The sequence below is a fragment of the Podarcis bocagei genome (assembly GCF_964188305.1).
Source record: "Podarcis bocagei genome assembly, chromosome: 18".
NCBI lineage: Eukaryota > Metazoa > Chordata > Lepidosauria > Squamata > Lacertidae > Podarcis > Podarcis bocagei.
The window spans coordinates 3534754-3643552 of NC_138144.1; the positions used below are offsets into that span (position 1 = coordinate 3534754).

The 108799-nt window shown below is 49.1% G+C and overlaps 5 protein-coding genes across 7 annotated transcripts; 1 reads left to right on the forward strand and 4 right to left on the reverse strand.

Moving 5' to 3' along the window:
* Positions 1 to 9147: 9147 nt before the first annotated feature.
* Positions 9148 to 46285, reverse strand: BSG (basigin (Ok blood group)). The gene is made up of 9 exons (XM_081178191.1): positions 46094 to 46285; positions 30768 to 31115; positions 27565 to 27724; positions 21843 to 21931; positions 19938 to 20074; positions 17742 to 18018; positions 14113 to 14137; positions 12954 to 13023; positions 9148 to 9779 (listed from the first exon to the last, which is right to left on the reverse strand). Exons 1-8 carry the CDS (start codon positions 46167 to 46169, stop codon positions 12966 to 12968), a joined length of 1170 nt encoding a protein of 389 aa, XP_081034317.1. The 5' UTR covers positions 46170 to 46285; the 3' UTR covers positions 9148 to 9779; positions 12954 to 12965.
* Positions 46286 to 47888: 1603 nt separating this feature from the next.
* On the reverse strand, positions 47889 to 68378 carry CDC34 (cell division cycle 34, ubiquitin conjugating enzyme). Its single transcript, XM_081178060.1, has 5 exons — positions 68097 to 68378; positions 55548 to 55634; positions 54201 to 54298; positions 51218 to 51352; positions 47889 to 49222 (listed from the first exon to the last, which is right to left on the reverse strand). The coding sequence occupies exons 1-5, from the start codon at positions 68271 to 68273 to the stop codon at positions 49012 to 49014; spliced, it is 708 nt and encodes a 235-aa protein (XP_081034186.1). The 5' UTR covers positions 68274 to 68378; the 3' UTR covers positions 47889 to 49011.
* A 3444-nt stretch (positions 68379 to 71822) lies between these two features.
* TPGS1 (tubulin polyglutamylase complex subunit 1) lies at positions 71823 to 75148 on the reverse strand (the record flags this gene model as incomplete). Its single annotated transcript, XM_081178008.1, has 2 exons — positions 71823 to 72637; positions 74793 to 75148. The coding sequence occupies 2 exons, from the start codon at positions 75146 to 75148 to the stop codon at positions 72106 to 72108; spliced, it is 888 nt and encodes a 295-aa protein (XP_081034134.1). The 3' UTR covers positions 71823 to 72105.
* Positions 75068 to 78216, forward strand: LOC308577676 (uncharacterized protein). Of its 3 annotated transcripts, XM_081178068.1 has the most exons (3): positions 75068 to 75215; positions 75743 to 75825; positions 77281 to 78216. In XM_081178068.1, the coding sequence occupies exon 3, from the start codon at positions 77294 to 77296 to the stop codon at positions 77981 to 77983; it is 690 nt and encodes a 229-aa protein (XP_081034194.1). In that variant the 5' UTR covers positions 75068 to 75215; positions 75743 to 75825; positions 77281 to 77293; the 3' UTR covers positions 77984 to 78216. The 3 variants fall into 3 exon arrangements, with proteins under 3 accessions (XP_081034194.1, XP_081034195.1, XP_081034193.1); XM_081178069.1 differs by lacking the exon at positions 75743 to 75825 and having other exon boundaries at positions 75170 to 75215; XM_081178067.1 differs by lacking the exon at positions 75068 to 75215 and having other exon boundaries at positions 75262 to 75825.
* A 1274-nt stretch (positions 78217 to 79490) lies between these two features.
* MADCAM1 (mucosal vascular addressin cell adhesion molecule 1) lies at positions 79491 to 88664 on the reverse strand. Its single transcript, XM_081177870.1, has 4 exons — positions 88186 to 88664; positions 84612 to 84878; positions 81963 to 82277; positions 79491 to 80467 (listed from the first exon to the last, which is right to left on the reverse strand). The coding sequence occupies exons 1-4, from the start codon at positions 88235 to 88237 to the stop codon at positions 79665 to 79667; spliced, it is 1437 nt and encodes a 478-aa protein (XP_081033996.1). The 5' UTR covers positions 88238 to 88664; the 3' UTR covers positions 79491 to 79664.
* Between the last annotated feature and the right edge of the window lie 20135 nt (positions 88665 to 108799).

Consider the following 108799-nt stretch of genomic DNA (forward strand, 5'->3'; position numbering starts at 1 on the left):
AGAAAACATTTGCTCAGTTTAGGAATCAAAATGGTTCCAGGTCGGTCTTCCTGTGCTGATCTATGTACGTGCTTGGTTGGTACACTTATGAACATTACCATATATCTAAGACCTCAAAATTCCTATCACAATTCTGAGAGCTGAGCCCGGGAGCTAAGATTTGATTTTCTGTTTGGCGCCCTCCTCCCGAGGAAGCTAGAATTGAGAGCTTGCCTGGTGGTGGTGATGGGGTAGCAGAGAGAAGAAAAAAAATAGGGGGGGAGGATATTGCCTATAAATAGACGAGGCCTGTTGTTTCTTTGGGGATCATTAGAAGTCGTGTATGGGCAGAAGCTCGCTAATTGCTGCTAACGAGCTGAGTCTCCTCCCTGCCTGGGGTCTGACACACAGGCAGGCAGCCATTAAATTAAATAAACTGGGTTTCTTTGCTTTTTTTCAGGGCCAAGGGGGTAGGGCGCAGGGCTATCAAGAAGTGCTTTCTCTGGTTAATTGAGAAACACAGACGCTATTTTAATTATCAGCCGGGTTTTGACAGATGCAGAGCTGGAAGATGGCGGGGGACGCCGAAGTCAGCGTCACCTGCACGGGCTGGCACAGCTTTATTGAGGACGGTTCTCTGTTTCAGAGTTTGAGAACTGTTTTTGGGGCATGAGGGCCGCATTCGTTTCTGGGCAACTTTTCAGGGGCCGCATTCTGGAAGTGGGCGGAGCCAGAGGCGAAAGTGGGAGGGGCAATGGACACAAATTTCCCATACGTACGCTAAGCTGGTTTCTACTAGGCTGGTTTCTACACACAGTCCTCTTTTATCTCTGGAAGAAATCGTGATCGGAGTTCAAGGACACGTTTCCTGTCCGGCGAAAGCGCTCAAGAGGAGGGTGCAAGGCAGGGCTGGTTAGGGGCGTGGCTTGTGGGAAGGGGTGTGGCTCATAGCTGTCAACTTACAGATTTGAAAATAAGGGACCAGCAGCCTCGAAAATAAGGGATCAGCTGCCAAAATAAGGGATTTTCCAAGCACAGGTATGTTCAACTTCTGAGCCCCTCCGAGCCAAAGGCAGAAAGCCCAGCCAGCAGCCGAACGAAGCCTCAAGCGGTGGTTCCCACAGCGCAGCAACCCGGCAAAGGGGGCGCAGCAAGGAAAACCAGCGTCACCTCTCCGCTGGGAAGCGCTGAGCAAAGGCGAGTCCCCAGGCAACACGGCTGATTTGATGGGCACAAGGCATGCAAGCTCCACCCCCCAGTCGTTCTTAGACTCCTTATTGGGTGAGCAACGCAGCCAAGCAACCCAGTTGAAGCCTCCCTCCTCCCTGGCCGGCAGGGAGGGAGGGAGGGAGGGAGAGGAGCTGCTTCCTGTGAAACCCGGGAAATTTAAGGGACATCATCAATAAGGGACAGCAGCGGGACATAGCGCTGGGATAAGGGACTGTCCCGCCAAATAAGGGACGGTTGACAGCTATGGTGTGGCTTCTGGGGGCCGGATAGAGAAGCTTGCTCACCTTGACCACCAGGTCAAAAAGTGAGTGCCCAGAAATCTGAGTGTGTTTTGGGGGTTTTAAAACTGGCTGTCGTCTGGCCTTTTGCATTCCGATAAAAGTTGGGCATTGCAGGGGGTTGGACTAGATGACCCTTAGGGACCCCATCTCCAACTCTAGGAAAGCTGAAGGAGTGGGCAGCAGCGCCGTGCTTTGCTTATGGCGGCATGAGAGGCTTCAAACCTCTTCCCTGTATGCTGTTGTAAACAAAAATTGCCCATATGGGGTATCCAAGAGCCCATATAGAGTCCTTACATAGGTTCCCTATTGGTAGGAGAGAATAACAGAGGCCAACCAGAAAATATTGAGAAGCAAAGCAGCTAGTAAGCTTGATCTTTATTGATCTGTTGCAACAGGGTGCTCCCCTCACACAGAGAAAAGTAGGAGGAACCCAGAAAAATGGTGCGCAAGGCCTTATAAAGACTTCTGAGATTGCCATCCTGTAGATCAAGACCGGGACGCGGGTGGCGCTGAGCGTTAAACCACAGAGCCTAGGACTTGCCGATCAGAAGGTCGGCGGTTCGAATCCCCACAATGACGGGGTGAACTCCCGTTGCTCGGTCCCTGCTCCTGCCAACCTAGCAGTTTGAAAGCACGTCAAAGTGCAAGTAGATAAATAGGTACCACTCTGGAGGGAAGGTAAACGGCATTTCTGTGTGCTGCTCTGGTTCACCAGAAGCGGCTTAGTCCTGCTGGCCACATGACCCGGAAGCTGTACGCCGGCTCCCTCGGCCAATAAAGCGAGATGAGCGCCGCAACCCCAGAGGCGGCCAGGACTGGACCTAATGGTCAGGGGTCCCTTTACCTTTAGATCAAGACCACCCCTAGAAACATCATACATACATCACAGGAGGGGTGTAACCTAAGACCACCCCTCAGATACATCACACCTACATCACAGAAAAGGCAGTCTAAAACAGAAATTTGAATGTTGTTTTTCTCCTGTCGTTGTTTATCTCCTGTCTGGCAGGTTACTTGATTGGGGAGCCTGGCCAGTCTTTTGTAATGATAAATACTTAGTTCCTGGGCCAGGTCACAGGCTCACACCCTATTCATATCTTAAATGTGCCCTTAAGACAGGATTTGCGAGGAAAGAGACAATGGGGAGGTTCCCCACTTTGGCCTTGCAGAGAAAACATTTGCTCAGTTTAGGAGTCAAAATGGTTCCAGGTTGGCCTTCCTGTACTGATCTATGTACGTGCTTGGTTGGTACGCTTATGAACATTACCATAGACCTAAGACCTCAGAATTCCTATCACAATGCACAGCCATGCGCTTCGGCGCCCACTCACCCCAGGAATGAGTCAACAGCTGGTCATGTGGGCTGTGTCTTGCTCTGAGTCATGGCTGAGTGATGTCTCTGGCAGAGAGGCAGCAGTAAAGGCAAGCAGCTGGCAAGGCCTCTGGGTCCTCAGCTTTGGGGGTCTCCTCTGGCCGGTTTGACGGCGCCAGCCCTCCTTTCAATGGGGCACTCCTCCCCATTTGCTTGGCTGGTCAGCTCCCAAGACCTGGCCCAGATCAGGCTTCAAATCCAGCCTCACCCATCCCTTCCAGTTGGCCATGAATCTCTCTTTGCTGTCTTCTCTCGTTCCCAACCAACCTCAGAGGGTTGTTTTGGGAATTACCGTATTTTTCGCTCTATAAGACGCACCAGACCACAAGACGCAGTTAGTTTTTGGAGGAGGGAAAGAAGAAGAAAAATATTCTGAATCTCAGAAGCCAGAACAGCAAGAGGGATCGCTGCGCAGCGAAAGCAGCGATCCCTCTTGCTGTTCTGGCTTCTGGGATAGCTGCGCAGCCTGCATTCGCTCCATAAGACGCACACACATTTCCCCTTACTTTTTAGGAGGGAAAAAGTGAGTCTTATACAGCAAAAAACACGGTATTTTTTTTGGGGGGGGCGTGCGCCCTGCGCCCGCTGCCTTGTGCTCCCATTGAGAAAAAGAGGCAATGAAACGGAACCCTCGGACCAAACAAAGCGACTGGCAAAGGGAGTTTTCGCAGTGAAAAATTGCAAAATGTCAGAGTGGGGGCTCTCAGGCCAAATGTGGCCCTCTAATTCTCCCTACCTGGCCCTCAGAATCCTCCCCCAGGCTGTTCTCCCTCCTTGAGTGATTTTTTTTTACTTTTACTAGCTATCTCAATGCTTCTTGTTTCCCTGATGGGGGGAGAATTTAAAACTGTTTCCCTGTCCACCCTCTGGCATGCGGCTCCCAGAAGGTTGCGCTGAAGAGATTGTGGCCCTCTAGCTGAAAATGGTTCCTTCCTCCGCAACTGTGCTTCCTTTTATGAAGACCCAATAAAACAGTAAGTTTCAAAAAGACACACACATACACATGCATGAAGGAAAGGGCTGCAAGGGGTTAAAATGCGAGTTAGGAACAGGCTGCGGCAGGGAAAGGGCGCCCTCGTGTGGCATTTTTCGGTAGAAACTGGTTACTTTATTTTGACAAAATCTGCACCTTGGTTGATAAATAACGCCACCTCTTATTTTCTGCGCCCCTTCAACCAGGTTAAGCAAGGGCACATCACAGCCAGACTTGATGGGCATTAGGGGGTGTGGCCTGAGGGGTTTCGGGGGCCTGGCAGAGAGGACTGGAGGGCCACTCTGTGAGCTGCAAGCCGGAGGATTCCCCATTCCAGGGCTAGAATATTTGGGCTGTTTTCAGAAAATGGAAACATGAAAATGGAAAATGGAAAGGGACGCGGGTGGCGCTGTGGGTTAAACCACACAGCCTAGGACTTGTCGATCAGAAGGTTGGTGGTTCGAATCCCTGCGACGGGGTTGCTCGGTCCCTGTTCCTGCCAACCTAGCAGTTCGAACGCACGTCAAAGTGCAAGTAGATAAATAGGTACCACTCTGGTGGGAAGGTAAACGGCATTTCCGTGCGCTGCTCTGGTTCACCAGAAGCGGCTTAGTCCTGCTGGCCACATGACCCGGAAGCTGTACGCCGGCTCCCTCGGCCAGTAAAGCGAGATGAGCGCCGCAACCCCGGAGTCAGTCACGACTGGACCTAATGAAAATGGACCGAGAGGGCCAGAGCTGTATAAAACTCAAACCCCACCATGTTGATGGCGGCTGTTTCTTTGGCTGCCAGCCACCAGATAGGTTCTTGATAAACTGAGGCACAGGGTTTTTCTCCTGATTTTTTTTTTTAACGGACATCAACTCTCAATAGGCTGTTTGAACGAGGGTTTGCATAGAAGTTATTAGTTGCCCTCGGAAGAGAACCAGCAAACTTGGGGACCAGGTGCGCAGCCTGGGAGTCATTTTGGACTCACAGCTGTCCATGGAGGTGCCGGTCAATTCTGTGTCCAGGGCGGTACGCAGGATGAGACCCTCCCTGCCTGCAGACTGTCTGGCCAGAGTGGTGCATGCTCTGGTTATCTCCTGCTTGGACTACTGCAATGCGCTCTATGTGGGGCTACCTTTGAAGGTAACCCGGAAACTGCAACTAATCCAGAATGCAGCAGCTAGACTGGTGACTGGGAGCGGCCACCGAGACCACATAACACCTGTCCTGAAAGACCTCCATTGGCTCCCAGGAAGTTTCTGAGCACAATTCAGTGTTGGCACTGACCTTGAAAGCCTTAAATGGCCTCGGTCCAGTATCCCTGAAGGAACGTCTCCACCCCCATCGTTCAGCCTGGACACTGAGGTCCAGCACTGAGGGCCTTCTGGCGGTTTCCTCACTGCGAGAATTCAAGTTATAGGGAACTAGGCAGAGGGCCTTCTCGGTGGTGGCGCCCGCCCTGTGAAACGCCCTCCCACCAGATGTCAAAGAGAAAAAGAACTACCAAACTGTTAGAAGACATCTGAAGGCAGCCCTGTTTAGGGAAGCTTTTAGTGTTTAATAGGTTATTGTGTTTTAGTATTTTGTTGGAAGCCGCCCAGAGTGGCTGGGGGAACCCAGCCAGCTGGGCGGGGTATAAATAATAATTATTATATTATCATTATTCTGCATAGCTTGGGGCACGGCCCCAGATGCAGAGAGCAAGTCAATTAAAGCAGGAACAGGCACCATTGTCTGGAAGTTTTGGGGTTTTGGGTGGTGTCAGTTTGGGAAAAAGCATGCTAAAATGAATATGGATGGATCCCAGCTCTCATGCCAACATTTGCAAATTGTCTCTTTTTTTTAAGCTACCCACCCCTTTTAATAGGGCAGCCACTATTTCAAATTTTTGAATCTCCCCAAGTCCATTGGCAGGATACAGCTTGTTCATACTGGAGCAATCAAGACGCAGTTTTACAGTCCCAAACAAGGCAGCAAATGTGTATTGTCGCAAGCTTATATTTAAAATCTACCAGTTGGAAAGCACACCAGTGCAAGTAGATCAGGGGTAGGCAACCTCAGGCCCGGGGGCCGGATTCGGCCGAATCACTTTCTAAATCTGGCTTGCGGACAGTCCAGGAATCTATGTGTTTCTACATGAGTAGAATGTGCCCTTTTATTTAAAATGCAATTCTGGGTTATTTGTGGGGCCTGCCTGTTTTTACATGAGTAGAATGTGTGCTTTGATTTAAAATGTATCTCTGGGTTATTTGTGGGGCATAGGAATTCAGTTTTTTTTTCCTTTTCCAAAATATCGTCTGGCCCACCACATGGTCTGAAGGACAGTGGGCCAGCCCATGGCTGAAAAAGGTTGTTGACCCCTGAAGTAGATAAATGGGTACCGCTGCAGCGGAGAGGTAAACGCCGTTTCTGTGCGCTCTGGTTTGTCACGGTGTCCTGTTGCGCCAGAAGCGGTTTAGTCCTGCTGGCCACAAGACCCAGAAAGCTGTCAGTGGACAAACGCCGGCTCCCTTGGCCTCAAAGTGAGATGAGCGCCGCAACCCCATACGGTGGTACCTTAATTGATTCCGGAGGTCCGTTCTTAACCTGAAACTGTTCTTAACCTGAAGCACCACTTTAGCTAATGGGGCCTCCCACTGCCGTGGAACGATCTCTGTTCTTGTCCTGAAGCAAAGTTCTTAACCCTAGGTACTATTTCTGGGTTAGCAGAGTCTGTAACCTGAAGCGTCTGTAACCCGAGGTACCACTGGAGTCGCCTTTGACTGGACTTAACTTTCCAGGGGTCTTTTACCTTTATATTTAAAACAAAAGTGGTAATGGGGAAACTGAAAGCACGCTATGCCTGTCTTAGGATTCCAAATCCTATGTGTGTTTTTTCAAGGAAGCCAAGTTTCTAGTTTTCATTTCTGCTTAGTGCAAGGAGCAGGGAAATCTCTGTTATGCAAGACGTCTAGCCTGGAGTCTTGTATTTGCTTCCTCCCTAGCAGGGCATGAAGCTACTTGGGGCAAGGGAGCAAGTTACGCAGATCTACTTAGGAATTCTCTCCTTCAGATGCCTCCTTTTCTCACAGATGAAATTAGGCTAAGGCCCAGGCTCCCTTCCCTCCAACCCTCAGTAACTGCACCTTAAAAAAGGGAAATCTCAGGTTTGCACTGCCCCTTACTAGGATGTTTCTGTGCACTGGAAGAAAGGAATAGGTTATTGCCAATGCACATTTGCATGTGCCTTTCTACAGAAGGGAATGCACCCCTGCACAGGATATATGCCTTCACATATGGGCTGGAGCTGTCCAGATTCTAAATTAACAGGTGGCGTCAAAGCTTTCTACAAAAGCCATGGTTTTATATACACAGAGAGCATGCAGAGTTCATCGGGGACAGAGCTGGACGCTGTCCTATCTGGGGAACGAGAGCTCGTAAACATGCAGCTTGCATCATGCGCCTGGGGAGGGACGATGGGAACGGGAGATAAGGTTATTGTCAAAATCTTGTGCCAGAGGGAAGGCTTGAAAGGTCATGCGGCCGATGGGTCTTTGCTGTGCTCCCGCAGGCAGTCCCAACTCTCTCTTGCTGTGCATTTTAAACGCAAATACCACCTCTGGTTTTGTGATCAGGGTAATGGGTCCTGGAGATGTTCCTGGTGATTGTTCTGAAGCTTCCTTTTGGGGGGAGTTCCCCCCCCAAAAAACCCAGGGCTAAAATCCTTTGAATGGCCCACTTGCAGTCTGCCTCTGAACGGCAGCCAAATCTCTTAATTTCTCAGCGCTAGAGATCTCCACCTGTTTTGTCTGCTGCGTTTGTGAGATAGTAAACAGTTCCTCCTACGACTGGCTACCTTCCTCTCCTCTACTTTCCTCTGGCACCCTGCTCCTCTTTTGCGGGTTTTTCCTTTTGAACGATTTAAGCCTCGCGTCAGATTCCAGGGTTCTCATTTTAAAAGCTCCGTCTTCCTCAAGCCCCTTTAGCGTCAGTCTCCCCTGCTGCTACCCCAAGGTGTGCTGATTTCTCATAGGTACAGTGGACGCTAGGGTTGCAAACGTGATCCGTGCGGGATGCATGTTCGCAACCGGCATCTGTGCACGCTTGGGTTGAGATTTGGTGGCTGCCGAAACCTGGAAGTAACCTGTTCCGGTACTTCTGGGTTTCAGCGGTCCGCAACCCCCCCCCCCAAAGCAACCTGAAGCGTCTGTAACCTGAGGTATGACTGTACTTTCCTCTGTCCTAGCTAGGCACCTTCTGTTCCTCTCTACACCATTTCCCCACCCTGTCTGCCCCCATCTTCACCATCCACTCAGGATAAACCCTCACCTGGTGTGCCCTTTGGCGACAAATTCCATTCTCCACGCTGCTTTTACCCCTTTCATCTGCCTTGCACTCAGGCACAGTTCCTGGGATTTCACCGCCCCCGGAAAGGCTGCGAGAGAGGACACCCCCCCCCCCAAATCGGAACAGGCGACAGAGCTAGACAGGCCAATGGGCTGCCTCAGCCTAGGGTAAGGTTAACAATTTTTTTTCAATGAATCCGGGGACACTTTTCAACGTCAGTGGATTTTGTATGGGGACTGATTTGTAAATTCGGGGACTGTGCCCGGGAAACGGGGGCGCCTAGGGCAGCTTCCAATTTAAATCGGCTCCTTTCCCCCAGCACCTTGAGGACTAGGCTCTTACCGTGTTTTTATGGGAAGGTGAGCCGCAGAAATGCGCAACTCCACAGAGGGGCGGCAGGGGGTGAGGAGACCAAAGGGGGGGCGGGGGGCGGAAAAAGTAAATCTGCTTTATTTGGAGGAAAGTCAGCTTGTTCTTAAAAGAGGTGAGCTGTTTCCAGCAAGTGGAAGAGGATGGGTGACAGGACAGTGTGACTCTCTTCTCAGACGCTGCAGGGTTGCAGACTTAGGTCATGGCTGGATGGGGCTGCAGACCTTGCAAATAGCCCTCTTAGCCCCCCAAGCAACAGCTTAAGAGGACAGAAAGGGAGAAACTTCCAAGCAGTGACATGCCCTCAGCTCCAACTCCAAGGTTTGACAGAACATGAGATTGGTTCACCCCCATGCACTCCCCCCCCCCTTTAAAAAAGCAGTCATGGAACACAATATTTGTTTCTGGTTTTTTTTTTTTGTAGTGTTGAAACGGGTCACTGCAGAGAAAGCTACAAGGGCCCAAAAAAGGGGGGCCAAAAGAAAAAGGATGTGGTGTTTAGAGAAGCCACGGTGCTGGGAAAAGGAAGGATCGTTGTGGCAGTGGTACCCATTGCTGGTGGCCGTGTGGGGCAGAGGGTAGAGAAGCGATAGGAGACCACGCGTGGTTTCAGCAGTTGCACGTTTCTTGCGAGGCTTCCCTATGGGTCTTAGAAAAGGCAGTGGGGGCTCAAGCTGGCTATTTTCTGACCTAACAGAAGCCGCTGAGGTGGAAAAGGAGGCGAAACCTTTTGCCTTTTTTGCATTCTCCGGCCAAACCAGCAGCTGGTCGTCTGGTGTCCTCCCCAAAGCTGAGGGTCATTTTAGGAAGGGGGAGAAGGGAGAGATGCCCTGCTCTACTGTATCGTGAAGCGTGGCTTTGATCAGCTTCCCGTGTGGTTTGCTGCCAGGGAAATAAGTCTCCAACTTGGGGCTGGGGGGGGGGGAGGCAGGCAGATCTCTGTTCACCCATCAAATTCCTCCCTTCCCAAAAAACGCCTCCTGTCTTGTCCCCCGCAATGCCCGAGGCTCAAATTTTGAGAACTACATTGAAGGAATAAAAATTAAAAAGGGATGTGCTAATGTATAGGTAAAAAAAAAAAAAGACTGGGTTTTTTCCCTTAAAAAAAAAAGAAAAGAGGAAGATTTTACTCTACGATTTTGTTTCTCTTAAAAGGTGTAGTGAATTGATCTTTGCGAGGGGGCGCTATGATATTCTTGGTGCTATGGCATGGGACGATTGGAAGGAACACCCTAAGCGCTCAGCTCAGCTGACATGTCACCTGAAAGAGAGAAAGACGACGTAGAATTAGGGTAAGTTCATCACTGTGTATGACCCTTCAGCATGCTACAGGCATAGCTTAATACTGTTTTAAGGGAATTTTCATTTACTGTATTTTTTGCTCTGTAAGAGTTTTTAGAGGGAGAAAGCAAGAGGGGAAAAAAATTCTGCGCAGAACATGTAAGCGGCTCTCGTTTTTTCTTGCTTTAAAGCAAGCAAAGCGAGAGCTGCGTACATGGCTTCTCTCCCGCTTTTGCGCAGCTCTCACTTTGCTTGCCCACCCCTCGCTGTAAAAGAGGAGGAGGAGACACCGGGACAGGTGCTTTGCAGAGAGGCAGGAGCAGGGATGGGCAAGGAAAATGAGAGCTGTGCAAAGCAGGAGAGAAGGCATGTAAGCGGCTCTCGCTTTGCTTGCTCCCGTCCGTCCCTCATCCCGATTCGTTGAAAAGCCAGCAGAGAGTGATAGCTGCGAAGTGGCTCTTGCTCTGCTGGCTTCACAGCGAGTGACAGATGGGAGCCATGGCTCTAGCTGCGGAGGCGTCCCTCAGCTCGCGACTGCAGCGGTAGCCGAGGGATCCCTCTGCCGCCCAGTGCATTCGCTCCACAAAACGCACAGACATTTCCCCTTACTTTTTAGGAGGGAAAAAGTGCGTCTTCTGGAGCGGAAAAATGGTATTTCATGAAATTTGTACACCGCTTGATTGTAAAAACAAACTCATAATTTTATTCTTTTTCTAAACTGCTTTGAGTTTCACCACAAACCTGGTGGTGGCGGCAGCGGCGGAGGAAGAACAAGCAGCCAGAAAAGGGCTGCTCGTTCCTCCTTCTCCGCCGCTGACGGGCGGAGGTGGCAGGACGAGCGGCCCTTTCTCACCGCTGGTCCCTCCGCCACCACCCACCTCTCCCAACTGTGGCTCCTGTGCCTGCCCTTGGGAGCAGCAGAGGCAGCAGTGGAGGGACGTGCGGCCCGAAAGGGCTCCTTTCTCGCTGCTTGTCCAACCACCTCTGTCGCTTGCAAGAGCAGGCACAGGAGCCGCGATTGGGAGAGGCGGGAGGGACCAGCGGTGAGAAAGGGCTCCTTTCAGGCCGATCGTCCCGCCGCTGCCACCTCACTTGAGTATAAGCCGACGGGGGCTTTTTCAGCATAAAAAATGTGCTGAAAGCTGGCTTATACTCAAGTACCGTGTTTTTCGCTCTATAGGACGCACTTTTTCCCCTCCAAAAATGAAGGGGAAATGTGTGTGCATCCTATGGAGTGGGGGGGGGGGAGGCAGGGAGGAAAAGCCCCCAAAAGCCGCACACAAGCTCCATGTGGCTCTTGTGGGCTTTTCCTCAGGAGGGAGAAGGGACTGACGCGGCCAGTCAGTCCCTTCTTGCTCCTCGCGCGCAGCTCCTGTCGGCTTTTGCAGGTGGTGGTGGTGGGGTTATTGCCATAGCCGTGCGCAGCCTCTCCCTGCCGGAGAGATTGCGCGGGGCTATGGCAGAAGCCAAGACAGTGAGCGGGATGCGTCCTGCTCGCTGTCTTGGCTTCTTTGCTCTTTGGGGCTGGGGGAGACTTCCCCCCACCAGCCCCAAAGGAACCCGAAGACTCCGGAGCGCAGCGGGAACTCCCACAGTGCTCCACAGGCTTCGGGTTGTCTTCACTGAATCCTGGAGAGCGAGAGGGGTCGGTGCACACCGACCCCTCTCGCTCTCCAGGCTTCCAAGGTACCGTATTTTTTGCTCCATGGGGTGCACCTAGTTTTCAGAGGGGGAAATCAAGGAAAAAATATGACCCCCCCCCAGCTCTGGGAATTCACCCATCTCCCACAAAAGCCCACAGGAGCCGCGCACCCTTTAGGGAGTGCACAGCTACTGCGGGTTTTTTGACCAGGAGGGAGGAGGGACTGACATGGCCAGTCAGTCCCTTCTCCCTCCTTGGGGAAAAGCCTCAAAGAGGTCGGGGAGCAGCGCAAAGGCGGCGAGCCGCCTTCCCACTGCCCCCTGAGCTCGTGGGGCTGACGGTGGGGGAAAGCGCACGAGTTCCCGCTGCACTCCAAAGGCTTGAGGCTTCCGAGACAGGCGTTGTAGCCCCCGGAGGGCAGCGGGGTGCCTTCACCCCGCGGAGGCTTTGCGCAGCCATCCCCAAGCTAGAACAGCGAGATGGAGCGCTCCGCCTCCCTGTTCTGGCTTTGGGCTTAGCCGCGCAGCCTGCATTCGCTCTATAGGAGCACACACATTTCCCCTTAATTTTTGGAGGGGGAAAAGTGCGTCCTATAGAGCGAAAAATACGGTAGCTGCCTGAAGGCGACTGAACGCACCTTGTTTTAGAGGGGGAGAACAAGGGGGGGGGGAATTCTCCCCCTCTCTGTGCAGCGCCTCCTGCCGCTTCACTGAAGGGGCTCTGGGCAGAGAGGGGGAGAATTTTTTCTTCTTCTTCTCCCCCTCTAAACAAGGTGCATCCTGTGGTTGGGTGCGTCCTATAGAGCGAAAAATACAGTATATACAGTAACTAAGAATGTTATTACAGTCATACCTTGGATCTCAAACACCTTCATACTCGGATTTTTTGGAACCTGAACGTCCGACGGGTGTTCTGATTGGCTGCCGGAGCTTCCTGCCGCCAATCGGAAGCCACGCTTCAGTTTCCGAATGTTTTGGAAATCAAATGCACTTCTGGAGCAGATTCTGTTCGACTTCCAAGGTATGGCTGTATAATACGTCCCCACCCTGCCAATAGAGCTCAACACACAAGTTCCCCATCTGTGAATTGGGAATGACAGACAGGCTTGAGGGGCCCCACGATACCACCGGCAATATATGAAGAGTTAGATCACCTTCCCTCTTGCCCTAAACAATTATTAATCCATGTAACTGATCAACCGCCTTTCTACCTTGGCCCTTCTCAGGGTGATGTATGGGGGCAGTATGCCCCTTACAACACCCCTGACGCGGTGTGCCAGGCCCAAGAACACCCTATGAGGTGTGTGTGCATGTGATGTCCAAGTGGGGATTCAAACCCAGTCCCCCCCCCACAGCGCCACCACAAAGGCCCCTGCTTAGGCAATTTGCAAGAGCCATTTCCTAAGCCAGAACCAGAGAGAGCAAGCAAGCAGAGCTTTTATCTCTGGGAAAGGCTTAGGTACCTTTTTGGAAGTTCTTGCCCCCACCCCTGCCACCCAGATTGCACCCCTACCTTGCCGTCTGCTTAATTTGCGTTCCTCTGGCGCACATTCTTGTCCTTGTAATTTGTGGCATTGCTCTTCCTGGAGGGGAGAGGAACGGAGAAGAAACAGGACATGTGAGACCCAGAGGAAATCTCTGAATGTGGTGACGGGCCACAAAAAGGCATCAAGGCAGGAAAATCCAAGTGCCCCCTCCTACCCAACTTAATATAAGGCACCCACATTCTTTCCTGCAGGAACCCTCCCCCAATACTAGAACTTGGGGCTAGCTTGGTTGGACGATTCAGACAAGGGGAGTGCAACCGCTGCAGAAGTGCAGAGTTGGAAAGGGTCCTAAGGATCATCATGTCCCATCCCCTGCAATGCGGGAATATGCGGCTGTCCCATATGGGGATCAAAGCTGCAATCTTGGCACCATGCTCTAAGCCGGGGGTCAGCAAACCTTTTCAGCAGGGGGCCGGTCCACTGTCCCTCAGACCTTGTGGGGGGCCGGACTATATTTTGAAGGGGGGAAAATGAAGGAATTCCTACGCCCCACAAATAACCCAGAGATGCATTTTAAATCAAAGGACACATTCTACTCATGTAAAAACACTTAGATTCCTGGACTGTCCGCAGGCTGGATTTAGAAGGCGACTGGGCCAGATCCGGCTCCTAGTTTGCCTACCCATGCTCTAAGCAACTGAGGTAGGCAGAGGTTCCCATGGAAAGTGCAGGGAACAAATGCTGTATGTGGGCTGGTGGGTCTGACTCCTATTTAGAGATCGCTGATTAAACCTGGCAGCAGCCCATGAAGGGACTGGCTCTTCTCTCCCCAAAATCTGCCCTAGACTGGCCATCCCAGTTATCAGCTTTCACGCCAAGCATACAGTTGACACTTCCGGCCTTGCTAGATGATCTTTGGAGAGATACAGCTCTTTGTATCTCCGTTTAGTACAGCTCCTCTCTCCCCCCCTGCTTTTTCCAACGCCTCTAGGCAGTTTAGAAATAAAAATGGAGAGAGAGAGAAGAACCAACCAATAGAACTGTGTGCTTTGCCAGGAACTATGCAGCTCCTCCAAGAGGGTTAAAGAGATTCAGCCCCTTTCAATACCATTTCCCACCAATGAGAGAGAGGGGGGGGGAGCTTGGGTAGGAGGAAGGGGCACGTGTCTGTGCCTTGATACTCACAGTGGTGCAGATCCTCCATCGTCATCTTCAGGGAGATGGAAGCAAGACGGGGGGAAAGAGGGAAAAACAAGATTAGAAAGCTGGTTCTGGATGATTGGCGCACGCATTCCCAACTCACCACCCCTGCCTCCCTAAAGACACCTACAGTTTGAAATTTGCCATGCGCATTTTGCACCTGGTTATCGGCCACTTGCGACCAAGGGAAGATACCGGAGTACCAGGATGGCACCTGACATCTCTACTGTATGGGGATCTGGGCATGTTTTCACACACTAATAAACAATCAGAATGGATTTCTGGAACCTAATGTCTTTTTTTGTGCAGCCTGAGCAGTAGTAGTACTACTAGTAGTAATTTATTTATACCTCATCCATCTGGCTTGCTTTCCCCAGCCACTCTGGGTGGCTCCCAATAGAATATTAAAAACACAATAAAACATCTAACATTAAAAACTTTCCTAAACAGGACTGCCTTCAGATAGTTGTTTATTTCCTTGACATCTGATGGGAGGGCGTTCCACAGGGCGGGCGCCACTACCAAAAAGGCGCAGTCAGCATTAAGAAAAAGAGGTCAGAATAGGCCAAATATGTATGTGGACTGTTCCTGGATCAAGGGACTTTTCTTCTAAGTTCTCAAAGCTCTTGACCTAGCTCAAGATTGTCACCTGGACTAGCCAGATGTTTAACTGAGAATCAAAGACTTTAGAGCTGCCTTGCCCCAAAATGGCAACTAGGCATTTGGTTTTGCAACTGCAACCTTGGTGTAAGGAGCCCATTTGGTACATAGCTTATATATATCTGAGTTTCTAACACTGCTTGCACACCAACGTTCACCAAGCTGGTGCCCTCCTGATGTTTTGAACTACAACTCCCACCCACCCCCTGGCAGCGGGGTGTACCCCACAACGCGACTGCCTGGCCTGTGTGCTTCTGCGCATGTGATGAAGGGTTCCCTGAAACCGTCCACATGCTCTCAAGAGCGACACAGGATTCCACTGATCTGACATCCCCCACCCATATCATCTCTGCTGGAGAGGGGCTCAACCCTGCAGTTCTCCTTTAACTAGCCTGTACCGTTAAAACCGTACGAAACTCTGTGGGTATCTCCCTCCGTCCCCTTAGGACAAAAACCCCTCTCTCAAGTTCACCTCCATTTTACTGCTGATATAACAAGGGCTGGCCATTCTGGGCTTAGTAAGGTTTAGAGAGAAAGGGAAACCTGGGAAATCTTGAGTTCCCAGGCTCCCCAACTCGGCTGGTGTGGCAGACTGCAGACTCCACACCAGAGAAGCACATTCAAGCGAGCGAGCAAGCGAAGAGGCTGTTTGAAGGCTGAAGCACAACAAAAAGGGTCTCCACATTTCTGGACCGAACCACCACAAGAGCACAACGAAACAGCACTACGAGCTAGAGGAAAATGGCTGCTGGCGGCGTTGCGGGAGCACACACAGACCCTTTCAGGTGGACACCATGCTACCATCTGATGGGCAGAGAAGCCCCACATGCCTATCAGCCAAGACTTCTCCCTATTTTTCACAACAGGGGCAGGGACGCTGTCACCCTCCCAATACCACTACGAGTTAAGAGTTGTGGAGTCCAGGAACATCTGGGAGGGACACAGCTTCTGCCACTGCTTCTGGTTTTAAATCCTGCCACCGGAAATTAGCACAGGGCTGCTAGATGTCTCTCTCTCTTTCACACACACACACACACACACACACACAGCAGGTAAGACCATCACCAACACATGGGGAAGAGGGTGATACTTGGGAGCTGGCTCTTCCACTTACCACAAGCAGATAACATGCAGCCGAAGAAGAGGAAGGAAGAGTGCAAAGATAATGCCAGCAAGGACACACCACACCACAGAGATAAGGTTTGGGTTTTCTGAACACACAAACCTTCTTTACCCCACTGGGGGTTTGTACTGTCTTGCCCGCTCTATGATCAGACAATTGGCCCAATGTCACCTTGTGAACTTTGTGGCTGAATGTAGCCCTAAGCAGCTTTTTGTTTTCAACAAAGCATTTAAGGAGCAAGAGATTCATTACATAAATCCATACTGTAAAGTGTGGGTGGCGAGCTTGTGGCCGCCCGGGTGCTGGCACTGCACTACAACTCCCAATGTGTTGTAGAGCCAGTGTGGTGTAGTGGTTAAGAGCGGTAGACTCATAATCTGGGGAACCGGGTTCGCGTCTCCGCTCCTCCACCTGCAGCTGCTGGGTGACCTTGGGCTAGTCACGCTTCTCTGAAGTCTCTCAGCCCCACTCACCTCACAGAGGGTTTGTTGTGGGGGAGGAAGGGAAAGGAGAATGTGAGCCGCTTTGGGACTCCTTCGGGTAGTGATAAAGCGGGATATCAAATCCAAACTCCTCCCCCTCCCATTACCCTTTGCTACCGGCCATACTGGGACTGGTGAGAGATGGAGTCCAGTGGGCCTCCTCCGCATGGCAGATATTTCAAAGCAGAGCTTTCAGGAGCCTAAACCCCTGAAAATGGCGACTGCGTATTAGGGGGGGGGGGGCAGATGCAAAACACAGAGGTAAGTTTAGAAAAACAGCCAAGTGTGTTCTTAGCCCTACACTACAGAGGAAGGAGGGGTGGCATGCCGTTGAAAAGGGCATATCTGCATCGGAGAAAAAAGGCACAGCAGATCTGCAGAAACAAACACCCAATAATAGGATGCACAGAGCTGTTTTATAGGGACTACAAGTACTTCCATGGCAGTGACAAAAAATTAAAATTAAAGGCTCCAGTCTGCTGTTTGCACAGCTCTGTGCCTGTTTCAGGAGACCTCGGAGAAAGCGGAATTGGTGAAACCTCAAGTAGCAGAATTTCTGGTGGCTGTTAACGCTTATTGTCCCCCATCCAGGACTCCTTTTCCTCCCTCACGGAACCACCCCTTCTCTAGGCAGCTCTTTCTGAACGGTGTGTGTGTGTGTGTGTGTGTGTGTGTAAGATTGTGGCCCACTTTGTTCTGTTCTCCATCCCCCTGAATCTTTTCCAACCTGCACACTCACAACAAAGCCTGCCAATGCCTCCCCTACTGTTTTCGGACAGCGTAAGAGCAACAGCACTCCCAGCCTGGACACTGGAATCGGAAGGGATGGTTTGGTAGGCCACAGGGAATCTGTTCCGCAAAAGCGGGACCGCTCCATGCCCATCTGCCATGCTGCTCAAGAAAAACTATCTTTTGGGCATTTCCTTTCACGGTGGTCATTCTGAAGGAAGGCTAACTGTGAAACAAGGGTGCGTGAGCGAGGGTCAATGTGGAAAAGGGGCAAGAACGTTGGGCCTTTAAGGGCTTATCCTGAGGGCGGGGAGCTTTCACGTTGCCAGACTATAGTGTTTTTGTTGAACCCAGGGACAGATGGTATAAAGCTTGGATTTTGGGGTTGTTGTTTTTTTATATAAAAAGGTCCTCTCTGGAAAAAGGCAGCGATCCTCTCTGGATCTTTCATTTGAAAAAATCCACCTAACCATTCAGGGTAGAGCCAGACCATAACGTTAAAGGAGATCCTTATGCCTACCCTAACCCAGTTCTTAAAAGTAAAGAAGCCCACTGAAGAGGAAGCCATGTGTTTCCTGTCCCCCAAAGCAGGCTCTCTGACCCCTCTCCAGGCAACTTACCGTCAGGGACCTGGTTGGGCTGCCTCCTCTTCTCGTAGATGAAGATGATAGTGACGAGGACCAGCACTTCAGCCACGATCCCCAGGAACGGCCACAGAGCTGCCAGGCGGCTGCGCACCCGCAAGCTAACCACAGCGTTCCCATCGCCCTTCTCGTTGGTGCCGTTGCACATGTAGTCGCCCGGGTCCTTCTCGAGCTGCAGGGAGAGGATCCGCAGCTCTGTCTTGTTACCATCAGACTTGATGAAGAAGCGGTCCTCAGAGCCGTTGACGATAGGCTGGGGGAGGAGGAGGAAAGGAAAAGGGTTCGGTCTCGTCTGCTAGGGCAGTGCTTTGAATCGAGGAGCCGGCAATGCAAGTTTCTTCAAAATCCACAATCCAGGGTGAATTCAGAGTTGCACTGGGTCTCATGGCGGCCATAAGAAACAATAACCCAAAAGTTAGGGAAGTGGAAGAGTTACATATGTCGGCTAACAGGCCCTTTACACCATAGTAAACAGTCCTGACTGGGTCTGCCTCTAACAGATGTTTGCTGCAGCTGAAATGTCTAGCAATACCCAAGCCCAGAAGGGCAGATTTGTTGCCAGACTTCAACATTTTACCTTTGAAGATCAAGAGAGGGCAGGTTTGCCAAAGTTCCCCTTCAAGGATTAAGTTCTACCTTCGCAACCACTTAAGCATGCGAAATGTGCATTGTTTGACTGTAGATTTTATCAAGGGGCTGGTTAGAGAATAAATACCTGATCCCCTAAGCAGCGGTTTCCCAAATCTTTAAGCATCTTTGAATACCTTCCTTGAGGGGTCTTAAATAAAGCTATTGTGGAACAAGGCAGCATTATAATCGAAGGTTGTAGTGTCTCTTAGACCTGCTGTCATGGTTAGTTCCTTGTTTATCACCTCATTTATTTTTTAAAAAAACAACCACACTGTGGCTTATAAGGTTTTCCACATTACTATAATCGTACGGTCTTGAGTCCCGTTCCCCCAGGTCCCCTCTCTCTGATCATACGCCCTTAAAAAAAATTACCTACAGTATTTTCATCTCTGACATTTGGTTATTTAACAGAATTTTCTCAAGGGGTGCTAGCTGCAAATTCCTGTGCTTGGGGTGGTCTGGCTTTGGAATGTCGAAGGATTGTTTATTGGATGCTTACAGCCTGCAGCCCAACTCCACAGAGGGGCTAGGTTATCCCGTTCCATCCATGCCCATTAACAGATTTCCTAGCCTCCTTCCTGTTGCCGGTATCTAACTTTTGCAATCAGGTATGTTTTTTGCTACATTTGGGAGGTTAAAGCCACCGTTGGTCACTGGGAGCTGGAGTTTAGCACATGCCAGCCCCCCAGAAAAACAAAATCAAAATAGCTGGCCGATTTGCAAGAAAGTAGTTTTGTGTGTTGGTGAGTGGGAGATCCCCAGGGACACACGGGCACAACATTCACTTAATTATGCTTATTTAATTACATTTATAGTCAGTTCTGCCCAAGTCCATATTTATTTTTGCAAGTGCTTCTTCCACATTTATTTTCATGCCTTGGTCAATTTGCCTAGCTATGGGGAAACCTAAGGATGGAAAGTTATCAATCTTTAAGGGCCGGTCTGTATGGTGGCTGCCTACTAGTCCCTGCTGTTTGGTCATTGCTTCTATTGGTCAATTTTATACCAGGTGGCTCAAATTGCCTAATGGACAATCATAACTTAGGGCTGGAGTTCTGCGGGTCTGTTTAAAAAGAGCAGGGTGGCGTCTGCGAAAAGCGCCACCTTGTATTCCCGTTCGGCCACTGCAACACCCTTAATTTTAGTGGGTTGGTTAATGAAGCATGCTAGTGACTAGGTCAAAAGGCATGGCTGATGTGGTGGCAGCTCCTGCCTCACTCCTGGCTTCAGCTGTATTAGTTCCGAGTACAGGCCACAATTTATTGCTTGGGTACACTTGAGGAAATGGGGTGGGCAAGATGGTTTGTGCGTGGTGGGGGTCACAGAAAGCCCCACTGCACACGATCAAAGGCTTCCTCAGAATCAAAAGAAACCTGTGCAGACAGAGGTTGCCTTGCATTTGCTGCCGTGTTAATCAGAAGGCGGGGGTGGTCTGCTCCCCGTCGCTGCACAGAACCACTGAACTACTTAGCAGAGGGGAGGAAAACAGAAGCCGTGGAGCATGGGGAATGGGGAAACGTTTGCTTTGGCCGAGAGACTCACCTGGGACACATCTCCAACCACCCTGAACCAACTCCACTGGGTAACAGGAGGGTATGAGGAGCTCTTGCAGACCAGAATGCCTGTGTCCCCCTCGTTCCCATGCTCTGTCTTCTTGTAGGCATACACGTGTGGCTTCACTGCAAATGAAGAAAGGGGCGCAAGCAAAATGAGGGACAGCTGGCAATGAGGTACCCGAGGAGAACAGCAAGGGCCAAGGATAGCTGGCTGCTTATGAAAGCGAGTTAAAAATTGGCATGAGCGATGAGGGAGGGGATTTTCAGCAAACTGGCCCTTCTCTCTCCCTGCCCCATGACAAGCTATTGAGGTCACGAGTGACGTGCATTGGTGAAAACGTAGGCAGATGGGCTAGTAAAACCGATGCAAGCTAACTTTCACAGGTGCATTTGTAAGACTGCAGGGGCATCCGAAGCTGCCTCATCATACAGTCTGACTGCTGGTTCCTCTGATTCAGTGCTGCTTACATGGGCTGGCCAGTGGCTTTGCCATGGATTCAGATGGGGGGAGGTTGGGCTCCCCAGGCCACACATAGTATAATAATAAGAATTTATTATTTATAACCTGCCCATCTGGCTGGGTTTCCCCAGCCACTCTAGGCGGCTTGCAAGAAAAGATTAAAAATACATTGAAACACCAGTCATTAAATGCCATGGACTGAACCTGGGATCTTCTGTGTGCAAAGCAGGCAATCTACCATTTCCCCCACTTTCCTCCTTCCACCCACTCTTTCTTTCCATGTCTGCTTCCAGATAGCCCAGTCGACAGAGCATGACGCTCTTAATCTCAGGGTTGTGGGTTCGAGCCCGTTGGGTGAAAGATTCCTCCACTGCAGGGGGCTGGACTAGATGACCCTTGTCGTCCCTTCCAACTCTACAATTCACCAAGCGATGGTCTTTAAGTAGTGATGTACGGAAGTGAGAGCTGGACCATAAAGAAGTCTGATGGCCGAAGAATGGATGCTTTTGAATTGTGGTGCTGGAGGAGACTCTTGAGAGTCCCATGGACTGCAAGGAGATCAAACCTCTCCATTCATGTTCAGAGCAGACCCACTGAAATGAAAGGACCTGAGGAAGCTGCCTTATAGTGAATCACCCCACCGGTCTACCTAGTTCAGTAATGTCTACACTGATCGGCAGTGGTCCTCCAGGGTTTCAGGCAGAGATTCTCTCCCAGCCCTACTTGCAAATGCCCTTGGGGACTGAACATGGTACCTTTGGCATGCAAACCACTGAGCTAGTGTCATTTCCTTAAGAGTAAAGGTAAAGGGATCCCTGACCATTAGGTCCAGTCGTGGCCGACTCTGGGGTTGCAGCGCTCATCTCGCTTTATTGGCCGAGGGAGCCGGCGTGCAGCTTCCGGGTCATGTGGCCAGCAGGACTAAGCTGCTTCTGGCAAACCAGAGCAGTGCACGGAAATGCCGTTTACCTTCCCGCCGCAGTGGTACCTATTTATCTACTTGCACTTGACATGCTTTCGAACTGCTAGGTTGGCAGGAGCTGGGACCGAGCAACGGGAGCTCACCCCATGGCGGGGATTCGAACCGCTGACCTTCTGATCAGCAAGTCCTAGGCTCTGTGGTTTAACCCACAGCGCCACTCGCGTCCCTTCCCTAAGAGTAGCCGTGCCCATTAATCCCAGTGGGTCTACTCTGAGCAGAGGGAATGTTGGACACAACCCTCGGGCACCTCTATCAGTGCCCAAAGAACAAGGGCAAGCAGGTATGCTTCTTGACATGGACAGAAAGCTGAGAGGACCAGGAGCAGGTCAACCACCAGCAAAAGTGCCCACGTAAAAGAAAAATCCTTTGGCCCACGTTTAGCAATGATACAACAGCAGCTGGAGAAGGCAGAAGCAGGACGAGTGTTCGGGTTCCCCCGCAGAGCTCACCTTTCACGTACACAGTTGCTTTGGAAAGGGGAACGGTTTCGAAGATGCAGTGGTACTCCCCTGAGGTGTCGTGGTCCACTTTTGGGATTCTGGAACGAATGAAACAAAGCACGTCAGCAGCAAGACGAGCAGAGCACACCCCAGTTATCGCTGCATGAGAACACAACCACCCTTATTTTTTCTGGGCCAAGACTGGGGTGGGATGTGGGGCTCGTCTGTGACCCTCAAGCCATCTTCTGCTGTTTATGGGGTTTGCTACCACAAGATGTGGTCATGGCAGTTAGCTGAGATGTCTAAAAAGAATAAATAAAATGCCTACTAGCTGCTACTGGCTATAGCAGCTGAAAGGAACCTCCAGGTTTATTTGATTTATTAATTAGATTTATATACTGCCCTCCATCAAAAGATCTCAGGGCAATTCACAACATAAAAGCACATATAGTTAAAACAGAAACAGCAAAACAGTACCCCCACCACCACATGCAAAAGACTGCATAATATCAATCAGCCAAAGGCCTGCTTGAAGAGGAATGTTTTTGCCGGCGCCTAAAGATATATAAGGTAGTGCCAGGCAGAGGTTATGGGGCTGTTTACCTCGGAATGCCAAGCTGCCAGAAGCAGCAGAACGCTACTGACTTTTTATGCCCTCCATCAAAAGATCTCTCCCACGGTGGGAGAACAGGATGGTGAATTAGGACGGGGCTGTTTTGCCCGATCCAGCAGGGCTCCTTTTGGGGTGGTTAAAAGGATCTTGCATCTTCAGAGGCAATCTACCCCTGAGTACCAGATGCTGGGGCCAGTCGACAGGTGAGGGCAACAGGTGAGTGCCCTACTTCTGATCTCCCAAAGACATCTGGTTGGACACCACAAGGACGAGGAGGAGGAAGTTGTCGTCTGTGAGCAGCAGACACGGCTGAAGGAGAACTGTGTGTGGGAAACTCCACCCTCAGATGCGGGCGGGCAGTGGCTGCAGATGCAGCCTGGCAAAGGGTACTCTCCGTGGCTGCCCCTAACCTGTGCAACCCCCTCTCTGCAGCGGTGTGCCTGGCACCTTCATTATATAACTTCTGGAGAATGCTGAAGATGCATCTCTTCACTTTGGCTTTTGTCACTTGGGGGGCTTATTTTCTTGGACCCACTTTAATTTTGCAGTTTTGAGTTGTTTTAAACTGTTTTTAATTAATTTTGTGTTTTGATGTTGCAACCAGCCTGGGACCATACGGTGGAGGGCAGGCAATAGACGACAACAACAACAACAGTGGTGTTTGCCCTGCATACCATCTCATTTAATTCTCACAACTAAGGTAGGTAGGCAGGCAGTGAGACTTGCCACCAAGGTCAGCCAGTGAGCTTTATGGCTGGGGGGTGCGATTTGAACTCTGGTCTCCCAGGTCTTAGTCTGACACTCTAAACACTATAACACAATGTAAATCCATTTAGCAGCAGGCTGTAGGTAGCAAACAGCAACCCTGTCATCTTGCCCAAGTACAACCCTGTGTCTGTGATCACCTCCCCAAGTGAAAAGGCAGGTCAAAGGGGGGAAAGGCCTAATATATTTACTCCCGAGTAATCTCCCAGAAGAGGCTACAAGAGGAACTGAGTGCAATGTGAGGAGGGCAGGAGGCGAATTCCATTCAGAATCCACCCCCTCCGCCACCAAGAGACTGAGATTCCCACACACAAAAAAGGAGCTTTAAAAAAATCAGCGACACAGGAAGGGAAATCACTTGGCGGGGTGCGAAGAAAATATTTATCCACCTTGAGCCCAGAGAGGCAATGGCATCCCAGTTAGGAAGCTTGTTCAGACCGGATTTCATGGATTAGCCAGACCTCCCAAACACAAACACACATACACCATATCAATTATTTTGGAGAGGGTTGCTGTGCTGTACAAAAGGGAGGCAGAACATTCTGGGGGTGAGGTGGGGGAGAGATGACGACAACACAGGGGGAAGGCCCCCATCTTGTTAGATCTCCAGCAGGTCAGCTCTTTCCTCTTCCCCCTGATTTCAACACATGCAGACAGAGAGCCCAGTCAGAGAATTGAGGGCACGAGAGAGGGTTGCTGGGGGCGGGGGAAAGATAAATACTTTTAATCCTCACTCAGCTCCCTGTTGCTATGGGGAGAGAGGCACGTCTGCTCGGCTGCTGCGTGGAAAAGGACGTGACTCCTCTCCCGCCAGATGGACTTCTGCCAGCGGGATGGGTGGGCAAGAGGGAGACTAAGGGGGGTGGACAGTCCACTCTGCCATTGCAGCGAGGGCTGGCATTTCAGTTCACAGGAACCCAGACGTCCGGGGCAATGAGGCTGTCATGGGGATGCTTCGAAGGCGGAAGGAAATGTGACATTGGACCTACAAGTGAAGGTTCGTTTTCCGCGGGGATCCTCTCCCCGAGATTCAGAATGCAAGGTGTACAATCTCTCACACACTCTTGCATGGCAAATCAGTCCGCACAAAGAGCATTCGGCACTCTGCCCTTAAGCATGAGAGGAGAAACGTATGAAGCGGTGTGTCGAAATGTAAGCACAGAATTTGACCGAATCAAGCTGTTCATAGAATCACAGAATTGGAAGGAACCACAAATGGTCGTCCAACCACCTGCAAAGCAGGAATTTCAACTAAAGCATCCATGATGGATGGCCATCCAACCTCTGCTTAAAGACCCCAGAGGAAGGAGAGTCCACAACCTCCTGTGGGAGTCCATCCCACTGTCTCACAGCTCTTACTGTCAGATACTTCTTCCTGCTCTTTAGTCTGAATCTCATTTCTTGTAAAGGGGGAGGCTGATAGAAGGGATGCTACCTGCCGTGGGTCTCACAAAGAGGCTGAATAACTGAGGTCACTTTCTCCCGGCCTCTGTATCTTGTTTACCAGGAAAAGGCATTGTGTTGGGGTTGTGTTTTTTTTTTTAAGTTGGCGCGGTGCACAAAGGCTCCACAGGGGGCCCAGCAGCAGCAAGCATTCCTACACTCTCCCCAATGGGTTTATTCCTTTGTTTCAACGAGGCTGCCTGACGGAACCTTTCATTGTCCAGCCAGTTATCAAACACCAGCAACGCACAACCAGAATGCAGAGTTGTACACGCAGGTTAGGAGCAGGACTTGCGAGGAACGGAATGTGCCGCCTTCTCCTCTAGAGGAGGAGTTTATGATCTTCCCAAATATGGGGTCTCGCCCTACTCTCCCTTCCCCAGCAGTCCTGGCAAAATAGTGCTAAACCCCGTTACACTGCAATTAGAATTAGATAGAAGCCTTTTAAGGCTCAGGAAAAGGGGGCTGAATCTCCCTAGAGAATCTCCCAAGCTACACCCATCACCCAGCCTGATTCATAACCTCTTCCAGTGTTTCTGAATGGCCGGAAAAGTGCCCTTAACTCTGAGTACAGTGGTACCTCGGGTTAAGTACTTAATTCGTTCTGGAGGTCCGTACTTAACCTGAAACTGTTCTTAACCTGAAGCACCACTTTAGCTAATGGGGCCTCCTGCTGCCGCCGTGCCGCCAGAGCCCGATTTCTGTTCTTATCCTGAAGCAAAGTTCTTAACCTGAAGCACTATTTCTAGGTTAGCGGAGTGTGTAACCTGAAGCGTATGTAACCTGAGGTACCACTGTACGACTTTCCCTTGCCTGGATGGAGGACACAGAAAGGTGGTGCGCATAGAAACTAGTGTACTGTACACAGGTGTGCTACTCTGCCCACTTTTGACTCTCACCCACATCACCACTGGCTCGTGGCTGACAAAAAGGTTCCCTGCCCCTCCTTTAGGGGACCTAAGGGGACCCAAATGATCTTCAGGACAAGTGCAATAATAAAGCAAGGCAAACAGGGAACCCGCAGTTCTGCTTGTTGACATTGCCACAGGGTGTGTTTTACTGCTCTCAGGCAGAAAAGAACACCAAGCCTCTCTCACACGCTTTGCATTGAGCTTCAGAAGGGAAATAATACCTTCTATCCCCACCAGCTCAAGCAAATAGGGAGAGGCTGGGACTGGGGGGACATCCCAAAACAAGAAGCTGTTCCCTTCCAGAGCTCCAATGGTTTGGCATTGATGAGGACAGCAGGGACTCCCCATGGCAAAGTCAAGGTCCAAGCTGCAATCCTGTGCACTCACCGGAGAATATGCAATACTGAAAACAATGGGGCTTGCCTTCCAATGAAATTTATGGGCTGTGGCTCAAAGGCAGAGCACAGAAGGTGCTGGGTTCAAATCCTGACAGCATACCCAGGTGGGGCTGAGAGACAGACTGATCCTGGAGTGTTTTTGGCTGTCAGTGCAGACAATAAGGAGCTAGGTGCACCAATGACCTGATTTGGCAGATCCCTATGAGCATGAGGGGACGTGGGTGGCGCTGTGGGTTAAACCACAGAGCCTAGGGCTTGCTGATCAGCAGGTCAGCGGTTTGAATCCCCATGACGGGGTGAGCTCCCGTTGCTCGGTTCCTGCTCCTGCCAACCTAGCAGTTCGAAAGCACGTCAAAGTGCAAGTAGATAAATAGGTACTGCGCTGGCAGGAAGGTAAACGGCGTTTCCATGTGCTGCTCTGGTTCGCCAGAAGCGGCTTAATCCTGCTGGCCACATGACCCGGAAGCTGTACGCCGGCTCCCTCGGCCAGTAAAGCGAGATGAGCGCCGCAACCCCAGAGTCGGCCACGACTGGACCTAATGGTCAGGGGTCCCTTTACCTTTTATGAGCATGAGATGGGGGGAAAGAAAAACAAGGAGGTGACCCTGAAGTTTTGGTTTGCCTCAAGGAGCATTACTCAGAGCCAGCTCTCCATTTATGTGTGTTCAAGACATGCATATCACCGCAAACCTGGAAGTGGCACTTAAAGGAGCAAAAATGGCCCCCCAAAGAGCGCGCGAAAATGGCAAACTGGTGTGAAAAGAGCGTCTAGCAATCCCACAAGCCTTTGCAAGTGCAATCCGAGGAGCGCTGCTGGTTTTTTCAAGGGTTTCCAGAGTGTCTCTGCAGGCTTTTTTAAAGGTGTTCCCCAAATATGCAATTTAATTTAAACGTGCAGTGACTTGGAATGTAACCCCCACATAAACGGGGAGTTGCCTGTATTGATTCAAGGGTTGGACTATAACCCGAAAGACCCAGTTTCGAATCCCCACTCAGTTATGAAGCTCACTGGGTGACTTTGGGCCAGTCAGCCTCTCAGCCTGCCCTACAGCGGATTCCTTCTGGCAGCACCAATGCATTCAAGCCCTTTCTCTTTTTTTAAAAAAAGTGTGACGTTGCCCTTGGGTCCTGCCTGAAGGCTTCCCATAATACAGTGGTGCCCCGCAAGACGAAAAACTCGCTAGACGAAAGGGTTTTGCGTTTTTTGAGCTGCTTCGCAAGACGAGTTTCCCTATGGGCTTGCTTCACAAGACGAAACATCTTGCGAGTTCGTTTCCTTTTTCTTAAAGCCGCTAAGCCGCTAATAGCCGTGCTTCGCAAGACGAAAAAACCTCAAGACGAAGAGACTCGCGGAATGGATTAATTTCGGCTTGCGAGGTACCACTGTAGACATCTAGTTGGCTCCTGTGAGAACAGGATTCTGGACTAGATGGGTCATTGGCCTGATTCAGCCAGGCTTTGCTTACATTCATAATAAACTTATCTGCTCTGTTCTGGATTTAGAAAGAATTGTTCACCCGGAGAGCTTGTTGGCATGGAAGAGAACATGCTAAACAGCGCCTCCCACACCCGGCAAAAAATATATATTAAAAGATACCTACAGGTATGAGGTAAATTCTGGTGAAGTCTCATTCGTATCAAGCCTCGTTCCCCCCTTCTCCCAGTAGTGGCCTTTGACGGCGGTTGGCGGTTCGGTGATGTTGCAGGAAATGATCACGTTCGAGCCGGCAGTCACCTCGGGAGTGGCTGAGATTTTGGCCCCTGCGTTGGCGATATTTTGGGGGAAAGAAGGAAGGCAAGAGAGGAAGTTAGGAAGACGTAGCCAAGGCGGTCTGCGTTCAGAAGAGAAAGGGGTGATGGGAGAGGACACCGTTGCAGCGTGGAGTTCAGTCACCTGTAAGCAAAGTGGCCTAGTTGTCACATAATGGCCTGTTTCTAGGCCTGCCCTTCCCCAAACTGCCTTCCAGAGGCATTGGACTACAACTCCCAGTGTGCTGGCTGGAGCTTACATGGGAGTTGTAGTCCAAAACATCTTGAGGGCAATGGCATGGGAAAGGACCTGGCCTAGGCTTTGCAAAGCACCTTAAAGCCTCAAGTAGGTGCCTGTTGGTCATATGACTGTGAAAACGTGAGGTGAGCCCCAAATGGGCTCCAGCACAAGCCTCCAGAGAGCTTAGGAGGCAGAGGCAGCTTCCCATGCTCACGGCTATTCCAGTCCAGTCCGATGCCAATGATTGCTCCCAAGATTGAGAAGTCAAGCAGCTTTACATGCACATCTGGCCAGTTTGCATCATTTCTTCTGGGTACCAAGTTTGTGGGTTTATGGGGGGGGTGTTAAAGAGGAATTAGGCATTTGGTACACAAACTCCACCCACATCCAAACATCTTGGATTCGATCAAGCTACTCTCATGAAGTGAAATTGCCCCACCACGTGCTCTGCATGTGTAAAATAGTTTACAAAATGGCCAGGTAGCAGCGACAGCAGCAGTCTGCTGAGATTCTTGAAGCTGGAGGTATGTCGAGGAGGCCGGCAACTATGGTAGTAGCAGAACTGCCAGCTGCCACGCTCTGGGTGACAGAGGGAGATTCCTACTCGGTACCTTTTGAAGTGCAGTGAAATGCTGGCAAGGAGGGCAACTTACAGCAACTGGTCTGCGCCCAAGGACCACTTGTTCTCAATGCCTGCTGGGTCTCATGTGACAGTTTTTACATTTGCTCTTTTTATGGGGGAATTTGCTGCAGCCAGCGAGTAAACGGTCATGCCCTATACTGACCTGAGGAGTCATTTCATATGAAACCACCTGGACACAGGGACCGAAACCTTTGAAGAGGTAACAGTTAAAACAGGCAGCTTTGCCCCCACCTAAAACGAATCTCTGGAGCACCCAGATAAGCATATCCAGGCCAGTTATTGTGGCCAAACAGAGTTTCAGTTTCGAGGCAAATGTTGCAGACATACCCCCACCCTCAATAACCAAGCAGATACTTGACAAATCCCCCACCCAGCCCTTTCTCCTCAGAGACAGGTGACTCTACAGGGCTGAAAGACACTCTTGAGATTTGCCTCTCCGAAAAGAAGGATATTTCCATTTACCAAGAAACATTATTATTTATTTTTCCAGCCATCAATACAGCAGTGGTTTTCAAAGTTCGACATTTAGAGTCTTGTTTCTTGCACTGGCCTCTGGACACCTGGCAGGGAATTCCCAGTCCACCGCAGAAGCAACTGGGGGGGGGTTGAGAAAGATAAATATGGACCTACCGATAAAACCTCTGGGGGACTTGCAGTAAATCGGCAAAGCGATTCCTGACTCCCGGTTGCAAATTGAATTCTTCCCTGCCCTAAACCACGCTGCTGATAGGAAGGAAACTCAGGGTAAAGACTGCTGCGTGGAAGGACTCTGAGCTCAGTTTGGTTCTGAATTTCAGAAACAAATCCCTGGACTCCAAAATTCTTACATTTAAATGCTGTATCCAACTCTGTCATACTCGGAGTGAACCCACTGAAATTAATGGCCCTAAGTCAGGTATGTCCCTTAACTGGAGTTGGATGCAACCCTAAACATATGGCCCATGTTCTCTTGGTTGTTGAATCTTGGGAGTGCCAATAAAAATTAAAAGCGGATCCCACAAGCCTGATGCCTGCGTACAGTTCATAAGTGGCCCTTGGCCAGCTCTGCTGGGTGACACCGTCATCCCATAAGAGTTGAGTGTGCATTTTAAACCCATTCCTGAGCATCACAGGGAGGGAAAGAAAGCTTTAATATCTGTCTTTATGGATCTTCTCATTAAGGAACCCCCAATAAGCTTCCAAGGAACACAGGAAGCTTCTTTCTACTGAGTCAGGTTCTCCATGGTTTCAGGCAGGGGGGACATTCCCTACCTGGAGATGTTGCCACTGGGGAATGAACCTGGGATTTCCCCCTGCATGCAAAGCAGATGTACTCCCAAATGAAATTTGAAAACCACTGACAAGAGGGCAACGAGCAAGGGAGGACACTTCCTTTTGTAAAAGAATCCAAACTGAGGCACGTCCAATTCAATTTGCTTGCTCAGCGTTTCGGCCGCAAAAGACAAGCCGTTTCTCTTGTCGCTGGACAATCTGGACTTTCAGCTCAGCACAGGGTGGGGGGAAGGGGGAGGAGAGAAAGGGGGAGGAGGCAAATAAGCTAAAACTGGTTGTTCCACAGCACAAACAAGTAGACGCGTTCCCCCCACCCACCCAGTGCTGCGCAGAGACAGTGCTACGGCCATTTCAAAAACGGTTGCAATTACACCACAAGCAAAACAAGACCGTTTCAATCCAGCTCGCGACAACCAGTAACCTCTAGCAAGGTTGGAAAGCATATCAAAAGCAGGGGTGGGGGGGAAAGCAAGACTGTGTGTGTATATAGAAAGAGAGATAGACAGGAAAACGAGATGAAAAGAGGTTGGTTGGCTGGCGGCCGCCAAAAGCAGAGCCATTTTCAATTTTGCATTTCGGAAAAGGAACACCAAGGAGGACAACGTTGGCATTCAGGGTCCAGAAGCCAGAGGGATCGGCCGGGACGGTGTGGTTCTGATGGGGAAGTTACAACCCTTTTTGAGTAGGGCCACTCGCCAGGAGTGAAGGGGAGGATGCGGGTGGGGGGGTGGGGAGGTCTCTTGGATTTCTACACAGTTAGGTCGGGAAGGTGCAGCAGGGTTCTCGGGAAGCCATGGGACATGGGTGAAAGGGGTGGCGAGGGCGTGGCAAAGCTAAGAGACACGGCTGTGTCCAAGCAAATGCCACCGCCAAGGGGGATTGGGGCAACGGCCACTCACGCTCAATGACAATCACGTTCGCCTGGGAACGGATCCACTTGACTTTGGGGCTCTTCGACAAGTGGTTGCGGTCGGGGTCGTTGCTGGCCCGGCACTCGTAGGTGCCCGAGTCGTTGAGCGTGAGGTTGGTGACGTAGATGGCGCTGGTGGAGTGCTGCTTGTAGGTGGCGTTGATTTTGACCCGGTCCTGCCAGGCCCCGTCCCACAGCTGGACGGCTGTCTCGTTGGGCTCGGCCCCCTCGAACCACCACTGGATCTCGGGGATGGGGCTACCGACAGCCTCGCAGTGCAGCTCCACACTGTCCTCCGTCAGCTTCTTTTGAGACAGCGGCGACTTTATGAAGCCAGCTGCGAGGCGGGGTGGGGGGAGAGGCGTTAGTGCAAAGTATTATTAGTGCGAGAGAGAAAGACAGTGAAGAGAAAGAGATCAGCAGCCTTTAAAAAATATATTAAAGAAGAACCAGCATGGTAACTCACATCAGCACACTCACTCCACAAACGGCCACTTCTATTACATGTAGCTGAAAATACTGAGTAAGAAGAATCTTTGTCCTCCCCTCAAGACAGGGGTGGGCGAGTGGCTCTTGCACTCTCCGTTAGTAAGTCCCATTCTTCTTTTTCAAGCTTTGCCTGCACAAGAACTTGGGGCATACAAGGAACTGGTGGAAAACTAGACAGGAAGCACCACAACACTGGTTTTACACTTCTTGCTGTTTAACTTGCATCCCACCGAGACTACTGCAGCAAGTCCTGGGTACATTGGGTCACTGTGTCCTTATCAGAAGGCTTGACAAGCTTCAGAGGCAATTACAGGGCCTTCAACAGAAAGGCCACATGCAGAACTTTGGACGTGCTCAGAAGAAGGTGAACAAGGCAACAGCATCGCAGCTCCAGATGCTTTACTTATGCAGCAACACAGCAATCAGACTCTCAATCCATACCCATCCCAAACAAAAAATGCTGGAAAATGGACTGTTTTGTTATTTATTTGCTCTTCATATCCCACCTTTCCTCCAAGGAGCTCAAGGTACATAGCTTTCCCCCTCTCCATATTATTGTTGCAACACCCTGTAGGTTAGGCTGAAGGGCAGTGACTGGCCCCAGGTCACCCGGCAAGCTTCATGGCTGAGTGTAGATTTGAACACCAACAGTATTAGAAACTGAGATATGAAAGCTAGGAGCTAAATGGCACTTTAAACCTAGGTTGTGGGCGCAACAACGGAATGTCTAGGCACTTTTTATAAGAAGAACACAAAGCTGAAAATGAATGAACGGCAGCTAAAATATCGTCTTCATTTTTTCACACAGTCTAGTCCTTCCCCTGGCCCAACCCCCTAATATTCTTAAGAGGGTCTCTTCTCCGGTCTTCAGAGAGTAGCTAGAAGTGGGGAGGCAGAAAAGGTCCTCCTTCCACTCTGCAGTTTTAATCTAAAATCTTAGGCGCAGTAATGCACCCAGAGTTCAGAAACTGCTTTCGCAAAATGTGCCTAGAACAAGGGAGTTTCAAACACTGAATGCCAGTCCCTCAGGTCCAAATCCATCACCTTTAACCACTGCACCACATTAGCTATATAATCAAAGCACAGACAGCTTTATCTCAACCAAGACATTCTTGTCTTTCTCGTGTGATAGATGAAGGAGGGGGAGTAATTCCTCTTCAGAACTAGCATGAAAGTTGGCACACTATTGTGAAAATCATGGGCCCTAGGCAAGACTGCTGAGAATGGGAAAAGGTGGTATACTGCACCCACAATGTAGTGTGGAAGTCAGAGGGCACAGGTTAGGGCCATGGTTGATTCTTTGATAACCCCAACCCTGGGCTCTATCATCAGAAGATAAACTAAAAAGTACAGGGTTAAGTACGAAGATTTCCACAGGGCACCTAAACATGCAGATCACAAGTTTGTGAGCCTTTACTATGAACAGTAGCCAAAACTTGCCCAAGTTTTGCATTTAGCCAAGAAAGCTAGCATGTTGCACACTCATGGTGCTTAGTTGTCTTTGCGGATTTTATTTTTGGACTGATTTTCACGGAACAAGGCAACTTACAGCAAAAGGTTTTACAGAGAAGCCCTTAGCTTTGACATCTTCACTCCAGTCCTATGCTCAACTAAACTCAGAATCACGCAAAGCACCCATGTAAGCAATGGCTCCCCAGTTTTCTTCCATTTTGGTGGCAGTGGGATGAGCAGTTTAGGTGGGGATGCTCAGGCAGGTGTATTTTCTTAATAATAGTAATAATATTAATAGGCAGTTTGCTTAAGCCCTCACTTGCGAAAGACTTCCCACTTGCTTTCCAGTCCTGGCTACTGGTCTTCATTCCCTTCTGCAGAGAAGAGGGAAACAGGGGGACAAGTCATTAAGAAGGAAGCTAATGGCGGGGGACATTTGAGGCACCGTGCACGTCAACTGCCACACAGTTTAGCAATTGTCGCAGGAGTGTTTGCCCTTGCAGCAAACCCAGATGGTTCCTTCCAGGCATGCCAAGGGACAAAGACAAGCCCTGCTACGCAATTATCAGAAAGCGGAGCACCCCTCCGACAGGGAGCACGTCCTCACATGCCCCACGCTGAGGTGAACAAGCATGCCTTTGCCTCCTCCGCCAACGGTCAGTTGACCCAAATTGGGTAACTCTTGGCACGCAGCCTGGCCATAGTGACTGGGTGCCATTGTGTGGGGTTCCGATTCCCAGTGCAGCAAGCCAGCTCCCTCTGCGCTACTAGCCAACCTGCCGTGCTGCGTCAGACCTCAGTGTGCTTGCTCACTCGGCTGCGCAATCGGATACAATATGCCCTCGCAAAATCTTAGCGTAAGCCAAAAATTAAAAACCGAGCAAAAAATAAAAGTTCAAGGAATCTTTTCTTTAACCAAGGCTGGATAAACCTTGCCCAAAGCAAATAGCATTAAGAGCCAGAACAATGCCGAGGCTACCCAGGGGAAGACAGAGTGAACAGAACATTGAAGCATCCAGAGGGGCTAGATTTAGAATGCATGTAGGGACCATAGCTGTCAATTTACAGATTTGAAAATAAGGGACCAGCAGCCTCGAAAATAAGGGATCAACAATTACTTTGATAAAATACATATTTTGTTGCGTGCAAATGGCTTTAGATACCTATTAGGTCCTATAAATTACCATATAGCATATATTCAACACAAAAAAGCAACAATTTGTTGTTGACAAAGCACAGCTGGACATAGAAAGGGCCCCATTACCTTCAGTAGCTTATTTAAGGGACATCATCAATAAGGGACAGCAGCGGGACATGGCCCTGGGACAAGGGACTGTCCCGCCAAATAAGGGACGCTTGGCAGCTATGGTAGGGACATGCGAAGCTGCCTTATACAGTGTCAGACCTTTGGCGTACCCAGTTCAACATTGTATCAAATCAGCAGAACTGACGCTGCAGGGGTTCAGGCGGGGACAATACTTCCTGAAGATGCTATCAGGGATTGAACATGGGACCTTCTGCCTAAGAATGTAAAAAGAGCCAATGCCCATTTAGTTCAGCATCCTGCTCTCACAGTGGCCTACCAGATGCCTGTGGGAACACCACAAGCAGGATCTGAACATAAAAGCACTCTCCCCTCCTGCAGTTTCCAGCAACTCTAGTATAAACTCTATAGTTACTTGTCAAGACAATATGCCTTTTAATTGTTTTAGCAACCAGACAGAGTAGGCAAGCCTGTTCAAGGAAACTGTTGCAAAACGGGAAACCTTATTCATGGCTAGGGTTTTAAAGGTCTGCTTTCTTCAGAAACAAGACACTTTCAGGGCCAGAAGCCCTGCTTGCACATCCATAGCATGCCTCTTTAGAGAAGGTAGGGAAACCTCAAGACAGGGGTCAAATGTGGGACTCCAGGCTCCTCTGTTTGCCCCTGGGAACTTTTCCTATGTCTCACTAGTCCTCCTTGACACACTCCTTAACTGTTTTTGCTTAGCTCGAATATGTCCTTGAACTTGCGTGTCTGTATGGAGGACAGTGTGTGTGTGTGTGTGTGTGTGTGTGTGTGTGTGTGTGTGTGTATTGAAAACAGCCTACTGTACCAAAGGTTTAAATCTGCACACCTCTGGCTTAACGTACCATGGGCATGTCCTATGTGACCTCAACCAAAGAATCTAAGGTTAAACTCTTCCCAGTACATCATATGCAAGAAAACTGAGTCATCACATCCAAGAGAACTTTAACTGGCTTTAGTCACGGGAACAACTGGTGGTTTGCGTCACATCCTGTACAGTCAGGTCTGGCTATGTTGCCTGGTTTGCTACCCGGAAAAACCCATGTGAGGGGTGAGGAACCTGTTGCCCTTGAGACATTGCTCGACTCCAAGCCCCATCACCCCCAGCCACAATGGTCAGGAACAATGAGAGTGCAGCAAGATCCGGTTGGTCACTGGCTCCCCACCCCATGTCCTGCCCTGCAAGCTTCCTAGAGATGTAGGTAGAAGCTCCTTCAGACAACAGGAATGGGGAAGTCCAGGTCTGAGGAGGAGAAATTGGTCCTCCAGGCCTCTCCTTGTTTATTTGTTGAATCTGTCTGCAACCTATGGAATTCTTTCTTACCTGCCTGAATGGAGGATAGAGATGTATGTCTATCCCTGTATCTCTCAGGCTTTTTCCTCACCCAGCTTGGACGGGGAGACAAATGTGGCCACCAGCCTGGAAACCCCCCCCCCCCCGCCTTACACAGAGCTTACAAAACGCAGCGGTAAACAAATTAGCGGGAAATTATATACACAAGAATCCACACATTTTTTTAGAAATGTCCCCAAATCCGGCCTCCAAACTGGAACAAGGAAATGAAGCGCTGCAGGCAACCCTGCAGGGCTGAACTCAGTTCATTAGGCTTTGAGTCTTGTTCACCCATCAAAACACTTTAAAAAAGGAAAAGGAAAAAAGGGCACTAACTGCTGGCTGAGGGACTCGGGAAGGAGTTTGTGCCAACAGCCAAGGAACTGCCATGCTCTGGGGGCAGAAGAGGAGAGAGATGGCCATGACAGGATTTTTTCTGTTCCTTGCATAATACGATAACTCCGGAAGTTGTGTGGTGTTAAATTCAGGGCAGGAACCATAAGAACCTACTTTACACAATACACAATTTATGGCTTTTTCTGGTTTTGGCTCTGTGCTTTTCAGAGAAGCAACTGCAAAGTGTGTATATATTTTTTAAAATAAAGTGGGGGTAGAAATTAAGGAAACAAATAGATGACTTAAAAAGGTAAAGGGACCCCTGGCCATTAGGTCCAGTCGTGACTGACTCTGGGGTTGCGGTGCTCATCTTGCTTTATTGGCCGAGGGAGCCGGCGTACAGCCTCCAGGTCATGTGGCCAGCATGACTAAGCCGCTTCTGGCGAACCAGAGCAGTGCACGGAAACGCCATTTACCTTCCCGCTGGAGCGGTACCTATTTATCTACTTGCACTCTCACGTGCTTTCGAACTGCTAGGACTTAGGACAGCACATATTTCCTTCAGTCAAAGGTATATATTCAAGAAAATTTATTGGGGGGGGGGTATTTTGTGAAGTACATTGGGCTGTATCCAACATTAGGCATGCTCTGAGTAGACCCACTGAAATTTAGAGGACAAAGCTTGAATTCGATATACGCTAGCCATGCCATGCACTTTATTTTCAATGAGTCTACTCTGAACAGAATTTTGCTAGATCCAGCCCATTACAAACAATTCCAGCTAGGTTTTAAGCCTTAACTGGTGTTCAGCTTTCAAAACCGAAGAGACTTTGGTCACAGTAAAATCAAAGCACTATGTCACTCCAGGTTTACGAAGCTTATTTAAATTTATGGAGTTGGCTTTATTCTTATAAACCACACCGGCAACAGCTCTGCGGCTGAAGGGCAGCGGAGAAATGTGTTTGATAAATAAAAGCAGTTAAAAGGTTAGAAGGGCCAGCCCTCTTGCAAAGGTCGGGCTGGCTAGACAACCCAGCTGGTGTCTACTCCCAGTAAACCCCAGAATTCACATGGGAGGTGGGTTCTAAAATAGCGCACGCTGCTCTGGGCTACAAAACATATTAAAAACAAGGTACGGCAAAATGGATCGCTAGCCAACAAGGAAAGGTGCAGAGAGATTAGGCATGTGGGCTGGTTAGCTGATGATGGACAGACTAGCACATCCCAATAAGGACTAGCTTGCTTTGACTTATGCAATTGGAAAAATACCCTCCTTCTCACTTTTCCAGTGAGAAGGAGGGTAAGAGGGAGAATGACGGCCAGTCTCAACCACAATGAGTCTCACTCTGGGACCTTCTGCATGCAAAGCAGGTGTTCTACTGCTGATCTGCCACACTTTGAGCTATGACCCCTTTTAACCTTAGTGGGAGCATTCACAGGCACCCTATCCTACGGGAGCTGAACCACACAATTTTCCTCACCAATAAAAAATGTGGCATCCTGCTCCTATACAGGATTTACTGCTTGTCGGAGCAAGCTTGTTTTGACTGTGGAGGTGCACAGCTCGCAGGCCAACATTAACTGGAATAGGGAAAACTTGCCAGGCTCTCAGGGAAGTAAGTCCTCGATGAGGATGGAGGAAACAGGGTGGATCAAGAGAGGGGCAGAACGATGTCCCAAGAGAGAGAAGGATACTGCCTAGCCTCCTGTCCCGCTCAGCTGTTTATGCCCAGCTCTTATATACCCTGCCCCAAGGAAAAACACATGATCTGCTCATTCGCTTCAAAGTAAAGTCACCTTCAACTAAAAACAGACACTCCCCACTCTGAGCTGAGGGGAGGAGCTGGAGAACCGCAGGGGATCTCTGGCACAAATGTAGCCATCCAGCCACTGGCTATGGCCAAGTGCCAGGTCCTTTCACAGATATAAAGCATGGGTTTTGACCCCTTTCCCCCCCAGTTACAGCTACTAGGCTTCTTTAGACAAAGCAGAGCACATCCTAAGCCTCCATGCAATTTTGTGCATGCCTGGGACTGGATGCTCATCTCATCTTTTAGGCTAGGGGTTGGGGAACTGTTTCCAGCATTAGGGGCCACTTTCTCTTCTGGGCAATCTTCCAAGGGCCACATGCCAGTAGTGGGCAGTGCAAGAAGTGTGGAGCAGTGAGTGTCAATTTTCTCATTTGGACCATAGGCTGGTTTCTACACCCACACCTTTTCAATTCTGGAGAGCAAGAGCCAATATCAGAGTTCAAGGGCATATTCCAGTCAGGCAAATGCAGTCAAGGAGTGTGGGAAACAGGGCTGGTGAAGTTTGCAACCTAGGGAGAGTTCTCAGGGCCAGACAAGATTGCTTGGAGGGCTGCATTTGGCCCCCAGGCTCCCCATCTCTAATTTTAGGCCATGAGGCATCCGGACTAAACTTCACTCTTTGGCACTCTTAGAACGGAGACAACATCAAAAACAGATTAAGTTGAAGAAACCTGGCAGGTGACTTTTTAACCTCATTTCTAAATACGCCCAACCTCATACAAAGAGATGGTTTGGGGAAGAATTCATTTTTTCAACAGGGCGGAGGCTTCATGTTGCAACTAACTCAAGGCTGCAAATCTAAAACGGCAGCTCTCCAACAAATGTAAGCAGCAATTTTTTAAAAAAGCTGTTGTTTTGCCACTCAAAATCTGCCCTCTGAACCAGCTGTCTGCCCTACAAGGAGACCATGCTAAGACAGCATGAAGATTCAGGGGCAAAAGGTACAGATCTGTCCAGATATGGGGATAATTGTGAAACAAGTGAAAAACTTGCGCTTTCTGCAAGCAGTGCACAATGGCATTTGGAAGTATAAACTCTCTGAAAGGGACCTGAGAGATGGTGAGTGGACAAATCCAAGGCATAATATCCCACAGCTGCACTTTGAAAGCGCCTAGATAGCAAGCAGGAGGACAGCTGGACCAGCTCAGATAAGCTCTTACCCAGATAAAACCCACACAAACCTACCCCAAGAGATGCATTTAAGAAACTAACCATAAACATCAACTCCCCCCTCCCTCCGATGTGCCCACACAATTAAACTCTGGAAGTCACTACCACAAGGAGTGACGGTTACCAACTTGAAAAAGAGGATTACACAGATTCATGCAGTATAAGGCTATTAACAGCTACCGGCCACAATGGCTACATTCTCCCCTCCGCTGTCTGAGGAAAGCCAGTTGCAGGAAATTGCAAGTGGGAAAAGCACTACTGCACTCAGGTCCGGTTTGCAGGCTTGCCAAGGTTGGCCACTGTGAGGGTAGGATTCTGGAATGGGTGTGCTTTGGCCTGATCCAGCAACCAGGCTCATCTGATGTTCTTAGATGTATTTGGCTGATACCTCTGCAAAGCAAATCTAGACAGGAGAAGAGAGGGCACTCCCTTGTTTCCCAGGCTGCTTTTACCTCCCACGGAGAATTCCTAGAGCTTCAAAGGGTGTTTCTAAGTTAAGATAGGACACAACAAGCTCTCAAACGTATCTAATAACAAAAACTCTCTTGCGTACTTCGCAGCTTAAAGCAGGATAAGGAACCCCAGAAGTTGTTGTGACTCCCAGCTCCCATTATTCCTGACTGGTTAGGGTGGCAGGAGTGGGCTCTCACCAACTTGGACAGCTTTCAAAAAGGATTAGACAAATCCACGGAGGAGAAGGCTACAGTATCTGTCATGTTCTTCCACCATCAAAGGCAGTAAGTGCCTCTGAATACCAGTTACTGGGGAACAGGCTAGCCATCCCTGGGTGAGGATCTGCTTCCAGATGCATTCGATGGTACTGGGGTGGATGAAACGATATAGCCCAACAGTTGCGGCATCTCTGAAGCATTTACAACAGCTTGTAAGAAAGCAAAGAGTACCGGGAATCACACAGATGAAGAGAGCCGCTAAAGGGTTTGGTGTTTCACAAGACGGTTGCTCTCAGCCTCCCATTTTGTAGCTCAAGCCTGCTAGAGGTTTTTTCCCCCACTAAAAGCCGGAAGGGTAACTATAAAGCTGCACCACATGATCGCTCTCAGAGCAGCTAAGCTAATGATCTGCTCAAAGATTGGTCTGATCAAACAATAATCTGTGGGCTTTTACACAAAGGTCAGCATCTGCAGCAAGAGTTATCCCACTAAATGATTATAGTCTCAATGTTTTTCAGCTGCCTTCACCAACTGGTGCCCCCAAGATGTCTTAGCCTGCAACGTTGGCTGAGGCTGATTTGGAAGGCACCAGGGTTTGGTGAAGGCTCCTGTAGAATAAGATAGCAGTGCAATTCAAGGAACCCGCTTGTCTGGGCCTTGAATGTGGGTAGACAAAATCATGCCTGGCTGAGGGGGGAAATCCAGCTTCAACTGCCCATTCGCAAAATGGGCAGAACAATTACCTCCCTTACAGAGTTGTTGCATGAATTATGTCCAAGTGCTCTTTAACTAAGCAGGGCTGCGGTTTCCACTGCTCTGAAAAATAAGCAAGGAATCCAGTCACCTATGCCCTAAGTTTGCAAGGTCTTCTGCAAACTCACCCCACTAAGACCATACATTTGAGCCTATTTCATGCTATGGGTTGTGTGAGTGCACACCTTGTCTGGAATCCTGCTCCCCATAGAAACCACGTAGATACCTCTGGGGAGCCTGTTCTCATGGCAAAAAAGGAAGACTGCCTCCAAATCCAGAGGATTCCTATAGCCACTGTGGCAAAGAGCCACTCATACAACCATGAATATGTCAAAGACTTTTCAGAAGCTACTGAAACCAGAGGTCATCGTCCAGCCCATCACCCCTAATGTAGTGTTCTAAGCCCTTCCAATCCTATGGAACAGGGCAGCAAAGATATTTAAATCCATACAAATGGCTGATCTGTTTACCACCCTGTTGTTGAAAGATGACTAGGTGAACTCCAGAGCCCAGAATGTCTTCACGGGCTTAGAAATGCCAGCCAGACTCACAGGGATATTCTGGGAAACTACTTCCAACAAAAGCAGCATTACTAAGGGGGCCAGGAGGAGGAGACGTAACAAGGCCGGCTTGCCAGCGTGAGGCAGGTTCTAAGCCTCTCACGGGAAAGGTCTTTAAGCGGAGAGCTAATTAAATACCAGGCTACATTTGCAAACACTTAATCTTGAGGAGCTTCATTGGGTATTAATGCTAAGCTTTAATAGGCCCTAATAAAAATTAACAAGCAACGGAATTAAGACCATACAAACAAAACCCTGTGGGGTGGTGGTCTGAATGCCAGCTGATGAACCCAAATCTGTTTTTTTAAAAAAGAAGTTTCAAGGATGGTACAGCCTGAGGACAGGATGGAGACACAGATCTAGACCACCACCCTTTCCCCACTCCTGCAGAGCCTTGAAGTACAATGCCTTCTGTCCCCACCTGCTGCTTTCAGGCCAAAAGAATCAACAACATTGCAGGAGGCTGCTGCGTATTTGTACTGCAGGAGCCCCCGCCCCACACCGCCAACTGTTTCAAAGGAAGCTGAAAACAAATAAAGATGCCATGAAATGCGAGAACACGTTTTGTTCAGGGTAAAAAACAAATGGCAGTTTCTAATTCAAAACAATGCCAGTTTAGATTTGATGTAGCAGCATTAGGTCAAAGTCAGGAGCAGGGAACGTCAGGCCAGGGGCTGATCATGGCCCTCCAGACCTGTCTTCCTGGCCCTTGGAACTCTCCTAGGTCACACACACCCCATGGCTCTGCTTTGCAGCTGGCTGGATCCTTGAACTCTCATGCCTTTCACCTGCCCAGATGGAAGACAGAGGTGTGTGTGTGTGTGTAGAAACTAACCTAACCTTAACCCACTTCTGCCTCTAGTCCTGCCTGCTGCTGTGTTAACCACAAAGGTTGTCCAGAAGGAAAAGTGGCCCTAGGCTGAAAAAGGTTTCTTGCCCCTGGACTAGGTGTTTAGATGAAATGGTGGATGCATTTACAGTTCCAGAGAGAAAAAACAGATGCAAACATTCTTTCACTCGAACATGTGGCCCTCCAGATATTCTTGAACTATACTCCCATAATTCCTGGTCACTGGCCATGTAGTCCAATACTGAGCCAACCCTCCACTAGAAGATAAAACAATTTTACGTCTTGTTTTAAAGACTGAGGGTCAGTTTCCCCTTTACAACTGGTCAAGATGATGAAAACCTCCCTGTCTAGCACATACGCTGTTAGCAATTTGTTTTATTTTACTATTTGGAAATAAGAAGAGGGGGAAATCCTGAACAAGCTGGGAGGAGGAAGAAAGAGGAACAGGCTCAACTGCGCGTTTGCATTAAAAATAGAAAACCTTAATTATAGAGCTTTAAAAGGGGTGTTTCCATCAATGAACAATCTCACAGCCCCAGAAAAGAAGGGCAGGGGTGAGAAACCAGTTAATCTGCAAAGCAGCAAAGAGTTTCACTAAAGAAAATGATACTGTTCTCAAACCTTCCTCCAGATTTGTATTTTGGGAGGGTGGGGAAACAAAAAAATAATTGTCAATGAACAAAGGGCATGATCCTGGGAATGTTCCTTTTCTCAATCTCAGTAGGATTAAGACACCCACACATAGCTATGCTTGGGCATAACTCGACCAAACCTTAGAAGTGATAAGGGTTTTTAAGTCAATGTACCATACAGTCTCTTTCCTACCCTGCCCCAGCTTTTTCATCCCCCTCACAGCTGAAGCACAATAAAACCACAATAAAATCCAATCTCCGTCTTCAGGGCAATGAGGAGCAGTAGGCCAAGGATCCCATTTGCCATCTCCATCCTCCTTAATATGGGAACCATTTCCTCTCACCCCTCCTTGTGAAGAGAAACTCAGTCGTCCCACAACCCAGCAGGCATGTCCTGGTAACCCTCCACTGTAGAAAGGACACCGAATACATGCTTGGCAGGGGGTTGGACTCGATGGCCCTTGTGGTCTTTTCCAACTCTATGATTCTATGCAAGCTATTGAAAGAAAATGGGCCCTCACAAAACGAGTGCCTTATTCCCAGTGATGTGGGAGGAAGTATTTCATTCTAGCCATAAGGAATTCTCCTTTGTAATGGATTCCAACTGCAAATACAAAGGTGTTTCTTTTTAAACTTTGTTTACTGGATAGGAATCAAATGAACACAATGAATTAGATTGCTCTCTAGGGCCGGGGCTGCCATTGTGGCACCTGTGGGACAGGCAGGCTTCCCTACCCCTTTTGCTTTAAAGATGGTGTATTTTTACACTGCTGCCCCACCCTGGGACCTTCTGGTGAGCATTAAAACTAGTAATAGTAATACGGCTAGCAGCCCCTGCTTTGGGGCACCAGAAAATTTCCCAATAAATTACTTGCTTCTACCTGTTCCCACGCTTACAAGCAGCGAAGTAGGATGGGCAGACCAAAAAGTCACCTTATATGGGCATCTTACTGCACTGCATGAAGACTGAGTTGGGGGAACATTTGGCAATTCCATACACACATACTCTGTACTCCTTCCAACAGAGAAGCCCACTCCCATCTCTCTTCTGCAGGGGAAGGTCAGCCCCAATTAAGAAATGAATTGTATATTCTTCAGCCATTGCTCATTACAGGGATAATGGAAGCTCCTCCAAGAATGGCTGGTTCTCTTGCAGATGTCCCTGTGTTTTCCCCCTCTCTGGGCATAGGCTCCCAGAGTTAGCCAATTTCAGGGCAGACCCACTGAAATTAATGGACCTACCTAACTTAGTGATACATAAGGAACAGGGAATAAGAGTAGAGGTCTGAGATGCTTTTCCTGCTAACAATGGACTGAAAGCTTTGGTTTTCTTTAAAAGATTTATCCTCTCCAAAGGCACCTGTAACAAGGGTTTAGAATTATACACATTATATCCAATTGCAAATGCTGAATCCAGTTCACAGCTTTACCATAACTGAGTCAGTGGAGAGAGAGAGATAAAAGATAGGCATCTGAACATTAATGGCATAGTTTAAAAACAACATGTACATCCCTTCAGGCATACCTAGAATACAACTTTGTGCCACACTTATAGGGAACCTCAGGTGTCTCTTATCTGCTCGTTGGGATTCTCCACAGAACATGCCTCTAGGCCATCAATTGCCCTGCTCAATGCCTCCTTTTCATAGGAAGGAGCATTTCATCCCTGTTGCTTTTAGTAATAAACTGCAATTTTTTATTACTGAAAAATCAATTCGAGCCTGCAGCATGAAAGGGCAGCCTTCCCCAACCTTGCCATCTCTCAACAACTCTCATGAGCCCTGACCACTGGGCATGCTGGCAGAAGATGACTGGGGGTGGGGGAAAGAGCAGAGCATTTGTAGCAATCACCTAAGATTCGGACAGGCCAATCTAGACATGGGTTTCACCATTTCGGTGAGATCTAGGCCCAAGAAACACTGCCTGCGATGCAGCTGTTAAATTGCACTCTCAACAACTAGTGGCTTCCAGAAGGAGAGAGCAAGCAAAGTTGAGGTCCCACCCCAACAGGACCCAAGGGCACCCATATACTCTGTTTCAGGTAAGTGAACAGCTGCATTTGCTATCATGGAAAAAGTAAAAAAAATCCTTCCAGTAGCACCTTAAAGAGTTTGGTAATGAGTTGCAATTCAGCAGCTTCTCTTTCCAGTCTATTTCTGAAATTCCTTTGTAGTAAAACAGCTACTTTGAGATCTTGTATAGAATGTCCTGGGAGATTGAAGTGTTCTCCTACTGGTTTCTCTGTTTTGTGGTTCTTGATGTCAGATTTATGTCCGTTTATTCTTTGGCGTAAGGTTTGGCCTGTTTGTCCAATATAGAGAGCTGAAGGACACTGTTGGCATTTGATGGCATACACAATGTTAGACGATGTTAGACTGGAAGGATTTTTTTTATTTTGACTATGGCAGACCAACACGGCTACCTATCTGCAAATGGAAAAAGTAGTGTGGGGGCACAGAAGACTAAGACAGAGCAACATCAGCTTTGCCACCTGCGCACCCCGTCTTCAGGTTGGCCTGCAGCTCCCTCACCAAACAAGGATTACACCCCTGTACACAAATACTGTACACCACCACTCCAATGAGTCTTTGCAATATAAAAGGCTACCCTCCACACATCATAGTAACATGCCGTCAACTCGTTAAGAATATTGGCTTGTTGCCAATGAATCCATCGTGCCTGTGCAAAGACATAGTGCAACATAACCCAGATGTAGATTGTAGACAGCTCAGGGCAGAGAGCTGAACTGCTTTCAGAGGTGAGGCAGGTGGCGGGGAGAACAGGAACAGGCCTTTTTCATAAAATTCATACTTTGTTCTGACCACTTTCTGCCTCTGGCCCTGCCTACCCCTGGCGTGTGGCCCTCGAAAGACTGCCCAGAAAGGAATGCAGCCCTTGGGCTGAAACAGTTGCCCCCATTTACTTGAAACACAGGCAAAATGCTTTTTTTTTTCAACTTCTGTAGATGTTTGCTGGTTTTCCAGCATTAACGTTTTCTTCTCATTTCTCCCCGCTGCAAATTTCTGCGTGGTTGGCAGCCGAGAGACACAAAAGCGAGGGTACAAAAATGCGCAACAAACCAGAAACAAACCACTTTCCCCAGCTAATAATAATAATAATAATAATAATGGGTGCCCCCCCAACCCACCCAGAGAGATAGACTGGGGGGAGGGGGAGAAAGAGGGCACACACCTGACTCCCAAATTGCAAGGGAGGGCCTCAAAAGCGTAATCCCCACCAGCTGAGTCGAATGAGAAAAGCGCCAAGGGGGCTACTCTGAGGAGGGCCGGATTCGGATTACAGCCTCACACACACATGTATGTGTTTCCCACGTGACCCCCATCGGGTTTGCATCCCCTTCCCCCTCATAGAGGCCTAAGCATTACTCGAGAGTAAGACCCCGTCGCCGTCGAGAGTGACTCTACTCTGAGGAGGGCCGGATTCGGATTAGAGCTTCACACACACACGTGTGTGTTTCCCACGTGACCCACATCGGGTTTGCACCCCCTCCCCCTCAGACAGGCCTAAGCGTTACTCGAGAGTAAGGCCCCGTCGCCGTCGAGAGTGACGGCACCCGCCGCCAGCGGGTCTACTCTGAGGAGGGCTGGATTCGAATTACCGCTTAACACACACAGACACGTGTATGTGTTTCTCACGTGACCCCATCGGGTTTGCACCCCCCTCCCCCTCAGACAGGCCTAAGCGTTACTCGAGAGTAAGACCCCGTCGCCGTCGAGAGCGACTCTACTCTGAGGAGGGCCGGATTCGGATTACCGCTTCACACACACACACACGTGTATGCGTTTCTCACGTGACCCCCCCATCGGGTTTGCACCCCCCTCCCCCTCATAGAGGCCCTAAGCGTTCCTCGAGAGTAAGGCCCCTCTGAGGAGAGACCCTTCCCCCGCTCCCCTCAGGCGACGCTCGACGCCTTTCCCCCTCACAAACGCCCCCAGCCCCGCTTCCTCACCTGCCCCGAAGGCGCCCCCGACGGCACACAGCAGCGCGCCCGACGCCAGCACCGCAGCAACCCCCCAGGCGCCCATGGCCGCTTCTCCTCTCTCGGCGGCGCCGCTGCTTCCCGCCCCGCTTTATGCCCTCGGTCTCCTCCTCAGCTCGCCTGAGGGGAGCGAGAGGCCGGCGGGAGTGGGCGGGAGAGAGCGCCGGCCGCAGCCAACCACAACAAGCGCGCGGGGTCTGCGAGGCCGCCGATTGGGCGGAGGGATGCAGGGAGGCCCAATGAGAGCCGCCGGGGTGGAGCCCAGAGCGACGGTTGGAAGGCTCGAGGGGGGGAGGTCGTCGTCGGTTGGCGTTGAAGGACGTGCGCGGCCAGCCAATGAGTGGGAAGGCGGGGCTCGGGGGAGAGGAATCGTTCGCCAAGAGGGACGGCGAGGGGGGCGGGGCGGTTCGATGGACTGGTGCGGCAGCCAATAGGAATAGCCTTGAGGTGAAAGGGGCCGGGCGACTCCTCTCGCCTGAGGAGCGCCGGGGTTGTCACGTACGCAGAGCAAAGGGGAGCAGCAGCTTCGACCAATCGGGGTCCGACTCTCACGGGGTGCCGTCCAATGAGAACGCGAAGTCTCCAAACGGACGCGTGTCCCGACCAATCACAGTCCAAGTTGGCCCGTTGTCTCCGCTCCAGCGCCCGTACGCCTGACGTCACAGTCAACAACAACGGGTGCCGGGGAAGGACAATAGGCTGAAATAGGCGGTGTTCTTACAATTCGGGGCTGCTGCTTGGAAATTTGCTTTTTTTCACCGAAGGTTTTGAAACCCATTAAAAAAATAAAAGTGTGTCGCATTTCCAAATGCAAAATCCCGAGGGAATAAAGGGTGTGTGTGTGTGTGTTTCAATAAAAAATGACCAGAGATCAGCCTGAAAAGGGCTTTAAAATTAGTTTGACCTTTTAATGGACTTGATGGTCTAATAAAGCCTCCATGCCTAGGCGCAGTCTACCTCTGCACGCCAATGACAAAGGGACACTACCACCTCCTAAAGCAGATTCCCTCCCAGTTGCCTGCCCATCCAGATGTTACTGGGATGTGGGTGGCGCTGTGGGTTAAACCACAGAGCCTAGGGCTTGCCGATCAGAAGGTCGGCGGTTCGAATCCCCGCAATGATGGGGTGAGCTCCCGTTGCTCGGTCCCTGCTCCTGCCAACCTAGCAGTTCGAAAGCACGTCAAAGTGCAAGTAGATAAATAGGTACTGCTCCGGCGGGAAGGTAAACGGCGTTTCCGTGCGCTGCTCTGGTTCGCCAGAAGCGGCTTCGTCCTGCTGGCCACATGACCTGGAAGCTGTACGCCGGCTCCCTCGGCCAATGAAGCGAGATGAGCGCTGCAACCCCAGAGTCCCAACGTGGGGTTTGTTGAATGCTCAGAAGAAATCTGATTGGTTCTTACGAACACTCTGTAAAAGTTCTTTTGTGAATAAAACGACCTGGGCCGAGGGGTGGAGAGACGCAGAGATTATTATATGCACCCTTCCCAGAGTCTTGCTGGTTCAAGCCTCTGTGTGTATTCTTATTAATCAGAGTTCAATCCTACCTTTACTTTGTGAACGCCTCAATCCACCCCTGCAGGGCTGTTGTTGAGGATCGAAAGGAGCTCCCCAGGTGAAAATGGGCAGACTAATAAATAAAATAAAAATAAACAGAGATAGACGAGTGGGTGATTGCTCCACCTACAATTGCGCCCCTTCTTTACACCAGAGTAAAAGACACAAAAGCCAGGCTGCGCTGTGGCCACGCTGCCGTCCAACACCACGCTTCCTTTCAAAGTCCATTTTATTAAATAGTTTCAAAAAACTAGGAGGAAAAACAAACTAAAAAAGAAATCGCCCACACCTTGATGCTTAAAAAAAGACCCCCCTGCCCAGCTTTCCCTGATTCCACAAAACCGTCATTTTCAAAATTTCATTTTGCTTTTTTTTTTTGCAGAAGGACTGCTACCCCTTTCCAGAACGTCCCTCTGTAGGTTTTCGAAACTGCACAGCCAACAAGCAAACTCCAAGAAAGGCCGGGTTGGGGGGTGGGGGTGAGCACGCAGGTGGATGGGAAAACATCACCTAGTGGGGGGTGGTAGGAAAGGGGGTGTCAAATGCTACAGGAAGCAGACGGTGTACAAGTGCCACCCAGTGGCGCCAGGTGACACTGCAGGGCCAATCTAAGAGAGGAGACTTTTCCGATCCGGACTTAACGTGGCCGATGAGATTGCAAAAATATTATCCTCGGCCCCCACCCCCCAACCCATGCAACTAGAGAGCCCTTACTAAGAATCCCCTCCCCACAAATTAACATGGCCTAATAAAATAAAATAAACAGGCCCTTCCTCCAAACCCCCACCCACCCTCAATTCTCCGCAAAGGACTTGTCATAAAGTCCTCTCCCCCTCTTTTTTTTGCAGTCTTTCTTAACCGGGAGAAGACGCCGCTGGATGGTGGGGAACGAACACACCACCCCCTCTCCTGTCCCTCCCAGCTTCTCCTTTTCTTAAAAAACAAACAAACTGACGACACACACGCACACAAAAAACCCACGCACAGCATTTTAAGCCAAATTGTAGATTTGCCAACCCTCCCTGCACACAGGCAACCCCCCCCCACCCCACCCCCAATCCCAGCAGAAGCAGTGTCTCCCTTTTGAGGTAGAGTTTTTTCTTTCTTTCTTTCTGTTTCGCGTCTCAGGGCCAGAGAGGGGGTTTTTTTTGCTTTGTTTCCGAGTCTCAGCCGGGTGGCGTCCTGGGTTCAAGTAAAAGTGTCACAGATAGTTTATTGCTACTAACGGGAGCAGCAGCAGCAGGAGGCAGCGGTGGAGGGAAGGGGGGCAGAGAGGGGGCGCGGAGAAAAAGAGGGGGCTGACGAGAGGGGCGGGGAGGGGGAGGTGTCCCTCGTCAAGACTCCTCGTTGCCGGAATCGTCTTCGTCGCCGTAGCAGCTGTTGACCTCGTCGTCCATCTCGTCGTCCTCATAGTAGTCGTCGTAGAAGAGGTCCGAGCCCTCGTCTGGCGCGGGAGTCTTGGTCTTGACACAATACTCCGCCAGCGTCGTCGGGACCTTGACTTGGTCGCGCTCCGCATCCACCTTGGTTCCGAGGACCTGCTTCCTAGTTGGGCGATAAAAGACATTCGTTTGCAACAGGGATTCGGATGGCAAAAGAGCATTAAGGGGGGGATGGCTGCTCGATCTATGGGATGTATCATCACCAAAGCAGTCAAATGCAATGTTTCCTGTTGCCTAGAGTGGACGGGATACGGGTGGCGCTGTGGGTTAAACCACAGAGCCTAGGACTTGCCGATCGGGAGGTCGGCAGTTCGAATCCCTGCAATGGGGTGAGCTACCGTTGCTTGGTTTTCCCAGTAGTGATGTATGGAAGTGAGAGCTGGACCATCAAGAAGGCTGATCGCTGAAGAATGGATGCTTTTGAATTCTGGTGCTGGAGGAGACTCTTGAGAGTCCCATGGACTGCAAGAAGATCCAACCTCTCCATTCTGAAGGAAATCAGCCCTGAGTGCTCACTGGAAGGACAGATCCTGAAGCTGAGGCTCCAAGACTTTGGCCACCTCATGAGAAGAGAAGACCCCCTGGAAAAGACCCTGATGTTGAGAAAGATTGAGGGCACAAGAAGAAGGGGACGACGGAGGACGAGATGGTTGGACAGTGTTCTCGAAGCTACCAGCATGAGTTTGACCAAACTGCGGGAGGGAGTAGTGTGCTCTGGTCCATGGGATCACGAAGAGGCGGACATGACTAAATGACTAAACAGCAACAAGCCGTTGCTCGGTCCCTGCTCCTGCCCACCTAGCAGTTCAAAAGCACGTCAACGTGCAAGTAGATAAATAGGTACCGCTCCGGCGGGAAGGTAAACGGTGTTTCTGTGCACTGCTCTGGTTCGCCAGAAGCGGCTTCGTCCTGCTGGCCACATACCCGGAAGCTGTACGCCGGCTCCCTCGGCCAATAAAGTGAGATGAGCGCCACAACCCCAGAGTCGGCCACGACTGGGCCTAATGGTCAGGGGTCCCTTTATCTTTAGAGTGGACATACAGGGGAATGTTGCTCCAAAGAGGGAGGACTTCCTGCCATACCTGCTCTGGAGCCTCTTCCCCCCGCTGACCAGGCTGGAGCTTGCAGACCGGAATCATTCTGGGCGTTTTTCAGTAGGTAACTGAGAAAACTGGAGCCTGCCCTCACAAGGAGGGTGAGCAGGATAATGAGGGGCCTAGGATGCAGGTGGGAGGCCTCACCATGGCTCTTACAACATAGGAAGAACCATCTGGATGCGGCCAGTGACCCATCTAGTTCAGCTTCCTCCTTTCACAGTGGCCAATCAGATGCCGGTGGCCAGTGTTAGAAACTGAGATATGAAAGCGAGGAGCTCAATAGCACCTTAAACCTAGGTTGTGGGTGCAAGCAAGCAAGCAAGCAAGCAAGCAAGTTTTATTGCGGCCAGAGCCAGTGACACTAAACATCACAAGATCAAACAACAAGAAATCAACAACAACCTCGGGGGGGGGGGGGGGATGAAAAGGTTACACAAGGGAACTTTGCAGTGTGCCATTCAACAGAAGAGATTTACGCTTCCTAATTACTAAAGTGCAAAATTTAGCCACCTCATATGATATTGAGCTTGAGGAATCTTCCAGGAGGTATTTTCGAAGAATTTCGGGGGAGGATTCCAAATAATATTGAAGGGGTATAAATTTGGATAGCAGCGGTAAAATAAGTTGAACTCGTTCTTCACTATAAAATTCGCAAAATAGAAGAATGTGTGTGACAGATTCTACCTTATTAGACATACAAGAGCAGGGACGCGCATGCATTGGGACCCGCGTGAATTTGCCGTACAGCACTGCTGAGGGCATTGTCTCAAAGCGGGCTCTAGAAAATCGTTAGTGATGTTAGTTAAGTAAGGGGCAGCTGCAAAATTAGGCGAAGCTTTTAAACATTTATACGTCTCCGGGAGTAGGGCGCCTTCTTGTTGCAGTTCGCTATCATAAAGTCTCCTAGAGATAATTGCTTTTGCCTTGTTCAAAGTTCCAATAAAAAGATTTTCAGGGTTGTGGGTGTAAGAATAGAATTTCTAGGGGCTTTTCCCACCAACCTGATGATGTCCGTGTATTCCTGATCTTTGCCTTTGCTCTCCTTCCACTTCCTGTACATCACGGAAGCGTCAACGTTGGCCGGAGAGAATGTGTTGGGTTCGTTGAGCAGCGAGATCACACTGAGAAGTATTGTCCTGCGGGTGGGGAGGGGAAGGAAAAGCAAATGACAAGGTGAGGGAGGAAGAGGCAGCAGGAACTCACCGGTGTCGCTGCTGCTGAACGAGTTATAGGAAAGAAGGAGACCTCATTGGCGGATTGCGCCCATCTGATCAGACGCTGTAAGAAGCAGGATGAGGCGGAGCTTTGGCCCAAGTCAGCAGGGCCAGAAATTAGCCCAGCACATTCTGCTACCAGTGTGGGTCCAGTTGCGACGATGTGGAGATTTCTGGAGGCCAGGTTAGCAACCAGTTTAAAAACCTCTGCCTCAGACCATAGTTAATACAGCTGTAGCTTGGTTATCGTATGGGACGCAGGTGGCGCTGTGGGTTAAGCCACAGAGCCTAGGATTTGCTGACCAGAAGGTCGGCGGTTCGAATCCCCGCAACAGGATGAGCTCCTGTTGCTCGGTCTCTGCTCCTGCCAACCTAGCAGTTCGAAAGCACGTCAAAGTGCAAGTAGATAAATAGGTAGCACTCCGGCGGGAAGGTAAACGGCGTTTCCGTGCGCTGCTCTGGTTCGCCAGAAGCGGATTAGTCCTGCTGGCCACATGACCCGGAAGCTGTACGCCGGCTCCTTTGGCCAATAAAGCGAGATGAGCGCTGCAACCCCAGAGTCGGTCAAGACTGGAGCTAATGGTCAGGGGTCCCTTTACCTTTACCTTGGTTATCAAACGGTTTAGTTGCTGAACAAATCGGCTCCCAAGCGCTGCAAACCCAGAAATAAGTGTTCCGGTTTGCGAACGTTTTTTGGAAGCCGAACTTCCGAGTGCAGGAACCTCCTGCAGCCAAGCAGAAGCCGCGCCTCCCGGAACGTATAAAGTTTGATAACCAAGGCACGACTGTACCATTTTCCGTTTCCAGTGGGTGTGCTTCTCCTCCTTGCATGCTGGGACCAGTGAACTGTTGTAAGAGCAAGCTACAGTCAAGCAACGCAGTTGAGATTATAGAACTGTAGCGTTGGAAGGGAACCCAAATGCCATCTAGTCCAACCCCCTGGTGAATAGACATTCCACTGTGGCGATTGTAACCTAGGTTTAAGGCGACACTGGGCACTAGCTTATACCTCCGTGTTTCTAACACTGAACCGGACTCAAAGGTTCCAGTGGAAGCCAGAATCTTTAATTTATAAAGGTTCCAAAATATCTAAACAGAACCCCAGAGTCCTTTAATTTCAGCAAATGTTGGGCGTCGAGGGCATTTTCCAGCCAAGGAATGCACACACCAGATAGTTTACTCTTTATTATTGAAGACAAACAGAGTCGGTTCTATAGGTCCACATAGCTCCACCCCCCCAATCTGGCGTCCGGGCATAATGCAAAATTAGGGACAGCCAATCAGAGCAGCGATACAGTTGACGGGTAGAGGTTCAACAACTCCCAGGACAGAGGAATATGGCCACTGCCTGCAGAAATATCCACCGGATTTCCCTGCCTCCCTGCTAGGCAAGCTTAAAGGTTTTGACCTTTAAAGCCCTTCACGGCCTAGGACCCTCGTACCTACGGGACCGCCTCTCCCGGTATGCCCCACGGAGAGCCTCAAGATCCATAAATAGCAACACCCTAGTGGTCCTGGGCCCTAAGGAAGTTAGATTGGCTTCAACCAGAGCCAGGGCCTTTTCAACACTGGCCCCGGCCTGGTGGAACGCTCTGTCTCTTGAGACCAGGGCCCTGCAGGATCTGATTTCTTTCCGCAGGGCCTGTAAGACAGAGTTGATCCGCCTGGCCTTTGGCTTGGAGCCAATTTGATTCCCTCCCCCTCTTTCCTTTCTCCTCCTGTGATGAGGCTGCATTTTAAAATTTTAATGTTTCAATATTTTAATGTTGTATTTTAATCTTGTTTTTAAGTTGTATTCATTCAACTTGTTTATATTATTGCTTGTTAGCCGCCCTGAGCCCGGCGTTGGCTGGGGAGGGCGGGGTATAAATAATAATAATTATTATTAAATTCAATCACTTAAATCAGTCACCTGCGGATGTGACTGCTTCACTTTGCCCGTGATGGGAGGGCTGGGCAATCTTACGATGTCAGGGGTTCAGGAGCAGAGGCAAGGGCAAGGGAGGAAACAGAGAGCGAGGGGGAGGAGGCAGAAGAAAAGATGAGTGATGACGACGACCCGAGATCTCCGAGTCTTTCCAGTGAATCAGAAGATTCACAGAAAGGAGTGCCAGTGGCCAGAGCAAGGGGGGAGCCTAGGGGGACACCCCAGGAAGAATGGTCCAGAGTGGGCTCAGAGGGGAGCAGTTGGAAATCGGGACCAGCGTCACCAACAGAGAGCAGGGGAGAGGAAGAGCGCCAGAGATCAAGCGCTGGCAGCTCACAACAGGAGGGAGGGCACGAGTCAGGAGTGGCCACACCTCCATCGGGGAGCGAAGAAACGGTCAGACGGAAAGTGGAAGGTTGGGCGCGCGCGCCAAGTTCAAATGCACAGGAAAGTGACGCAGTAGGCAGCCCTGAAAGAGAGCCAGGTCCTAAAGCCCGGCGCAAGGAGACAGGGGGGTCCGGGGGGTCAGCGTCAGAAGAGTCCAGGAAGGAAGAGACCCCGGGGGGCAGAGGGACCCAGAGAAGAACAGTCAGGCGGAAAAGGTGGAGTAAGGCTAGGGTATTAAGTTGGTGCACAAGGGGCGGAGACTCAGACGGAGCTTCGCCGGTCTAACCCTTAAGACGTAGAGTTGCGCGCAGCAGCTTGAGAATGGAAACTGTAACTCAATAAAAGACTTTTACAAGTGACCGCTGGCTAGCGTGATCCTCTGTGAGCTAGGATCTGGAAGCAGCTCTGACATACGACGACAGACTAGGGACAGCATAACTGCTGCTCAGGCCTCACCTCACGTTCTGCGTGGGATTCCATCTTTCCGAAGGCAGCTCTCCACTCTGCGGGTCATCCACCGGAGGGTGTAGAATGGAAATGCAAACGTCCCCGGTCTGAAAGATGGATATACCATTATTTTTCCCATGTACGAGAAGACCCCTATCTTCTTGAACGCCGAATTAAGAAATTGATATTGTTTGCAGAGGTTGTCCAAAGTTAAAAGGGTAAAGGGACCCCTGACCATTAGGTTTTCCAGATAGTTTGGGCTACACAACTCTCCCATCTGGCAAGTAGTAACATCCGGTAAAGGTAAAGGGACCCTGACCATTAGGTGCAGCCGCGAACGATTCTGGGGTTGCGGCGCTCATCTCGCTTCATTGGCCGAGGGAGCCGGCGTACAGCTTCCGGGTCATGTGGCCAGCAGGACTAAGCCGCTTCTGGCGAACCAGAGCAGCGCATGGAAACGCCATTTACCTTCCCACCTGAGCGGTACCTATTTATCTACTTGCACTTTGATGTGCTTTTGAACTGCTAGGTTGGCAGGAGCAGGGACCGAGCAACGGGAGCTCACCCCATCGCGGGAATTCAAATTGTCGTCCATCCGATTGGCAAGTCCTAGGCTCTGTGGTTTAACCCACAGCGCCACCCATGTCCCTTACGTTCAAAGTCAGGGCTGCCATATTTCAAGAGCCTGAGAACCAACCCCTGTTCATCACCATTTGTATACAGTGGTGCCTCTAGCTGTGGAGTTCATGCCGTTTGCACTCCGAATAGTCTGTAACTAGAGCGCCTCTTCCGCACATGTGCGCAGCGCGATCAAGCACGTGTGCAAAAATTGCTTCTGTGCATGCGGCGAACCCGGAAGTAAACACGTATGGGCTTGCTGAGGTCATAACCCGAAAGTCCATAAGGACGGAATGCAACATAATAATAATAATAATAATAATTTATTATTTATACCCCGCCCATCTGGCTGGGTCTCCCCAGCCACTCTGGGAGGCTTGCAACTGAATATTAAAAACAGTACAGCATCAAACATTAAAAACTTCCCTAAAGAGGGCTGCCTTCAGTTGTCTTTTAAAAGTAAAATAGTTGTTTATTGCTTTGACATCTGCTGGGAGGGCGTTCCACAGGGTAGGCGCCACTACCGAGAAGGCCTTCTGCCTGGTTCCCTGTAACCTTACTTCTCGCAATGAGGTATGACTGCATAAGATGACCCCTAAGTTTTGATTGAAAATAAATAAATAAATCGTCTTATATGCGGAAAAATTAGTGTGTCTGTTGGGGGTGGGCAGACGGAGTCTGTTGCCCACATTCCAGGGCATCCCAGCTCGACGCCCATGTCCCAGTGTGCCACCATACCTCGTATATGTTTGGATGCCACATTTTGGTCAGGAAACGGAAGGTGGGTGGTGAATAAGGGTAGTCGATAGGGAATCGGAGACGAGCCTGCGGAGAACAGAGAACGGGAAAGGTGTCAGGGGTTGGGGAAGCAGCAATGAACAAGTAAGTTACAATTGCAACTGGCCTGCCCTGCGCCCAACTGCACCGGTTGCCAATAGGTTTCTGGGCCCAATTCAAAGCGCTGGCACACATTCTACTCATGTAAAAACACCAGTCAGGCCCCACAAATAACCCAGAGGTGCATTTTATATACTGTATTTTTTGCTCCATAAGACTCACTTTCCCCCTCCTAAAAAGTAAGGGGGAATGTGTGTGCGTCTTATGGAGCGAATGCAGGCTGCGCAGCTATCCCAGAAGCCAGAAGAGCAAGAGGGATTGCTGCTTTCGCTGCGCAGCGATCCCTCTTGCTGTTCTGGCTTCTGAGACTCAGAATATTTTTTTTCTTGTTTTCCTCCTCCAAAAACTAGGTGCGTCTTGTGGTGTGGTGCGAAAAATATGTTAAAAGGACACTCTGATTAAAAGACGCTGATTCCCAGGCCGTCTGCACGCCGGATTTAGAAGGCAATTGGGCTGGATTCGGCCCCTGGGCCTTAGTTTGTCTACCCATGCTCTACGCCGTCACAACTGGATCTGCCCCAGTAGCAAAACTAGCCTGGCGAATTTTTAGACGCCGCAACCAAGTGCAAACGAATGTGAAATTCAGCACATAATCGTGTCAAAGCTTTCCAGGTTCTTGCCTGAGAGTCTCCAGGAACAACCCAGTTTTCCCAGAGGAGTAACGCTGCTTGCAAACGTTCCGTGACATCACAGCAACTCAGCCAATGGCTGGGGAAGGCTCCTGGACACGTGGCACCTCCCAGACCCAAGGCCCGCCCCTCCCTCTCATAGGCAGTCCCGTTTGTGTTGTGCGCACAGCTGAGTCACGCACGGCAACCATCGGCCCGGGCACTCCCTGCAGCAACTTCCTCCGAAGCCGCCCCGGCGTTTGGAGGTTTTGAGGCCCGCCCAGGTTGGCCTCGGCCGGGACAGAGCATGCGACCTGCCCGGGCTCGTCGGGAACTCTTTCCCTGCGCCAAACAAGAGCCGCCTCTGGGCAACCAATCTTTTGCTGATTTGCAGAAGGAGACAAGAGAGAGCTCATGCTGGGGGTTCCCCCACTCATGCCATAAAAGCGCTGAGCCGCAGAATGTTGCCAGACACAAATAGGAGAAGTCAAGAGGGCCCGGGAGGCCGTGGTTCAAATCTCCACTCGGCCACAAAGCTCTGGGGCCAATCATGGGCTCCCAGCTCAGCCAACCTCACAGGGTTGTTGTGAGGCTAAAAATCGAGGCGAGCCATGCATAGCTCCTTGGAACATGGGAAGGCAAACTAAGGCCCGGGGGCCGGATCCAGCCCAATTGGCTTCTAAATCCGGCCGCGGATGGACCGGGAATCTGTGTATTTTTACATGAGTAGAATGTGTCCTTTTATTTAAAAGGCACCTCTGGGTTATATAATAATAATAATAATAATAATAATAATAATAATAATAATAATAATAATAATAATAATAATAATAATAATAATACCCTGCGCATCTCTGGGCGGCTTCCAACAAAATATTAAAATACAATAGTCCACCAAACATTTAAAGCTTCCCTAAACAGGGCTGCTTTCAGATGTCTTCTAAAAGTCTGGTAGTTGTTTTTCTCTTTTACATCTAACAGGAGGGCATTCCACAGGGCAGCTGCCACCACCGAGAAGGCCTTAATTCGACCTCCGGAACCAATTAAGTTCTTAACCCGAGGTACCACTGTACATGAAAAAATATGTTAAGTTCTTCCTTTGATCTGTCCTAAATTCCCCAGCATTCAGCTTCACTGAATGTCCACACTTTCTAGTGTTATGGTGAGGAAGAACTTTCTCTTCTGGATTTCCCCAATGTCATGCATCACTTTAGAAACGTCTTTCTCGCTTTTCAAAAGTCCCAAATGCTGCAACCTTTCCCAGAGGGAAGGTATGTTTCGTCATCAGACCTGGAGCATTCCCTCTGGGGGGGGGGGAAGGGAGGCTGACAGAACAGCCTCCATCCGAAAAACCGGTGCCTCTCCCAGAACAAAAGGTGTTATTCTGCTAACCTTCTCCTCTGTTTGATTTTTGTCTGCGTGGCTTTCCCCCGCATTGTTCTGGGCAGGGGGTCATGTGACACAGCAAGCGACCAATGGGATTCCACCTGAACTACAAAGCTGAGTATCTTTTATTTAATCTCATTCCAGCAATGGTGGAACTGCCTTCAAAGTACAGATGGGTGAACCTGCCCACGATGATCATAAGGGTAAAGGTAAAGGGGACCCCTGACCATTAGGTCCAGTCGTGGCCGACTCTGGGGTTGCGGCGCTCATCTCGCTTTACTGGCCGAGGGAGCCGGCGTACAGCTTCCGGGTCATGTGGCCAGCAGGACGAAGCCCCTTCTGGCGAACCAGAGCAGCACACGGAAACGCCGTTTACCTTCCCGCCGGAGTGGTACCTATTTATCTACTTGAACTTTGATGTGCTTTCGAACTGCTAGGTTGGCAGGAGCAGGGACCGAGCAACGGGAGCTCACTCCGTTGTAGGGATTCGACCCGCCGACCTTCTGATTGGCAAGCCAACCTTCTGATAGGCTCTGTGGTTTAACCCACAGCGCTACTTTGCGTCCCTATGTCGTATGGTAGCATGTAAATAACTTTGCTAGGAACTCTTAAACAGAGGATTACGGCATGCGAGGATTCCTGGAAGGAAGCCACGCAAAACTCCAACAGGCTTTCTTCTGAGCTGGCAGGCATAGGACTCATGAAACTCATGTTATAGCTAGTGTTGCTTGATATTATCATCTATGCGACGAAACAAGAGACGTCATCCCCATCTGCTGGTGTCATCTGGTGGCGAGCCCTAGGGCTTGGGTTTTAGGAGATCTGCCAAGATACAAGAACACCCAACTACCTGATCTCAGCCAACGCCCGATCTGACTCAGGCAGGTTTGTCGGGGAAGAGGCAAGAAAGGGCAGATTGGCAGGAACCTCAAAGTTGCAAAACAGGCTCATAAACCGACCCGAAGTAGCTTCCCGGGCCAAAACTGGCTCAGAGGAAGCAGGTCGTTTGTTTATTTCCTGTGGATCCCGATGACCTACTAAACGTACACCCAGGAAGAAGAAAAAACAAGCCTCTGTCCAGTTTTCGGCAAGGGGTGAATTAAAGGTAAAGGGATCCCTGATCATTAGGTCCAGTCGTGACCGACTCTGGGGTTGCGGCACTCATCTCGCTTTACTGGCCGAGGGAGCCGGCGTACAGCTTCTGGGTCATGTGGCCAGCAGGACTAAGCCGCTTCTGGCGAACCAGAGCAGCGCACGGAAACGCCGTTTACCTTCCTTGGTAGGAGTTTTTATGCGAAAGACGTTGATGAGGGAATGGAGAAAATCAGGGTTTTATATGTGGCTTTGCAGATCGTTTCTAAGCAGTGTTTATTAATTCTTGTCTTCTCTTTTTTTTCCTGTAGAAAAGGCCCCTGAGTAAGGCCTTTAGGGGGTGAATCATGCTGGGACACTAACAAAAAGGAATGACTCTTCAGGAACCGTGAAACGGATCTCCATTTTTGGCATTGCCATGGGGTGCTTCCTGTTATATACCTATTATTTAGGTCACCTTGGAAGGCGAGAAAACCAGGCTTTGCAACACATCCTTGAGTACCCAAGGGAGTGCTTATTATTAGAATTTGAAATACTTAGAACAGGAATTCACAGAAACATACTTGGCAGGGATCCATGCCCTGTTTTGGAAGCCCCAAAGTTTGTTTACCTCTATACTGGCACACTTTATAGTTCCTACACTAAATATATTTCCCATCTGGATATTCACTTCACAGCGTGTGGCCATTTACAACACTGTTCATATTTAGACATGTCTATATTTACCTTTACTTTTTTATATTTACCTTTCCCGCCCTGACCTGGCCACAGTGATCCATGCGACGGTCACCTCCAGGCTTGACTACTGTAATTTGCTCTACGCGGGGCTGCCCTTGAAGCTGTCCCAGAAACTCCAGCGGGTGCAGAATGCTGCGGCGAGGCTCCTCACGGGGTCTCTGCCATGGGAGCATATTCACCCAGTGCTTTTCAAGCTGCACTGGCTCCCCGTGGAGTACAGGGTCAGATTTAAGGTGCTGGTTTTGACTTTTAAAGCCCTTCACGGCTTAGGACCCTCGTACCTACGGGGCCACCTCTCCCGGTATGCCCCACGGAGGACCTTAAGTTCCATATATAGCAACACCCTAGAGGTCCCGGGCCCTAAGGAAGTCAGATTAGCCTCAACCAGAGCCAGGGCCTTCTCAACAGTGGCTCCGGCCTGGTGGAACGCTCTGTCTCATGAGACCAGGGCCCTGAGGGATCTGATCTCTTTCCGCAAGGCCTGTAAGACAGAGTTGTTCCGCCTGGCCTTTGGCTCAGAATCAGTTTGATTCCCTCCCCCCTTTCTTTTTCCTTTCTCCTCCAATGAAGAGATTGCTCCCTAATTGTTTAATGTTGTATCTTAATCTTTTAAATTGTATTTTAATCAACTTGTTTTTATTATTGGTTGTTAGCCGCCCTGAGCCCGGTCTTGGCTGGGGAGGGCGGGGAAAAAATAAATTATTATTATTATTACTACTACTACTACTACTGTTTACCATTCTACTTATATATTTCAATGGGCCTTCAATACTGGTTAAGCAACTAACTCTGCTTCCCTGAGGTTGCTGCCTCTATTGTCCGCTTTCCCCCTTTTCCATTCTGTGTATCAGGTTTTAAATTAACCGTTTTTACAGTTTTAAAGAAAAAATAAAAGGTTGGTGCTTTTACTGCGAAATCGCTTTGAGGTGGTTCGTGAGAAGTTGCTCGCGAACGGAACAAAATAAATGAAATAAAACCGATTCTGCTCATTTGTTGTTTTTAAATGGCGAGGGTTAATGTTTGTTTATTTTTAATGAGTATTTTCGTACACTGCCTGGAAGGCTCACAGGGGTGGGAAAACAGCCTAGATGTTTTGATCATGTGCATAAAATATATCTCCTATTTATGCAATCAAATCTGTACTCACGTGCTTCCTGTTTGGATTATTTACGTGCCTATTCATTTATGGGGATAACCGCCACTCCTGTTTAGCTACGCCAACACCTAGTTCCGTGTCCCAGGAAGAAGCTCGTTTCTGAATGTCGCTTGCTGGGAAAGGAGATTCCGTCTAAACACCAGGAAAAAATTGCCGTATTTTTCGCCCTATAGGGTGCACTGGCCCATAGGGCGCACCTCGGGTTTTTTTTGGGGGGGGGAAATGAATTTTAAAAAAATTATTCCCCCCCCCCCGCCACAGGGCTGGGGTAGCCCGAGCTTCCCCCGACCCCAGCCCCCAGAACAGGCTGCTATCCGCAAGCCTTGCGAGCCTCGGAGGGCGCCCCGTGCTTCGGGCTGCAGCCTGCAAGCCTTGCGATCCGGGCGGCAACTCCCGCCGGGCTTGCAAGGCTTGCGACTAGCTTCCTGAAGCCTGGAGAGTGAGAGGGGTCGGTGCGCACCGACTCCTCTCCCTCTCCAGGCTTCAGCGAAAGCCTGCATTCGCCCCATAGGACGCACACACATTTCCCCTTCATTTTTGGAGGGGGAAAAGTACACCCTATAGGGCGAAAAATACAGTACCTGGTGGTAAAAGTTGGACTCTCCTTCATTGGGAGTTTTTAAAGCAGATTCCCGCATTGCAGAGGGGTCAGACTAGATGATCCGCAGGGTCCCTTCTAACTATATGAATCACAAGTGGGGAGAGTTACAGATAGGTAGCCGTGTTGGTCTGCCATAGTCAAAATAAAAAAAAACCAGTAGGAGAACACTTCAATCTCCCAGGACATTCTATACAAGATCTCAAAGTAGCTGTTTTACTACAAAGGAATTTCAGAAATAGACTGGAAAAAGAAGCTGCTGAATTGCAACTCATTACCAAACTTAAAACCATGGAGAGACCTGGTCTGAACAAAGACATTGGATTCTTATCTCATTATACATGACTAAGCCATTTCTCACCTTCTCACCCCTTGCCTTTTCCTGTAAGACCTATTGCAGTCGTTAAGAGTCGTCAACAGGCTCATCTCAGCTATCTGCCAATCTCCCATTCCCACCACCCTTCTGAACAATACCCCCCCCCACCTTCTCACTATATAGAAGGATCTGGCAACTTCTGTTTCAGTGTATCTGAAGAAGTGTGCATGCACACGAAAGCTCATACCAAGAACTAACTTAGTTGGTCTTTAAGGTGCTACTGGAAGGAATTTTTTTTATTTTGACAAGTGGGGAGAGTTAATGTTGCACTCAGGTCCTACTTGGGGGCATCTGGGCGGCCAATATGAGGACAGGAAGCTGGACTAAAAAGGGCCAATTTTCTGATGCTGGAAGCCTCTTCTTATAAACTTTGTTTTTACTTCTACGTACCTATGGAGCCATCCAGGATGTGTTGACTCAGAAGTCAGCCTACTGTATTCACCAGGGCAGCCTTCCAGGAAAGCAAGCAGAGGACTGCAACCTTAGCACTTAAGATGTTTTAAAATTAACCTCTGTCAACATTGGGCACTGATGTGGAACACTGGGTTTTCTCAAGTTCAAGATTTTGCTACTAACTCGTCCGGCCCTATGGGACACGGGAGGCGCTGTGGGTTGGACCACAGAGCCTAGGGCTTGCCGATCAGAAGGTCGGCGGTTCGAATCCCCGCAGTGACGGGGTGAGCTCCCGTTGCTCGGTCCCTGCTCCTGCCAACCTTGCAGTTTGAAAGCACATCAAAGTGCAAGTAGATAAATAGGTACCACTCTGGAGGGAAGGTAAACGGCATTTCCGTGCGCTGCTCTGGTTCGCCAGAAGCGGCTTAGTCCTTCTGGCCACATAACCCGGAAGCTGTACGCCGGCTCCCTCAGCCAATAAAGCGAGATGAGTGCCGCAACCCCAGAGTCGTCTGCAACTGGACCTAATGGTCAGGGGTAGGCCCTGTGCAGCTAACGACCAGGTTACTTGAGAAAAAACACTATTAAGTGAAAACAGCAGCCCTACTGAGATATGAGAGGAGCCCATTATCTGAGCTCTGTCTCGCAAGAAGTGGCGCACGCTCTGGTTATCTCCCGCTTGGACTACTGCAATGAACTCTACGTGGAGCTACCTTTGAAGGTGACCCGGAAACTGCAACTAATCCAGAATGCGGCAGCTGGACCAGTGACTGTGAGCGACCGCCGGGACCATATAACACCAGCCCTAAAAGATCTATGTTGGTTCCCAGTCTGTTTCTGAGTGCAATTCAAAGTGCTGGGGCAAACCTTTAATGTCCTAAACGGCCTCGATCCTGTAGTCTCCACCCCCACAATAAAATATTTGCAGGGGACGGGCCCCCACAAAATTGATGGTTTCCCATTCAAATAGTTTGTGTGCGCACCGTGTCATGTGATTGATTATGCAGGGCGGAGATTACCTGGGGCCCCGCAATTTTTTATTCAAGTTAGCACCCCTGACTCCCATTGTTCTGCGTGGATCCAGGGTTTGAAATTAACATGGGGCCAGGCGCATTTTGCACCTAAATATTCTCCGTTTGTGAGCACCTCCAAAAATCTGGGCGCCATTTTTTTTCCCCTGGCTAATGCTCAAGGATTGCTGAAATGTATGTGCTTTGAAGCCTTGAAGTATATGTTAAGAAGCTAGAATTTTGCTGGTCAAAAATTGGAAATTACAAGAAGTACCAACAGTGGAAGAATGGCAGATGAAGATGATGGACTTTTTGGAGATAGCCAACCTGACCGGAAGAGTCCGCGACCAGGAGGAGGAGGAGGAGTATCAAGAGGAATGGAAGAAATTTAAAGACTATTGAATTAAATAGGTTAAGATAACTTAAATAGAAATACTTTTGAGTAACAGATTGGCCTAAGAATTAAATATGTGAAATGGTATAATACCATGGATAGAGGTCAAAATGAAAAGAAAGAAGTTAAGTGAACAAGTAAATTTTATATGAAAATAGTGCTCGAAAACTGCTACAATGAGTTATATGGAAACTCAGCCAGGGGGATTTGAGGAAGTCACACAACAATGATAACAAAAATGGGATTATAATAGTTAAGATAAATGTTTTTCTGTTTTTTATATATATTGTAATGTTTTTTCTTTTTTCTTTGTCTGTTGTTACATTTGTTATAATATTGGAAAATCAATTAAAAAAATGGGGGGGGGGTGTTGCTGACCTCCCCACCCCTGTCCCAAATGGTGACTAGATATTCTGTTTTGGCGTTCAAAATCCAGGTCCTAGGAGCCATTTGGCTCTTAGTTTTTCTATCCCAGTTTCTAAGACTGCTTGGACACTGAGGTCCACACCCCAGGGTCTTCTGGCGGTTCCCACACTGCGAGGTTGCGGGGAACCAGGCGGAGGGCCTTCTCAGTGGTGGCGCCAGCCCTATGGAATGCCCTTCCATCAGATGTCAAACAGATAAGCAACTATACAACATTTAGAAGGTATCTGAAAGCAGCCCTGGATAGGGACGTTTTTAACGTTTGCTGTTTTATTATGTTTTTAAATTGTGTTGAAGCTGCCCAGGCAGATGAGTCAAGGCGGGTGGGTAAATAATTATTACTACCTGCACTTTCCGGAAACAATTAAATACCTTTTTGTTTTGGCAGGCTTTTCCGGCTGGGTGAAAAGGCCTCTGACTTAGGTGCCCTTTTGTGTAGTTTTCAAACCTGTGGCTACTGGCTGTTGTTGTTTTTTGTTTACTGTTTTTAAAGCTATTTTTAGTTGTCTTTATGGCATGCCTGCGAATCGCCTTGACGCGCATGTGAAAGCAAATTTGTAAATAACAGCAATAAAATACACTTGCAGTGCAATGTCATGCATACCTACTCGGAAATAAGACTTATCAAGCATTTCCGTTTAGTGTACACACATTAGAATGATTTGCATATATTTATAAGGTTGTAGCTGGAGGCGTGGGAATCATATGCAGAGTCGACCCAGTAAAATGATGCTAACCCTGAATTAAGTTCATCATGACTTAACCTGATTTCAGTGAGTATCCGCCAAGGTGGATTCAGCCAGATACAGGCTCACTGAAATTAATCGACCTAAATTAGCCTTGTTCGTTAATTTCAATAGCTTTGACTAATGTTGGATACAACCCACAGTTAGTGTTATATGTAGAGTCACGCTCTCGAGTAAGTTCATCACAGCTAACTGGAGACCATTCGTTTCAGCAGGTCTACTCTTGAGAATGACCTGGCCCTATTCATTAAGTTTAATGGTTCTACTCAACAGTATGACTATACCCTTAAAATTGCTGTCCTATTAAGTCCTACCCCAAGCGGACCCAATTAACTTCGGCCAATTATTTTCAGATGGTCCCCTCCAAGTGTAGTCTCGTTGAACAAAACCCTAAGTTTAGAATTTATTCAGAGCTCCACTTGTAGATTTTAATAAGGAAAGGTTACAACATCCGATTTATTTACTTTTCAAGTTTAGAAAGGAGGTGAGCAAGATGAGAGATGACTCAAGATTGTAAAAAAATTTGCATGGAATGGAGGAAGTAGGCAGATATTTTTTCCCCTCCTCCTAATGCTAGAACTCCAACGAAACTGAACAGTTGGAAGATTCAGGACAGACAAAAAGTAATAATAATAATAATAATAATAATAATAATAATAATAATAATAATAATAATTTATTTGTACCCCGCCCATCTGGCTGGGCCTCCCCAGCCACTCTGGGCGGCTTCCAACAAAGATTAAAAATACATTAAAATGTCGCACATTAAAAACTTCCCTGAACAGGGCAACAGATATAGTTGCCCACATTTTGGCTTCATTTATAAAGTAAGGATCAAAAGGATAGTATAAAATTGTTAACAGCAGCAATGGAAAGCTCATCAGTCATGAATACAGTCATGTTCAGATCTTATCTGCAATATTCGGATCTTCAAAAATCTGTACACTTACATCAAGCCAAACCTTTATTATGAAAACATAAACTCAGGAGGGTATAAATTTTATCTTTCTTGCATAAGTCCATCCTAGGTTTCTGGCAGTAGGCAAGGAGGGGAAAAAACATTTTAGAACTCCTACTTACTTATAAAGGTAAAGGGACCCCTGACCATTAGGTCCAGTTGTGACCGACTCTGGGGTTGCGGCGCTCATCTTGCTTTATTGGCCGAGGGAACTGGCGTACAGCTTCCGGGTCATGTGGCCAGCAGGACTAAGCCGCTTCTGGCGAAACAGAGCAGCGCACGGAAACACCGTTTACCTTCCTGCCTGAGCGGTACCTATTTATCTACTTGCGCTTTGACGTGCTTTCGAACTGCGAGGTTGGCAGGAGCTGGGATCGAACAATGGGAGCTCACCCCGTCGCGGGGATTCGAACCGCCAACCTTCTGATCGGCAAGTCCTAGGCTCTGTGGTTTAACCCACAGCGCCACCCGTGTCCCCTCCTACTTACTTATAAGTAGGACTTATTCACCCACCAGAGAGTAAACCCATGGAACTCGCTCCTGCAGAAGACAGTGGTGGCCGCAGACTTGGAGGGTTTTAAAAGAGGACTGGACAAATTCATAGAGGAATTACAATGCCTCATGGCTATGCTCTACTTCTGCAGTTGAGGCAGTATGGTTCTGAACGCCGGGTGTTGGGAACTGCAAGTGTTGCTGTTGCGTTTGTGGTTTTCCCAAAACGGGCTCATTGTAAAAACAGGATGCTTAAATTAGATGGGACATTAGCTCTGCTAACTCACGCCATTCTTCTGTTGCTCATAATTTTGATTTCCATGGCACTCCGCTCTGAACACGACTAACACTGGATACAACTCTTAGGTTAATAATAATTTAAAGACCATTGCTTAGTATAATGTAGCTTGGATACCGCCTTAAGCGATTTACTACCTTCGTTTTAAATGGAGGAGGGGAGAGAAAGGAAAGGAAGTTTATTCTCTTGTTACAAGGACGGAAATGATTCCCCTCTTGCCCCTGTTTCAAGGCAAAGGGTCGTATCACTCCGGGTCCTACTTCAGAGTAGAGGCAAATCACGGGAATGGGGGTGGATCCTGAAAACACACACCTCAGCGTAAAGAGGGGTGTCATGTGTCCAGAAACTTGTCTAAACTCCAGCAAAGTCCATTAACCACAATGGCTCCACTCTGGGTACATATTGTCTTACTCCAAAGCAGGCCCACTGAAGTCAGTGGACCCAAGTCACCCTTGTTGTTTAATTTCAAGGGGTCTTGAGTAGAACGAACACTGGGTGGGACTTCTCCGTCACAGCAGACTAGCTGCAGTCCATGGGCCCCAAGGCAACCACGTCCTTTTACCTTCAATGGGTCTCCTCTGGTGTAGGACTAACACTGGCTAAAACCCGCCCCGCTTTAGGGCAGACTCAGTTGAGGACAGTGGTCCCAATTTAGCCACAACTGCAATGGGAACATGAAGGCAAAACCTAATACTCCAGAGTAGTCCACCAAGTCATGCCCATTTATTACTTTGGAGTAGGGTTACAAATCATCCTGCTCCAGAGTGGAACCACTGAAGTCAAGGCACACATGCCGGCCATATCCTTTTCCCTTCAGTGGGTCTCCTCTGGAGTAACACTCACCCTGCTTTAGAGCAGAAACTCTTGGAAGCCAAAGGACCCAAATCAGCCATGTCCTTTTAGTTTAAAGTGGGTTTCCTCTACAGCAGGATTAACACTCGCCCTGCTTTAGAGTAGACCCACTTCAAAGCCAAAGGACCTGAATCAGTCACATCCTTCTACTTTAAAGTGGCTTTCTTCTAGAGTAGGACTAACACCCTGCTTCAAAGTAGACACACTTTGAAGCCAAAGGACCCAAATCAGCCACTTCCTTCTACTTTAAGTGGGTCTCCTCTGGAGTAAAACTCGCCCTGCTTCAGCATAGACCCTCTTGGAAGCCAAAGGACCCAAATCAGCCATTTCCTTTTACTTTAAAGTGGGTTTCCTCTAGAGCAGGATTAACACTCGCCCTGCTTTAGAGTAGACACACTTTGAAGCCAAAGGACCCAAATCCGCCATATCTTTTTCCTTTCAGTGGGTCTCCTCTGGAGTAAAACTCGCCCTGCCTCAAAGTAGACCCTCTTGGAGGCCAAAGGACCCAAACCAGCCACTTCCTTCTACTTTAAGTGGGTCTCCTCTGGAGTAAAACTCGCCCTGCCTCAAAGCAGACCCTCTTGGAGGCCAAAGGACCCAAACCAGCCATATCTTTTTCTTTTCAGTGGGTCTCCTCTGGAGTAAAACTCGCCCTGCCTCAAAGCAGACCCTCTTGGAGGCCAAAGGACCCAAACCAGCCACTTCCTTCTACTTTCAGTGGGTCTCCTCTGGAGTAAAACTCGCCCTGCTTCACAGTAGACCCTCTTGGAGGCCAAAGGACCCAAACCAGCCACTTCCTTCTACTTTAAAGCGGGTCTCCTCTGGAGTAGGGCCCAACCCGACCCCCAGCCACCCCCCCCGCCGTCTCACCTTGAAGTAGCCCCCCTCGTAGTGGGTGTTGGGGGGCCCGAAGATGGCCACCTCCCAGTTGTAGAGGTCCCCCTCGTCCACCAGGCTGACGCGGAAACCCTCCACGGGCTCCTCCTGGAGCCCCTTCAGCTCCAGCAGCAGCGCCTTCTGCGAGCTGGGCACGGACGGCCGCGCCATGGTCGGAGGGAACGGGTAGGCCTCGGGTGAAGCCGGGGGCTCGCGTGAGCGGCGAGGCCGGGGGAGAGGAGGAGCGTGGCGGGGAGGGGAGGGGGGGAAAGGGCGGCGGGCGGAGGGAAGGCGCGCGCGGAGGGAGAAGGCCGCTGCGGACCCGAAAGAGCGCCGCGGAGGGGCTCGAGCCACTGGAACGGCGTCGGCGACGACAACAACAGAGAGCGCGCGCGCGGGGCCGCTTGGGAGGCGTAGTTCCTCCCCTGGAGGCGGCGGCGGCGACACGCCCTCGTCTCCGCCCATCACGCGCGGCGACCAATGAGCGGCGTCTCTGGAGGCGGGGAGAGGGCGGGACCGGAGGGTGAGGACTGCATTTCCCAGGAGGCTTTGCGAGGAGCGCCTTCCGCATGTATTGAACACACAAACAAATAAGCAGGGAAGTGTCTTGTGAATTTCTCTCTTATCTGTGTATTTAATTACCTACATATTTTCAATGGCTGTTTTAAATCTGTTTTGTTTTTACTGGCGATTTCAATGCTTTTTGTAAACTGCTCTTGAGGGGTTTTTTTTGCCTTTTTGGAATCAAGAGGTATATAAATTGCATGAAATGGAATTATTATTATTATTATTATTATTATTATTATTATTATTATTATTATTATTATTATTATTTTATCATCATCATCATTATTTCTTTTTCTAACCCGCCTTTTCCCCGGACTAGGCATCAAAGGCAGCTTACAAAAATTATGAAAGCCCAGATAAACTACAGTCTTTTTTGCAATCAAGTAGTATATCAATAGTATGAAATGAATTATTATTTCGTCTAATCCACCTCTTCCCCAGACTGGGGCTCAAAGGTGGCTTACAAAAATAAGAAAGTCCAGCTAACTACAGAAAGCTTATATATGTATGTATGTATATATATATATATATATGAGACAACTACAGAAAGCTTGTGTGTGTCCTTTTTAGTATTATCTTTTTATTCTCATTTTAACGATTTCTATGGTGTTTTAACACTGTTATTGTTTAATTAAAAAGTAATTATATATATATATATTCAACAATTTTAATTACTATTTCATTAAACCCCTTCATGGATCACTGCCTTGTCGTGGCGAAGGGGCTTGAATAGCTCAGAGAAGCTATGAGCTATGCCGTGCAGGGCCACCTAAGATGGACAGGTCATAGCTAAGAGTTCAGACTAAATGTGATCCACCTGGAGAAGGAACTGGCAAACCACTCCAGTATTTTGCCAAGAAAACTCCATGGACATAAAAAAAGGAGACGCTTTGAGTAGAAAGTGAGAGTTTCCAAGGCATGCTCTGGTTCATGGGGTCACAGAGAGTAGAACACGACTAAGATGACTAAACAACAACAACATTTAATTAAACAGTAACAGTATTAAAACACCATGGAAATCTGTTAAAATGAAGATAATAAAAAGAGCACAGTCTTGGGGCTCACTGCAGTGAATGCATAGCTTCTAGGAGTTTATGGGTTGCGCAGCTGAGCACAAGGTTGTGGGGAATGAGTTGCAGATAATTTCTCCAAAGATTTCAGTGATCTTACCAGGATAAAAGGCATCTGGCTGACCTTAAAGGTATTTTTTTGTCTATACCAGAGCTTTCCAAACAGTGTGTCGCGACATGTTAGTGTGTCGGCTGCAGTGTGTAGTAGGTGTGTCACACGAGCGCTCCTCCCGGGGCTGGAAAGGCGTTAGTTTAACCTCTGGAAGTTCCTGCAGCCAATGGGAAGCTGCGCACGCCTCCTCCGCGCCAAAAGGAGCGCCGGAAATAGAGTTTGCGCATGCGTGCCTGTGCACTCCGGCCCACCGCGGCGTCTGCAGGACCGTGAACCGGCCGACCCCTGCTCAACAATTACCTTTGCTTATCCCAGCTATGCAAAAGTCACGAGGTTTCTGCAGAGGCACAATGACATTCCCTCATCAGGCAAGCGAGTGACATTCTCTCAGTTCAAAGATACAGTGGTACCTCGGGTTACATACGCTTCAGGTTACATATGCTTCAGGTTACAGACTCCGCTAACCCAGAAATAGTGCTTCAGGTTAAGAACTTTGCTTCAGGATGAGAACAGAAATCGTGCTCTGGCGGCGTGGCAGCAGCAGGAGGCCCCATTAGCTAAAGTGGTGCTTCAGGTTAAGAACAGTTTTAGGTTAAGAACGGACCTCCGGAACGAATTACCGCATTTTTTGCCCCATAGGGCGCACCTAGTTTTTTGGGGGGGACCCCAGAACAGGCAGCTCCCCGCAAGCTGTGGGAGCCCGGTGTGACTTCGTGCCGGGCTCCCGAGGGTTGCGGAGAGCTGCCCGAAGCCTGGGGCGCTCTCCGCTGTGCTCCCCAGGTTTCGGGCTCCAGGCTGCTGTCTGCAAGCCTTGGGAGCCCGGCGGGAACTCCCGTGGGCTCCCAAGGCTTGCGGATAGCTTCCTGAAGCCAGGAGAGCGAGAGGGGTCGGTGCGCACCGATCCCTCTCGCTCTCCAGGCTTCAGCGAAAGCCTGCATTTGCCCCATAGGACGCACACACATTTCCCCTTCATTTTTGGAGGGGAAAAAGTGCATCCTATAGGGCGAAAAATACGGTAAGTACTTAACCCGAGGTACCACTGTACATCCGAGTCAGGCAAAGAGTGTGTGGAGATGTACCCTGGAAACAGGCCTGAGCACCAGGCAGGTGCCGAAAAGAGTGAAGTGAAGGTACCCACCTGACATCAGTAGGCAGGGAGTTCCAAAGTGCATTTGTAAAAAAGCATGACAGCACCTACACTTTGAAATTCCCTGCCTGTTGATCGCAGGCACCTTCACTGCACTATTTTCGGTGTTGGCTAAAAACACTTTTGTTAAGACAATCCCGTCCATATATCTAGAATGCTGAAATGTGTTCTAACCTGCTTTTAGTTTATTCCCGATTTTAATTTTTTGAATGTTTTAAATTGCGGTTTTCTAAGCTGTTTATTTTTTCCTTTTCGTTGAAAATTGTATTGTTTAATTCCTTTCAAAAACCACTTTTGAGTTTTTTTGTGGTTTATTTTAAACAACCAAGCGATATAGTCATACCTCGTTACATTTGCTTCAGGTTAAATATTTTCAGGTTGCGTCCCGCGGCAACCTGGAAGTACTGGAAAGGGTTGCTTCCGGGTTTCGCTGCTCATGCATGCACAGACGCTCAAAATAATGTCACACGCATGTGCAGAAGTGGCGAATCGCGACCCGCGCAAGCGCAGATTGCATTCTGCTCATATTGCGAAGGGGGCTCCGGAACGGATCCTGTTCGCAACCAGAGGTACCACTGTATTATGTTCTGAAATAATAAATCTAAAAAGTCTAAGCTCGGGACACAGCTGACCTTACACAGTTCAGCACTGAGAGCAAAAAAGCACAGTAAAAGAACACCGGTCTTGTGTGCAGATTTCCAAAATCTGACTGGGGAAGGTGGGCAGCCGGGACCACATTCTGGGCACAACCAGAAAAGGTGTGGACTGGCGCAATGACTTGTGTGGTGTAATAAAAGAAGAGGAAAGAAAGAATTCTGAGACAATTTGCAATATAAATAACCCAATTTAAATATCTCCATCATCCTTCACACCTATCCAGTGTTTGACATGAGATTTACTCAACAAAGAGCAGCAGTTTTGGACATCAGTCATGCAGCTCTACTGAACCCCAGAAAGCGAAGCCGGTCCACCGTTGCTCCGTTTCGATCTCTCTCCATCGCCGGCCCAAAACAAGAAGTAGGCACTGTCTCTCCATCCTAGATGAACAGCCAGGTTGGTGATCAGATGAAGCACACACACACAAACCCACCTACCCCTCTTAGAAGCTCATTCGACGGGTTTCACTCTCGCCACGAAGATGGACGAGGCTCTCTGGAGGAACTCCTCTTTCTTCATGGCCATACTGGGCTTCCGCTCGGCCAGCGCTTTGTCCATGGCCAAAGCCAAGCAATCCGGCCCAAGCTTGGACCCGGCCTCCAGGAAGCGGATGGGGGCCGCAACCTCGGCAGGGCAAAGGGCATCTTCCAGGGTCCCAAGGACCGCCGCACAGACTCGTTTGTCCGCCGCCCCCGAGCCACCGCCCAGTGCGTTGAAAAGCAAGTCTGCCTTGGCCAGGAATTCGAGGAGGACCAGGCAGGTGAGGACGCCGTAGCGGAAGATGTCAAAGGGCACCGCCTCGTGGTCTTGGCAGGAGACCTTACTCAGCAGGGGCAGAGCGATGTCTTCTGGCGTGCCCTTGTCTTGGCACATCAGGCTCAGCAGCTCGCTGTAGAGCTTCCCGCTGACTCCGGGCTTCTTGCGCCTGCCGGCGGCGGACAGGGAATCATAGGCCACACTGACGTTGTTGTTAAAGGCCATCCTACAGGAAGGAACATAAAACAGGTAAAGCAGACAATTTAACTAGACAGAGCCCTAAGTGATATCGAGCGAGAGAATAATCTGGCTACGGTAAGGACTTTTTGTCCTTGGTATGATTAATTCCCACCTAGTCATTTTGACTAAAAAGCAGAGACATCACCTTGCCAACAAAGGTCCGTATAGTTAAAGCTATGGTTTCCCCAGTAGTGATGTATGGAAGTGAGAGCTGGACCATAAAGAAGGATGATCTCCAAAGAATTGATGCTTTTGAATTCTGGTGCTGGAGGAGACTCTTGAGAGTCCCATGGACTGCAAGAAGATCAAACCTCTCCATTCTGAAGGAAATCAGCCCTGAGTGCTCACTGGAAGGACAGATCGTGAAGCTGAGGCTCCAAGACTTTGGCCACCTCATGAGAAGAGAAGACTCCCTGGAAAAGACCCTGATGTTGGGAAAGATGGAGGGCGCAAGGAGAAGGGGACGACAGGGGACGAGATGGTGGGACAGTGTTCTCGAAGCTAGCAGCATGAGTTTGACCAAACTGCGGGAGGCAGTGGAAGACAGGAGGGCCTGGCATGCTCTGGTCCAGGGGGTCATGAAGATTCGGACACGACTAAACGACAACAACAACATGATTATTTCCCACCTAGTCATTTTGACACTCAGGCACCCTGTTTGCTGAATTTAGCAATTCCAAAATACAGATGCACTTTCACGAGATTGAATATCCTACCTTCGGCTGTACTTGAGGGTCAATTTCAAAAAATCCCACTGGAAAAACGGTTATGTCCCTGTGGAGAGAGCTGTATCGAGTCAGTGGCTCATGTGCTTCAAGGTAGGTTAGGCTGAGAGACAGCGGCTGACCCAAGGCAAGGGATTTTATTAACCTCCGTTTCCCTGTCTAGCGCGCTAACCGCTAGGCAGTGCTGTTTCGAAGCGAAAGGGCGAAGCAGCCCAGTTTCCGTCATATGACCATGGAAAGCCATGCAGCAGCTAAGAGCGACCCGGGTGCCACCCTGGGTTTGAATTCCTGCTCCGCCACAAAGCTCACCGGGCCGCCTGACCTCTCGCTGGCCTGCCTGGCATGGTTGTTGCGACGGTAAAATACAGAGGGCGAGCAGCCGCAAAACACATGGTTCATGGAGGAAGTAACAGAATTATTTTTTTTAAAGAAAAATAAATGCAATGAAAAGGAAATATCAACAAATAAACAAACGAATGCACCCCCTCAACTGAACCCAATATATAAAAAGTGCTGCATGGAACGAGGGGAATTGTACAGCAGCCTGTAAAAGAACTTGTTTCTTAAAAAAATAATTCATTTTAAAAGCATTCTTTCTTCCTAATTCGCTTCTCCTCTGAAAAACAGTGGTGGTGGTGGGGGTCGTAGAAGAATGGCAGATGAAGATGATGGATTTTTCAGAGCTAGCCGACTTAACCAGAAGAGTCCGCGACCAGAAGGAGGAGGAGTACCAGGAAGAGTGGATTAAATTTAATGATTACTTAGTTAAATAGATTAAGTTAAATTAACTGAAAACAGCTTGCAGACATCTAATTGGCGCAGGTTTTTATTTATGTTAAGGGATGAATTAATACGTTTAATTTCATAATGTGAAGATCTAAGGATGTTAATGTTTACGTTAAATTTTGCAAGAACTGTGATTTGGAAAACCGTTGAAAGGACATGCAATGAAATTCAACCAAGGGGAAGTTACCTAACAATGTTAATAAGTGTAATTTTCAATGAGGCTATGATTTATGTTTGTTTGTCTTATGTGTTTGTTTGTTTATAATGTTGCGAAAACCAATTAAAAAAAATTGAAAAAAATTAAAGCTTTCACTCTTAATAATAATAAATAATAATTCTTAATAATAATAATAATAATTCTTAATAATAATAATAATAATAATAATAATAATAATAATAACAACAATAATAATAATAATAAATATTTTTTATTTATATCCCGGAAGCCGGGCTCAGGACAGCTAACAACAATAATTCACTTCTACTCTGAAAAAACGGTGAGGGGGAAAGACTTCATGTCCCAGGAGGCCCCGCGCGCCAAAGCACAGCGAAAGAGCCCCGAATCTTGCCGCGGTGCATTCTGGGCGCTGTAGTTCTCCCCGCCCCGGCCTTCCTTCCCAGCTGCCGCACCTGTGGGAGTGGTGTGCCAGGCCCAGGTACCACAAGGCCCTCCCGAGGCGCCCCCGCAGCAGCCCCCGGGGCTCCCCGCCACCGTCGGCCGCCGACAAGGCCTCTCCCGCCTCGGCCTCCTCAGGGCCGCCCTGCGCCAGCCTCTCGAAGTAGCCGGCCAGGAAGCCGACGGGCTCCTCAGGCCGCGCCTCCAGCACCTTCAGCAGGGCCTCGCGGACCATGTCGCTCACGCCGGCCTGCAGGAGGAACTCCGCCTCGCTCTCCGACGGGGCGCCGTTCGAGGGAAGGGACGGCCGGGCCGGGTCGCTCCCGCCGGCCGCCGCCGCAGCCGAGCGCCGCTTCTCGCTGGCCGCCATTTTGTCTGAGGGCGCCGCTTAGCGACGGCCGCCATCTTGAGTGAGGGCCGCGCGTCGGCCATTTTGGGTGAGGGCCGCGCCTCGAGCTCTTGCGACGGGCAGCCAATCAAAAGAGAAGACGCCGAGGCGGCCGCCGTTCTTGCTTTTAACCCAGCTTCCACCATGAAGAGGGAAATGGCTAGAGCGTCGCCCTCCATAATTACCGGAAGTATAGGCCGCGCTCTACCATAAAGTTGCTAAGGCATAAGGCAGCGCTGCTTTGCGTGAACATATCGATGATACATATCCAGTAATATTATTATTTTTTTAAATATAGTTATTCGAGTGTGTGTGTTCCCCCCCCCCTCGGCCGGTCTATCCCTTCCTGCTCCATGGCAGTCCATTTCCGTCGAAACCGCTGGGACTCTGTCAGGCTAGAGGAAGTGTCGCGAGAGTTGGAGCAGCAGCCAATCAGAGCGCTGCGCCAACTCGCGGGGAGAACAAGGCGTGCTGTTTGGGCGGGTGTGAGGCGCAGGCAGCCATCTTTAGTATGGGCAACGTGACTTTACCCTTAATATGCCAGAAAAGGCTGGTTTTATTTCCCGTTTCTTCTAGTGTACCGGCTGAGCTGTGACTTGGGGGAGTTTTATCTGCTTCCATTGGCAATTTGATCCCCAGCCTCCTCTTGCTGGAGCTCAGTAAGTGGCGGGGTTTGCATAAAGTGAGATTGCATGGTTTTTTTTTTTTGGTGGGGGGCTAATAGCATTGCAAAGCTATTAAGGGCTTTAATAATAATATTATTATTAATAATAAATTTTTATTTATACCCCGCCCTCCCCAGCCAATTCCAGGCTCAGGGCGGCTAACAACCAATAATAAAAACAAGTTGATTAAAATACAATTTAAGGCTATTAAGGACTTTGCAGTGCTCAGGAGTGACTGCATGGTATTTGTTTATTTATCAATAAGGGTGCGGGTTGCTAATCAGTCTGTGTGGTGGTGGTGTTTTTTACCCCCCCCCCGAATTTATTTAAAATTTCAGCCTGGTTGCAAGACCAGCATGCAGGAGGATGTGGGGGCAGAGAAACCGCGAGCATCTCTGTCTCTTGGGTGCACGTGCCTGTGTTTATTTATATGTTTGCTTCTGTTTCCTTCCCTCCATCCACAGTCGAAAGGGAGAGAGAAATAAAGAGTCAAAACTGCAAAGCTTGGGTTGGGAGGAAAAATCAAGAAGTGACACAGATATAAACAACAGACGCCATTCCGAAGCCTGTACCAAACACGAAAGCTTATACCTAAAACGACTCAGTTGGTCTCTAAGCTGCTATATTATAATTTTTAAATTCTTTTGGAAGGATTCTTTTAAATACTTTGTTATTACTTTTTTGAAGACTTGATTCTTTTAAGGGGGTTTTTAGGTCTTTTTAACTATCTTTTTAAAGAATTGTTTTAATTTATTTTGACTACCAGGGGTCAGCAAACGTTTTCAGCAGGGGGCCGGTCCACTGTCCCTCATACCTTGCGGGGGGCCAGACTATATTTTTTTGGGGGGAATGAACAAATTCCTATGCACCACAAATAACCCAGAGATGCATTTGAATCAAAAGGACACATTCTACTCATGTAAAAACATTCTGATTCCCAGACCGCTCAGGGGCCGGATTTAGAAGGCAATTGGGCCAGATCCGGCCCCCGGGCCTTAGTTTCCTTACCCATGACAGCAGACCAGCACGGCTACCTACTTGAATCTAGTATCATTTCCCAGTAATCTTTCTTTTCCTTTCCCTTTTCCCTTTTATGAAATGAATAAATAAATAAATCTACTATTAAGTACTTAATTTGTTCAAGAGGTCCGTTCTTAACCTGAAACTGTTCTTAACCTGAAGCACCACTTTAGCTAATGGGGCCTCCAGCAGCTGCCGCGCTGCCGGAGCACGATTTCTGTTCTCGTCCTGAAGCAAAGTTCTTAATCCGAGGTACTATTTCTGGGTTAGCGGAGTCCGTAACCTGAAGCGTCTGTAACTCGAGGTACCACTGTAGTATCAATTCCCAGTAATCTTTCTTTTCCTTTTCCAGTGAATCAGTGTATGCCTTTTATGAAATGAATAAATAAATCTGCCACCCCCATATATGCTCTGCCCCATCTTCGCCAGGTGCCTGGAACTCATGGATGCCGGGTGCGCCCCTCCTAAAACCCGCCCCCGGAAGAAGAGGAGGAAGGTGGCGGTCCGGCCGGGCAAGCCGAGGCTCCCCCAGGCCTGCTCCGCTGCCGCCGACGTGGATGTCTTCCGCTGCGCCGTCTGCGAGAAGGACATCAAGTACCTGACGAACTTCCGCGAGCATCAGCGCATCCACACGGGCGAACGCCCCTACCAGTGCAAGCGCTGCGCCAAGACCTTCACCCGCTGTGCTGACCTCATCAAGCACCGCCTGGTGCACTCGGCCAAGCGACCCTTCCGTTGCCGGACCTGCGGGAAGCGCTTCAAGCTGCGGGCCGACCTGGAGAAGCACGGCAAGGTGCACTCGGACGAGGCTCCCTTCCCCTGCCACCTGTGCCCGAAGCGCTTCAAGCGCACCTCCTGCCTGGAGAAGCCCTTCGCCTGCGCCCACTGCGCCCGGCGCTTCAAGTGGGAGGCTTCGGTCAAGGAGCACGAGCGGGTGCACACGGGCGAGCGGCCGCACCGCTGCGGCGAGTGCGCCAAGGCCTTCACCCACCGCTCCACCTTCCTGCAGCACCGGCGCACCCACCAGGCCCAGCCGGCCTTCGGCTGCGAGCAGTGCTCCAAGGCCTTCAACCACAAGTCCAACCTTTTGAAGCACATGCGGAACGTGCACACTGTTAACGGAGAAATCTGAGGGCTCCCTTGGACAAAAAGGAAGGACGCCAGCAAGGAATACCAGAGCAAAACGGCAGCTAGACGGGTGACTGGGAGCGGCTGCCGGGACCGGTCCTGAGAGACCTGCATTGGCTCCCAGTACTTTTCCGAGCACAATTCAAAGTGTTGGTGCTGACCTTGAAAGCCCTAAATGGCCTCGGTCCAGTATACGTGAAGGAGCGTCTCCACCCCCATCGTTCAGCCCGGACACTGGGGTCCAGCGCCGAGGGCCTTCTGGCGGTTCCCTCATTGCCAGAAGTGAGGCTACAGGGAACCAGGCAGAGGGCCTTCTTGGTAGTGGCACCCGCCATGTGGAACGCCCTCCCACCAGATGTGAAGGAAATAAGCAGCTATCTTCTCTTTAAAAGACATCTGAAGGCAGCCCTGTTTAGGGAAGTTTTTAATATTTAATGCTGTATTGTTTTTAACACTTGATTGGAAGCCACCCAGAGTGGCTGGGGAAACTCAGCCAGATGGGCTGGGTATAAATAATAAATTATTATTATTATAAAACAGCAGCCAGTAGGCTTGGTCTTTGTTGAAGACTGTCGCGACAGGACTCCCACATGCCACAAGGTGGAACAAGATGGAAGCACCGTACAAAAGAGAACCCAAACTTTTATTAGCTGCTAATCCCCATGTTAAATTAAAGATAAAGGGACCCCTGACCGTTAGGTCCAGTCGTGGCTGACTCTGGGGTTGCGGCGCTCATCTTACTTTATTGGCCGAGGGAGCCGGCGTACAGCTTCTGGGTCATGTGGCCAGCAGGACTAAGCCGCTTCTGGCGAACCAGAGCAGCGCACGGAAACGCTGTTTGCCTTCCCGCCGGAGCGGTACCTATTTATCTACTTGTGCTGGTGTGCTTTCGAACTGCTAGGTTGGCAGGAGCAGGGACTGAGCAACTGGAACTCACCCCGTCGCAGGGATTCGAACCGCCGACCTTCTGATCGGCAAGTCCTAGGCTCTGTGGTTTAGCCAGCATTGATTGGCAGTGCCTGGTCTTTCAGATCCATCACCTGCCCCTTCTATCTCCTCCCTGATCCTATTAACTGGAGGGACCAAGGATTGGAGCTGGACCCTTCTGGATGCAAAGCAGCTGTTCTGTCACTGAGCGCAGCCCCCCTCCTCTAAGAAATAGATTTACAGGGGTCAGCAAACTTTTTCAGCAGGGGGCCTTTCCACTGTCCCTCAGGCCTTGTGGGGGGCCGGACTATATTTTGGAAAGTGTTTTATTTAAACAGAGATGCAGTTTAAATAAAAGCACACATTCTACTCATGTCAAAACACCAGGCAGGCCCCACAAATAACCCAGAGATGCATTTTAAATAAAAGGACACATTCTATTCATGTGAAAACACGCTGATTCCCGGACCGTCTGCTGAGGCTCCAAGACTTTGGCCACCTCAGGAAAAGAGAAGACTCCCTGGAAAAGACCCTGATGTTGGGAAAGATGGAGGGCACAAGGAGAAGGGGACGACGGAGGACGAGATGGTGGAACAGTGTTCTCGAAGAGACCAGCATGAGTTTGACCAAACTGTGGGAGGCAGTGGAAGACAGGAGGGCCTGGCATGCTCTGGTCCAGGGGGCCACGAAGAGCTGGACACGACTAAACAACAACACAGAGACCCTAGGGATTCAAAAGGCCAAGAGGGGAGGATCCCCTAGGCAACGATGGGCGGTTGGCCCGCAATGGGCAGCAGGGCTTTTGCGGAGGCCAGAATGAAACGACAAGGAGCCCCTGTGTACTCACCATTAGGCACGATGGAGATGGTCAAGCTGGCCATGCGAGGCTGGCTGGCTATCGCCACACACCGGTAGACCCCTTGATGCTCCAGGGAGACGCTCTCCACAACCAGGGTGGACCGGCCCTCGCCTTCTTCCTGGCGGTACCGGGACTTAGCCACGGGCGTCTCCACCCACCGGACCGGGACGTCTTCGCCGCAGTCGGCCGCGAGGCACGTGATCCGCAGGGTGCCCCCCGTGCTGCCTTGGGTGGGGACAGGGGTGATGACGGGGCGGCAGGGGTCTCTGGAGGGGTCCGTGGTGGTGGAGGCGCTGTGTGGCTTTTCAGCCACAAGCGTGGCGAGGCTGCTGGCCATGGCGGGGACGGACGTAGTGGTAGGTGGTTCATCTGTCAAGCGAGGGGGTTGCGAAGTCGCTGACGTCTCCGTCGACGTCAAGACAGGGACCTGCACGGTGTTGGCCCCAGTCCCAGAATTCTGAGAGCTCGTCTGCACCGCCGCAACAGGATTCCTCGTCGGGGAAGGGCTACTTGTTTCCGGAAGGGGTTCTGGGGTGGGAGAAGCGGTCGACGTTGTGGTCGGGGGCCCGGTGGAGAGAAGGGGAAGGCCCTGGGTGGTCGCCGGCGGCTCGGTGATGGCCGACTCCAGAGTAGCCACGCGGCTCGTTCTTTCCGTCACGAGAGCAAAGGTGGCCTCCTCTGTAGCGCTGGGCACCTGTGTGGCTGCGAACCAAAAGTTTTTGCATCTTTTTAAAAAAAGGCATTCACAAGATTTTCACTGGCAGATTAATCAGCTAGAGTTTAGTTGATTAATCCGAGCCAGTTCTTTTTTATCAGCGTTGATGCTGTATTTTTAATGTCAACGCCAGCCTTTCCCCAACACAGTGCCCTCCAATGCTTTGAGCCACGGCTCCCGCCAGCCCTGACCAAAGGTGAGGGTTAATGGGATTTGTAGTCCAAAACATCTATTGTAGTCCATCAACTAGGAGGGCTTTAATAATAATAATAAAATATTTTTAATACCCTGCCCATCTGGCCGGGCCTCCCCAGCCACTCTGGGCGGCTCCCACCAGAACATTAAAAACACAAACATCAAACATTAAAAACTTCCCTAAACAGGGCTGCCTTCAGATGTCTTCTGAAAGTCAGATAGTTGTTTCTTTCCTTGACATCTGATGGAAGGGCGTTCCACGGGGCGGGTGCCACCACCGAGAAGGCCCTGTAACCTCACTTCTCGCAGGGAGGGAACCGCCAGAAGGCCCTCGGAGCTGGACCTCATTGTCCGTGCTGGACGATGGGGGTGGAAATGCTCCTTCAGGTCTACTGGGCCTTTGAGGCTGTTTAGGGCTTTCAAGGTCAGCCCCAACACTTTGAGTTGTGCCCGGAAACGTACTGGGAGCCAATGTAGGTCTTTCAAGACCAGTGTTATGTGGTCTCAGCGGCCACTCCCACTCCCCAGTCTAGCTGCCGCTTTCTGGATTAGTTGCAGTTTCCGGGTCACCTTCAAAGGTAGCCCCACATAGAGCGCATGACAGCAATCCAAGCGGAAGATAACCAGCGCATGCATCACTCTGGCGAGACAGTCTGCGGGCAGGGAGGGTCTCATCCTGCGTACCAGAGGGAGCTGCCCTGGACCCAGAATTAACCCGCGTCTCCATGGACAGCTGTGAGTCCAAAATGACTCCCAGGCTGCACACCTGGTCCTTCAGGGACACAGTTACCCCATTCAGGACCAGGGAGTCCCCCACCCCCACCCACCCCCTGTCCCCTCAAAACAGTACTTCTGTCTTGTCAGGATTCAACCTCAATTTGATGGGACAAATTCAGGGAGGATAAAGCAACGGGGTGAGCTCCCGTTGCTCGGTCCCTGCTCCTGCCAACCTAGCAGTTCGAAAGCACGTCAAAGTGCAAGTAGATAAATAGGTACCGCTCCGGCGGGAAGGTAAATGGCGTTTCCGTGCGCTGCTCTGGTTCGCCAGAAGCGGCTTAGTCCTGCTGGCCACATGACCCAGAAGCTGTATGCCAGCTCCCTCGGCCAGTAAAGCGAGATGAGCGCTGCAACCCCAGAGTTGGTCACGACTGGACCTAATGGTCAGGGGTCCCTTTACCCTTTACCTTAAAGCAATCAGGGGCTTAGTAGGCGTGAAGGCAGGGAGGGGAGCATTGCTTTTAGGCTTGGGTCTCCTCCATGTGGGTTTCACACGCGGTCAAAGCTTACTTTGGGGGTTCACGACGGCCACCCTGGATTGGCGGAAGGTGTCCGTCTCGACCTCCAGAGTAGCTTCGCACTTGTAGGTTGCTCCCTCTGCGGCCGCCGGGACCTCAAGGACGGAGCGATAAAACATCAGCTGCTGCTCAAAATCCACCATGTCGTCTTCCACCTTCGTAGCCTCCAGCCTCTCCTCTCCCCGGAACCAGGTCAGCATCAGGGAGCCCGGAGGGTACACCTTGCTCAAGGAGCAGACGAGACGAACCGGCTGCCCAGTCCTCATAATCTTCGGCTCAGAGTCCAGTTGCAAGGCATCGGGGAAAGCTGGAAAACAGCCCGTGGGGCATTAATAATAATAATAATAATAATAATAATAATAAACTAAATTTAATAAAAGGCGAAAGATTTATACGATCTGAAGAGAAACCAGAGTACATGGAACTGGCAGAAATGACTGGCAGAATTCGAGACCAGGGGGAAGAGTCGGTGAAAGAAGATTGGAAGAAATTTAAAGACTATTTACAGAAATATTGTAAAATTAAGGAATGTTAAAATGATGTTGGATTGAGGTGGTGGTTTCTAGCTGTAAAGGTTAAAAGAATATGAAAAAAAATTGGTTTTTTAATAGATCAAAATTCAAGGTTATTATAATATATATTTAGATTAAAGATCAGGATGTAAGAAGGAGGGTAAGAAATTGATGAATGAAATAAATTGGAATTGGAATACAAAAAAAGGAGGTATGAGGAGGTCCGGGAAATAAGTTAATGAAAGATAAGTGACAAAAAGATCGAATTGTTTTTAACATCTTTTTATTTTGTATTTGTTGTATTTTGTGTATTTTTTTCTTTTCTTTCTTTTTCTTTTTCATTCTGTAATAATGTGAAAAGCTTAATAAATATTTATTAAAAATAAATAATAATAATAAACTAAATTTAATGATTACTTAGTTAAATATGTCAAGCTAAATCAATCGGAAACAGCTTGCAGGTACTTAATTGGCTTAGGATTTTATATAAGTTAAGTGATGAATTAATATGCTTAATTTCAAAATGGAAAGATCTAAGATGTTAACGTTCCATGTTAAATTTTGTAAGAACCGTTAAAAGGATTTGCATTGACATTCAACCAAGGGGAAGCGAGGAAGTCACTTAACAATGTTAATTAGTGTAATTGTTAATAATGTTATGATTTATGTTTGTTTCATGTGTTTGTTTACAGGCAGGCTTACAGGCAGAATTGGAAACCAGGAAGAGGACCTCTTTAATAAAGAATGGGGAAAGTTTATAATTTAGTTGAAAAGCTATTGTAAAGAGTTACCGTATTTTTTGCACCACAACACTCACTTTTTTCCTCCTAGAAAGTAAGGGGAAATGTCTGTGCGTGTTATGGAGCGAATGCCTGTGGGTGGCGGGGGGGGGGGATCTGCTGCAGTCGTGAGCAGAGAATCCATGGTTCCCCTTCCTTACAAAGCATGGATCCACATGGATCCTCAGGATTTTTGCATTGGGCTACTCCAAACTGTCAGATCACATGTCTGTGGCTACAGCATGAACCACAAAAATCATATATCCACTATTTCGCTTAGAATATTTTTTTCTTGTTTTCCTCCTCTAAAAACTACGTGCGTGTTATGGTCTGGTGCGTGTTATAGAGCAAAAAATACGGTACATACATTGGTAGGATTGACAGAAAACTTGTAGTAAAAATTTGAACTACGGATGGACAAATGATTTATAAAAATAGAGTTATGAAAGGGATGCAGAGGGGGAAATCACTACATTAAGATGCTGCACTGGCTGGAGGGGATGCTAAGCAGCACGTCGGGGCTTCCGTCCTCCTGGCGCGAGGAGTTCCATCGGCCCTTCCTTGCCCGAGAGAGAGGGAGGGAGGGAGGGAGGGAGGGAGAGAGAGAGAGAGAGAGAGAGAGAGAGAGAGAGAGACTGAGACTGACTGACTCTTGCCCATGCCGCACGCGAGCCCGGCATGAGGCGGTTGCGGCACCGCGGCAGCCGCTGAAGCGCCGCCCTTCTGCGTCCCTCCCCATCCCCTTCTCTTCCTCCTCCCCCAGGCTGCCTCCTCAGCCACCGCCGCCGCCTCCGGCTTCCCCTGGCAGCGCGGTGGAAGTCTCGCAAGAGAGGGGCTGCCTGCCTGCCTGCCGCCACCTGTCTCCTCACGACATGCCCCGAGGCGGAAAAGGGAGAGACGGAGACGCGGCAGCTCGTGCACACACTCTCTCTCGCGGCGGAGGACCCCGAGCCGCTGCTTCCCTCCCGAGCCGGGCGAGCATGAAACCCGGGAAATTTAAGGGACATCATCAATAAGGGACAGCAGCGGGACACGGCGCTGGGATAAGGGAGTTTCCCGCCAAATAAGGGACGGTTGGCAGCTATGGTTGGCAGATTCTGATTGACACCTATCAGCCTAATGTCAAAGGACGGGACGGAGAGGTCCAGATTCCTAGACCAGCTGCCTTAAACCCTTCTGAGTGAGCCCAGTTTGCACCTCGATTTGCAACAGCTTCTGCATGCGAAGCAGGTGTCCTTGACACCACATGAGGCCCCTTCTGCAGGCAGCTGCGACCTCAGGGGTGGAGCGGGCGCTTGGCATGTAGAAGGTTCCCCCGGCCGCCCCCTTCGCCTCCACCTCTGCACTTACAGTACACCTGCAGATCCACCTTCTTCTGTCCGGAAGTCCCCCTGCACTGCCCTGTACAGAACTTGGCGCCTTCCATGCTGACAGTGGCTTTGGCGATGGTCAGGATGCTGTGAGTCTTGTTGGAGAAGACTTCGCCCTGCTCGATGTCCAGGCCTTCCCACTGGACCTTGCCGCCGGGGCAGTCCGTGGAGCAGGTCAGCCGGATGGAGCCTCCCAGTTCCACCAGTGCCTTCCGAGGGTGGACGGTCAGGACGGAACTGGGAAGACCTGCATAGCACAGAGGGGGAAGAGAGGTCAGTGTTGAGGGTGGCATGGATGGGGTCCCCTGTGGTTGGACTCCAGCCCCCACCGTCCTCTGACCATCGGTCCTGCTGGATGCTGCTGCCACAAGCTCTCTAGGTAAAGAAAAAGGGACCCCTGACCATTAGGCCCAGTTGTGGCCGACTCTGGGGTTGCGGCGCTCATCTCGCTTTATTGGCCGAGGGAGCCGGCGTACAGCTTCCAGGTCATGTGGCCAGCAGGACTAAGCCGCTTCTGGCGAACCAGAGCAGCGCACGGAAACGCCGTTTACCTTCCCGCCAGAGCGGTACCTATTTATCTACTTGCACTTTGACGTGCTTTTGAACTGCTAGGTTGGCAGGAGCAGGGACCGAGCAACGGGAGCTCATGTCGTCATTGCAGGGATTCTGATTTGACCTCCAATTGTCCCTTTTTGGACTCACAGCTGTCCATGGAGGCGCAGGTCAGTTCTGTGTCCAGGGCAGCTGTCTCCCAGCTCCATCTGGAACGCAGGATGAGACCCTACCTGCCCGCAGATTGTCTGGCCAGAGTGGTGCATGCTCTGGTTATCTCCCGCTTGGACTACTGCTCTTATGAAACTGCAGGTTATTATGACAATCCTGCCAATGTTCTTGAAGAAGGGACCCCTGACCGTTAGGTCCAGTCGTGACCGACTCTGGGGTTGCGGCGCTCATCTCGCTTTATTGGCCGAGGGAGCCGGCGTACAGCTTCCGGGTCATGTGGCCAGCAGGACTAAGCCGCTTCTGACGAACCAGAGCAGCGCACGGAAACGCCGTTTACCTTCCCGCCAGAGCGGTACCTATTTATCTCCTTGCACTTTGACATGCTTTCGAACTGCTAGGTTGGCAGGAGCAGGGACTGAGCAACGGGAGCTCACCCCGTCACTGGGATTCGAACCGCCGACCTTCTGATCGGCAAGTCCTAGGCTCTGTGGTTTAACCCACAGCGCTAGGCAGCCCGATTAAGAAAGGCTGTCTTCCTGCCAGCCCTACCCTCTGGTAACGGGAAAGGGCCACGGGGTTGTATTCCTGCTCAGAGTAAGCCCATTGGAGTTGATGGATGGGACTAAGTAGCCTTTGGGAACCATTCTGAGATCTTACGATGAAGGGCGGTGTATTATTATTATTATTATTATTATTATTATTATTATTATTATTATTATTTTGTTTCAAAGGATCTAACTCAATAATGATACTAATATGGTGCAGATGTACTATTATTATTTCTTTTGTTTCAAAAGATCTAACTCTGTTGTTGTTATTATTATTATTATTATTATTATTATTATTATTATTATTATTACTACTACTTATACCCTGCCTATCTGACCGGGCCTCTCCAGCCACTCTGGGCGGCTCCCAACAGAATATTAAAAGCACAATAAAACTTCAAACATTAAAAGCTTCCCTAAACAGGGCTGCCTTCAGATGTCTTCTAAAAGTCAGATCGTTTTTTATTTCCTTGACATTTGGTGGGAGGGCGTTCCACAGGGCGGGTGCCACCACCGAGAAGGCCCTCTGCTTGGTTCCCTGTAACCTCACTTCTCGCAGGGAGGGAACAGCCAGAAGGCCCTCGGAGCTGGACCTCAATCTATGGTCTGAAGGACGGTGTGCCGGCCCATGGCTGAAAAAGGTTGCTGACCCCTGCTCTAAAAGTTAAAACGTCATTTCTTTTGTTTTGTTTTTAAATGCAGTATTCCAGCACTTATTTAAACAGCTAAGAAAGAGCAATGGGGAATAAGACCTTAAAATCAACAGCAATATGAAACTTTTCTAAAAACATTTTTATTTTAAAAAGCCAGCTTTTTAATTAGAAGTGCCTTAGGTTTAAAAGGCGTTGCAAGGGCAATTTCGAAGCCATTTCTGAAGGGGTGACATGTTAACATCTTGTGGCGGGGTGTTCCGTAGACATGGAGCCAACAAATGGAATCAAGGTGGTTGGCATATAAGGATAAAACGAAACTTTGAAGGCTCAGTGCCATAATGGGCTACTTTTAAAATGAGGCTGCATTTGAAATTGCATTTAAACCTGTATTTTAAATTGGTCCCCTCCCCACCCACTTATTATGTTTTTACTGTAATTTTACTGGTGTTAGCTCTGCTCTGAGCCCGGCTCTGGCCGGGGAGGGCAGGGTATAAATATTATTATTATTATTATTATTATTATTATTATTATTATGGCCCACACATCTAGTGGCAGTCGGTTCTGTAAGACGCCCCAAGATTTTTGTATTTCTTCCCCCCGCCCAAAGCGAATTTCGCATCCTTTCAGCGATTTTTCGCCTTTTCGACTTGTCCTTTCACTGCCACTACAACACCCCTGGGCAGCCTCGTTCCATTAAAAGGCCCCAGAGCCGACTTGCTGGGGTGAGATGCGGAGGAAAGCAGCCAACGAAATCTGTTTAGTAGTGCAAGAAATCTTCTTTTTTAAAAAATAATAATGGGGGAAAACAAAACAAACGATGCACATTTTCCTTTTGCAAATGGCATTTTGTCGAGATGGAAAACATTGCAATTTTTTTTCTGGTTGGGACGGTCTTGGGAAAATTTCCTTTTTATTATTGTAATAATAAATTACAATAATGCCAGATGCGTGGGGTACTATAAGGGGAAGGTCGTGGAAGGCGGAGGGAATAGCATTTATTTATTTTTCTCTCTTTTTAAAAAATTACATTTTCCCCCCTTCAAATAATATTTATTATTTTCAGTAGATAAACAGTAAAAAAAAGGATTAACAGTAATAAAAACAAAGAAAAAGAGAAAAAAGAAAAAAGATACATCCAGCATATTACCACTTAATTAATTAAAATTAATCCATCTTCATAAACATAGTATTTGACTTCCTCGAATCTCTTCCATCTGAATTTCTTAGTAATTACCGTATTTTTTGCTCTATAAGACTCCCTTTTCCCCTCCTAAAAAGTAAGGGGAAATGTGTGTGCGTCTTATGGAGCGAATGCAGGCTGCGCAGCTATCCCAGAAGCCAGAACAGCAAGAGGGATTGCTGCTTTCACTGCGCAGCGATCCCTCTTGCTGTTCTGGCTTCTGGGATTCAGAATATTTTTTTTCTTGTTTCCCTCCTCCAAAAACTAGGTGCGTCTTGTGGTCTGTTGCGTCTTACAGAGCGGAAAATACGGTATATGTAGCAGTTTCCAATATCAGTGTTTCAAAAGACCATGTCACAGTCCGAATCATATGACATAACTTTCCTTATCGTACATTTTCTTATTTGTAAATTCAATTCCAGTTTAATCCTGGGTAAAAATCCGACTTACCCCAGCCAAGCCTCACGAATACAAACAGCAGTCCCAAGTTGATGGTTGCCATGCTGTTTGCAATTGAGTTATATCTCTACCTACAGTTACACGGACTTATTCCAGCAGCAGCAGCCTGTCTCGTTCCAAATTAATTAATGTAGTTCCTTCCTTCCTTCCTCACGGCACTCTCACCCTGGTGCAGTTTCCAAGTCTGCCTGAAATTCAATGACACCAGCACCTCTTAAATCCAAGGTGGGTGTCTCCGCCCACCCCTGTGTCGAGGGGGGGGGGCGTTAAAAAACAATATCCACCCACCCCTCACAGCCTGCCTCTTCCCATAATCCGAGTGATGTTAGAATCCTGGATTTAGCCTTTTTTCCAGAAATACTTTCCCTCCCCTTTTTAATCAAAGAATGAAAAGGAGCAATTAACTCTTCAACTTTGCTTATCAGCCGACGAATCCCGTTCTGTTTATTGGAGGTGTTCCAATAAACTGCGAAAAACCGTGAAAGCTGTTCAGGGGAATCCCACTGCGACCCTGAACGAAGGAGCCTTCCCGCTGGATCTCTGCATGATATGTGGTCACCGAGAAACCAGCCTGACTAATGGCGCTGCGTCGCTCAGATTCAGAAGTTCGGAACGCTAATTTTCTCCCAAGCCGAACGCACAGCAGAATTACCATCCCTTAAAATAAAATAAAGAGTTTGTTTGTCGTGTCTCTGTCAGAGTCCATGATCTGGGCTAGCTCCAGAGCAGCGATTTGTGCAGGGACGCCCCCTCTGTTGTTATTGTTGATGTTGTTTAGTTGTTTAGTCGTGTCCGCCTCTTCGTGACCCCCTGGACCAGAACACGCCAGGCCCTCCTGTCTTCCACTGCCTCCCGCAGTTTGGTCAAACTCATGCTGGTCTCTTCGAGAACACTGTCCCACCATCTCGTCCTCTGTCGTCCCCTTCACCTTGCGCCCTCCTTCTTTCCCAACATCAGGGTCTTTTCCAGGGAGTCTTCTCTTCTCATGAGGTGGCCAAAGTCTTGGAGCCTCAACTTCAGGATCCGTCCTTCCAGTGAGCACTCAGGGCTGATTTCCTTAAGAATGGAGAGGTTTGATCTTCTTGCAGTCCATGGGACTCTCAAGAGTCCTCCAGCACCAGAATTCAAAAGCATCTATTCTTCAGCCATCAGCCTTCTTTATGGTCCAGCTCTCACTTCCATATATCACTACTGGGAAAACCAGAGCTTTAACTATACGGACCTTTGTTGGCAAGCTGATGTCTCTACTTTTTATGGTGCTGTCTAGGTTTGTCATTGCTGTTGGATAGCTTGCTGGACCTCAAAGGCTGAAGTAGGCAAACTTAATAAGGTAGTATTGTCCTTTGATAATGTGGGCAGTTGTTAATTTTTACGGAGAGCTATACAATGTAGAGGGATGCGGGTGGCACTGTGGGTTAAATCACAGAGCCTAGGGCTTGCTGATCAGAAGGTTGGCGGTTCGAACCCCCACGACGGGGTGAGCTCCCGTTGCTCGGTCCCTGCTCCTGCCAACCTAGCAGTTCGAAAGCACGTCAAAGTGCAAGTAGATAAATAGGTACCGCTCTGGCGGGAAGGTAAACGGCGTTTCCGTGCGCTGCTCTGGTTTGCCAGAAGCGGCTTAGTCATGCTGGCCACATGACCTGGAAGCTGTACGCTGACTCCCTCGGCCAATAAAGCAAGATGAGAACTGCAACCTCAGAGTCGGCCACGACTGGACCTAATGGTCAGGGGTCCCTTTACCTTTTATTATACAAAGAAGACTGAAAAAATATATAGAATACCTGGAGAAAAAATAAACTGCCTTAAGGGAGTTTCCTAAGTGGCTTTCCCCTGTTCTGTGCCAAACAAAGTTCGTACCACCTTGTTCCAGAATGCGCAAGAATTCAGCTCTCAGAGCTTTCCAAAGTATAGCAAAAACAACCAGCAAAAAAAGTAAAGCACTAAAATTCTACGCGCTCTGAAAAGCAGGCAGAGGGATCTGCAATGAGCGTGGAGCCAAGCAAAGGTTTGCAGGTGAGAAGTCTTCCCAGACCTCACACTTCCCCACTTCTGACATGCTTTTCTAGCTAGCGCACAAGATACCGCATTTTTCGCTCTATAAGACGCACCAGACCATAAGATGCACCTAGTTTTTGGAGGAGGAAAACAAGAAAAAAAATATTCTGAATCCCAGAAGCCAGAAGAGCAAGAGGGATCGCTGCGCAGTGAAAGCAGTGATCCCTCTTGCTGTTCTGGCTTCTGGGATAGCTGCGCAGCCTGCATTCGCTCTATAAGATGAACACACATTTCCCCTTACTTTTTAGGAAGAAAAAAGTGAGTCTTATAGAGCAAAAAATACGGTACCTGCCCCCCGCAGCCAACCCCAGATACTTGTCCTGGAAGCTGCCCAGAGTGGCTGGGGCAACTCAATAAGATGTATAAAGAGCAAAATTGTCGTTATGGATGGAATGGGATGTCCCTATTTTCATCTGAAAAGTGTTGGAGGGTACAAATATCAGAAACAAACAAAACGACGACAATGCCGCCATGGGTCTGGCGGTAATCGTTTTGAGCGTGGAAGACTCCTTTTTTCCCTTTTGCAATATTTGCACCCCTCCTAGTCCTGTTCCTCATTTCACCCCCAACACAACACTTGTTGTTGTTGTTGAGTCGTTTAGTCGTGTCCGACTCTTCGTGACACCCTGGACCAGAGCACACCAGGCACTCCTGTCTTCCACTGCCTCCCACAGTTCGGTCAAACTCATGTTGGCAGCTTCGAGAACACTGTCCCACCATCTCGTCCTCCATCGTCCCCTTCTCCTTGCGCCCTCCATCTTTCCCAACATCAGGGTCTTTTCCAGGGAGGCTTCTCTTCTCCTGAGGTGGCCAAAGTCTTGGAGCCTCAGCTTCAGGATCTGTCCTTCCAGTGAGCACTCAGTGCTGATTTCCTTCAGAATGGAGAGGTTTGATCTTCTTGCAGTCCATGGGACTCTCAAGAGTCTCCTCCAGCACCAGAATTCAAAAGCATCCATTCTTCAGCGATCAGCCTTCTTGATGGTCCAGCTCTCACTTCCATACATCACTACTGGGACAACCATAGCTTTAGCTATATGGACCTTTGTTGGCAAGGTAATGTATCTGGTGTACCTTAACAGGAGTGGGGGGGGGGAGAGGTGTCCGATGAAATTGGCATGGGGAAGGGGGAAAGTTTCACAGATGCAGAAATCCTTTGGCCTTACGCTACCCTCTGGCCTCTTGGTGGAACGGACACTTGCGTGGTAGGAAAACCCGCCTCAATGTCACATATTGAAATCGCGTTTCCAACGAAATTCGTAAGCTTCCTTCTCGTTTCCACTGAAAAACCGTGGAATCAGAGGAGGCCTTGCCAGTTTCTAATCTCTGTGTTTTCACTCCAAAAGATTTGTCAGATTTATGAAAAGGTCAGCTCGTAGACAAACAGAAACCCGGCCAGCTATGTTTGATGCGGGCCTCACCCTTTTCCTTCCAAGGTTTGCTGTTTCAAAGGAGTCCAAGGCGGCGGGGACTGTGAAGGAAACTGGGGCAGCCCCATGGAGGAGCAGCTTTGCTGCCTCTGCAGACCAATGCCCAAAAAATTACACCCATAGAAACAACGACAATTTATTACCGCATTTTTTCGACGCACCTGACCATAAGACGCACCTAGTTTTTAGAGAAGGAAAACAAGAAAACAAATATTCCGAACGAAACAGCGGATGTATGATTTTTGTGGTTCATGCTGTGGCCATAGACATGGTTTGACGGTGAGTTTGGGGTAGCCCAATGCAAAAATCCTGAGGATCCATGTGGATCCGTGCTTTGTAACTGCGTTTTTGTGCCATTGCGGCCCCATGCAAGTGGGTGCGTGGGTTTTTTGGTGCAGACTGTAGCCATGGACATGCTGTGTGATCTGATGGTGAATTTGGGGTGACCCAATGCAAAATTCTTGAGGATCCATGGGCTTTTACCTCCCCCTCCCAGGCAGCCTCCTTTATCACTAGCCTCCCTTATCTCCCTCCTGATCGCTTGCTGATCAGCTGCTTCCTTTCAACACCCCCTTCCCTCTTGTTTGCCTTAGTGTCTTTTTCTTAGCTGGAGCAGTTTTTTGCTCCTCCTTTTCTTCTAATTTCTCTCCTCATTGCTTTAGTATTCCTGTCTCCTCTCCTTGCAAGTTCGCTGTCTTTACCTCCCCACTCCCAGGCAGCCTCCTTTATTGCGTCCCTTATGTCCCTCCCGATTGCTTACCAATCAGCAGCTTTGTTTCAACACCCTCTTCCCTCTTTCAACCCCCCCCCAAAAAAACATGATCTGCTTTTTGCCCCTGGGCAATTTGGCTCCAAGGACCATGTATTCGCTCCATAAGACGCACAGACATTTCCCCTTACTTTTCAGGAGGGAGGAAAAAAGTGCGCCTTATGGATCGAAAAATACGGTATTTATACCCTGCCCATCTGGCTGGGTTTCCCCAGCCACTCTGGGCGGCTTCCAACAAAAGATTAAAAATTCTATTGGTCGTTTCATTCTTCTAAACCACTTTGAGGTTTTCCTTCTTGCCATCAAGCAGTGTGCATATTACAAAAATAAGTAAATAGATAAAATAAAAAAATTCCTTCCAGTAGCACCTTAAAGACCAACTAAGTTAGTTCTTGGTATGAGCTTTCGTGTGCATGCACACTTCTTCAGATACACTGAAACAGAAGTTGCCAGATCCTTCTGTATAGTGAGAAGGTGGGGAGGGGTATTACTCAGAAGGGTGGTGGGAATGGGAGATTGGCAGGTAGCTGAGATGAGCCTGTTGACGACTCTTAACGACTGCAATAGGTCTTACAGGAAAAGGCAAGGGGTGAGAAGGTGAGAAATGGCTTAGTCATGTATAATGGGATAAGAATCCAATGTCTTTGTTCAGACCAGGTCTCTCCATGGTTTTAAGTTTCCCATTCCCACCACCCTTCTGAGTAATACCCCTCCCCACCTTCTCACTATATAGAAGGGTCTGGCAACTTCTGTTTCAGTGTATCTGAAGAAGTGTGCATGCACACGAAAGCTCATACCAAGAACTAACTTAGTTGGTCTTTAAGGTGCTACTGGAAGGAATTTTTTTATTTTGACTATGGCAGACCAACACGGCTACCTATCTACTACAAGTAAATAGATAATAAAGCATGCAATGTTAGTCCTACTCAGAGTTCGTTGTTGGCATCGGTCTCTCTCGAGAGGGCCTTCTCGGTGGTGGCTCCTCCCAGGCGACAATAAACAACTTTCTAGAAGACGTCTGAAGGCAGCCCTGTTTAAGGAAGTTTGTAATGTTTGATGTTTTACTGTGTTTTTAATGTTCTGTTGGGAGCAGCACAGAGTGGTTGGGGAGACCCGGCCAAATGGCTGGGATATAGGTCATAAATTATTATTATTATTATTATTATTATTATTATTATTATTATTATTACTACTACTATTAAAATAATGTGTAAAATTGCTTCATATCGGTGGAGTAAGTTGCTGCAATAATAATAATAATAATAATAATAATAATAATAATAATAATAATAATAAGGACAATGTAAAATTGGGTGCAAAAGCAAGGCAGGAACAGGCAGACTGGCTTTTGCACAACATTTCCTTTTTTAAAAAAGTTGCCAATGGGTGTGGAGCCAACTAGGAAACAGGACATAAAAAACCGCCCCCGCAATCTTCTGCATGCAAAAGAGATGCTCTGGCACTTAGTGAAGAAAGCCTGAAGTTCGCGAAAGACGAGAAATCGGGAAATGGCATAAGATCGGAGGAGGTAAGGTCGACGGTGCTCATTAATGCAGTTTTATTTCCGCAAGATACCTCGCCTTGGCTGCAGGGACACTGCCTCTTGTTTATGGGAAAGTTGGTCTTCCTGGGAAAGGAGTACCTTCCCGGCTTTGGCTTGGCCGCGGCCAGCCTTGGAACTACTTCTAAGTAGAACTTTCCTCCCAAAAGAAATAAAATAAAATAAAACTTTTGCCAAGGACAAGGACAAGGGAAGCTGTGGTTCTGTAGAGGCTGAACCCCAACTCTCCACAGTTCCCCCAGTATGGTCAATGCTTTTAGGAATGGATGGCCAGCAATTTCTGGAGGGTCTAAAGTTCAGCATCTTTGGGGGAAAAACTCCCTGGTCCTGAATGGGGTCACTGTGCCCCTGAAGGACCAGGTGCGCAGCCTGGGAGTCATTCTGGACTCACAGCTGTCCATGGAGGCGCAGGTCAATTCTGTGTCCAGGGCAGTTCCATCTGGTACGCAGGATGAGACCCTACCTGCCTGCAGACTGGTGCATGCTCTAGTTATCTCCTGCTTGGACTACTGCAATGCGCTCTATGTGGGGCTCCCTTTTAAGTTGACCTGGAAACTACAACTAATCCAGAATGCGGCAGCTAGACTGGGGACTCGGAGCGGCCGCCGAGACCACATAACACCGGTCCTGAGAGATCTGCATTGGCTCCCAGTACGTTTCTGAGCACAATTCAAAGGGTTGGTGCTGACCTTGAAAACCCTAAACGGCCTCGGCCCTGTATCCCTGAAGGAGCATCTCCACCCCCATCGTTCAGCCCAGATACTGAGGTCCAGCGCCGAGGGCCTTCTGGCGGTTCCCTCCCTGCGAGAAGCCAAGTTACAGGGAACCAGGCAGAGGGCCTTCTTGGTAGTGGCACCCGCCATGTGGAACGCCCTCCCTTCAGATGTGAAGGAAATAAGCAGTTATCTTCTCTTTAAAAGACATCTGAAGGCAGCCCTGTTTAGGGAAGTTTTTAATATTTAATGCTGTATTGTTTTTAACACTTGATTGGAAGCCGCCCAGAGTGGCTGGGGAAGTTCAGCCAGATGGGCGGGGTATAAATAATAAATTATTATTATTATTATATAAAGAACGTGGTTTCAAAAAGGTGCAGAATGAACGAATCTTTATTTGCGTCAGCCATCGGCCATAGCAGCAAAGCAACAACACAATATACAAAGAACTGAAATGAAAAGTCAGTTCTATAAAACACACTTTAGGGTCTTGAATCAACAGGCGAATAGTGGATCTTATTCTGATTGTCCCAGCGAAACACCTTGCCACCTTTGCTGTCACCTGCTCATCTTGATCTGTCAAGAGAAAGGACACTGGGGCAGTGGTTGGGTGACCCAGAATGGACAATAAAAGAGGGGTGATGATCTCATTCTTCGTCTTTATAAAGAGGGCAAACCAGAAGGGCATGCGCCACCGATTCGGGACTGCCATCTCCACAGGTACATTTTTCGTGTGGGATCTGTTGGAACCGTCCCTCAAGTACAGCTGAGGACAAGACATTCAATCTTGAATATTGATATTGATATTGTATAAAAATGTGTTGTATTAACTACAGGTTATAACACTTAATCTAAATTTAACACTTAACTTAAAGGGACGTGGGTGGCGCTGTGGGTTAAACCACAGAGCCTAGGGCTTGCCAATCAGAAGGTCGGCGGTTCGAATCCCCGTGACCGGATGAGCTCCCATTGTTCTGTACCAGCTCCTGCCAACCTAGCAGTTTGAAAGCACATCAAAGTGCAAGTAGATAAATAGGTACCGCTCCGTCGGGAAGGTAAATGGCGTTTCTGTGTGCTGCTCTGGTTCGCCAGAAGCGGCTTAGTCATGCTGGCCACATAACCTGGAAGCTGTATGCTACATCCCTCGGCCAGTAAAGCGAGATGAGCGCCGCAACCCCAGAGTTGGCCACGACTGGACCTAATTGTCAGGGGCCCCTTTACCATTACCTATAACACTTAATTTCATGTTAACTTCATATTAATAAAGTTATTTATAATTATTAGTAGTTTGCATCATATATTTACACCTCTTATCATTTCATGTTACAGCAAGTTTCTAGAGACTAGAGTATCTGTCTTTGTCAATTGTGTTTCTAAATGAACTTTTGTTATTACCAAATGCCAATGTGTTTGCGTTATTAAGTTTGTTATGAATAAAAAAAATCATTCTAAGTTAGAGCTTAATAATTATTTCCCTATTAATATCCTTCTTCTTAATTGCATTTCACTATTAATATCCTTCTTCTTAATTGCATTTTAGTTCAACAATTACTTTGATAAAGTACATGTTTTGTTATGTGCAAATGGCTTTAGATACCCGTGGTTGTTGTTGAGTCGGTTAGTCGTGTCCGCCTCTTCGTGACCCCCTGGACCAGAGCACGCCAGGCACTCCTGTCTTCCACTGCCTCCCACAGTTTGGTCAAACTCATGCTGGTAGCTTCGAGAACACTGTCCCACCATCTCGTCCTCTGTCATCCCCTTCTCCTTGTGCCCTCCATCTCTCCCAACATCAGGGTCTTTTCCAGGGAGTCTTCTCTTCTCATGCGGTGACCAAAGTCTTGGAGCCTCAGCTTCAGGATCTGTCCTTCCAGTGAGCACTCAGGGCTGATTTCCTTCCGAATGGAGAGGTTTGATCTTCTTGCAGTCCATGGGACTCTCAAGAGTCTCTTCCAGCACCAGAATCCAAAAAGCATCCATTCTTCAGCGATCAGCCTTCTTCATGGTCCATAAATTACCACGTAGCATATATTCAACACACACAAAAGCCAGCGACAATTTGTTGTTGACAAAGGACAGCTGGACATATAAAGGGCCCCATTCCCTTCAGTAGCTGAGGGCCACATCAAAACCTAAATCCAGCCCTGTCAATGACCAATGAGATCCACATGGAGGCGCATGGATTTAGGCAAGTTTGGAGCACAACAGGAACACTCAAGGCTTTCTGGTATTCCCCAGTTTCCCCATTCTTGGAAGCTGCACTTCTGACCCCCTTGATTCGAGTGCGCTTTCCTCTCACCTTTGACTCTGGGAGAGAAATTAATCTCCGCTTCCAGGGCAGAGAGAATCCAAGCCACGGAACGACAACAATGAAAATCCGTTCTGCGGCGCTTCGGAAATGCACTAGCAAGCACTCCACAAAAATCCCCAGTATTGTCTAAGCTTCTAGCGGACATATTTTCGGGTGGGGTGACCCCACTCTGGAGCAAACAGCGTCCCCCTCTCTCTCTCCTTCGGACGGCCGCCCATCGCCAGCAAACCACCCAAACCTTTGGCCTTGATTTTCTGCACAAAGGCAGGTCCGAAAATTTGCCGATTCCGGAAAGCCCTCTTGGGTGTTTAGCTAAGGCTGCTTGTTTTCCTGTCGTCTTATCTGTCGGGTCATCAGCTAATCAGTTTTTAACTGGTTTAGGAAGCAGGTTTTTAAACAGGGGTGTTTGTTTTCTTTTTTTAGAGGCCTGCCATTATGGAACGAAGAGCTTAGGAACTGACAAAGAGGTATTGAAGAAGACATAAGCCCTTGAGTCTCACTGAGACCAAGATTCTAGATCTCATGGTTTTGCACAAAGGGCGGGTTTAACTAGGAACTCCATTGTACTCAATGAATTTAGGTCAGCTACAGACTAGGGAGGGACGCGGCTGGCGCTGTGGGTTGAACCACAGAGCCTAGGACTTGCCGATCAGAAGGTCGGCGGTTCGAATCCCCGCGACGGGGTGAGCTCCCGTTGCTCGGTCCCTGCTCCTGCCCACCTAGCAGTTCGAAAGCACGTCAAAGTGCAAGTAGATAAATAGGTACTACTCCGGCGGGAAGGTAAACGGCGTTTCCGTGCGCTGCTCTGGTTCGCCAGAAGTGGCTTAGTCCTGCTGGCCACATGACCCGGAAGCTGTACGCCGGCTCCCTTGGCCAGTAAAGCGAGATGAGCGCCGCAACCCCAGAGTCGGCCACGACTGGACCTAATGGTCAGGGGTCCCTTTACCTTTACCACCTGTATTTGGGAGTCTGGTGGCACTGTGGGTTAAACCACAGAGCCTAGGACTTGCCAATCAGAAGGTCGGCGGTTCGAATCCCTGCGACAGGGTGAGCTCCCGTTGCTTGGTCCCAGCTCCTGCCAACCTAGCAGTTCGAAAGCACGTCAAAGTGCAAGTAGATAAATAGGTACCGCTCCGGCGGGAAGGTAAACGGCGTTTCCGTGCGCTGCTCTGGTTCATCAACCAAGATGATCAAGGGTCTGGAAACAAAGCGAGGAGTATTTGAGTATTTGAAGGAGCTGGGTGTGTTTAGACTTGAAAAGCAGAGAATGAGAGGAGATGTGAGAGCCATCTTCAGATATCTGAAGGGCTGTCACATGGAAGAGGGAGCATTCTTGCTTTCTCCTGCTCTGGAGGGCAGGACTCAAACCAATGGCTTCAAGTTGCAAGGAAGAGATTCCGACACAACAAGAGGCTCAGTTTTTCAGACCACAGTGCCACCCGCACCCATCCTGTACCCTCCTCACGTCAACTGCTGAGCATTGTGTGGGTGCCCAGTCGGCCACTGCAAAAACAGGATGCTGCCCTGGCCTTCGGTCTTGCCCTCCAAATTCCCCCTTGCCAGTTTCTTTACATTCTCTCTTTCATCGATTCATTTTTAGTTCATCCTTTAATATCTTTTAACCAAAACCACATCAATTCCTTTTTCAAAGATCTTATCAACAAAATCCTTAATTAAACCACTTCCCCAAAGCTTAAAATTTATTGGTAAGGATTTGTTGAATAAACAATTTGAATTGGAATACAAAAAAGGGAGGTATGAGGAGGTCTGGGAAAATAAGTTAAGGGGAAATAAGTAATGGAAATTCTATGTGTTTTTAATTATTTTTATTTTTGTAATTTTTTTCTTTTTTCTTTTTGATTTTTTATTGTATTACTATTGGAAATTTCAATAAATATGTTATTAAAAAAAAAAAAAATCCCCCTTGCCAACTGTGGACCTCAGGAAAGAGAGAAATAGCCAAGCAGGGTTGGTGGCGGAGGATAAAGGACACTCGACGTTCCAGACTGACATCTGTCACCCTCGAGGTTGAGAAGACAGGGAACTGGTGGCCTCAGCGCTTTTCTCCCAAAGCGCCGAAGTGTCCAGAAATAAGAGCCTGGCTGGGCCGGAAAGGAAGGCATCCATTTCCCAAGAAGGGAACTGCCATCCCACTTGAGGGAAACAATGGGTTTGGAGGACAGGGTGAAGGGCAAAGCATTCCAAGGCTGGAAAATCTGCAGATATGCCAAGGCCAGGAGGACTGTGGAGGGGACCCAGCGCCAGGATTTGCGGAGACTCGGCAGCAGGAAATGTATGCCGGCGCATTCCTATGGTTGTCAAACTTGGAGTTTTGAAGTGCGTGGCGCAGCAAAGCATGCATTTTTTAAAAGAATCAACAGCACCTCACATCCTTCGATGTAAACATCCCTCTAGCGCTGAAGGACAGGTTGTGGCGAGGGGGTTCAGAAGATGACCTCGTGACCGCCTCAGGGAAGCGCTGATCTTTACGTCGTAAGGTAAAGGGTAAAGGGACCCCTGACCATTAGGTCCAGTCATGGCCGACTCTGGGGTTGCGGCGTTCATTTCGCTTTATTGGCCGAGGGAGCCAATACAGCTTCCGGGTCGTGTGGCCAGCAGGACTAAGCCGCTTCTGGCGAACCAGAGCAGTGCACGGAAACGCCGTTTGCCTTCCCGCCACAGTGGTACCTATTTATCTACTTGCACTTTGAGGTGCTTTCGAACTGCTAGGTGGGCAGGAGCAGGGACAGAGCAACGGGAGCTCACCCCGTCATGGGGATTCGAACCGCCAACCTTCAGATCGGCAAGTCGTAGGGTCTGTGGTTTAACCCACAGCGCATACTTAAATATTTTTTTAAGTTCATTGTAAATTTATTCCCAGAAATGTTTCACTTTATTTGGTAGTGGGCTGCATGTGCGTGATATCTGCTGGAGGGGCAGCGTCCCACCACCTAGACATAAATCCCTGCAACAGTGTGTACAAAACTGAGCTGGAGAGGCCCCACGTGAACATAAGATGACCCCATGTAGTCTAGCATCCTGTTCTCTCAGTGGCCAAGACTAAGACTAAGATTCAAGACTAAGAACCTTTTCCCCTCCTGTGGTTTCCCCCTCTTTACACACAACCAGTGCCGGATTTATGTATAAGCTAAACAAGCTATAGCTTAGGGCCGCACTCTCTTGGGGGCTCCCAAAAAATTTAAAGGAAAGAAAAACTGGATGTACATTTCCAAAATATAAGATAAAAAACAAATAAAATAAAACCTACATACAGCAACAGTGTTTTGTGTTGTGTAGGCTCCTCTGATGTAAGTCATGGGCCCCGCCTGCTAGCCTGCTCCCTAAAACATCACTGGTTTGCTCCTTTCTATATATTGATGCTTTTGAATTCTGGTGCTGGAGGAGACTCTTGAGAGTCCCGTGGACTGCAAGAAGATCAAACCTCTCCATTCTGAAGGAAATCAGCCCTGAGTGCTCACTGGAAGGACAGATCCTGAAGCTGAGGCTCCAAGACTTTGGCCACCTCGTGAGAAGAGAAGACTCCCTGGAAAAGACCCTGATGTTGGGAAAGATGGAGGGCACAAGGAGAAGGGGACGACAGAGGACGAGATGGTGGGACAGGGTTCTCGAGGCTACCAGCGTGAGTTTGACCAAACTGCGGGAGGCAGTGGAAGACAGGAGGGCCTGGCGTGATCTGGTCCAGGGGGTCACGAAGAGGCGGACACGACTAAACGACTCAACAACAACAAATATATAGGGTGCCTGCATTCTGCATGGAGTGGTTGCACGGCAACATGTGCAAATGGCTTGAGATACCTATTAGGTCCATAAATGACCCAATAGATATATTCAACACAAAGAAACAGCAACAATTTGGTGTTGACGAAGGACAGCTGGACATAGAAAGGGCCCCATTACCTTCGATAGCTGAGGGCCTCATCACACCTAAACCCAGCCTTGCACACAGCTAACCTTTCCCTCTCTAAACTTGTTCGTTTGGCCGATGCAAATTCTCCCATGAAAGGCCATCCCCTCTAATGATCAGGAAAGATTAAAAAATAAATTCAATAGGAGGACATCATCATCAGGTTGCACACATTGCATTTTCGGTTAAAGGGGATTCTCTTGGCTGCTCAAAAAGAAAGGAAAAACCCCTGTAATTCCTGCTTGGTTGTCACCCACTGTTGAGAAGCCTTCTGAGAGACTGCCAGGAAACAAGGGAGAAAAGTTTATTACCCCTGCCGCCAGAGAAATCAGATACTACAAAATCCCCACAGATGGGAGAGGAAGCCTTGTTAATACGGACAGCGCATGCTATGCGCGGGGAGACGAGATTGCGAGAACCAGGAATGGCACAGGGCCACATGGAATGCATTCCTGGATAACGAAACTTGCTTTCTCGGGCTTCTTGTCCAAGAGCAGAACTTTCGTTTCATCCAGTTATCATTAAGGTCGACAGCGCTCGTTAATGTGGTTTGATTTCCTTACCCCGGCTGCAGGAAAAGCGTCTTTTGTTGATAGGGAGTGTGGTTTTCCTGGGAAATGGAACTGTTCCCAGCATTGGCTTCGCCACAGCCAACTTTGGAACTACGACTTCTTCTTTTTTCATAAATATGTTTATTTGGTTTTTCAAATCAAGATTTCACAGCTGTGGGTTAAACCACAGAGCCTAGGACTTGCCGATCAGAAGATCGGCGGTTCGAATCCCCGCAGTGACGGGGTGAGCTCCCGTTGCTCGGTCCCTGCTCCTGCCAACCTAGCAGTTCGAAAGCACGTCAAAGTGCAAGTAGATAAATAGGTACCACTCTGGCGGGAAGGTAAACGGCATTTCCGTGCGCTGCTCTGGTTCGCCAGAAGCGGCTTAGTCCTGCTGGCCACATGATCCGGAAGCTGTACGCCGGCTCCCTCGGCCAATAAAGTGAGATGAGCGCCACAACCCCAGAGTCGTCCGCGACTGGACTTAATGGTCAGGGGTCCCTTTAGCTTTTATCAAACATAAATCATAAAGACAGGATTCCAAGGAATCTCCTGGACTCCTATCCTCCCCTTTGTGGGTCCTATTATTATGGTAATCCTTTCCTCCTGCATCTTTTATGATAATCCAAACGCTTTAGCCTCTTCCATTATGTCCAGAATTCAGCTTAAACTACAGGTGATATTCCAATCCTACTAGCGATTTTAACTGTTTACGCTTAAAAAAACTGGCCACATGACCCAGAAGCTGTACGCCGGCTCCCTTGGCCAATAAAACGAGATGAGCACCGCAACCCCAGAGTCGGTCACGACTGGACCTAATGGTCAGGGGTCCCTTTACCTTTTTTACCACACAACTGTAACCACTTTCTGTAACTATCCAATCACTGAACGTCACTTTCAATCCCTTATTTGCATATGTGGGCCTGAGTGAAAACTATCTACAGTATCCCCCTGCTGGCCCAGGGTGAGAACTTCAGTACATAACAGTAGGTCTTTCAGGACCAGTGTTATGTGGTCTTGGCAGCCGCTCCCAGTTATCAGGGATAATTGGGTAAGGAAGCACATACATACATACATAACCTCACCGGTATTGCAATCCCTTCCTACAATTTCTGAGGTGTATGTGATGTTGCTTCTACTCAGAGTAGGCCTGTTGAAATTAATGGGCTCAAGTTAGCTATCACTGTTCTTTTCAGTAAGTCTACTCTGGAGTGGAGACAATCCATTGTGTGAGGTTCTGGTAACCATATCTGAAAGAAGGAAGGAAGGAAGGAAGGAAGGAAGGAAGGAAGGAAGGAAGGAAGGAAGGAAGGAAGGAAGGACGTTTACTAATCACAAAGTCTATCATGCCATCTAAAGTTTTTCACAAGAGTTTCCCTGCGTGTGTCTCCCTCTCCCTCCCTCCCTCTCACTATGGTTCATTAAAATCTAGCTTTCAGCCAACTAACATTTTCAACTGATTCATCAAATCTATATTTATCAGGGCTGCGGTGATTAAAAAAAGGTTATTGCCTTTCAAAAGGTTCTGAGCGGCTATGCCCAAACTGTCCTCTGGGGGGCACTGGTGCACAAATTCCAAAAACAAGAGTGCTAAAAAGTTCTAACACGACTTGGGAATATATTTTTTTAAATAAACCCACAAAAAAACATTTTGGTTGCATTAATATAATTTGCTTTTGCTTGCCAAATTAAATTTGTGTAATACTGCAAAATAGAAATCATTAAAAATGATGGCCAAGTACACACAGTTGTTGTTGTTGTTGTTAAGCCACAATGGATATTTTTTTTGCTGCAACATTTATTACTCTTTTTGTTATTGTTGTTGCTGCTGCTATTATTCATTACATTTCTATACCCCTTTATATTTTAAAGAAAAAAAAAATATCAAGGCAGTTTACAACACAGGAAAACCTCAAATAAAACAATCTGGAACAAAACAAAGCTTCAAGGAAAATATAAGAGTGACATTTTGCTTTAAATGCCTACTTCATTTATATATAAAAAAGGTAAAGGACCCCTGGACGGTTAAGTCCAGTCAAAGGCAACTATGGGGTTGCAGCGCTCATCTCGCTTTCAGGCTGAGGGAGCCGGCGTTTGTCCACAGACAGCTTTCTGGGTCATGTGGCCAGCAGGACTAAACCGCTTCTGACACAACGGGACACCGTGACGGAAACCAGAGCACACAGAAACGCCGTTTACCTTCCTGCCGCAGTGGTACCTATTTATCTACTTGCGCTGGCGTGCTTTCAAACTGCTAGGTTGGGAGGAGCTGGGATGGAGCAACGGGAGCTCCATCGAACCGCTGACCTTCTGATCGGCAAGCCCAAGAGGCTCAGTGGTTTAGACCACAGCGCCACTGTCAGGAGTGCATGCAGGAGCTAGGCCCTGTGACCAGTAGGGCTTCGCAGGACTGGGGCCTTCCTAAGTTTGTTCTGGAGAGGCAAGGTGCGGCCGCACAGGTGAGGCCGCTTGGTAACTCACTGCACCTGGTGGCAAGAGCCGGGAAGGGATATAAGGTCAGCATTTCCCTTCGGCTCTTTGCCACAGCAACACGTTCCCTGCCTTGCTGCGTTTGACTCCTTGCTCCTCGACCCTTGACTTCGTGACTCCTTTCTTCTTGACCCTTGGACCCTTGACTTCGTGACTCCTTGATCCTCGCTCCTCGGACCACTGACTTCCTGACTCCTTGCTCCTTGACCCTCGGACCCTTGACTTCGTGGCTCCCTGCTTCTCAACCTTCGGACCCCTGACTTTGTGACTCCTTGCTTCTCGACCCTCGACCCTTGACTTCGTGACTCCTTGCTCCTCGACCATCGGACCCTCGACTTCGTGACTCCCTGCTTCTCGACCCTCGGACCCCTGGCTTCTGGACTCTCGTTCCTGCTCCCACCCCGCCATCTTGCCCCCGGTCCCGACATCCTCAGCCGGGACTTCGATCTCCCGTAGACCAGACCATGACAGCCACCCTGAGTCCCTAACTTCATTTATAGAGCTGGACTCCAGGAAGGCAGGGTGGTGTAGTGGTTAGAGTGTCGGACTAGGACCTGGGAGATCAGGGTTCGAATCCGCACTCCATCACAAAGCTCTCGGGGCTGACCTTGGAGTCAGTCGCAGCCTCTTCGCCTTCCTTGCTGGGTCGTTGTACGGATTCACTGAGGAGGGGGTTGAACCATGTTGTCTTTGGAGGGTGACGGTGTTACTGAGAGGTTTTGTGGGCAGCAGGGAGATCCCTGAAGACAGCCGCCATTCCACCTGCTATGCCAGCCTCTGCAATGAGTCTAACCTCAAAATTAACGCCCAGCTCCAGCTTAATAGCGAGGGAAGATCCGCTGCCTATATTCCCCTTTAATAAGTAAACAAGGCGAGAAAAAAACACACACACACAGAGTGGCTTCAAGTTGACTTGAGTAGAAGCAGTGGCAACGGGAGTCGGCTACCGAATCTGCCACGTCGGGCCCGCAGGACAAAGAATGCCAGAGGATAAGGAACGTCGCCCGCCTGTCAGGCCTCAAGCCTTCCAATTAGCTAAATTGGCAGCAGCGCCAGAGCCCAAGCCGAGAGAAGAAAGGAGGGGAGCACACCACTAGAGAAAGGTGTTTTAAAACTTTTAATGAATGCCCCCGGGGGTGAAGTTTCCGAGGGCTCGGCGCGAGGTTTTCTTTCAGTAGATTGGCGTCAATGCTGATGAAGCTGCTAATTGGAAGATGCTCGGTAGGTTTGGCGGGGTGGGGAAGGAGGGGGGACCGGGCTTCCCCAAGTCAGTGCCCCCGCCTCCGTATCCTGACAGACTCCTAACTCCTCATCAGCCACAGCCAGCTTGGCAAAAACGACCCAGGGCCCAGGCTGTCAGAAAGACTTATTCTCCCTGCCTAGGCTTTAAGATCTTCAGGGAAGACATCGTTCTGCGTCCCACCAGCCGTACAAGCGCGTTGGGTGGGGACACGAGAGAGGGCCTTTTTGGTGTTGGCTCCTCCAGATGTTAAAAGAACCTTTTAATGAGGGTGAAAGAGGAGAGCGCAAAATATGGTCTGAAACTCAACATAAAAAAAAACGAAGATCATGGCCACTGGTCCCATCACCTCCTGGCAAATAGAAGGGGAAGAAATGGAGGCAGTAAGAGATTTTACTTTCTTGGGCTCCATGATCACTGCAGATGGTGACAGCAGTCACCAAATTAAAAGACGCCTGCTTCTTGGGAGAAAAGCAATGACAAGCCTAGACAGCATCTTAAAAAGCAGAGACATCACCTTGCCAACAAAGGTCCGTATAGTTAAAGCTATGGTTTTCCCAGTAGTGATGTATGGAAGTGAGAGCTGGACCATCAAGAAGGCTGATGGCCGAAGAATGGATGCTTTTGAATTCTGGTGCTGGAGGAGACTCTTGAGAGTCCCATGGACTGCAAGAAGATCAAACCTCTCCATTCTGAAGGAAATCAGCCCTGAGTGCTCACTGGAAGGACAGATCCTGAAGCTGAGGCTCCAAGACTTTGGCCACCTCATGAGAAGAGAAGACTCCCTGGAAAAGACCCTGATGTTGGGGAAGATGGAGGGCACAAGGAGAAGGGGACGACAGAGGACGAGATGGTGGGACAGTGTTCTCGAAGCTACCAGCATGAGTTTGACCAAGCTGCGGGAGGCAGTGGAAGACAGGAGTGCCTGGCGTGCTCTGGTCCAGGGGGTCACGTAGAGGCGGAGTTGACTAAACGACTCAACAACAACAAGGTCTGGGCCAAATGAGATCCTAAAACAGGCAGATCTCAAGCCCGTTTGCAAGAGAGTCACCTTATAAGGACGGTGTAATGAGCTTCCTAATGGAATGCATGCGAAGCACTTTAAAAAGTTCTATATCTGTGCCAAGTATTAGTGGTCCTAATTAGCATTAATAGCAGTAATTAGAATTAAATTAGAGCTGGGGCGGCATCACGCCGGCAGTTGGTGAGCTGAAACAGGAGCAGATCTCTTCAGAAGGAAATCATTAGGCATAACAAGGGAGGCGTAAATGTCAAAATAAATAAATGAAGTAATGGCGTAAGAGATCACACCGCAGATCGGTTAGCATCCGATTTGATAAAGAGGACGATCTCTCCCCCTACCCCAGTATCAATAATATTAGGGCGCTAAAGGTAAAGGGACCCCTGACCATTAGGTCCAGTCGTGGCCGACTCTGGGGTTGCGGTGCTCATCTCGCTTTATTGGCAGAGGGAGCTGGCGTACAGCTTCCGGGTCATGTGGCCAGCAGGACTAAGCCGCTTCTGGCGAACCAGAGCAGCACATGGAAACGCTGTTTACCTTCCTGCCGGAGTGGTACCTATTTATCTACTTGCACTTTGACGTGCTTTCAAACTGCTAGGTTGGCAGGAGCAGGGACCAAGCAACGGGAGCTCACCCCGTTGCTGGGATTCGAACCACCGACCTTCTGATCGGCAAGTCCTAGGCTCTGTGGTTTAACCCACAGCGCCACCCGCGTCCCATTAGGGCGCTAGGTGGCTGCTGATATAAGAATGTACAAAAACCTGAAAACAAGCCCCTCTAGTCCACCATATTCTCATGGTAGCTATCCAGTAACTCTCCCCTACTGCAGTTTGCCGCAACTTGAACTCAGAACCGTATTGCTTGGTTTCACAGGCCTGGGGTTGGGGGTAGGTGTTTGGAGTCTTAGCTAGCGAGGTAAGGAGTCATCCATGCTGAATCCGCTCCCCCACTGAAATCTCCCCTCCTCTCTAGGGTTGTTATACGTCCAAAATTTCCCAGACATGGCTTAGAAAAAGCTCGAAAGCTTCAACAACTTTGGTCGAACACTACAAAAGCCACACCCATTGGCCCGCCTCCTTTGGCCTCTGGCTCCGCCCACCAGGGCATGTGGCCCTCAGAAGGTTCCATACAAGGCAATATGGCCCCTGCATGGAAAAAAGTTTCCCCACCCCTGCTCCAACCATTATTCAGCACTGCCTCTCTTGGATTACATTGAGTAACATTGATTCTTTGTTAATATTCCCCACTCTCCAACTCCCAATTTTCTTTCGGTTTCCCTCATGAAGGCAGAGCAGGGTATAAGCCAGAAATTATGTGTTTTTGCCCGACACTGCAAGGCTTCCATGGAGACTTATATACAATCAACAATGATGATGATAATAAACAACCTTTTGTCTCCCCCGAACCTTTGCATCTCTCCGTTAGTGCAACAAGACTGGACATGTGATATAATCCTCTTTTTTTAAAGAAAAGGTGGACATCAATTACAAAAATAGATTTCTCCCGTTTAGCCGCGATGTGAATTTGATTGGTAGCTGCCTTGAAACTTTGTCGAAAGACAAGATGCGAATCTAGGCTGGGGGCGTGCCAATAATCAATGAAACCAATCAATTTCTCTCACAGGTTTATTGCTCAAAGAGAACGAGGTCTTCTCTGAACACCACAGATCAGTTTTGTGTCCGTTTCTGTCAAATGAAGAGCAGGCATCTCTGCTACAAAGCAGGGATGGGTCAAGTTGGTTCGCCTCTTCCTGCTATGACCAGCTCTCTCCCCTTCCATGTGTCCCAGAACCAGAAGAGGCGTGAAGAGGGCAGAGCGAAGACAGGCAAGACGAAGGAGCCTCAGATTTCTTGGAAAGGAACTGGGGGAGGAAGGGACTTAGGTAAAAAAGGTAAAGGACCCCTGGACGGTTAAGTCCAGTCCATGGCGACCATGGGGTTGCGGCGCTCATCTCGCTTTCAGGCCGAGGGAGCCAGCGTTTCTCCACAGACAGCTTTCTGAGTCATGTGGCCAGCAGGACTCAACCGCTTCTGGTGCAACAGGACACCGTGACGGAAACCAGAGCGCACGGAAACGCCGTTTACCTTCCCGCCGGAGCGGTACCTATTTATCTACTTGCGCTGGTGTGCTTTCGAACTGCTAGGTTGGCAGGAGCTGAGACAGAGCAACGGGATTCGAACCGCTGACCTTCCGATCGGCAAGCCCAACAGGCTCAGCGGTTTAGACCACAGCGCCACCCACATCCCAAGGGACGTAGAGAGCGGTGGAAAGGTGGAGACCTCCAGCCTTCGCAACGGCCTCGTTGGGGAAGAGTCACTGTGCTCACGTGCTCTGAGTTGTTTTCGTTTCTTTGAATAGTTAACTTTGCCGACATCTTGCGAGTTATTGTGGACTTGCTCCCGACGCTTCTGTTCTGCCTCCGCAGTTGGGGGCGCCAAGTCTTCCGAATCCCAGTTGCCGGAAACTGCAGGAGGCGAGAGCTGCGTTCGAATCCTGATGTGGGTTTCCCCCCAGGCACTGTGAGAAGAGAATGCCGGACATGGTG

Bases quoted from the DNA above. Each gene is read 5' to 3' on its own strand.
- CDC34 (XM_081178060.1), bottom strand. From the start codon at position 68,273: ATGGCGCGGCCGTCCGTGCCCAGCTCGCAGAAGGCGCTGCTGCTGGAG. The intron at 55,635-68,096 runs GTGAGACGGCGG...TGTTCTCCGCAG, and splicing joins ACGAGGGGGGCTACTTCAAG to GCTCGTCTCCGATTCCCTAT. The intron at 51,353-54,200 runs GTGAGGCCTGAG...CCCCACCCGCAG, and splicing joins AATCCCACGCAGAACGTGAG to GACAATACTTCTCAGTGTGA.
- LOC308577676 (XM_081178068.1), top strand. From the start codon at position 77,294: ATGGATGCCGGGTGCGCCCCTCCTAAAACCCGCCCCCGGAAGAAGAGG.
- BSG (XM_081178191.1), bottom strand. From the start codon at position 46,169: ATGGGCGCCTGGGGGGTTGCTGCGGTGCTGGCGTCGGGCGCGCTGCTG. The intron at 31,116-46,093 runs GTGAGGAAGCGG...CCCGCCTCGCAG, and splicing joins CGGGGGCGCCTTCGGGGCAG to CTGGCTTCATAAAGTCGCCG. The intron at 18,019-19,937 runs GTGAGTCTCTCG...CTCCTCCCCCAG, and splicing joins TGGTTGGAGATGTGTCCCAG to CCTATCGTCAACGGCTCTGA.
- MADCAM1 (XM_081177870.1), bottom strand. From the start codon at position 88,237: ATGGCAACCATCAACTTGGGACTGCTGTTTGTATTCGTGAGGCTTGGC. The intron at 82,278-84,611 runs GTAAGTGCAGAG...GCTGTTTTCCAG, and splicing joins GGTGGATCTGCAGGTGTACT to CTTTCCCCGATGCCTTGCAA. The intron at 80,468-81,962 runs GTAAGCTTTGAC...TTTGGTTCGCAG, and splicing joins GGCCGTCGTGAACCCCCAAA to CCACACAGGTGCCCAGCGCT.